Below are 144,179 nucleotides of genomic sequence, written 5' to 3'. Positions count from 1 at the left end.
AAAAACTCTGAAACCACACAAATGCCCAGGCCCTCACAGCTTTTCACAAGAAAAGGAGAGATGGTGCAAGGACCAACTAAGTAGAGTCTGCAATAAGTCCCAAAAGTAGGTTAATAACAATGGGCCAGATCCACGTAGCGTATCCTAGTAACGCTACGCCGCCGCAACTTTGAGAGGCAAATGCTGTATTCACAAAGCATGCAACCTGGCAGGCCGCAGGAAAAGGAGGATGAGAGAGCGACCCCCCCTCCTGAATCGTACCAGGCCACATGCCCTCAACATTGGGAGGATGCTTTGGGGGTCTGTGACCCCTCAAAGCACCATTTGCCCCATGTTGATGGGGACAAGGGCCTCATACCCACAACCCTTGCCCGGTGGTTGTGGGGGGTTTATCGGAATCTGGAAGACCAGATTCTGGAAGTCACAGACCCCCAAAGCATCCTCCCATGTTGAGGGCATGTGGTCTGGTATGGTTCAGGAGGGGGGGCTATCCCGCCCCCCCTCTTTTCCTGCAGCCTGCCAGGTTGCGTGCTCGGATGAAGGGTCTGGTATGAATATTTGGGGGGAACACCACGTCATTTTTTTTTGATTTGGGATGGAGTTCACCTTAATATCCATACCAGACCTGAAGGGCCTGGTAATTGAATTTGGGGGGACCCCCACGCATTTTTTTTCTCAATGACATTCAATGCCTTTTTTCTGTATTCTCCGATAATTCATTATAGCCGCGAGTGGTTTTAAATGACTTTTTTTCCTTCAGAAATGACAGTTTGTGCAGGGACAGTTCTAAGCACGGGAAACAAGTGCTGCTTTACAGGCATACTTTACGCACCCCCTAGGTACGAATTCTAAAGAAATATTTCACTTTTATTGTTTCACTTTAAGCATTATTAAAATCACTGCTCCCGGATTTTTTTGCATTGATACATGTCCCCTGGGGCAGGACCCATGTCCCTAAACACTTTTTAGGACAATAACTTGCATATAAGCCTTTAAAATTAGCACTTTAGATTTCTCCCATAGACTTTTACAGGGTGTTCCGCGGCTTTTCGAATTTGCCGCAAAGACACCCCAAATTGTTCGCTGTTCAGGGGAACGGGCGAACAGGCAATGTTCGAGTCGTACATGAGTTTGACTCTAACTCAAAGCTCATCCCTATTGGGCATATAGGAATTAAGGGTCCGGGGTCACTCTGCAGTCCACAATGTAAGTAGCTGAGACCAAAGATCACAGTAACCAGGCGCAGGAAGGTGGAACAGCGGTAGTACCTCTATGGGTATCCGGAAGGCTTGATGGGCTGCACGACGTGTAGTCTCTATGGTGTCCGGAAGCTGGAGACAGGAACCGGAAGTGCGTCTGATGGCTTTTCAGCTACCTACTACAAACGCTTTAAAACCTTATTATCGCCCCTTAGGGCTCTTTCACACGGAGCGGATCCGTATTGATCCGCTCCGTTAGCCCGTTTGGCTCATCGGGGATTCCTCCGTTAATCCCCGCTGAGCTGTCGGCGGACAGGGCGGTCCCCGCACACAGTGCAGAGACCGCCCTGTCTCTCCTCCACTCTCCCCTATGGGGAATCGGATGAATACGGACCGTGTATAAATAGGGTTTTCTTCCGTCCGCAAAAGCGGATCTTTGCGGACGCGGATGGTTGCGGACGTTAGCGGATGCATCATCCGCTAACGTCTGCGATCCCATAGGGATACATTACAAGTCCGTAAACGGACTTGTAATAAACGGACCGTTTGTACGTACGTGTGAAAGGGCCCTTATGGTTGAAGCCTTCAATTATATCCTCAAAGAACCTTTTGGTCTGAAATATTTAACATACTCTCTACCATGTTCGATTCCACTTTACTTCCTGATCCAACGGTAGCTCTTTTGAATAATAAACCACAAACTTTAACACACTTTCAATTCAAACTCCAATTATACTTAACCACTGCAGCAAAACAATCCATAGCTAAAGCCTGGAAATCATCCACACTATGCATAGTGTTGGTTAAACATAGAGTAACACAGGCAATGATTCATGCTAAAACTGAAGCGATCTTACTAGACAAACTTTCTAAATTCGAATCACTGTGGCTTCCATGGATAAACCACCATTTACCACCAGGCTTTGATTGCTCACTTCTATTACCCTGAGGACACCTACCATCCACTATCATACTTTTATTCCTAATCGATATATTGCTAGTTGAAACACTGATCCCCTCTGTAGACCCCTCCCCTTCTCCAACTCCCCTTCATACCTCGTTCCTCCCCTTCCACCTATTATACCTTTGTTCTTAATATTCATTCTACCTATGACCTATCAATCCTCTAATACATCAGAACCCAAGTCAATAGAGGTCACCCACTCATTCCTTTACAATAAACCCATAATGGGTACAATTGAGATAGTTGGGTCTATTACTTCTATCTCCAGGACATGCCAAGCCATATAGACAGATCTTGGCCGTGGTTGAATAGACCCCTCGCCCAACTATCCCATATATAACCTTTCTATGAACCAACAGGTTACATTGTTGTTATTAATCCTTTGTTTATGTTAAATTATAAATAGCTGTCCTCTTTTTTTTTTTAAATCCTAATTCAACTCTGTTGATTGTTTGTGTAAGCTATAGACTGCTAATATACATAGCTAATACCCGTTATAAAATAGCAAATAACACTTGTTCTTCCTTAATTGATTATTGAGAAGCCTTACTACCTATACCTGTATATATTATTTATTTTCAAAATCTGTACTAATAACATGTACTGTATAATTCTCAATAAAATATTTGAAAAGAGATTAATAGTTAACAATTTGCTTTACTGGGTTTAATTTGTAATCCTATATTTGCTGCACATTTTAACCCCAGACGGACTTACCCCCTAATGACCAGGCCATTTTTTGCGATACGGCACTGCATCGCCTTAACTGATAATTACGCGGTCATGCGACGCTGTACCCAAACACAATTGATGCCCTTTTTTCCCACAAATAGAGCTTTCTTTTGATGGTATTAAATCACCTCTACAGTTTTTTTACTTTTTGCTCTATAAACAAAAAAAGACTGACAATTTAGAAGAAAAAAAACACCTTTGTGCTATAATACATATCCAAAACATGTATTCCTTTAGGCCAATATGTATTCTGCTACATATTTTTGGTAGAAAATCCCAATAAGTGTATATTGATTGGTTTGAGCAAAAGTTACAGCGTCTTCAAAATAGGGAAAATATTTAGGGGCTTTTTATTTTTTTAATTGTTTTTACTAGTAATGGCAGCGATCAGCGATTTTTAGCGGGACATTGCGACATTGCGGTGGACAAATCTAACTCTAAGTGACACTTTTTTATTGACCAGTGACACCAATACAGTGAACAGTGCGATAAAAATGCACTGATCACTGTATAAATGACACTGGCAGGGAATGGGTTAACACTAGGGGGCCATCAAGTGTTCCCTAGGGAGGTGTTTCTAACTATCAGTGGGATATACTGACTGGAAGTAGAGAGAAATCGCTGTAGCTGATCACTGATTTCTTTCTCCTCCCCTGTCCGAACGGGATTTCGCCTTGTTTACATAGGCAGATCTCGGTTCTGCCTCTCCACTGCAATCGCGGGTGGCCAGTGGACATCGAGTCTGCCGGACTCGCAGGCGAGCTTCCCCAGCGCACGCCTGAAGTACCAGACTGACATACAGGTATGTTGGTTTGCAGTCGATCCACCTTGCCGCAGTATACTGTATATGCGGAAGGCGGTCGGCAAATGGTTTTAATCACTGGTCATTTTTATTTTTTCCCAGGCTGGCATATTATTGACTTCACACCAACTCCACATGCGTTAACACAATGGTGCAAGTGAGATGGTTTCTCATTGCAATCACAAAAATGGAAGAAGTCACAGCTTATACTACCAGAGGTCACACCAGGGCTTTTTTTCAGGGGGAACTTGGTGGAACTCAATTCCATCACCTCTGGCTCAGACCTTTTGGTGCTTGCTCACCACAATGACTTGTAAACACAGAAGTCTGGTTTCTGTGTTTACAAGTGACAGCTCTGCACTCTGTATGTAATGCAATCCTGGTACTTAATGACCCTTTAAGACCCTCCTATTGTTTTCCTGAAATTTGACGGCAGTATCCGAGAGCCGAGCGATTGATCGGCTGGTCAGGTAAGTGTCCATTTATTAAAAGTCAGAAGCTGCAGTATTTGTAGCTGCTGGTTTTTAATATATTTTTCTCTTTCGTTCATAGACGGACACAGCTTTCATTGACCTTAGGGTTATGCTTCTTCCTACCAGGAGATTTAGGCAGAATTCTACAGCACTTAAGGTGTTAAAAACTTTCCTTCATGCCGCTCCTCCCAGGGGGCGTGGCTCCCCCAGGCATAACCCACACCCTGCTCTAGCAGCTTCAGTTTGTTTCTGCCTAACCGTCAGGAGAGTCAGGCTCTCTCTCTCTGGAGTTTTTTCTTGCAAATTTTTTCTTGTGATTGTTTCTTGTGAGTTTTTTCTCGCTTTTTATTATTTTTGTTCCTGCTTTTTTTGAATCCTGCGATTCTTCTATCAACAGCCGACTGGGTGACAGGCTGGGTCCTCGACCCTTGTAGTCCCCCCAGGTTCGGCCTTCGAGCGTGTGCCGGCCCTCAGCTCCGCTTTGGGACATCCACGACAGGCCCCGTTGCTCCAGGGGCGGCCGGGGAACTTCGGTTCTAGGGCACACATATGACCGGTCTCTATGGCCTTGTCACAGTGTGTCTGGCCGACAGCCATGCCGTTCGTGGACGTTGGTTCTGTCTGGGATACCTCCAGCCGGGTAGTCGCAGGACAGGTTAATAGTGGCCCCTTACTCAGGTAAGTGGTCTGGCTGGAATGTTTCCCTTGGGAGGTCGACTGAGGGTTTTTCCCTGCTTTCCTCTCTCCCTTATTCCTCTCCCTCCTTCCCCCTTTGGGTGACGGCTGTGCAGGGTTTTTTTTTCTCTGGGGCTCATTTTCACTGGCCGTGGTATGGCTGGGGCTGTTCTGTGTCGCTGCAGGGGTCTGTGGTGGACATTCCGGGCATTTTGCTGTGTGCTGTTTTAGTGTACTGTCATTTTTGGGTACTCTGTCTTTTTAAAACTGCGCCACGGCGGCCATTTTGCCGGAGCCGCGCTTGTATTATTCGGCGGCCATTTTTCTTGTGGCCAGCGCTGTTTTCAGCTCTAGTTCGGCCTCTAGTGGCCGTTTCGGCGGGGAAAAAAGACTGCGAATCCTCTGAGGGGACAGACGCTGTGCTGCAGCTTCTCCTCAGCACACACTTGCCTTCACAGACCGCACTGTACCAGGGGGGTGGTGAGTCTCAGGGGGCCCCATACTGTGCTCTAGCGGCCGGGAGGTGACCTGTGGGGACTTTTTTCCTGCCCTTGGCAGTGGGGGATGAGACGGCAGCTGCAATATGGAGCCTGAATCAGGCCCCTCATTCCTTACAATGCCGGAATTAACCCTTAGCGCCCCTTCCCCTGCCACATCTGTTAAGGCGGTGTCGGCTGTCCTGGAGTCCTTTCTCACCAGGTTTGAAGCAGCCAGTGCTCGGTTGGGGGGTAAAAAGCGCCCCCCCCCCGGAGGCTGTTTCTGGGGAAATCTCTGACGCAGAATCTGACAACGCTATTGCTGCTTCTGGTTCTGTCATGTCAGAGGATGCGGGCTTAACCCACATGGACAGTGAGGATGACTCTGCTACGGAGTCGGCTGACAAGGAATTTGTTGGAGCTCTTATTACTGCGGTGCGTGAGACTCTTCACTTAGAGGAGGTGGCGGAGACACCAGCAGTGTCAGTCCCTTTTGGATTCCGCAAACCACCGTGTACCGCTAAAGTATTCCCCTGTGTTCCTTATTTGGACAATATGTTGTATAGGGAATGGAATACACCGCAAAATGTTTTTACGGTTCCTAAATGCTTTGCTACCTGTTACCCCCTGGAGGAGGAGTTTTTAAAAAAGTGGGTCACTCCTCCGTCAGTGGACCCTCCTGTGTCCAGACTGAGCAAGGCTACTACGTTGCCTGTGGAGGGGGCTCCTGCTTTCAAGGACCCCGCTGATAGGAGAGTGGAGGCCGTGGCCCGCTCCCTGTTCTCGGTAGTGGGTTCGGTGGTGAGGCCGGCTCTGGCCGGAGCCCTGGTGGCTCAGACGCTGACTGAAAGGGCGAAGCTCCTGCTGCAGGAGCTGGAGGTCCAGGGTGCTTCCGAGTCCTCTAGGGACCTGGCTGAACAGTTGGTTCAGGGTCAGAAGTTTCTCTGCGAGGCGGCTATGGATTTGATTCCTTTGCTTTCCAGGGCTTCCGTCTATGCAGTGGTCCTGCGCCGCCTTATATGGCTGAAGTGCTGGTCGGCTGACCAGTCTTCAAAAAAGGCCTTGGTGGATTTGCCCTTTAAGGGCGGGCAGCTTTTTGGGGCATCCCTGGATGACATCATTAAGGATGCCACGGGAGGTAAGAGCACGTTGCTCCCTCAGTCTGGGAAGGGTAAGGAACCTCGCCGCAAGCAAGGTCCTACTTTTACTACCCCTAAGCGTTTTTTTTGTGCGCCCAGCGCGGCTGGAAACGGTCCGCAAGGTGCAAAAGCCCCTGCTGCCGGGCGTAAGCGCCCCTGGTTCAACAAACCCAACAAGCCTGCGGACAAGCCTGCTTCCGCATGAAGGTCTGCCCCCGCCCGGGTCTCGGGTGGGGGGACGGCTTCACGAATATGCGGATCGGTGGAATTCTCTTCTATCCGACCGTTGGGTTTGCGAGGTGGTTGCCTCGGGGTACAAGATAGAGTTTATTTCTTGTCCCCCAAACAGATTTTTTCCCTCCAACCTCCAGCTTCCTCCGGATCGTCGGCTAGCCCTGTCCGGGGCTGTCCAGGATCTTCTGGACAGGGGGGTGGTTGTGATAGGATAATTCTTCCCCTGTGATCAGTCAAACTTCAAGTGTTCCAGAAGCAAGATAGCTTTATTTCAGTTACACCGGTATAACTGGATGGAGGTCTACATGCCAAGTGAAAAAGCAAAAGTCCCATACAGACACGAGGTGTATGACCTTCTTATATGGTCAACAGAAAGTGTACTATTGGCTTAAAGACCACCGGTGGCTCATGACGCAAACAGCTTTATTGCCAATCACAGTGTCTCTTTACAACGTTTGATTTAAGGAAGTAAAAAAACAATAGAACAAGAAGAGCTAAAGCAACGTGTCCTTAGAAGCCATTACAGAAACTGGACTCCATTTTACATTTTTATAAATAGTCACACAATGCACATAGAAAACTTTTCCAACAGGTTGTGCCGGTCCCCTCGCTGGAACGGTTTCGGGGGTTCTAAACCAGGTACTGAAGGACCGGGGCCTGTCGGGCCCAGTTATCTCTACCATGCTGCATGCACGGAAGTCCACTTCTCGAAAAATTTACCATTGTACATGGAAAGCATACATCTCTATGTGTGAGGAGATGAAGTGGCACCCCCGTACTTACGTGGTGTTCCGGATCCTGCTGTTCCTACAGCGGGGAGTGGACCAGGTTCTTGCCTTGAGCACGATCAAGAGCCAGATTTCTGCTCTGGCTGTTTATTTTCAGCGTCCCTTGGCAGAGCACTCTTTGGTTCGCACGTTTGTGCAGGGGGTCTGGCATGTGGCCCCCCCGATGCGCCCTCCGCTGCCTTCTTGGGACTTGAATTTGGTCCTCTCGGCGCTTCAGCGTGCCCCCTTTGAGGACATTCGGGAGATCCCTTTGCTGACTTTGTCGCAGAAGGTGGTCTTTCTGGTAGCTATTACCTCTATCAGACGAGTGTCTGAACTGGCGGCCTTGTCTTGCAAGGCCCCCTACTTGGTCATCCATCAGGATAAGGCGGTGCTGCGCCCGCGGCCTTCTTTTCTTCCGAAGGTCGTTTCGGCCTTTCACATTAACGAGGACATTGTTGTTCCATCATTATGTCCTCAGCCGAAGAACCCGAAGGAAGCCATTTTACATTCTCTGGATGTGGTTCGGGCCCTTCGAGTTTACTTGTCGGCGACAGCTCCGTTCCGGAAGTCGGACTCGCTGTTCGTGTCTGTGTCCGGTCCCAGTAAGGGCCTGGCAGTCTCGTCGGCCACCATTTCCAGGTGGATCCGACAGGTTGTCCTTCAGGCCTATGCCCTGAAGGGGCGGGCGCCTCCCTTTCGGGTCACGGCGCATTCGACCAGGGTGATCGGGGCCTCCTGGGCTTTCCGACATCAAGCCTCTGTGTTACAAGTGTGTAAGGCTGCGACCTGGTCGTCGGTCCACACTTTTTCAAAGTTTTATAAGGTGGATGTGAGTGCATCTTCTGATGCCTCCTTCGGCCGCAGGGTGTTACAGGCGGCAGTTTAAGGTTGGAGTTCCTCCGTTGAGTAACTCCGGTTTTGTTTTGGGTGTAACCTGTTGTTTGCTATGTTATTTTTCCCACCCCTCGAATTTTTTGACACTGCTTGGGGACGTCCCTAAGGTCAATGAAGGCTGTGTCCGTCTATGAACGAAAGAGAAAAAAGGATTTTTGTACTCACCTTAAAATCCATTTCTCTGAGTTCATAGACGGACACAGCACCCACCCCTCCTTGGTTTGTACTGCTTGTTACGAACTGAAGCTGCTAGAGCAGGGTGTGGGTTATGCCTGGGGGAGCCACGCCCCCTGGGAGGAGCGGCATGAAAGAAAGTTTTTAACACCTTAAGTGCTGTAGAATTCTGCCTAAATCTCCTGGTAGGAAGAAGCATAACCCTAAGGTCAATGAAGGCTGTGTCCGTCTATGAACTCAGAGAAATGAATTTTACGGTGAGTACAAAAATCCTTTTTTTTAGGTGGACTTTAAGTTCTAGCACCTATTTTTTGAGATGAAAAGCCCTGGATCAAACTATTATTAGAACATGGTGGAGTTGAATTCTGTTTACAGACTTAGACAAAATTAAACGAGGTCTATCAAATGGTTTAATATTCAATCCCATCTAATTACCCCACCATTATATATTTAGAGACTTTAGCAAATGAAACAGATAATAGGGAATGGTTGATCTTGCCTCTTTACCGTGTCGTCTCTATTCCTCTTTTTTCTCACCTTCTTTTATTTAAAGATGGACTCTTGGATAGGCAAATGTTGTCTAAATAGAAGAGGCACATACTATAAATTTTTACATGACTAGTGTAGTCCAGTTACCCCAACCTTACTACCTTTTACACTTAACACCTGCAAGGAAATAATATCTGTTTCCAGTCCCAACGGTCAGATAAGCCCCCTGCAGGAATGTAAGCTGGTACACCCGACTCCGAAATGTCTACGACAGTCTTTGATTAGCCCCTTGGCAGACAATAGAGAGGTGCGACCATCAACATAGGTGCAATGATGAAAGGATTAGCAATCTGTTGGAGATTATATGGACAATATCGCCCCCCAGAGGCTAAATATGGCACAACAATCACGAACAAGGATGTGAGTCATGGAAGTGCAACGATTGGTCGAACATCAGATGGGCGGGCAAATGGGAGGTAGTGTGACTGAGTAATGAGTGAGGTTTTGTAAAAAGGAGTTTGGAAGACAGAGCTCAGTCTATTCTCTTCGAGGCAAGCTTACCATGAGGTTGTGTCTACGTCATCCTGGGACTCTGCTTCTGACGGCCATATTGGGCCTAGCCATGTGGCCGAGGCCTTCTCGATTTAACCAGTGAGGGTCACAGATAGGAGTGTTAAGTATCTTTTATTATTATTATTGTTGATATAGATATAGACTGTATCTGATATCTGTTGTTAGAATGTGATATTCCTACTTTGAAGGAAATATATGTAACTGGTTTTATTCAAATGCGTCTGTCTTTATAACTAGCATTATAGCCTTAGCCTAATACAAACTCAGATTAGAGGATATTAGCAAACAAGGGACTCATGCCCATTAATACAGATGCAATAGTTATATATAATATAGGTTAAATAATATATACTTATTATTGCATGATTGATACTTCAACACCCCAACCACTTAAACCTACTCCTAACATTGAAGAGACACACAGAGTTTTTGGAGTATAAATGGCCACAACAGCCTATTTATTAATAAAATAATTGAATAATTTCAAATAACATTTTGTAACAAAACAACTTTTTAAACACCTGCCTGTTGCTCTTTGACGGCACCCCGAACTTCACATTTCCACCACCACACATTTTTACCATACCAGGCCTCCAGCCGTATAACCAGCTCGGAGACAACCCCTTCATCCCGCAGTGCCACCATAAGCATATTCCAGTAGACACTGTTCCACTGGAATAACCCCAGAGGGGCCCATACCACAGATACGCCCCCCACCACTTCCATCATCTCTGTTATCTGCCACCATCAAAGACCAAGGACACCGCCACAGCTCGCAAGGATAACACCTTACCCTTAAGGGCCCCTCCACACTCGCAGGGCCCGCTGAATCCTGTCCTGAAGACCCAACGCCCACAGATCTATACTGTGACAAAAAGTCAGGTAAATCTGGGGGTGTTGTCACAGACGGGAGATACATTTCTGCCTTGTTTAGAAAATTCACCAATTACTATCAGGTGTCGGCTGCAGAGGTAGCCAGAAAGGTTTAACCACTTACCCCCCGGACCATATTGCTGCCCAAAGACCAGAGACCTTTTTGCGATTCGGGACTGCGTCGCTTTAACAGACAATTGCGCGGTCGTGCGACGTGGCTCCCAAACAAAATTGGCGTCCTTTTTTTCCCACAAATAGAGCTTTCTTTTGGTGGTATTTGATCACCTCTGTGGTTTTTATTTTTTGCACTATAAACAAAAATATAGCGACAATTTTGAAAAAAATGAATATTTTTTACTTTTTGCCATAATAAATATCCCCCAAAAATATATAAAAAAACATTTTTTTTCCTCAGTTTAGGCCGATACGTATTCTTCTATATATTTTTCGTAAAAAAAAACGCAATAAGCGTTAATTGATTGGTTTGCGCAAAAGTTATAGCGTTTACAAAATAGGGGGTATTTTTATGCCATTTTTATTAATATTTTTTTTTACTAGTAATGGCGGCGATCAGCGATTTTTTTTCGGTACTGCGACATTATGGCGGACACTTCGGACACTTTTGACACATTTTTGGGACCACTGGCATTTTTATAGCGATCAGTGCTATAAAAATGCATTGGATTACTATAAAAATGCCACTGGCAGTGAAGGGGTTAACACTAGGGGGCGGGGAAGGGGTTAAGTATGCCTGGGTGTGTTCTTACTGTGGGGGGGGGGGTGTGGCCTCACTAGGGGAAACACTGATCCTCTGTTCATACATTGTATGAACAGAAGATCAGCATTTCCCCCGCTGACAGGACCGAGAGCTGTGTGTTTACACACACAGCTCCCGGTCCCCGCTCTGTACCGAGCGATCGCGTGTGCCCGGCGGCGATCGCGCCCGCCAGGCACACGCACGGGAGTCGGGGGCGAGCGGGGGGCGCGCGCGCGCCTCCGGCGGCGCGCACGCGCCCCTAGTGGCGGCTCAAGGAGCCGCCGTATAGCTACGGGCTCTCGCCCAGCAGAGCCGACCTGCCGCCGTAGAATGACGGCGGCTGGTCGGCAAGCAGTTAAGGACGTTGGATAGCTTCAGCTGTTCAGAATGGAAAAATTAAAGCCTCTATAAGTTGTCCAGAGGATTACTACTGAATGCTGCATCCTGAGGCTTGTTGAGTTAAGGAGAGCAGTGAGCCGAGGAAGACTTCTGAAGATGAAGTGGTTGTTGATATGTTTTGCTGTGTGATAAGAAAATCAAAAAGACTATTGTTTTCTGCTGGAAGACCAGCAGTGTCTGCCCAGCAGTAGGCTGTGCCAGACTCCATAGGTAGGTTCCTGTGTTGTGAAGGTAGACGGCCCAAGTGACCAGGATTTATTTTATGTTTTGTTTTGTTTATGCTGTTTGGATGCTTGCACTTGTTTCCAGCAATATGGAAGAATAAACCATAACCCTTGTTTTTTCAACTACCCACGGCTGCCTCTCTGTATATTTCAGTGTGTAGTGAACCCACTCAGGAGGTCACACACCCCCACTACCGAGCTAACCCCTTACACATGGTGGAGTGCCGCGGGCAGTTAAAGTAAACCCAAAATGGAGGAGATACTGAAGCAGCTGGCTATAGCAAATGCAAATCAACAGCAGACAAATGCAGGTTTGCAGCGAAGCCTTGCAGCACAACAACAAGCTCACCAAGAGAGCATTGCAGGCTTGGAACAGAGACACCAGCAGCAAATGGAGGCCATTGTGAAACAGCTTCAGAGACAGCAGGCCGAGGTTGGGAGTCAGGCCAGTAACATACCGACTTTTCGGGTAAGCCACTTATTGCAAAAGATGACTGCAGATGATGACCCTGAGATGTTTCTGACCACGTTTGAGAGAACAGCGGAAAAAGAGAGTTGGCCTAAAGAACAGTGGGCTGGACTAGTGTCCCCCCTATTATCTGGAGAAGCCCAAAAGGCATATTTTGATTTGGAGCTTGCAGATGCAAAAAACTATGATCGGTTAAAAGAGGAAATATTGGCACGTTTTGGTGTAACCCTGGCTGTCTGTGCAGACAAACTAGTAGACAAACTAGTAGACCTGGTCGAAAGGTACCTAACAACAGAAAATGTGTCATCTTTCCCCAGAGACGCACAGACTTTCCACCCCAAGACCAGACCCTCCCCACCTATAGGTAAGACTGCATCAAGGGATGGAGGTGGAGAGAGGGACCAAAGAAGAACTAGAGGTATTATCGGGACCACTGCTAGTGGTTGGCGAGAGCGGCCTGGAAGACCCATCCCACAAGAGAGGACCAAGAGGTTGATTTGTTACCGTTGCCGGGAAGAGGGACATGTAGCAGCGGTTTGCCCAGCGGTTGATGAACCCATGCAGTCTGACAGAGAGACGACAGTCCCTTTTTGCAACCACATGCACTGCAGTAAAGGGGAATGAGAAACCTTTTTTTTTTTTTTGTTTCCATATAAAGATTTTTATTGAAGCTTTCACAAGGTACAAAAGAAAATAAAACAATAAAGAAAGCTATGCCACAAAATTAAAGTAAAGTCACATTATATGACAGAAGAAGAAGCATTGACCAGAGCATATATGTATAGTATCCAGTTTAACCTATGGTCATTTACACATTGCCGTATTTATTTGTCCAGATTTCTCACATTTTGTCAAATGTGCTGCACTTGTGTGAATTGATTGCTAAGGCCCGGTACACACGAGCAAACATGTACGATGAAAGCGGTCCGTCGGACCGTTTTCACCGTACATGCCTGCCAGAGGGCTTCTGTACGATGGTTGTACTAACCATCGTACAGAAGTCCGCGCGTAAACACTACGCGGGGCGTGTCCACGTCGTCGCCGCGTGGGCGGGCCTGCCATTTAAAGGCTTCCACGCATGCGTCAAAGTCATTCGACGCATGCGAGGGACGGCGGGCGCTCGGACATGTACGGTAGGTCTGTACTGAGTCAGTAATATTAACTGTAGTGTCTTTTTTCCAGTTTTGCAGTACTAGGGATCTAGCTGCCAATAGAATGTAAGTTACCACTTGCCTCATATTGTGTGGACAGATTTCCATACCTATGTGTAGGATAGCTAGTGAAGGGTTAGGGGGAGTAAGTATTCCTGTAACAGATGAGATGAGCTTGAACGTTTGATTCCAGAAACTCGTTAAGCTAGGGCATTCTCAGAACATGTGGATAAGATGTCCTTTATGTCCACAGTTTCTCCAACATAGTGGCGAGGCGCTAGGAAACACACCAGAAGACCGCGCTCATGGTCATCTACAGTTCATAATAAACCAAACAATTTTGTTTGAGCTTCAAATAAAATGTTTTGGAAGAAAATCCATTTATTGAAGATGAACACCAGGTATATGATAAAAACGTCCATATAAAAATTGCAAAGTTGTATAAGCTGTATCAACAATTATGGACTCCACAGACAGCTACCATCAAGTGCACGGGGTTAAAACCTCACAGGTTAAAAGAACGTATCATCAGCTGGAAATGACAATAACAATGACAGTACCTTCAGGGCAGATGGTAAGGTGGCGGTGGTGAGGAGATGACCATACAAGCCTCAACAAGAGCCTGTCACCAGGCGGTCCGCGTACCTGCAGTGTCACCGTAGGGGAGAAACGACGGGATCATCCGACGAATCCACCGATCTGGGACACGGTACCGTGAGATCTGAGAGGACAGCCGCTCGTTCAGTCCGTTCGCGATGCCGTCACACGTCTGGGACGCCGCTCTTAGATCGAAGTGGTAAAGCAGAGATGTGGTTGCTGCCCTCTGGTGGAAGAACCGTAGATTACACGCTCATGTAATGTAGTGGAAGCTGCCAGCGGAAATTCAATATTAAAATGAAGTCAATCTTGAAAGATAGATAGATGGATTGGAATTCCATAAAATGGGGGAATGGGGTGATGTTCTTGACGACGCGTTTCGCGCTTCAAAGAGCTTTTTCAAAGTCAAGTGTGTAGGACTTATGCCAGGTATAAATAGTCCAAAAAGGGGGGAGTGATAATGGGAGGGAAAGGGGGCGGATAAAAAGTGGGCATGTTCAATGAAACCGAAAGTTTTAACCTCTTGCAGGCAGAGATTAAATTTATACCTACTGTGAGGGGTTAGCTCGGTAGCGGGGTGTGTGACCCCTTGGATGGGTTCACCACACACTGAATTTATACAGACTGGCAGTCGAAGACGGTTGAAAACAAGGTTTTTGGTTTATTTTCCATCTTGCTGGAAAACAATTGCAAGCATCCAAACAGCATAAACAAAATCAAATAAAAATAAATCCTAGCCACTCTGGGCGTCTACCTTCCACACAGTAACCTATCTAAGGAGTCTGGCTCAGCCTAGCGCTGGGCAGACAATGCTGGTCATACAGCACAAACAGTAGTCTTTTGACATTTATAACACAGGAAAAAGTCAATGGTCTCCTCACCTCATCAGGAGACTTTCTGGCACTGCTCTCCTACTCACACAGCATTAGGAGCGATGCAGCCAATTAGTGGTTATCCTCTGGGCTACTTTATAGAGGCCTTTAATTGCCTCACTCTGAACAGCTGGAGTCTTCCAACGACCCGTAGCCTTCCTGGCTATTTCTGGCAGCCGACGCCTAATAATGATTGGTGTATTGTCTAACAAGGCAGAAATGTATGTCCCGACTGTGACAACATCCACAGATTTACCTGACTTCCTGTCACATTACATAATCAAATAACACAGAAATAACATTAAATCCATGATGAAAAAATCAACTAAATAGAGAAAATACAATAAAATAAATTAATAAAAAATATATAAATAAATCATAATGAGCAAAAATGTATATCATAATGAGCAAAAAAGTAAAAAATACAAAAATGTATCGAGAAACATTATAATAAAATAATATATATATATATATATATATAGAGAAAAAAATGCCACCTAGTGGAGCATTAGGGTAATAATATAAAATACATGCAATCATAAATATGTTTCCGCACTAAAAACATGTACTCTTTTATATAAGTTTTCTCAGTTAAAAAACAGACTAAATAAGAGTGCTTGTCTCAATTTCTTCGTTTAGCCCTTTTGGGGCCAACGAATCGAACATGAATATCCAAAAGACTTCCCTTCTGCATAAAAGGGAAAATCTTTTGTTGGACGTTAGGGTGCCCTTGGGAATGTGTTCAATCACAAACACTTCCAAACACTTAAAGTCTTTATTGTGAGAGTGATTGAAATGTCGTGGCACACTATGTTCGGTGCACCCTTTTTTTATAAGACGGCGATGGTCACCGATTCTGGCACGCAGTGCTCTTATAGTGCAACCTACATAAAATAGCCCGCATGGACAGCGTAATACATATACAACAAACTCTGTTGAGCATGTGATAAATTGTTTAATGATATATTCTTTACCAGAATGCATAGTTATCTTGTTCGTGTCATGTGTTATAAACTGGCAGGTCAGGCAAGCTCCTTTTTTGCACTGGAATATACCCTTCCTATCATTTAAATAAGTTCTTATGTCCAGAGGGGAGCCAGAAGGCGTATTTTGTATTTTGCTGGGGGCCAAGATGTTTTTAATGGTTCTGGCCCTACGGAAAGTAACCCGTGGGACGGCTGGGAGTACAGGAGCCAGTCTCTGGTCGAGATGAAGAATCTTAAAATGTTTTTTGATAATATTTGTCACTGATTTGTGACTGTCATTAAAAGTGGATATGAACCTAATAGCATGGGCATTATCCTGCTGTTTCTTTGGTAATTTTTTATCAGAGGAAGGTTCTAAAAAAGAAGAAAATCACTTGCGGCTATAATGAATTGTCGGCTCCCGGCAATTCAGAGAAAAGTCAGGTCTGGTATGGATATTAAAGGGAACCCTGCGTCAAATAAAAAAAAAAAAAATGACGTGGCGTTCCACCCGAATATCCATTCCAGACCCTTCGCTTTAAAGTTTCAAGTTAACCAGCAGGTGATTGATTGCTAGGTGGTCCTAGCAACCAATCATTAGCATTGTTAATATGAAAAGTTAACTCCAGCAGTTCCGGTCCTCTGTTCTGTGCTGATTTGTCTCCCCCTCTGCATGCATGCCCCAGTAAAGGTAAAAAGGGGCAATGTTCAGGGGTCCAGAGCTGGGTGGGGGGGCAATGTGCAGGGGTCCAGAGCTGGGTGGGGGGAATGTGCAGGGGTCCAGAGCTGGATGAGGGGAATGTGCAGGGGTCCAGAGCTGGGTGGGGGGAATGTGCAGAGGTCCCAAGCTGGGGGGGGCAATGTGCAGGGGTCCAGAGTTGGGTGGTGGCAATGTGCAGGGGTCCAGAGCTGGGGCTGGGGGGCAATGTGCAGGGGTCCCCTGCTGGGGGGGCAATGTGCAGGGGTCCCGGGCGGGGGGAAATGTGCAGGGATGGGGGCAGTTTGTAATGTGCAGGGGTCCCGAGCTGGGGGGGCAATGTGTAATGTGCAGGGGTCCCAAACTAGGGGGGGGCAATGTGTAATGTGCAGGGTTCCAGACCAGTGGGGGTGCTGTGTAGTGTAAAAGGGTCCAGAGCTGCGAGCGACTTGGTAATATAAAGGGGTCCAGAGGTGCAGTTGTGGAGAGGGGGTGCACAGTAGTGACAAAGAGATATTGGGGGGGGGGGGTACAGAGATATGCAGGGAGCACAGTGGGGTGTTTTTACATTTTAAAGTGGGGGTGCCAGATATAGAATCCGCCCCGGGTGCCAAATGCTCTAGGCACGCCCATGTGCAGGCCCTTAAATTCTAGACAGGCATCTCCCCCCAGGCTCTGGGCCTCATTATCCCAGAAACCTGTTCTGTCATAATACAAGTCCTGCCTATATAAAAAGGTAAGTTTTGTCCTTTAACCTCACATTCTATGTATTTAATGCTTGCTAATGTATAGTATTCTTTTCATCAGTCCTTAATTACCATGATTGTAATATGCTGTGAATGTCCTCTTGCATGCTGTAAGCTTTTAATGCTCCTTTTTTGGCCTACATGCATATTTCCAACAACTAACCTCTCCAGCATACTCTCCTGGGCCCAAACACACCTAGCCTAGTCACTTCCCAATGTATTTTGTCTGCTCCATTGTAGTGCTTGACCCCCCCTAAAATGTGTGCATTTATTTTATCTTTCAAATTCAGACAAATTATTTCTTAGGTCCCCAACTCATCTCATTGTTTTTTTACTTAAAGTGGAGTTCCAACCATAAATATAACATTACATCAGTAGTTTTAAAAAAATGTCATTAGTCCTTTACGAAAATGTTTTTTTTTTTTTAGATGCCTTCAAAGTGTTGTTGCTAGGCAGAATAGTTAATCTTCCCACTTCCTGCACCTAGGTGCTTAATGCTTCCTAACCTACACCGCACAGACTCCTGGGAATGTAGTGGGTGTAACTTTCCAGGAGTCTGTGCACTCCCCAGTCTCAAAGAATCATGTGACTTGGACAGCACAGGTGCTGAAACCTGATCTGACACTGCTTGTGCAGCACTGAGCATGTGCGAGATCTGCAAGGCTGAAATCCAGGAAGTCATACAGTCTGGCTTCATGATGCCCACACTTAAGATGGCCCCAGTCAATTTCTATTTTATAAAGTGTCTAAATGCTGTAACAACCTAACAAAACGGACCTTAGTTTACAGACTAACTTTACTAGAATACATTAAGCTTGTGTATTACAGGGGTATTTATATTTAAAAAGTGAAATTGTGGCCGGAACTCCGCTTTAAAATACTCCTTCAAATTAATGTTATACTGATATTTTGGCAAGAATGTTTTGGGATAATCTGCTTGCAATGTTTATGTATCAAAGTATTAATTTTTCTTGTTTGACTCCACAGTTCCCTTCTACGCCACAGGAATGGCAGAATGTGGCATCGGAGTTTTCACAGCATTGGAACTTTCCCAACTGTGGAGGAGCTTTTGATGGCAAGCACGTCCGCATCGTGCCACCACCCCGTTCGGGATCCTATTATTTTAACTATAAAGGGTTCCACAGTATTGTGCTGATGGCGGTGGTGTCTGCCAATTACGAGTTTCATTTTGTGGACGTGGGGAAAAATGGGCGGATGTCTGACAGTGGAGTTTTTGCCCAGACGGAGTTCGCCTACTATCAGATGACCTGGCATGCCACCTGCAGCAGAGAATGAAGAGGGCCTTTGTTTTCATCGTGAATGAGGCGTTTGCGCTCGGGCCACATCTGATGAGGCCATTTCCTCAAAGGACCCTCACCCCTGAGAGGAAGGTGTTTCCAGGCTGGCCAGAGCCAGAAGGGTGGTAGAAAATGCCTTTGGCATCATGGCCAGCTGTCTCCGCCTCTTTATGACCTTAATTAATCTGGTGGAGTACAAGTGGAATCACATTGTAATGTGCTGTTGTGTCCTTCACAATTTTTTTTTTTAATTCACCGAATTATTTATCTTCTGTTGGGCCTGAGGCCACACTACATGCCGAAATTGCATTGCCGGCCCAGGAAGCTGGCCCTACAGGCTTGGCCCTCCAAAGCGGCCGTGATGTGCGGCAACAGTATTTGGATTTTTTTATGGGTAGGGGGGCCATTGCAATGCCTGATGACGTTTGAATGTTAGCTTTTAATAAAAATATTTTTTCTATGGAAAAAAACTTTTTTTTGGGGGTTTCTTTTATCTTTCTTCTAGGTTCTCCTAGTGCACTTGTAGTGCCATGTGTATTTTCCTTTAGTAAATACCCATCATTGTCAGTGTAAACACCAAAAAATAAATTTGGGGTTTTTAGGCAAAATTGATATAAGAAATTGATATAAGAAGCCACACTTTGTTGAGTATAAAAGCTTTTTAATTGTTGCACATTTTAAATGTGCTTTTATATATATATATATATATATATATATATATATATATATATGAAATGGTAGTTTTTTAGCCTTTGCTCCACCTGCTTGGTCTTTTGCCTGATCTGGAGCAAGTTTTCGTTGATTTGAACCAGGTCACGAGAGCAGACCATGATTTCTTGAATCACCATTTGGGCACTGTGACTGGTGAACCGTTCTTGCTCCACAGGCAGAAAAGCACCTAAAATTTTGAAACGCACCATATATTATAAATATGCAGGCCTACATCTATTACCTGAATCGGTTGTGTATGACACTGACCTGTTGTGGTGCCAGTTTCCACTTCCTCCACATCCCGCAGCTGTGGGTCTTGGGTTGGAGGTGTGGGGTTCCTAGGCTCCCATCTCGAAGCTCTTTGAAGCCCTATGAGAGTGAAACAAAAGGTATACTTGAGTAAAATTAGATTTGAGGCCTGAAAGAGCAATATGAATCATTCTTTGGAAGTGTGGTACAATTATCTATTTTGTCAATAGTTCTAAGCTGAACACATGATTGTATCCATTACCAAAGCTGGTACATTTATCTATTTTTGGTCAAGTTTCCCACATGGAAACACACCAAGTATCCACTGGATCACCTGTGTGTGACACCCTAAAAAGGTTGTTCTTGTGGCCCACACTTGTGCTACTGAGTCCAGATGTGTAACCAGCTGCTGATAACAACAAAAACCTGGGGAATGCCCAGGGAAAAACCAAGCCTACTTACCGACCAGCTTGCAGAAAACCAATTAACCTGTCTAAAGTATGCGTTAAAAACAGGGGTTCAGTCCGCACACATTTGCAAACGCATGCGTGAGCCACAGAGCCGCGCCAAGGCACCCTGTAATATCTGTGGTCCTAACACTAAACAATGAGCGTCCCCACAATGGAGGCACATGCATTTTAATGGATAGACAGGGGCAGGTGAACTGAAGGGAAGCCACCCCTCCTTTAAAGGTACAAGAGCACACCAAGCACCCAGCATATAGCACAATGGCTGCAAAGGTGTTGGTGCACTGATGGACCAATATAAACACCACAGGTGAAGCATAAACATGTCCACTGCCCCCGTCTATAGCTGGCCATAACAGTAAGTAGCATTGGAAGGCTAAAGCAGATAACAACAAAAACCTGGGGAATGCCCAGGGAAAAACCAAGCCTACTTACCGACCAGCTTGCAGAAAACCAATTAACCTGTCTAAAGTATGCGTTAAAAACAGGGGTTCAGTCCGCACACATTTGCAAACGCATGCGTGAGCCACAGAGCCGCGCCAAGGCACCCTGTAATATCTGTGGTCCTAACACTAAACAATGAGCGTCCCCACAATGGAGGCACATGCATTTTAATGGATAGACAGGGGCAGGTGAACTGAAGGGAAGCCACCCCTCCTTTAAAGGTACAAGAGCACACCAAGCACCCAGCATATAGCACAATGGCTGCAAAGGTGTTGGTGCACTGATGGACCAATATAAACACCACAGGTGAAGCATAAACATGTCCACTGCCCCTGTCTATAGCTGGCCATAACAGTAAGTAGCATTGGAAGGCTAAAGCAGATAACAACAAAAACCTGGGGAATGCCCAGGGAAAAACCAAGCCTACTTACCGACCAGCTTGCAGAAAACCAATTAACCTGTCTAAAGTATGCGTTAAAAACAGGGGTTCAGTCCGCACACATTTGCAAACGCATGCGTGAGCCACAGAGCCGCGCCAAGGCACCCTGTAATATCTGTGGTCCTAACACTAAACAATGAGCGTCCCCACAATGGAGGCACATGCATTTTAATGGATAGACAGGGGCAGGTGAACTGAAGGGAAGCCACCCCTCCTTTAAAGGTACAAGAGCACACCAAGCACCCAGCATATAGCACAATGGCTGCAAAGGTGTTGGTGCACTGATGGACCAATATAAACACCACAGGTGAAGCATAAACATGTCCACTGCCCCCGTCTATAGCTGGCCATAACAGTAAGTAGCATTGGAAGGCTAAAGCAGATAACAACAAAAACCTGGGGAATGCCCAGGGAAAAACCAAGCCTACTTACCGACCAGCTTGCAGAAAACCAATTAACCTGTCTAAAGTATGCGTTAAAAACAGGGGTTCAGTCCGCACACATTTGCAAACGCATGCGTGAGCCACAGAGCCGCGCCAAGGCACCCTGTAATATCTGTGGTCCTAACACTAAACAATGAGCGTCCCCACAATGGAGGCACATGCATTTTAATGGATAGACAGGGGCAGGTGAACTGAAGGGAAGCCACCCCTCCTTTAAAGGTACAAGAGCACACCAAGCACCCAGCATATAGCACAATGGCTGCTGAGCATCCTCTACTTACCGTATACTGAATCCAGTTAGATTAGTTAAATATAGGTACCAACACATCTACACAACCATATTCCAAAAATATTCTCACATAAATAGTTCAAGATGTTAAGTTTTATGTTTGCCGGCACAATTCGTAGGAATCATTGTTCATTCGCTCACCAATAATAATACAATGTTTTTGTCTGATACAGTGTTAACAAAATTTGACCATGCTTAAATAGGCATGGATGATTCCTATGACCGATTATTGTGCAAACGAACATGAAACTTGACATCTTGAACTGTACTACATTAAAGAAAAAGCACATGCAGCACCATGAGAGTACACAGGAAAATTACTTACTTTTTCTAATAGCTCTTTTAATTTGGTGGTATTGCTCCGGCTCCCTCAACTTGATGTCAGACCATCACGCTGAGCGGAGCTGTTCTTTCGATCTGCGCACCCCAAATTTTTTTTGCAGAGTTTTGACCACTTTGTCCAATATTTTGGCCTTGACCTGATTAGGCTTTTTTTATGGGCCCTGTTTTGCATCATAATCCTCCCTCCTCAATATTGCCACCATTTCAACCATCTCCTCGAACCAAATGTTTGTGGCCTTGTATCTCCGGGATCTGGCCTGTGGTTCCTCCTGAATTTCCTCCTTAGTTGAGGTTGCCACTTGCAGAGCGTCCGCCATGTTGTCTTGCACTACGACAAGCTAGAAGGGGCAGGGAAAGTACTATAACGAATGTCAGGGGCGGGGAAAGTGTGCGGAGCTGCATGCATGCGCAGTGTATATAATGGTAATCTGCATGGGTCAAAACGACTTTCAGTGTGTGGAAGAAGGCGGAAGCAACGAACATTTAGATCTAGTATACGTAACATTTTTTTGACTTGACCGATCAGTGGATGAGTTTGTGGCATATATATGGTGAGAAAGATTAGTAGTAGAGGCTTGACTAACATTAGTATTTTTGTCTGGTTTTTGACTTGCAGAAATCATGCATGTCTTCAAGGATCATGACTTTATGGCAGAGTTCCTGCAAAGGTGTAATACTAATAAAAATAAAGATGCCAGGAAGAAAGCACTAAAGAGCCTGCTTGAATTTGTGAAAACACAGATCCCCACAGCAACAATCAAGGATGGGAGAGGGTGGGAGGGTGAACTAGAATTACATCGGTTACACAGGTCAGTTAGGGGTCAGACATTAATGGAGAGTGGAATGGGGATAGCTGGGGGGAGGGTTATGGAAGGCGACAAGAAAGTTCCCATGTTGCAAACAGCCATTGGAAATTATAGTGCAATTTGCTCTTCTATAAGTTATATGAAAAACACCAGAGAAAAATGTAACAATACATTTAAGTGTTTGTTCACCAATGCCAGAAGTCTGCCAAGCAAAACAGGTGAGTTGGAAGCTCTGGTGCATGAGGAGAGCTATGATGTAATCGGTATTGCTGAAACTTGGCTTCAATCCTCACATGACTGGGCTATTAATATTCCGGGCTATGCTCTCTTTCGGAAAGACAGGGTAAAATGAAGGTGGCGGGGTCTGTCTCTATGTGAGAAGTGACCTCAAAGCAAGCGTGAATTAGAACCTGGTTGATGGAGAGTGTGATGAGGCTGAAGCATTATGGGTGGAACTGCATACAGATGTGCGTAGTTCAAAGTTAATCATTGGAGTTTGTTATAGACCACCCAATGTTAATGAGGAGGTGGAGACTCAGCTCCTTGCACAGATGGAAAGGGCTGCAAGGGCTGGGACTGTGATAATAATGGGGGATTTTAACTACCCAGAAATTGACTGGAATAATGGCATTGCTGGGACAATTAAAGGACAAAAATTTAAAAACCTATTGCAGGACAATTTTATGGTCCAGTTTATTGAGGCCCCAACTAGGAATGATGCTCTGTTGGACCTGGTAATCTCAAACCATGCAGAGCTTATTACTAATGTTCAGATAAAGGAACACCTGGGTAGTAGTGATCATAACATGATTTCATTTAATGTTAACTATAAGCAAGAAATACATACAGGAAAGATAAAAACACTCAATTTCAAGAGAGCAAATTTTCCAAGGATGAGGGCTGTTCTCCAGGACTTAGACTGGGAGGGAATATTGGTGCCGATGAACACAGAACAGAAATGGGAATTCTTCAATAAGACCGTTTATGAACTCACTACAAAGTATATTCCCATGGGCAATAAGTTTAAAAGGCTAAAGATAAAACCTATGTGGCTCACGGTCAAAGTTAAAAAAGCTATAAACAATAAGAAATTAGCTTTTAAAAAATATAAAAATGAAGGAACACTAGTGTTGTTTAAATGTTACAAAGAATATAACAGGATATGTAAAAAGGAAATCAAGGATGTAAAAATTCAAAACGAACGACAGATTGCAAAAGATAGTAGGACAAACCCCCAAAAATTCTTTAAATATATTAATAGTAAAAAGGTGAAGTCTGAGCATATAGGCCCCTTACAAAATAATCTAGAGTGGGTGACTGGGGACAAAGAGAAGGCAAATTTATTAAATGCTTTCTTCAGCTCTGTGTATACAAAGGAGCATGGGGGAGGGGCTCATGTCCAAAATGGGGGTGGAAGTGACACAGCCCCAAAGCCCCAAATCCACAATGGCTCAAAAGTGATATGGTCCAGAAATATTTAGACAGAATAAAGGTGGATAAAGCACCTGGACCAGATGGCATCCACTCACGAATCCTAAAAGAATTGAGCTCTGTAATTTCAAAGCCACTGTATCTAATATTTAGGGACTCGTTAATGACAGGAATAGTACCACTGGATTGGCGTAGAGCCAATGTGGTGCCCATATTTAAAAAGGGAACAAAGTCTTTGCCAAGTAACTATAGACCTGTTAGTTTAACTTCTATAGTTGGAAAGATACTGGAACGTTTAATAAAAGACCACATGGATGAGTTCTTGCTGGAAAAAAACTATTTAAGCAACAGACAGCATGGATTCATGAAAGACAGAAGTTGTCCTGATTTCCTTTTATGAAGAGGTAAGTAAAACCCTGGACAGAGGAATGGCTGTGGACGTGGTATACCTGGATTTGCAAAAGCGTTCGATACAGTTCCGCACACACGGCTCATGTGTAAGGTAAGGTCTACAGGCTTGGATATATCAGTTTGTAAATGGATAGAAAACTGTCTAAAAGACAGAATTCAGAGAGTCGTGGTTAATGATTCTTACTCTGAATGGTCCAAGGTTATCAGTGGTGTACCCCAAGGTTCAGTGCTGGGACCCTTACTTTTTAATATCTTTATAAATGATATTGGGTCTGAGATCAAAAGTAACATTTCTGTCTTTGCAGATGACACCAAGCTATGCAGTAGAATAACGTCCTTACAGGATGTCTCCAATTTACAAGCTGACCTCAATGCTCTGTCTGATTGGGCGACTATGTGGCAGATGAGGTTTAATGTTGATAAATGTAAAGTTATGCACTTGGGGGCTAAGAATATGCATGCATCGGGGGCGTGGCCAGCAGGGAATCTGTATGGAAGCTCACTGCTAGAGCTCCATGTTCTAATACCTTCCTGAAGCGGCTAGCAGCGACGAAAAGCGCGCCCGAGGACACAGTATCGATCCGGAGAGGACAGAGAACATCTCCAGCATTATGGAGAAACGTAATTCCCGCAAGAAACCCCGCAAATTGGGGTTGTTTATCAGTCCGGCTGAATCCCCTCAGAAAAAAGATGGCGCCTCCTCCCTCACACACACAGACCAGCTGCCAGGCAACTCTGTGAGGAGAAAGACACAGGCTCTGATGCTGCAGCAGCCTGAGAAGGAACAACAAAATGAAGCCTTTGAATCAGACTTCATCAGCCCTGTAAAACAAAGGAGAAAAGTGTCATCTGGAGATAAAGTAAGTGACATTGAAATAGACTGTGATTCTGATGCTGATATTAACCCCTATGAGGTAAAATTGGACTCCTTTCCCACCTCTGGCAAAGCAATGCTTGACACTGATATGAAGGAAATGCTAAAATCATTGCATGGAGCGATCCAACATGACATGAGAGGATTTAATGCAAAAATCTAAAGCGGAAATAGGAGATTTGGGTGAAAGAGTGGATTATATTGAAAACAAAATGACTGACTTCACTGACGCCCATAATGAATTAGTTGATGACCATTTTGCTCTTGAGGAAGAAGTCAGACAACTGAAGCTTAAAGTCTCAGACCTCGAAGATAGGTCTAGGCGAAACAATATTAAATTCCGCGGCATCCCTGAAAACGTAAAAAATAATGACCTAAGAATCTTTTTGCAAAAAATGTTCGTGGACCTTATCCCCTCATTGCAAAAACAAGATCTAGTGATCGACAGAGCTCACAGACTTCCTAAGCCCTCGCACATCGCAGCGAAACTTTCAAGAGATGTGATCGCCAAGATCCATTTTTTCCAGACAAAAGACATGCTAATGCATTTTGCAAGACACCATGCACCACTACCAGACCCCTACGCGGGAATTATCCTATACTCCGATCTTTCCCAAGCTACTATCTTGGCGCGGAAAAACCTGAATCCGATCACCAAAATACTTCGAAACCACAAATTAATTTATAGATGGGGTTTTCCAACCAAACTATCTGTGGAAAAAGATAACATGTCTCATACAATACACACACTGGAAGATGGCCTCAAGATTCTGAAAAAATGGAATCTACTCCCAAATGATGAAAGTACCCCGATCGATGGAACCACCAAAGAAAAACTGACCGCTCCTTGGAATGTCAGTCATGGATGACACAACCGCCGGTATAAAAATTCTTGTCTCTTTTCTCTCCAGTTTATCATGGCCTAAGTTCCTCAGGCACATGAATCCCAGGGAGCCCCTATCCTGAACCCCTGATCTATGATTAACAAAGCCCCCACAACGAGAGTGCACACATTTATGCACACAAGAGTTGCTCGACAACTCGCTTGTTTTTACATGTTATTTTTTGTTTTTGTCTCTGTTTTTGACCATGATCCTAATTTCCTTCCCTCCCCCCCTCACAAGCAATATCTTACAATCTTCTTTTTTCATGGTAGTTATGTAGTCGATGGACACGCTTTGCCTTTACTACATTCGATACATATACAATTCATCTATATGAAAATTATTCGCTATGCCTAATCTAAAACTACTCTCATTAAATGTGAAGGGCCTCAACAGCCCCTTCAAAAGAAAAGCCCTATGGAATGATGCCCTAAAATTCGGATGCGACATATTCTGCATTCAAGAATCGCATTTTGCAAGAGACAACCCTCCTCAATTTTCACACCCTAAATTCCCGCATATCTTCGCATCTCACAACAGTAAGAAAAAAAAAGGAGTCCTGACGATCATCAAGGATTCAATCTCCTTTCAACTTTTGGACTCAAAAATTGACCAACAAGGTCGGTATGTAATACTGGTTGCAAAGATTGAAAATACAATACTAACATTAGTCAATATCTACGCACCAAATAGGAACCCACAACAATTCCTTCAAAAAGTTATCACAATAACAAAGAAAATACAAAAAGGCAATATTATCTTATGTGGGGACTTTAATGCAACGATGGACCCTACTCTGGACACCACTAAAGGGATCCAATCCAAACGAAGAGGTTTGAAGAACATCTTCTCACAAGAAGACCTCCATGATCCTTGGAGGTGTCTCCACGCAACAGAAAAGGACTTTACGTTTTATTCAAATGTCCATAAATCCTATTCTAGGATCGACTTCTTCATCACTGACAGAGCTCTCCTCCAGAAAACCACAGATGCCCATATACATAACATAACATGGTCTGACCATGCTCCAATCTCTTTAATTATTGATCTAGCCCAACAAAATTCGAAGCATGTTCTTTGGAGGAACAATACATATATTTTGTCACATAGAGGAGCTCTGGCAGAGATGAAGGAAAGACTAGAAGAATATTTTAAATTTAATGACAACGACGAAGTCTCTATCTCTAGTATATGGTGTGCCCACAAAGCTTTCTCCAGAGGAATGCTGATACAATTGACGTCTAGGGAAAAAAAAAGGCGGTCACAGGAGGTAAATAATCTATTAGTGAAAATAGACAAATTAGAGAAGGAACACAAGCTAGCCCCCAAACACATCCTCCTCCTCCAACAACTTAATGAAGCCAGACACGAGCTTAGAGCGACTTTGATCTCTGATCATGAAAAATACCTCAAAAAACTAAAACTAAACCACTACTCCCAAGGAAATAAAGCGGGTAAGTTACTTGCCATGCAACTACGTATTAGACAGAACAAACAGAAAATCCATGAAATTGTTCACCACAAGTCAGGAAAAGTATTGTATTACCCACAGAGTATAGCTGATGCGTTTGCAGAATACTATGAGGGCCTATATAATCTAAAAAAAGATCATACTGTCACCCAACCAACCCTAAAAGATATAACCCAATTTCTTGATAAACTTAACATCCCTACAGTAGATTCCGCTACATTAGAAAAATTAAATGATCCTATAACAGTAAATGAAATCAAAAAAGTAATCTCAATGTTACCACTAAATAAAGCGCCCGGTGCAGATGGCCTATCTAGTGAATACTTTAAGGCATTTGCATTTCTCCATACTTGACCAGATTGTTTAATCAAGCTGTCAACACCCGCTCATTCCCTAAGGAAATGCTTGAAGCAATTGTCATCACAATACCAAAGCAAGGGAAAGACCCGACTTCTCCAACTAATTATAGACCTATCTCGCTACTTAATTCTGATTTAAATTTTTTTGCTAAGGTTCTAGCTAATCGACTATTAGAAATTACTCCTTATCTGATTGAACCAGATCAAGTTGGATTCGTGAAGGGACGTCAAGGCCCGGATAGCACCAGACGGATGATTAATCTACTTAGCCATGTAGAGCGCGGTCGGATGCCTTCTCTGCTTCTCGGACTGGATGCGGAGAAGGCATTCGACAGAGTGCACTGGGGATATGTAGCGGAAACCCTTAAGAAATTTGGTCTCACAGGATTTATTTTTGAAGCCATAATGTCTCTCTATACTACACCATCTGCTAGGGTATTTACATCGGGAAGTATATCTAAACAGTTTAGTCTCTCAAACGGTACTAGACAGGGATGCCCCTTATCACCCATTATATTCTCATTAGCAATTGAACCACTGGCGATATCTCTCAGATCTAACCCCAATATCGTAGGAATCAAGGTCGGTCAAACAGAACATAAATTGGGATTATTCGCGGACGACGTTCTTTTAACTTTATCTGCTACCGACACACTACTAGAAGAGGTAACCACTATCCTAGATAAATTTGGATCAGTCTCTTATTATAAGATTAATCATAGTAAATGTTTTGTACTACCTATGAACATCCCGCCAGACCTAGTTGTTAAACTAAAACAACAATCTAGCTACAATTGGGACAACCCCTCCATTACCTATCTTGGGATTCAACTTACTTACCCACCTAATAAACTGTATGAAGCAAATTATCCCTCCTTATTAACTCAAATCACTCAAGATACACAGTCTATTAAAAAGACACAACTATCTTGGATTGGAAGAATAGCAGCCTTTAAAATGAAGACGTTACCAAAAATTCTATATTACTTCCGCTCCCTCCCCATCCCATTACCGACTAAATTTTTCACACAAATTAACTCGAAATTGAGCAACTTGGTCTGGTTGGGAAAGAAACCTAGAATTGCTTTATCTACTATGTCATTGGTTAAAGCTAAAGGAGGCCTAAACCTCCCAGATTTACGCCTATATTACTTTGCCTCACTCCTTGATCAAATGAGATACTGGTTCAGATATTCAAATGATAAATTATGGTTGAACATTGAACGAGAAGTGTCTAAAGGGAAGGATCTATTTTCCCTTTCCATGGCCTGCTATGCTCTACCAAAAATTAATACACCCAACTTCCTAACAATTAGAGCTACTCTGGCAGCCTGGGAGTTTGCTCTAACAAAATTACAGCCGACATGTAACCCAGTCCTAATGCCAATACCACTAGGAGTAATCGATTACTGTAAAGTAAGAATTACTACCACACCCTGGTCCAAACAGGGAATCAATTTTTTTGATCAGCTATCACCCGATGACATACATAAAATAACGAATAAACTCATAGCCAAACCGTTCAATAAAAACTTTGACCCAAAGAAAAGTGTGGAACTCCCTAGGGCGCTGTGGGAATTCTTCACTTCCTATAAAATAAGTGGGAAGAGAGGCATATCCCATATATATAAACTACTTTCATCTTTTCCAATTCAAACCAAAACTTTAAATATGATTAAATGGGAGAAGGATCTATCACAAACTTTTACGTGGGAAGAATGGCAAAAAGCCATCCATATTAACAGTTCTTCTTCTGCATGTGTAGAACATTGGGAGAACGCCCAGAAAATACTAAACCGCTGGTATTTGACCCCTTACAGACTATCCCAAATATTCCCTAGCTCCTCCCCCATATGCTGGAGATGTGAATCCCACACTGGCAATTTGTTACATACCCTCTGGGATTGTAAAACCTTATCTAGCTTCTGGAATAATGTATCCTCCTTTATCGCATCCTTCACTGGTAATCTAAAAATACTCACACCTGAATTAGCCCTACTAGGTTTAAATCTAGATGTCTATCCTCCTCAATTTAGAACTATAGTTGCCAACTTCCTTACAGCAGCGAGACTCACCATAACAAAACTATGGAAATCTACCTTAGCACCTAACTTATCTGATGTTGTCCAGAGACTCAATACTCAGGCTCACTATGAGCTAATGTTAGCACATAGGAAAGGAACCATAAGTAAATTCATTAAAAATTGGAATGAATGGATTACTCATCCTAGGGCCTCAAATTTTCTGAAGAATTTTAATAATTATTAAGTGTGTTCCTGAATGACTACACTCCTAAACTAGACCGGATGTAAAAGATAACTTCCTACTCACCTTCCCCTCCCCTCCTTCCCTTGATACCCCTTTATGTTAATTTTGATTTTATTAAATAATATAAGATAATGAGCCATAATCCCTTGTTTACAGCATGATCCCGTTGGGGTAAACAGGGATTGCTAGTTACTTGTTTAAGCATCTGACCACTATCCAACTGGACTAAGGCCCTATATGGTTACTGTTTAGTAAAATGATAATTTGAAGCCTACCCAGGCACACTGTTGAACACATAGTATGACTAAGAAACTGTTGTATTGTTATGACTCTTATTTGTGCTTTATTGTGTATCTTTAAAAAATACAATAAAAAACATTTGAAAAGAATATGCATGCATCATACATACTAGGGGGAGTACAACTGGGGGGATCTGTAGTGGAGAAGGATCGTGGGGTTTTGGTAGATCATAAGCTCAATAATGGCATGCAATGCCAAGCTGCGGTTTCCAAAGCGAGCAAAGTCCTTTCTTGTCTTAAGAGAGGTATGGACTCCAGAGAGAGAGATATCATGCCCCTGTACAAATCATTAGTAAGACCTCATCTGGAATATGCAGTTCAGTTTTGGGCCCCAGTTCTCAAAAAGGATATTGGGGAACTGGAGAAAGTGCAGAGAAGGGCAACCAAACTGATAAGAGGCATGGAGGAGCTCAGCTATGAGGAAAGATTAGAGGAACTGAATTTATTCACTCTTGAGAAGAGGAGAATAAGGGGGGATATGATCACCATGTACAAATATATAAGGGGACGGGGATGAGGATGTGACGTGAGGGTGGGAGGCGCCGGACTGCTTCCTGGCTGTAAGCGGCGTATGCCGTACTGAGTCTCTCCGATGCAGCCATCAGCGGACCGGTGGACGGCAGCGTGAGAGGCTGGACGTTCCGAGGTCTGTACGGGAGACTCACTCCCCCAGCCCCGCTCCAGACCTGACGCATCTTTCCTGGAAGAGACTTCAGCGCCCCACGATCTCCAAGCAAGCACCCTGCACTGCTGCAGACAGCCAAGCGGAGCACAGCTGACTGTGCGGCTAACTCACAAGTGTCAGAGTCAGCGGGGGTCCCTTCCAGGAACTTCCTTCAGAGCGGCACAGATCAGCGGTGGACGGAGAGAGGATCAAAGGGATTGGTGAGGCGCTCGAATGAGCTGAGTCGGGTCGGGTCTCTAGCCCCCCCCCCCCGCTCCCATCTCTCCCCTGTGAATGGAATTGATATTTTCTGTTGTGCCAAACCTGTGTCAAACCTGAGACGATATCATGGTGGGACGAATGGAGAAATCAGTGAAATAATGGGGGTTTGAGTCATAATAACCCAGTAAAGTGGTCTATTGGTTTTTGCTCTTTTGTCTGTCATTGAATGCCTATCTGGGGAGTTCGGATCTCAGTATGTCTGGAATAGAACTATCCTGAACTGATCAGGTTTCCTCAGCCGTATGCCCCACATTCACTTCTCTCACATGAAAGGCATTCTACTACTTAATGATACTTTAGTTTCAAGTTGAATCCTGGGGTAATATATTACACGGACCAGCGGTAATTTTTATATCTGCATGACAAACTGAGGAACGGGAAAGCGTTCCTTCCTTTTTTTTGCCTGGATGAGTCTTCATGGATCTATGCCTGGTGACGTATGAAAGAAAAAAAAAGAAAAATATATAAAAAATCTGTGAAATAATCGGGGCTCGTGATACAGGGACTAGTAAAGTGGACCATACAATCTCACTCTCTTACTATGTCACTGAATGGTGGTCGGGGGAATCAGGCCCGTGTCCCGCATGGAGTTGAACAGGTGTAAAGTGTGCAGGATTACCCAGGTCTGACTTGAGGAGTTAACAGTATAGGAAGTGCCGAGGTAATCCAGCGGATATAAACATCCTACACAGTTGACTGACTTATCTACAATAGGCCCTAACAGTCAAGGGGTATAGGTGTATCCCTTTATCTTCTGTTTTTATTCTTCCCCTGCTGTGGGTCTGGCATACTCTGTATGCCTGGCCCCCTCTCTGCATCGAGTCAAGGGCAGCTCCACGGCCCGATTTCCAGCGAGAAAAAACACACATAAGAAACGGGCCAAGAGATGTCATAGTCCGGCTTAGGAACTATGAGGATAAAGCGGACATTTGGGGAAAGTTAAGGGGGAAATCCCCTCTGAGATATAGAGAGACTGAGTTACAAATATTCTCCGACCTATCAAAAGAAACGCTAGCAAGGAGAAGACATTTAAATCCTCTATTAGAGCTGATGCGCTCGCAAAATATAAAATATCAATGGGGCTTCCCCGCTTGCCTTATCGGCCTAAAGGGGGGGGGGGAACCGCGCGATTAAGACATCCAGAAGAACTGACGGGCTTTTGACACAAAATGGACTTAATAATACCGGATCTGCCGGACTGGGTGGAATAATCTAAATTAACTGGTTTGGCGGGGGGAGGGGCGGGGGGAAGGGGGGCAGCTGAGGAGTAGTCTGGGTATCACCACCAGAGAGGAGCCGATGGTGAAGGAGTGGAGGCAACCAATAGCGGCTCCTAGGCCAAGAATGGGCCAGGGGGAGGGAGGGGCGAGGGGTTGGGAGGGGGGGTTTTTGTAGGGAGGGCATTTGGGGGGACCATCTCGGAGACTCCACAAGATAGCTATAACTACACTCAAATTACCTATAGATGACAGAAATTAGTTTTCTCTCATATAATGTGAGAGGTTTGAACTCCCATGTTAAGAGACTCAAAGTCCTCAGTAAACTGAAGCATTATAAGGCAGAGGTTGTCTTCTTACAAGAGACCCACTTAACATCAGAGTCCAACATTAAGATGTATTCCCCGAATTAACCTACATGGTTCTATGGAGACACAATATCTAAGAGGTCCCGCGGGGTTGCTATAGGATTTGCTAGAGGTGTCCGGTTTACATTGGGGGATAGACTGACTGACCCCGAAGGTAGATTCTTATTTCTGAAAGGAAAATTAGGAGGGGTGGATTACACCTTGGCAAACGTTTATGCCCCCAATGTGAACCCGGTCAAATATGTAAGCAAAATTCTAAGAAAATTAAAAGATTTTGAGGTAGGACATGTGGTGTTAATGGGGGATTTTAATTTCTGTATGAATCCCGTTCTTGATAGTTCGTCCCGGGCACAGGGGACTAGTAGTGAGCAGTTAAAAGAATTGAAACAACAAATGTTACATAATCAAATGGTAGATGTATGGCGAACCCTCCATCCCAAAACCTGCGATTACACTTTCTACTCCCCTGTGCACGGGACGTACTCAAGGATAGATTATATCCTCATAGACCATAGATTACTAGAGAGGGTAATGGATACGGGAATTGAGATTACGACAATCTCAGACCATGCCCCTATAACTATGAAAATTAGTACATCACTACAGAAAACAAATCCACCGGTGTGGAGACTGGACGAAAGTTTACTCGAGGACAAAGAGGTGGTAGGGAGAGTCCAAAAGGAACTGGAATTCTATTTCCGGGAGAACGACAAGGAGGGGATCTCGGGGGCAACCCTATGGGATGCTCACAAAGCATATATAAGAGGGATCTTTATTGCTGAGGGTGCAAGGAAAAAGAAAGAAAGCACCAGGAAACTTAAAACTTTAATAGGAGAAATGTATAAGTTGGAACAAGACCATAACTGGGGGAACAAATCTAGTAAGAACTTAGCTAGAATGGTACAAAAAAGAAAATTAGAAACTTCATTGAAAAGATCAAAAAAAAGAATGGGGAACTAGCCAATTCAACTAGGGATATAGCTGAAGTCTTTAGAAACTATTATGAAGGCCTATACGCCGTACAACAAAAGAATTGGAACCCCGGTGAGAAAGAGGCCAAAATAAGGGCAGTGTTACAGAAAGCAAACTTGCCTAAGGTAGATGACCAAGTAACCGTAAAAATGGAGGAGCCTATAATGGAGGAGGAAATAGGCTACGCCCTAAAAAACTCAGCTAAGGGGAAAAGCCCAGGGCCGGATGGCTTCACGACCTTATATTTGCAAAAGTTTAGTCTCACTCTGATACCTAGACTCTGCCGCTATTTCAACGGGCTGGGGACCGATTATGAGATAAGTCGTGAGGCACTGGAAGCAACAATTACCGTAATAAAAAAAGAGGGAACAGATAACACACTTTGCTCAGGCTTTCGGCCCATCTCAGACCATGCCCCTATAACTATGAAAATTAGTACATCACTACAGAAAACAAATCCACCGGTGTGGAGACTGGACGAAAGTTTACTCGAGGACAAAGAGGTGGTAGGGAGAGTCCAAAAGGAACTGGAATTCTATTTCCGGGAGAACGACACGGAGGGGATCTCGGGGGCAACCCTATGGGATGCTCACAAAGCATATATAAGAGGGATCTTTATTGCTGAGGGTGCAAGGAAAAAGAAAGAAAGCACCAGGAAACTTAAAACTTTAATAGGAGAAATGTATAAGTTGGAACAAGACCATAACTGGGGGAACAAATCTAGTAAGAACTTAGCTAGAATGGTACAAAAAAGAAAATTAGAAACTTCATTGAAAAGATCAAAAAAAAGAATGGGGAACTAGCCAATTCAACTAGGGATATAGCTGAAGTCTTTAGAAACTATTATGAAGGCCTATACGCCGTACAACAAAAGAATTGGAACCCCGGTGAGAAAGAGGCCAAAATAAGGGCAGTGTTACAGAAAGCAAACTTGCCCAAGGTAGATGACCAAGTAACCGTAAAAATGGAGGAGCCTATAATGGAGGAGGAAATAGGCTACGCCCTAAAAAACTCAGCTAAGGGGAAAAGCCCAGGGCCGGATGGCTTCACGACCTTATATTTGCAAAAGTTTAGTCTCACTCTGATACCTAGACTCTGCCGCTATTTCAACGGGCTGGGGATCGATTATGAGATAAGTCGTGAGGCACTGGAAGCAACAATTACCGTAATAAAAAAAGAGGGAACAGATAACACACTTTGCTCAGGCTTTCGGCCCATCTCAGACCATGCCCCTATAACTATGAAAATTAGTACATCACTACAGAAAACAAATCCACCGGTGTGGAGACTGGACGAAAGTTTACTCGAGGACAAAGAGGTGGTAGGGAGAGTCCAAAAGGAACTGGAATTCTATTTCCGGGAGAACGACACGGAGGGGATCTCGGGGGCAACCCTATGGGATGCTCACAAAGCATATATAAGAGGGATCTTTATTGCTGAGGGTGCAAGGAAAAAGAAAGAAAGCACCAGGAAACTTAAAACTTTAATAGGAGAAATGTATAAGTTGGAACAAGACCATAACTGGGGGAACAAATCTAGTAAGAACTTAGCTAGAATGTACAAAAAAGAAAATTAGAAACTTCATTGAAAAGATCAAAAAAAAGAATGGGGAACTAGCCAATTCAACTAGGGATATAGCTGAAGTCTTTAGAAACTATTATGAAGGCCTATACGCCGTACAACAAAAGAATTGGAACCCCGGTGAGAAAGAGGCCAAAATAAGGGCAGTGTTACAGAAAGCAAACTTGCCTAAGGTAGATGACCAAGTAACCGTAAAAATGGAGGAGCCTATAATGGAGGAGGAAATAGGCTACGCCCTAAAAAACTCAGCTAAGGGGAAAAGCCCAGGGCCGGATGGCTTCACGACCTTATATTTGCAAAAGTTTAGTCTCACTCTGATACCTAGACTCTGCCGCTATTTCAACGGGCTGGGGACCGATTATGAGATAAGTCGTGAGGCACTGGAAGCAACAATTACCGTAATAAAAAAAGAGGGAACAGATAACACACTTTGCTCAGGCTTTCGGCCCATTTCATTATTAAATGCAGATACAAAACTGTATGCCAAGATTCTGGCCGAACGCATGAAGGGGATAATGACAACCATGGTACATCCGGACCAGGTGGGCTTTATACCAGGCAGGCAGGGTAAGGACAATGGGGTCAGGGCTCTCCTTCTCCTTCGGCAAATTAAAGAAAGTGGGTTCCTCGGTCTACTCCTGTCAGTGGACGCCGAAAAAGCGTTTGACAGGGTAGACTGGGGGCTCATGATCCAAATGCTAGAAAACATAGGAATTGGCCCGAGGATGATGGGGAGGATCAAAACTCTGTACTATCACCCTTGCGCCAGGATTAAAATCAATGGGACCCTATCTGCACCTCTGGAGATGAGGAATGGGACCAGGCAGGGGTGCCCCCTGTCCCCTCTCCTTTTTGCTCTCTCGCTGGAGCCTCTCCTGGCAATGGTACGGAACAACCCCGATATTACAGGATTCAAAGTCGGAGAAGAGGAGCACAAAATAGCTGCTTTCGCGGACGATATTCTATTCTTCATAAATAGCCCCAGAACTACACTTCCCAATCTAATGGCAAACCTAAAACAGAATGGCGAGGTCTCAAATTTTAAAATGAATATTTCTAAGACGGAGATTTTAAACGTCAATATTTCTAAGGAGGAAAAACGATACCTTCAAACGGCGTTCAATTTCTCATGGCAAAAAGAGAGAAATTACCTGGGCATAAAACTAGCACACTCCCTAAAGAAAATGTATAGAATCAACTACATCCCCCTGTTAAATGAAATTAAACGAGAAATTAAAACGATCTACAACCGACCAATTTCATGGTTCGGAAGGGTAAACGTTGTAAAAATGGTCTTAGTCCCAAAAATATTATAAAAATTTCAAATGGTCCCAGTAGCATTGCCACAGACGTACATTAACCACTTCAATACAGGGCTTTTATACACACCTCATTACCGGGCCTATTCTGGCACTTCTCTCCTACATGTAAAAATCATCATTCTTTTGCTAGAAAATTACGCAGAACCCCCAAATATTATATATGTTTTTTTAGCAGACACTCTAGGGAATAAAAGGACGGTCATTGCAACGTTGTATCTTGCACGGTATTCGCGCAATCATTTTTCAAACGCCCTTTGTTTGGAAAAACATTGTTTCATGAATTAAAAAAATAACAAAAGAGTAAAGTTAGCCCAATTTTTTGTATAATGTGAAAGATTATGTTACACCGAGTAAATAGATACCTAGAATGTCACGCTTTAAAATTGCGCATACTCATGGAATGGCGCCAAACTTCGGTACTTTTTTTTTTTTAAGTGTATTTTGTGCGTGTACTCGAGAGAGGAGCCGGACTGCAGGAGTTGGGAGTAGGCAGGCCTCCCCCAGAGGCAATCTGCCACCTTTCTCCATGCCCCGGGTGGCAATGGCAGGTGTGTGAGGGGGTCCTCCCACACAGCCCGCCCTACCTGCTCCGCTTTGAAGCCCAACGGGGCAGAGGGACTCCCTATAAGGGAGTGAGAGGATTAGCCCGCTCAACCAGCCCCGTTAGTCCTTCGCCTCTCTTTTTAGAGACCGCGTGGTCAAAGTGCGTGATGTTAACCCAATTTCGAGTGCGTGTAAGTGTGGTGGTTTTTGTGGGCGTACTAAGCGCAGGCTTACCTCGCATAGCACACCCACCGGGAGCCGGGCTGAGACCACCAAACTCAATTCACATGTAGCCGAGACCGGGATCCGAACCCCTAGCTGCAGAGGTGAATGGCTTGTCAGCGCAGTGCCAATCGCGTTGAGCCACCGCAGCTCCACAAACTTCGGTACTTAAAAATCTCTTTTACAGGTTACCAGTTTAGATTTACAGAGGAGATCTAGTTCTAGATTTGTTGCTGGCACTCTAACGCACGCGGCAATACCTCACATATGTGGTTTAAACGGCGTTCACATATGTCGGCGGGACTTACGTGTGCGTTTGCTACTGCGCACAAGCTACCGGGAACAGGGGCGTTTTAATTTTATTTTTTATTCTTTTATTTATTTTTTACTTTTTTAACACTTCTTTTCTAATTTTTTTTTAAAAGCCGCTCGGTTGTTATGCCGGAGGAGCGGGAGGGGACATCCCCCCCCTCCCGCAGCCTTTCGCCGCTCTGACCGTGCCTCCTGTCCCACCGGGAGACCCGATCCTCCATCCGGCGCCTTCTGTGTTCAGGCGGAGACTGACACTAAGCCGTAAACGGCTTTGATTCAGTCTCCGCATTGAAACCACGGAAGCGGCGTCATGACGTCACTTCCGGGTTTCTCGGCTGCCAATGGCGCCGGATTTAAAAAAGTACACAGTATTCAGAATCGCCGTTTTCGGCGATCTGAATACTTTGAAGTGCAAAGGAGGGCTCGGAGGTCTTTTAGACCCCCGATCCCTCCATAAAGAGTACCTGTCACCACCTATTGCTGTCACTAGGGATGTTTACATTCCTTGTGACAGCAATAAAAGTGATTAAAATGTAAAAAAATAAAAAAACACAATTTAATATTATAAAAAAAAATAAAAAAAATAAGAAAACAAAAAAAAAAAATGTTTTAAAGGGTGAACCTCCTTAATCGCGCGATTAATCGTGAGTTAACTATGACATTAATGCGATTAATCGCGATTAGAAATTTTAATCGCTTGACAGCACTAATATATATATATAAGAGGTCCATATAGTGAACTTGGTGTTGAGTTATTCACTTTACGGTCAACACTGAGGACAAGGGGGCACTCTTTATGTCTAGAGGAAAAGAGATTTCATCTCCAAATATGGAAAGGTTTCTTCACAGTAAGAGCTGTGAAAATGTGGAACAGACTCCCTCCAGAGGTGGTTCTGGCCAGCTCAGTAGATTGCTTTAGGAAAGGCCTGGATTCTTTCCTAAATGTACAGAATATAACTGAGTACTAACATTTATAGGTAAAGTTGATCCAGGGTAAATCTGATTGCCTCTCGGGGGATCAGGAAGGAAATTTTTTCCCCTGCTGTAGCAAATTGGATCATGCTCTGCTGGGGTTTTTTGCCTTCCTCTGGATCAACTGTGGGTATGGAGTTGGGTGTACGGGATTGTATTGTGTTTTTTATTTTGTTTGTTTATTTTTTTTTTGAACTGGATGGACTTGTGTCTTTTTTCAACCTGACTAACTATGTAACTCAGGGGTTGACAAATTTGCTTGGAATCTAGGAGCCAGCTAAAAAAGTTAGGAGCCAGAAAACGCGCCCCGTCCAGACGAGCTTGCGCACAGAAGCGAACACATACGTGAGCAGCGACCGCATATGTAAACGGTGTTCAAACCACACGTGAGGTATCGCCGCGATTGGTAGAGCGAGAGCAATAATTCTAGCCCTAGACCTCCTCTGTAACTCAAAACATGCAACCTGTAGTTTTTCAAACGTCGCCTATGGAAATTTTAAAGGGTAAAAGTTTGTCGCCATTCCACAAGCGGACGTAATTTTGAAGCGTGACATGTTGGGTATCAATTTACTCGGCGTAACATTATCTTTCATAATATTAAAAAAAATGGGGATAACTTTACTGTTGTCTTATTTTTTAATTAAAAAAAGTGTAATTTTTTCCCCAAAAAAAGTGCGCTTGTAAGACCGCTGCGCAAATACGGCGTGACAGAAAGTATTGCAACGATCGCCATTTTATTTTCTAGGGTGTTAGGATAAAAAATATATATAATGTTTGGGGGTTCTAATTAGAGGGAAGAAGATGGCAGTGAAAATAGTGAAAAATGACATTAGAATTGCTGTTTAACTTGTAATGCTTAACTTGTAATACCAACAGCCACCAGATGGCACCAGCTTACACATCTGGTGGTAATAACTTGTAATACCAACGGCTCACCACCAGATGGCGCCAGCTCACAAAAAAAAAAAAATCTGTGTCTGCACGTCGCCAGGACCCTATTTCTAGTCGCCATGGCGACCTGGATTTGTCGAGCCCTGATGTAACTATGTCAATACCAAAATTGGGACCATTAGGGGCCAATTTCGTACTGAACAAAATAAAGTATTGAAATGAATGAGGCCAGGAGCAGCTGCAAATCAGATTTATAAGCCTAATCTGTGGTACTTCAGTCAGTTAAACTTCCTTGACGACCATCTGGAAGCAAGGGAATCCCTTTCAACCCTTCCCCCTAGAAGTAGCTCCAGCCTTCTCTGCAGTCAAGATCAGCCTTCTTCGGAGGCCTGATTTTCCCACATGTAGCCCGGTATAGTATTTTGCTAAAGATTTCTTGTACTAAAAGTATAATGATGTAAAATAGATGTTACTAGTGTTAAAAATGTATTGATTGAACAAAAAGTTTTTGACATATCAATAGACAGTAGTAGCCAAAAATTATGGGGACAAGAATGAAAAATGCAGGGGTCAGAATGATTGTCTTTAATATTTATTAGCATTCAATTTGCAACTGACATGAGGTGAAAAATGTGTGTGATAGATCAAGACCATTCATACCTTTTTTATTCAAAGTCAGGATGAGGGGGGAGAAAATGTAAACCAGGAGGAGGCAGGTCCCAGTGGAACCCAGGAGGAGGCAGGTCCCAGTGGGACACAGGAGGAGGCAGGCCCCAGTGGGACACAGGAGGAGGCAGGCCCCAGTGGGACACAGGAGGAGGCAGGCCCCAGTGGGACACAGGAGGAGGCAGGCCAAAGTGGGACACAGGAGGAGGCAGGCCAAAGTGGGACACAGGAGGAGGCAGGCCCCAGTGGGACACAGGAGGAGGCAGGCCAAAGTGGGACACAGGAGGAGGCAGGCCAAAGTGGGACACAGGAGGAGGCAGGCCAAAGTGGGACACAGGATGAGGCAGGCCCCAGTGGGACACAGGAGGAGGCATGCCCCAGTGGGACACAGGAGGAGGCAGGCCCCAGTGGGACACAGGAGGAGGCAGGCCCCAGTGGGACACAAGAGGTGGCATGGCGTAACACCAGGTCCCAGATACCTCCTCTCCGCATTCCACCAAGAAAGGCCAGGAGGCTTCAACAGATGGAGGAGGAAACACAGGCCCTTATTAGGGAGGCTACTGCATCCCTCAGGGAGCCCCCCACCGTTGCAGAGGGATATGCTGCCCTTATTGGTGACAAACTTCACACAATGGATATGGGCCAGCGTCTCAGATGTGAAACCATCATTTTGAAGGCAGTCAACATGGGCATGATGGGGAAGCTCACGGATTACACAGACCTTGTGGAGGTCGCTCCTCCTGTTCCTGCTCCTGCCACAAGCTCTCCTCCAGGGGCACAGCCTCCGAAGACGCGGTTATCAAAGGCTGCAGGGAAGGCTACAAAGATGACAAGAAAATAATACTATGATATGTGCTTCTCATGGTCCCAATTGTGTTATTCACATCCTTGGTTGTTTGCTGTGGGATCTGTCTACACAAATTCAAGCAGGGTCTCCAGTGCTGCCTTCCTGGCTTCTTTTTTTTTTATTACCTGAGTTTTTGGTTTGCCTTCACCTTTCATTTTTTTTGAGCCAGAATAAATGGATTTTTGGTTTACAGTCAAAAATTTACCATGTGTTTTTATTCAAAATAGAGAGTTCGCTAGTGAGTAGGCAGGGACATTTAAAAAAAAAAAAAAACATTTTCAAATTAACAAGGGACACTAACCTCCTTGAGGGTAAATAATACTAAATAATAATGTTGTTGTGGTAACTTGACACACTCCAAATAAATAAAATGGAAATCAGTCTAATATATTATCCAAATAATAACCAAAAAGATCTTCATTAAAAGATTGTAAAAATTAATAAAAAAAATTATAGGGAGATCTGGCTTACAAAAAAATAAATATTATTCATGAGATCACGAGAAATAATAAAGAAACAAGTTTGTCATAACTCTGTGAGAATATCAGCAGCAAAAGAATTTGATTAGTGTAGCATTATAAAGAAGAAAAGAATGCGCTGCATTAACCACTTCCCGACGGCCGTACGACTATATACGGCCGCAGGGTGGTTCTACTTCTCTGGGGCGCCGTCATTTGACGTCCGCCCCTTTCCGCAGTCCCCGCGCGCGCTCCCGAGCGCGCAGCGGGGAACTGCTGTGCTGGCCGTGTCCCTTGGACACAGCCAATCACAGATCGCCGTGAACGGCCAATCGGAGTGGCCGTTTGCTAGGCGATCTGTGCGGCCAATGAGAGATGATCTCATATGTTTACATATGAGATCATTTCTCATTGCCGGCTCTCACAGACAGCGGTGCTGTCAGGGGAGAGAGGAGACGGATCTGTGTCTCTTGTACATAGAGACACAGATCGGTCACCCCCCCCCAGTCACCCCCCTTCCCCCACAGTTAGAACACTATATAGGGAACACACATTTAACCCCTTCCTCACCCCCTAGTGTTAACCCCTTCCCTGCCAGTCACATTTATACAGTAATTAGTGCATTTTTATAGCACTGATTGCAGTATAAATGTGAATGGTGCCAAAAATGTGTCAAAAGTGTCCGATGTGTCCGCCATAATGTCGCAGTCGCAATAAAAATCGCAGATCGCCGCCATTACTAGTAAAAAAAAAAAAAAATAATTCTGTCCCTTATTTTGTAGGCGCTATAACTCTTGCGCAAACCAGTCGCTTATTGCGATTTTTTTTTTTACTAAAAATATGTAGAATACGAATTGGCCTAGACTGAGGATAAAAAAAAAATAAAAAAATTGAGCTATTTATTATAGCAACAAGTAAAAAATATTTTTTTTTTCAAAATTGTCGCTCTATTTTTGTTTATAGCGCAAAAAATAAAAACCGCAGAGGTGATCAAATACCACCAAAAGAAAGCTCTATTTGTGGGAAAAAAAGGACGTCAATTTTGTTTGGGAGCCACGTCGCACGACCGCGCAATTGTCAGTTAAAGCGACGCAGTGCCGAATCGCAAAAAGTCCTCTGGGCAGGAAGGGGGTTTAAGTGCCCAGTAAGGAAGTGGTTAAACTATGCAATAATTTACAGCGTGACGAATGTGCTATCTCCATTACAAACGCTAGTTTTACCAGAACGAGCGCTCCCGTCTCATAACTTACTTCTGAGCATGCACGTTTTTTCCCTGTTGTTAAAGCCTACACACGATCATTTTTCATGATGAGAATAGAGCAGGTTCTAAATTTTTAATGCCCACTTTTCTTGTCGAGTTCCACCCAAAAGTGGAACATCCACTCATCTTATTTCTCCCATGGTGGCACCTTTTATGGGGGAGGGGGGTACCTGTTTTTATTACAGGTACTCTGTTCCCACTTCCGGGAGACTGGGCCACTGCGAAGTACGTCAGTAGCTCGCCACCCCCCCTCCTCCTCCCTACACTGACGGGTTCCCTTACTAGCAATGGCGGCAGTGGCACCCGACCATCTGATGTAAACATCAGCTGCGGTACCGACATCACTGGACTCCAGGACAGGTAAGTGTCCTAATGTTAAAAAGTCAGCAGCTACAAAATGTTTTGGTGGGGGGAACTCCTCTTCAACACACCAAGCAAACACTCATTTGGCAAAACGCGTGACAAATTAGTTGAAACGCGTAGTTAAAAATGTGCCCAGCTCTACAAAAAAAGATGCAGGAGCTTCTTTGGTGTTTTTGTCAATAAATGGACTGTCCTATGCATTTTGCATGAAAACGTACAAATAAAGCCTGAAAAAACGCGATGCGGTGTGTGAATGGGGCTTTACACCATACATAACACTCTAAGGAAATGAGACAACTCCCTACTACACATTCCAATAACACTGACAACTCTTGCAGTCCTAGGGAACTCGGTTCTTGTTCAGGTATTGGCACACACACAAACACAAGCCGGAGGGAGGGCCCACCATTTCTCCGCCGTGTCTTTGGTGAGCGCCTTAAGAAGCCATTGGCCCTTTTAAGAGCGGCTGCTGGAGTCCAGTACGAGGCTGTGACGTCAATGGTGGAAGTGATCCGGCGCTGGAACATTTTGTAGTCCTCGCCGTTCTACTGTGGAAGGTCGGCCTGGACCCGAGCGGGGAACCGGCGGCTCGTCAATCCATTTCCACGACTTTGGCTGAGTCTCCCCGAAGCCGCGACCTTGTTGTTCGGAGTGATCGATTACTTTCGTCTTCCGCAACCAAGCCGAAGGTTCAGGGGCCCCTCCCCCCCCACTTCCCTATAGGATCCCAGGATATCCGTGAGCTCAGGGGCCCTTCGAGCTGTGGCCCCCCTGTTTATTCTAGATTGGTCTGGTAGAGTCTGAGGACCCTGAGCGGAGCACATAGTACGGAGTGATCCCCCCCTCCACCACTTGTGGTCACCATGATGAACCCGGGGCTGCCTTTCCTGAACCCTCCGACACTAAGCCAGCCCCCCGGACAACAACAGCCCTCCCCACAGCAGGTCCAGTTCAAATCTATAGTGCCCGTCAAGAAGAACGCCATCACCGATGACTACAAAGTGACCAACCAGGTCCTGGGGCTGGGCATCAATGGCAAGGTGCTGGAAATCTTCAGCAAGAAGACTGGGGACAAGTTTGCCTTGAAGGTAAGAGGGAAGTGGGGGGAGGGGACTGGACAGAAGTCATGGGATCGCCCTCTACATACATGGAGTCCCTCTTATAAACTCATTTCTTAGGTTTGGGGCCCCAGTCTGTTTTATATTAGGGATTGTGTCATAACCTATTGGTGCGCTATCCCTTTAACTACCTCAATACCTGGCACTTACACCACCTTCCTGCCCAGGACAATTTTCAGCGCTGTTGCACTTTGAATGACAATTGCGTGGTCCTGCTACACTGTAACCATGTGATTATTTTTTTTTTATATATAATTTCTTCACACAAATAGCTTTTCTTTTGGTGTGGAATTGTTTTGTTTTTTTGGGAAAAAATACAGAAAATTTAAGAAAAAATTGTTTTTCTTAGTTTCTGTCAGTAAATTTTGTAAAAAAAAGTAAGTTTTCTTCTTCACTGATGAGGATGCACTAATATGCCGTACTGATGGGCAGCAGTGATGGGCGTTGGACAGCACGGACTGGCATCACTAATGGCCACTGATTGCAGGCAGTGGTGGGCACACATTGCTGGCGCTGGTGGGCACTTAAAGCGGAGGTGCACCCGAATTATTATTATTTTTTTTTTAAAAAGCCAACAGCTACTAATAGTGCAGCTGCTGACTTTTAAAAAAAGGACACTTACCTGTCCGTTACATGTCGGCAGCCGAGCATTCACTCGTCCCTGGGCTGCTGCCGCCGCGCCATTCATGGTGAGGGAATCAGGAAGTGAAGCATTGTGGCTTCACTGCCCAGTTCCCTACTGCGCATGCGCGCGGCACATTGTAACTGGTCCCGCTCTCTCCTGGGAACAGTCTTTCCCAGAAGACGGGGGGCGGGAAGTAGCATGACTTTCACAGGAGTCTATGCCCGGAAGTGGGTGCAAATACCTGTCTTAGACGGGTATCTGCACCCCCCTCCCCCTAAAAGGTGCCAAATGTGACAGGGGGTGGAGTGTTCCGAAAAGCGGAAGTTCCATTTTTGGGTGGAACTCCGCTTTTAAGTGTAATCAGTGCCCTGATTACATCCCTAGATGTCCCCTTGTCAGAAGGTGCTGCGGATCGGCTCTCCTCTCACTCTCTGTGTGAGGCGAGTAGCATTGCTTACTGGCATATCCATGTTGACATGTGACTGGCTGTGATTGGACACAGCCGATCACATGGTTAAAGAGCCGCGGCTGTGCCGTGTCCGCGTGCGAGAGAGAGCGCGGTCGTTCTGTGAGGCCGTCCACCTAGAATGAGAGCTGCACCACCAAGCTGTCATTTGACGGTGGGCAGGTGGCAAGTGGTTAATCACCACTGTGTGTGTTCGTTTTATTTTTTTTCGAAACAAACATTTCAATTTTGAAAAAAAAAAACATTTTTGTTAGTTTATTTATTTTTTATCTTCAATGATAATCCAGCTACTGATGATAATTTTGCTTTATCTGTGTAAATCTGTACTGCACTGTGTAATTGCAGATTTCAACGACTTGGCTGTTTTCACAGAACACCAGTGTTCTATCAGAAAATGCAACGGAAGTGACGTTGCAAACAGAAATGCTTATATTGCACATTTTGCTATGCGTTCCAATAGGTTTCCTAATCTGGCAGAACGCGAAGGCGGCAGTGGACATCTTGTTACACCCAGGCAAGTCTTAAATTTGATACTTATTTTAGCAGTAAACATGCCTTGTATAATAAAATTGACACCCTCACTTGGTCGCTGTGAAATAGTCTAACAATGTGCCTTATGACTATCAGTTTGGCGCTGAGCAGTACGGGGTGTAGCAAAATGGCCGTCGCCACCTTCTCACTGCAGGCTTGTTGGTACTTTTCAAAGTCCACATCAAAACAGTATAGCACATTTAAAAAATCCTCTCTCTGTATATAAGGTGAGTTTTACTGCTAAAATAAGTGTGAAATTCAAGACTTGGCTGGGTCTAACAAGATTTCCGCTGCTGCCTTCGTGTTCTCTCAAATTAGAAAACCTGTTGGAATGCGTAGCGGCCATGTTGTAACGCATGGGCTGTAAGCATCTTTTGTTTGCAGCGTCACTTCCATTGCATTTTCTGATGGGTATCGATATTCTGATCGAACACCAGTAGCGTATACATTACAGTACACAATATAATGAATAGACCTTGTTAGTCTGGTCGATACTAACCAACAACATGGCCGCCTCCAAGGTGGTGGCAACTTTTTTTACTCCTTAGTCAGAGTTCTGTCAAAACAACCAAGTAGTTGTCTACTGCAGTGTACAGTATACGCTGCCGGTGTTCCATCAGATTAGGCGACCTGTCAGAATTGTTAAGGGAAATTGCGTGCCGCCGCTGCCTTCTTGCTACACTCCTCCACACTAATGATACATGGAGAAATGGGCATCTTGTTACACCCACCCGGAGTTTTGCATCTTGCATTATTTTTAACAGGAAACAGAGCTTATATGGTGAAATACAGGCTTTGGAAATCCTTTGGATTGTTTAGATGTTGAATTCTAAAATCAGCGGTGTTCTGTCACATTAGCAAACCTGTGAGATCAACAGGTTTGCCTCTGCTTTTAAAATTCAACATCTAAATAGTCCGTCCGGATTTCTAAATCCTGTATTTAACCTTATAAGCTCCATTTACTGTTAAAAATAACTGAAATGCAAAACTCCAGTGGGTGTAACAAGATGTCCGCTTGTCCCCTTCTCAGTGTATCCTTACTGTGGAGGAGTTCAGGGTGTAGCAAGATGGTCGCAATGAAACGTCACTTCCGTTACCAATTCTGACGGGTCACCTAATCTGACAAAACACTGGTGTTCTCTCAAAAGCTTCAATTACTGCTGCTGGCGAGTCACCGGAGGTGACGTAATTGGAGATTTTGACGAGTTGGCTCTTTTGACAGAACACTGTCTCTTCTCTTCTCCTCTCACGCTGTTATAGAGCGCGAGGAAAGGAATGACGATAACCGGCAAGTCTGTTTTACATGTGATCTGCTGTGATTGGACACAGCTAATCGCATGGTAAAGGGCTGCTGTGATTGGCCCTTTTTAACCTGATCTGTGATCAGCTGTGTCTGGACACAGCGATCAGACGGCACTGTATGCGTGACCCAGTTGGCGCTGTTCTGGAAGGACGACCTCCCAGAATGAGAGAGCTGCACTGTAGCCATCTTTCGGCTATAGCGCAGGCATGAAGTATGCTATATGTACCTAATATAAGTGCATGCTAAATGGTACAGTACTAATGTAAAGCGGTTCTTCAGTCCCTGGGGGGGGGGGGGCGGGGGAATTATCTTAACGTTGGCAGCTTCAAATCCTGTAGCTTCTGACTTTTAATTAAAGGGCACTTACCTGTCCAGGGATCCAGCTCTGTCTTCACCCAGGCTGGTTCTTTGCCAGTTTTTGGGTCTCCAGTGCAGGTATGCCAATGATGGGAAGCCGACTTGCAGCTTCACAGCTGGCTTCCTGCTGTGCATACCCAGGCCATGTTGTTTGAATGCTCCTGGGACATGTGACGTGTCCCAAGAGGCCATGGAAAGAGATGGGGGTCAAACTTCTGCTTGGATCGCCTAAGTGTTCGGGGCAGAAGTGGGAGTGAGTACCTGTCAAAACCAGAGACAACACTCATGTCATACTGTATGTGCCTACAAATACTGCAAGAAAGTCCACTTGAATATCAGACGTTATTAGCTAAAATCCTGTGATAGGTGAACTAGAGATATCGGCAATCCTTGTAGTGAATCCCGTTCTCCTTCACTGAACATAGAGGTCTCTTTTCTTACCAGAAATTTTGGCCCCAAACTTAGAGGTCAGCAGCATTTAAAGGCTTCTACTTCTATGCACAAAGGTAAAAACTTTCTGTGTGCTGCTCCCCCCCCCCCCCCCTTATTAGGCAGTCGGCGACTTGGGACTGCAAAGTCACATGACAAGTTGTACCCCAATGATTTCCAATGTACCGGTTATATCTGGGCCCGCTTTCAGGTTTTTAGTGGAGGCTCAAGAGGAGTCTGCAAACCCCCAGCGGGGCTGTGTGGTGGGTGACGTCACTGCCAGCGCATGTGTGCACTTCTCTTTGATTCGCAGCTTCTGGATACTGAATGCAGGCCGGGCTTTGGCTGGTGGGGAGCCAAACAGTTTGCACAGACAGCCGGAGGCTCCAGAGTCAGGGCCATGCTTTTTGCGGAAGGAGTGTGTCAGGCAAGGGCCGTCCTGGCAGCTTCTGGCATCAGCCATCTTAAGGGAAGAGGGACCTGGCTCCACAGGTGCTGTTCCCTCTTGCTGGTCGGAGTGGGAGAAGGCAGCAGTTAACCCTGGTATCTTGAATTGACGGGTTGGGTTTTTCTTTTTTTCCTTTCCTAGAGGGCCTGTGGTGGCTCATAATTGTAGGAAAACCCAGCTTGGTCTGCTTCCTGTGTTACAGATGTTTTTTTTCTTGCTCAAGACAAAATCCAAAAGCTAGATAAGGCTGCTGCGTAGCATCCATCCGGTGCCGGTAAGTCAGGCCAGATTGGCATAGGGCTTGTCGAACTCTGCCATCCCAGCGGCACAGTGGACATGTCTACTCTTCCACCCTGAGCAGATTTTCATCTGAGGAGTGGGGGACCACAGTCAAAGTTCTGGAAATAACTTGGCACTGGCTCGAAAGGCCATGGTTCTTGGTCCTGACAGTTGCCCCAGGGGAAGAGGCGGCACTAAGGTGGAGTCGCTAAAGACTAAGGGATTCTCAGTCCGGGTAATATCCATGCTGCGGTAATGGGCAGTACAGTGGCTTAGTAATTGGCTCACCAGCCTAGCAGCGCTGGGGTCATGGATTCAGATTCCAATTTTGGCATCGGTCCTACAGGTTTGCTTTGCAGCGGCTGGGCCAGTTCTAGGTCTGCGGTTTCCCAAATGGGACCTAATTTTACTTTTTGCAGGTCCTTGGGGGACCTCCCTTTTAAACGTTTAGTTTGTGGGTCGAAAAGATGATTCCTTCCTTGTTCTTTACAGGAGCTAAAGTAAGTGATACAATCTCTAGCAGTAGCTGGGTGAGATGGCATAAGCTAATCATCGGTCAAGCCTATATATTAGGGAGTTCTCAGAGAGACTGTTGCTACTCCAGGGCAGGTCTGTGCAGCAGCAACGTGGTTCAGCTCTCCCACCTTTTGCCTGATATTACAGGTTGAACTTGTCGGCAAAGGGATCAGGCTCATTGGATACAGGGTCCTGCAAGCCATAGTCCCAATCTAAGGTTTAGGCTCCATTCACACCTATGCAGACAAATTCGCTGCGTTTTGTCGCCGCAAATCGCGGTACAAATAGCGGCTTTTTGTACCGCGATTTGCGGCGACAAAACGCCGGTATTGTCCGCCTAGATGTGCCCCAGATTGACCCCCCTCTATGGAGATGCTTCCCATCTCCTAGCCGAAAGCCGCCTGAAAAAAAGGTCTGGGACCTTTTTTCAGGCGACAGGCGTCCGGCGTGGACATGTGAACCATCTCCATAGAGGGACATGTGTTTTCATCCCTCTGGCGGCAGCGGCGTAGCACTACAGGCGTTAAAACGCCTAGATGTGAATGGGGGCTAAGTGCTCGCTTATCCTCTCATAGGTGGCTGTCCTGAAAGACGCTATGGGAAAACTAGAGTTACTTACTGGTAACATCTTTTCCAGGAGTCTTTCAGGACAGCACTGTGTACCCATCCTGGTTTGCTTTACTTTTGACTTCCTGATTCAGGAACCATCAAAAGTAATTTATGGTGTATGACAGGGCTCGACAAAATCCGGGCGCCCAGTCGCAATTGCGACAAGAATTTTTTTAGCTGGCTCCTAGATTCCAAGCAAATTTGTCAAACCCTGGTGTATGATGTGTTCTTATATCTCCCCAGCTGGTCGGAGTTGCTCTTGAAGAACTGAGGAGCCAGTGGGGAAGCGTGCTTTTAATTCTGGGCTGGGGTGTGTGTCCTTTTAGAAGGGGGGAGCTGAGCTCTCTCATAGGTGGCTGTCCTGGAAAAGATGTTGCCAGTAGATAACCCTAGTGGTTTTATTTTTATCTTTATTGTAATGATGGGGTTAAAAAAACTAAAATTAGCCCTTTTGTAGTATAAATACTTTTTTTGCATGGATTTCATTTTCAATATAATGAACAATATTGGTAAATGTTGACTTTAAATTTGATTGCAATACCTTTTTTTATATTACCGCTAGTCTATCAGCCTCCAGCCAGATGCTAATCTTCCCAGCGCAGAGCCCTTAAAGGGGAGTTCCAGTCATTTTTAATGTTTATTAAAAGTTAGCAGCTACCAAAAGTGTAGCTGCTGGCTTTTAATAAACATACACTCACCTGCTCCACGTTCCAGCGACGCGCCGGGGCTCCGCTCCTCTCCCTCCCTCTCCGGCCGGCGTCTTCATTCTAAGTGTGGGCACCTGGCCGTGACGGCTTTCGGCTTCACGGCCGGGCACCCACTGCGCATGCACGAGCGGCTGTCCCAGGCGATCGCCTTCAGGGAGGGGCTGAAGTCCCCACTCCACCCCCCCCCCCCCAAAAAAAATGACATGCGAAATGTGGCATGTAAGGGGGCGAGGAGTGGATTAAGCGGAAGTTCCACTTTTGGGTGGAACTCTGCTTTAACTGCTTCCGGACCAGCAGCCGCAGTTATACTGCAGCAGGCTGGCCCCCCCGCACGAGCCGTAGTAGCTGTACGTCGGCTTTTTAAGGCGTCTCCGGACATTTTAGCCCTCAGTCGCGCATTGAATGCAGCTTTGAAATCGTGCATCTATATCTAAAATGGCACGATTTCAAAGCTGTCAGTGTGACTTTGAAGACATCTGTACGGCTTTATGCACAGATGTCTATTCAAGTTGCTCCAGAAATCGCCAAAAGAAGTGCATGTACTACTTTTTCAAATTGATGCATCACTGCAAAGTTGGCTTTGCACCAATTTGAACAGCAATAGAATGCAACCTGTCATGTGATTTCACCTGTCAAGTCGCTCAAATGTGAACAAGGGCTTAAAACTCTCCCCAACAATGGGTGGTCCCATACAGTGGTCATCAACCTTGTCCTGCAGGGCCCACTAACAGGCCAGGTTTGCAAGATAACTGAAATACATCACAGCTGATATCATTTGCTCCTCAGTGATTGCAGTATTCTAGACTGCATCTCCCCAAGGTAATACATAAAACCTGGCCTGTTAGTGGGCCCTGCAGGACAGGGTTGATGACCACTGGCCCATATATAAAGCCTTACACCTGTCAAACACATTTTATTAAACAAAGTGATGTTCAGCCCAGGTTCACACTGGGTACGATTTGAGATGCGATTTCACATGTCAAAGAGCATCTCAAATCGGCGGCAATTGTTGGCAATGGCACTGTCCTAATCGTATTTAAAAAAAAAAGTAGTTCCTGTACTACTTTTTGCGATTTCGGGCCGCGATTTGCATTGACGTGTGCAGAAACCTGCACAGATGTCTCTTAAATCGCGGCCATAATCGGGACTGCCAGCGGGAGTGAAATCTTGCAAGTTTAGCTGAACTCGCACGGCTTCATCCCTGCAGCCCAGTGTGAACCTGGGCTTAAATACAGATTTGCAATGTGTTTAGCACTTTTACTTTCTTTTGGTTTTGAAGCTATATTCAAATGAATAAAATAACCAACCTCTCCTCCAATCACAGAGCACTCTCTGCAGTGTTAGGCAGGCCATAGATACGGGTTGCCGAAAATAAATTTTGCACGATTCCCCTATCAACTGAGACAGTGCTGATTGCAAGGGCAATCGTCCTCGCCGGGAGAAGACAGTGATTATTGCTATCTATAATCGCAAGTGAATCCGGCAGGCTGGTTATACCCAAGTTGATCGATCAATTTGATACATTCAGCCTGCCCACACACAGTTCAAATCTCAGCAGGAACCACTTTGGGTAGTGTTTGCCTGAGTTTTATGAATGGCTTATAAAGGCAGGCATGGTGTGAAGTAAACATGGCATTGTCCAGGGAAGAACAGATAGTGATATCAGTTTCTGCTATAAATAGGTCCTTTAGTGTTTGTCACGTCTGTATCAGGCATTATAAGTGCAGTGCTGCACCAAGGCTAATCAACTGCATAGACTTCGACCGGCTGGTCATATTCCTGAGCTACAAGTGACCTTCTAAAAATGTAAGGTATGCTTTACTGGAGAGGCCCCCCCCCAATACAAATTGCTTTACGTTGGTGACCGATTCATTCTCCAGCTTGCCGATCGCACAAGCGAGACCGGAGAAGCATCGGGGGGGGGGGGGGGACGGGAACGACAACACGTCCCCTCCCGCCGCCTATAAGGATGATCAAGCGGCATAACTGTCACTATGATTGTTCTTATGGTGCACAGAATTGCCAGCAGAAAAAAAATATCTGGATAATGCCTGTAGCTGCAGGCATCATTCAGATATTGCCACTGAAAGTTAGTCCATGGCATCATATAACGTACTGCCGGCGCAAAGTGGTTAAAGAATGGTCGTTGGATGCCCCCGTCAGGATTCTGAAGATTTGTTTTTATTTCTGTGAAGTTATGCAGCATTTTAATTTTATTTTTTATTCATTATTTTCTTGTGCATTACCCCTGAGTAGGGGTCTTCAAACAATGGCCCTCCAGTTGCTCAGGCACTACAATTCCCGTCATGTCTGTGAATGACAGAGTTTTACAATGCCTCCTGGGATGTGTAGTTCCACAACAGCTGGAGAGCCGTAGTTTGAAGCTCCCTGCCTTAGAGTATTTCACTTCATATCCTTACTTGGCAAAGGCCACAAGTATGCTTGATTGTCAGCTGTGTGAGCAAATCATTGCTGTGTATACATGGAAGCACTGCAATGGACACCTGTCACAAATCTCAGAGCGGATGAAGTCTACAGCAGCTGGTTATTGACTTCCTTTTATAGATTGTAAAAGGAAATGATCTTTAAATATTCCACTGAGGACATTATATAAAGCCCTATTATCTTTATTTTTTAAACTTCTGTGACAGCTTGATTTATATACTGCCTGTCTAATATGAGACTTGTGAGATCACCTTTATGATGACTTGTATTGATGACTTTAGTTTTAAGGGTTTAAGGGTAACACAGAGTTCAGCTGAAAAAAGAAATAATTAAAAGGTGTAGCTGCTGACTTTTAATAATCACACTCGCCGGGCACACACTGTGCATGCACGAGCCGCACTGTGAATGGCCAGGCAATCTTCTGTGACATGTCTCAGAAGATTGCAGGGAGGGAGAGGTGAACTTCCTTCCGGGGCTGCGGAGCCCCTGGAGGAAGTAGGAGCTGGATGCCTCTAAAAAGAGGGTATCCACTCCCCACCCCTAAAAAAAAAAAAAAAAAAAAAAAAATATAATAATAATTACACGCCAAATGTGACACGTCAGGGGGTCACCATCGCTAAGCAGAAGTTCCTTTTTTTGGGGGGGGGGGGGTGGAACTCCACTTTAATGCTGTTGTGTTTTTTTATTTTTTTTTACCTGAGACCGATCATTTCAGCGATGGGGACGAGCGCAGCAGGAACCATTGACTCCGGCTGCTGTCAAATCCAGTGGCGCGGGGGGGGCAAGTCTTGCTGTCTGTGTCAATGGTCACAGCAGTAGGACTCGGGAGCATGCCCGCATGGAAAGCGACTTTCCGTGGGGGCACTCGAGGAGGCAGGAACCCAAGGTCGGCGTGATCAAGTGCTTTCTATATTTTATTTATTTATCTTTATTTTATTAAATGGTGCTGGGAAAACCAGACGTGACGTATGCTTAGCCTTAACTTCTTGTTTCCTATATCAGAGGTGGACAAAGTGGTTCCAGTTTTTGTCTTCCTCTATGTTCAGCCGCCGGAAGCGCTGGCTGGTCGTTGGGGGTCTATCGGTGAGATGGGACAGCCTATGGAAGGCAGGAGCTAGTCGGTTGCTCAGATTGCTTTTACAAGAGAGCCGGAACGGCATTTCCTGGGCATTGGGTGATAGGAATTGAACTAGGGATGCACCGAAACTTTGGCAGCCAAAAAAATAAAATAAAACTGCAGAAAAAAAATAGTTTTTGGCACATTACCGAAAGTAAAATATTGCCTATAATGGAACCAAAAATAAGGCGAGGCAGCGCCCCTGGTATTGCCCATTGCATGGTGTCCTTCTGGCTCGCTCCAGTCCTCCCTCCCTCCTATTTTTTTTCCCTCCCACGGAGCTGTGATCTCCGTGTGTCATGGAGCTGAATTGCACAGGCGGCAGTAACCATGTCCCGCCTCCTGTGACAGACAGCACACTGATCCAATGGTAGGATATTGAATCAGCGTGACGTGATCACAGGAGGTGGAACATTGTTACTGCGGCCCGGGCAATTCAAATCTGATCCGGGTACTGGTGATGCTGCATCGAACTCCTGTCTTATGTCTGCAGTCTCTGACCATCTCCTGTATCAGATGGTTAGAGACCACAGACTGCATTTTTCTTGTTTTCTTGCACTAAAGGTGCGAATAATGGGCAACAATAAATTCATATTAATTTAAATTGATATTAAAAAGTTGCCTAATACAATTTCTTATATAAATATTTTTTTTAAAACTGTATCGATTTTTCGGCCTAGTTCATCTTTCATTTGGTGCACCCCTAAATTGAACATACCTGGGGAGTCCCAGAAAACAAATGACACAGTGGGTAGGATTGCGGGGCACCGATCACTTGTGCGAATAAACTGTTCTGTTTTTGTCCATGGACGAACACAGCTTCATTAAATCTTGACTTGTGGGTTATGTTCCGTCTATTAGGAGAGGACTAGGCAGACATGTTAGATATTTAAATACATGTAACTTTAACAGAGTTGAACAGCCCCACCCAGGGGGCGGTCCCTCCGGTCATAACCCCTCACCCTGTAGCCAGCAGCTCAGTGTTTTTTTTTTTTTTGTTTTTTTTTTATGCCTAGTAGAAGAGAAGGACCTGGCTCCCTTTTTTTGGGCCCATTTTGAGTCCTGAAGAATTTTTTTTTAACTTTTTTTTTTATTTTTTAAACTTGAGATCTACTATCAACTGCCAACTGGGTGGCAGGCTGGATAATATAGATCCTTGTAGTCTCCCCAGTCCGGCCATCGAGCGTGAGCAGACCTCGGCTACGCGCTGGGTCGGCCACGACATGCCTTGTTTGCTCCAGGGGTGGCTGGTGAGCTCTGTGCTCCGGGGTTCCCATATGACTGGGCTGCTGTTGTCTCAGTCACAGTGGACCATGGCCGACAGCCACTCCGAACTGTTCGGCTGTGGGTCTGTCAGGAACACACCAGCAAGTCCGCGCATGGACTGGTAAGGAAAGTTCCTCCTGTTTCGACAGGTTGGAACAGCTGGGCATTCCTGGGGGGTCACTTATCAACGCAGTCACCCTTAAGCTGGAGGATACAGTTGGGACATCCACTGTGGGGTCGGTCCTTTTTGGGTCTCACAAAACCGACCTGCGCTATTGAGGTTTTTCCTTATGAAACTTTTTTGACAAGTTCATAGATTGGGAATGGCCGCAGAGGTCCTTTGTGGTCCCTCAGTGCATAGTGGCCTATTACCCATTCAAAGATAGCCTTTTGAAATTATGCCCCCCCCCCCCCTTGTACAAGGTAACCACTATTCTGGTAGAGGGGACCTCTGCCTTTAAGGACCCTGCTGATAGGAGGTCCGAAGCGGTGAGTCATTCCATGTTCACCATGCTGGGGTCAGCATTGCGGCCAATAATGCTTGCGACTTTTGTCTCAGACACTCACTGAATGGGCTAAAATGTTGCACCAGGCAGTGGAGGAGCATCAGCTCCCCCCAGAATGTGTGACACTGGCTGATAAGCTGTGCAGGGCCTTGTGTACATCTGTGATGCAACCCTGGATGCGGCCCCTTCAATCTCCAGGGCCTCTGTATCTGCGGTGGTTTTGCGCCACCTGATATGGCTAGAATGCTGGTCCGCGAACCGAGCTTCCAGGAAGGCTCTGATGGATTTACCTTTCAATGGTGGGACTCTCTTTGGTGCCTCGCTGGAGGACATTTTAAGGTTGTCACTGGAGGTAAAAGCACACTTCTCCCTCAGCCCACTAAAAGTAGGGAGCCGCACCGTAACCCGGGGCCCTTTTTTTCCCGCACAAAAGCGGTGTTTTCGTCAGTCAGGGCCCTCTGGCAGACCCTCCCAAGCCGACAGGGGTCCAGCTGGGGGACGGAAGCATCCCGGGGTGCGCAAGCAATCCAAGCCCGCAGACAAGTCTGCTACTGCATTAAGTTTTGCCACCACTCGATTCTTGGGTGGGGGCGGGACGTCCTCGCGAGTTTGCAGCTCGGTGGACCTCCCTGCCTTCCGACCAGTGAGTTTGCAAAGTGGTCACCCCAGATGGAGTTTCTTTCTTGTCCACCAAACAGATTCTTTCCCTCCAAATCTTCCTCTCCTTCCGGCTCGTCGGAATGCCCTATCGGGGGCAGTACAGGACTTACTGAGGTGCGGGGTAATCATACCTGTACCGATGCTGGAAAGGTTTCAGGGATTCCACTCGATTCTGTTCATGGTCCCAAAGGAGGATGGAGTTTGTCCAATCCTAGACCTTAAGGCCCTCAATGCCTTGTGAGGGTTAGAAAATTCAGGATGGAATGGGCTCGCTCGGTGGTCGCTGCGCTCCATCCAGGGGACTTTCTGGCATCCTTGGACATCAAGGACGCATACTTGCATGTCCCCATCTGCGTCGGACATCAGAGGTTCCTGCGTTTTGTGGTCGGGGTATACCACTATCAATTTGTGGCTCTTTCCTTTTGGTCTAGCGCCGGCACCAAGAGTTTTCACCAAGGTGCTTTCCCCGATTCTGGCTTTGCTGAGACTCCGAGGCATTTCTATAGTGGGCTACTTAGACGATCTTCTGAGAGCTGTTTCAAGCTCAGAATTAGAGGACGTGTCTATAACCAGTCAGTCTTTTTTCGAGAATTTGGTTGGGTGCTGAACCTCCAGAAGTCGGTGTTTTTCTTCCTCTGGAGAAGTTGCAGACGCTCCAGACCACGACGAGGTTGTCAACATCCTGCAAATGGTCGTGTCTCTGTTTCTGCATGCAAGTCCTGGGCCTCATGGTAGCCTCCTTCGAGGCAGTACCGTATGCCCAATTCCTCACTCGAGTCTTGCAGAAGGAGATTCTGTCCAAGGGAACAAATCTCCATTGTCTCTGGATCATCAGATTTGGGTGAGTCGCCTAGTCAGGGCCTCTCTGAGTTGGTGGCTGAGATCCCCGGCCCTTCAGTCCGGGAAGTCGTTTCCTTCCTTTCCACTGGGCTGTGATTACGGCAGACGCCAGCCTGACCGGTTGATGGGGAGTCTGGGGGGGGGTTCAGTCAACCCAGGGTCGCTGGACTCCGGAAGAATCCCTTCTACCGATCAACGTCCTCGAACTTTGGGCGATCAGGCTACGAGGGCGTCCAGTCAGGACACAGTTGGACAACGCCACGGTGATGGCATATGTCGAACATCAAGGAGGAACAAAAGGCTTTGCTGCAGCGTCGGGTCACTCCCATCCTAAGATGGGCCGAAAAGAGCGTGCTGGCTCTAACGGCTGTTTACATTCCAGGCGTAGAAGACTGCCAGGAGGACTATCTAAGTCGCCAGATGCTGGACCGAGGGGAAATGGTTTCAACTCCTTGCCGGAGATGGGGCACGCCAGATGTAGATCTCCTGGCTTTGTGACTTAATCGTAAGGTGTCGTGGTTTGTGGCCAGGTCCAGAGATCCCTCGGCAGACGCATCAGATGTGTTGGTGGATCCTTGGGGTCAGTAGCGGCTAATTTTATGCCTTTCCCCCACTGAAGTTACTTCCTCGTCTGCTCCACAGAGTGGAGGCTGAGGGGATTCCGGTGATCCTAATCGCCCCAGACTGACCCCAGCGTCCCTGGTACGCCGACCTTGTGCACCTGGTGGCTGACACTCTTTGGCGTCCAATGCGGGAGGACTTTCTGTCGCAAGGTCCCATACTTCATCCTGCTTTACAGTCGCTGGCTTTAACGGCATTGCTCTTGAAAGCCAGGTACTAAGGGACCGTGGTCTGTCAAATTCAGTAACCATGCTAAGGGCCAGGAAGTCATCTTCACGGAAGATCTACCATCGCACTTGTAAGGCCTACATCTATATGCGTGATGATTGGAGGGCTTGACACACTCCAGCATCCGACCACTGGATATACGAGTTCGCCACTCGTCGGATTGATGCAGCAATTTCGATTTTAAATGTGAGTTTTTAAGTGCTTTTAAAATAAACTTTTCACGTCTGACTGGGCTACGCTGTGGTTGTTTATTCCACTTCCCCCCATGTATGACTGCCACATCTGAGTGTCCGGACCGAGCCACAGATAGAGGGGAAGTGTTGGAGGCACAGATTTATTGCGAGTCCGCACTCGTGGAGGAAGGTCTTTTATGTTATATTGTTCATGTGAGTGCATTACTACCTGGGCATTCCTGGGGGGTTTTTTGTTTATTGTTGATGATATCACACGATCAGGCTTGTCCTTCTCTCTTACCCCACATACACCACCGAGATCCTCATACATAACAAGAGCCGACTCGTGAACCATTGGGGACACGGGACTCCTAACCCTGGAGAATCAGTAAGGGAGAGGAAGGAGGGACTGACGAGCTCGGCGTTCGTGGATAAGAGCCCCAGTTTTTTCACCCGCATGTGAGTGCATCTCCACTGGTTTAAATCAGAAGACATTGCTATCCCTCTCTGTGACGTTATCACACCATTTGGTTTCTACTCCTTTTACTTTTTCATGTAATACACTTTATGGAGACCCGTATGTGATATTCAACAACGGACCACACCCATCAGGATCAGGCCGATTTAATCCAGCTTGCCAGATTAGAGGTGAGCTGCTGGGATCACTAGAGGTGCATATATGAGATCTTGGTTACGGCTCACTCTCTATCTTTCACCCTTTTTGGATACAAGGCCTCCTTCTTCTGAAATACTTTGACCCTTATTCCTATTTTTTTATTTTTATTTTTATTTTTATTTCTATTTTTATATTTTATTTTTATTGTTGTGTTTTTCAACATTTTTCACTTCACAACGTTATTGATTGGATAAAGTATTGATGAACTGCACCCCTACATGGTTGGATTTTGTTGTACCTGGACCTCTTCAGCACTGTGCCCTCGATTAATGACTATTCAACAATATTGTTTACTGGTATATTAGTGTCACTCCCCCTTTTTTGGACTTTCCCCACCCATTTTTTGTACTTGTACTTGTATATGTATGTGGTTATATGCACACACACATTAATTTGTATAACACTTTACAGCGCAAATATTTCACTTGTTACAATTATATGCGTGAAGAGATGGATTGGCGCCCGAGGGCGTATTCGGTTTCTTGGATCCTGCTGTTTTTTCAGCGTAGAGTGGATCAGAAACTTGCCTTAAGCTCTATTAAGGGGAAGATTTCAGCCTTGGCTGTTTTCTTCCAACGACCCCTGGCGGCTCATTCACTGGTAAGTACGTTTGTGCAGGGGGTCCGACATGCGGTCCCCCCAATTAGACCACCTCTTCCTCCGTGGGATTTGAATCTGGTGCTCTCGGTACTTCAGGAAACCTCCCTTTGAGAACATCAGGGAAATTCCTCTCTTGATGCTCTCTTAGAAAATGGCCTTTCTAGTTGCCATTAAATCGGTCAGAAGGGTTTCTGAATTGGCGGCCTTGTCTTGCAAGTCTCCATACTTGGTCCTCCATAAGGATAAAGCGGTACTACGCCCACAGCCTTTCCTTCCTTCCGAAGGTAGTTTCGGCTTTTCACTTAAATGAGGACATTGTACTTCCATCCTTGTGTCCTCGGCTATCGCATCCCAGAGAGGCTGCGCTACATACTTTAGACGTGGTAGGTGCTCTCCGGAGGTCAGACTCACTGTTTGTGTCGCTGACTGGTCCACAGAAGGGCCTGGCGGTCCTGTCGGCCACCGTTTCTTGGTGGATCGGGCAGACCGTCATCCAGGCCTATTCCCTTAGGGGAGAGCGCTTCTTTCCTGTTACAGCGCTTTCGACCAGGGCAATTGGTGCCTCCTGGGCTTCCAACATCATGCGTCTGTCTCACAGGTGTGTTTAGCGGCGACCTGGTCGTCCTTTCACACTTTCTCCAAATTTTACAAGGTTGACGTGAGTGCATCTTTGGATGCTTGCCTTGGCCGCATGGTTTTGCAGGCAGCTGTTTGAGGTTGCAACTCCTCAGTTGAGGAGCTCTGTTTGTTTGGGGTGAAGTTAGTTTTTGATTGCTGTTCCCACCCCTCGTTATTTTGACACTGCTTGGGGACGCCCCATGTCTGCCTAGTTCTCTCCTAATAGACGGAACATAACCCACAAGTTAAGATTTAAGGAAGCTGTGTCCGTCCATGGACGACAGAAAAGGATTTTACGGCGAGTACAAAAAATCTTATGATTCTTTTTTCGATCAGCAAAAAAAAATATGTGGCCAACTTGGTGTCCATCGCAGCACTGATTTATTCATATTCTTATGGTGGGGTTAATTTTCTAAGGTAGAGCATGTTCATGCAGTGCAAATTCACTTTGTAATGTGAGCATGTTCTACTCTTTAAATCAGCCAAAGTTTGTCTGTTGAATGCACCTTGACTGACGCAAGCAACGATGTACATATTAACCACTTCAATACCAGCCACTTGCACTACCTTCCTGTCCAAGCCAATTATCAACTTTCAGTGCTGTCGCAATTTGAATGACAATTGCACGGTCGTGCTATGCTGTGGGTATGGAGTTGGGTGTATAGGATTGTACTGTGTTTTTTATTTTGTTTTTTTTATTTTTTGTGGTTGAACTGGATGGACTTGTGTCTTTTTTCAACCTGACTAACTATGTAACTATGTATGCTGTACCCAAACAATTTTTTTTTTTTATCATTTTGTTCCCACAAATATAGCTTTCTTTTGGTGGTATTTGGTCACCTCTGCGTATGTATGTATGTATGTATGTATGTATGTATGTATGTTTTTTTCTTTGTTTTCTGTGTTTTTTTTTTTTGTAAATAAATACGTTTTCTTCAATGATGGGTACTTATGAGTGTCACTGATAGGTGACACTGGGTGGCATTGCTGGGCATCACTGATCTGATCCATAATGGTGCCAGTCAGTGCCCATTTGTGGGCATTGGCATATGTGGATGGCCATGGGGGATGTACCTGGCCATCCACGTGTTGGGGGGGGCTTCCCTGGTGGTCCTGGCGGCTCCGTGAGGAAAAGCTGATCAATGGCTGTTCCTGTTTACATTGTGATCAGCCGTGATTGGACACGGCTGACTCCGTCAGAGGCTCTTTACCGAGATCGGTGTAGCGGCACCACACACTGATCGCCGCAATGGACGTCATATTGTGTATCCAGCTTAAGTATAACTGCTATTTTCTGTCCTGTCCTGTCAACCCCCCCAATTTTAAGGGATAAAACGCTTCCTCTGGGTGAGGCAGGTTAATGACATAATGATTTGTTCAGAAAAAACAAAGCTTCCTGTGAATGGCTAATCAGTGCTCAGCCTGACTTGATGTTCTTCCTATCCCACTGCGGGAACACAGTGCTATTTTTATTGTGTGTGTGTGTGTGTGTGTGTGTGTGTGTGTGTGTGTGTGTATGTGTGTGTGTGTAGCTGAGGCTAGAGACAGTTTATACAACGCTGACAGCTGCTGCATGTGTTGGTGAACACTAAAACATGGCTTTAGTCTTTAATATTTTACTTCTAGGATACTTTGTGGGAAACTTCTCTAAAAGTACATCCTCTTCCATTGTGCAAAATGCGTTTGTTTAGAATATGTGAAACCTGCTCTTCTTAGCTTTCAGCTTTGCTCATCTCTTGGCAAACCCCACTCATATTTATACTCTTGCTTGTTGTATCCACATCTTTACCACTTCCATGATGTGGAATGGAGAGCAGCTCACTGAGCTACATGTGAAATTTGTACTATGTTGTTGCCCCCCCCCTAATGTCAACAGGTGCCGAGATCCATAAAGGCAAGACACCATTGCTGACATCACTTTCTAAGAATACTAGATGCCTGGTTTTCATGTTGATCTATTGGCTGCATTGTTGCCTAACTACAGAACACTTCCCCCTCTCCTTCTCTTCATATTATGTGTTCTTGCAGTCCTTAACCTCTTCCATACCGGGCAGTTATACACCCATCCATACCAGGCCTATTCTGGCACTTCTCTCCTACATGTACAAATCATAATTTTTTTGCTAGAAAATTACGCAGAACCCCCAAACATTATATATGTTTTTTTAGCAGACACCCTAGGGAATAAAACGACGGTCATTGAAACCTTTTATCTTGCACGGTATTTGCGCAATAATTTTTCAAACGCCTTTTTTTTGAAAAAAAATTGTTTCATGAATTAAAAAAATTAAAAAACAGTAAAGTTAGCCCAATTTTTTTGTAAAATAGGAAAGATGATGTTACACCGAGTAAATAGATACCTAACATGTCACGCTTTAAAATTGCGCACACTCATGGAATGGCGCCAAACTTCGGTACTTAAAAATCTCCATAGGCAACGATTTGAAAATTTTTACAGGTTACCAGTTTAGATTTACAGAGGAGATCTAGTGCTAGAATTGTTGCTGGCACTCTAACGCACGCGGCGATACCTCACATGTGTGGTTTAAACGGCGTTTACATATGTCGGCGGGACTTGTGTGTGCGTTCGCTTCTGCGCGCAAGCTACCGGGGACAGGGGCGTTAAAAAAATAAATTTTATTTCTTTTCTTTTTTTTTATATATTTATTTCTTTTTTTACACTTTTTTTTTAATTTTTTTTTTTTTTTTTGATCACTTTTATTCCTATTACAAGGAATGTAAACATCCCTTGTAATAGGAATGTGTGTGACAGGTACTCTTTATGGAGAGATGCGGGGTCAATAAGACCCCACATCTCTCCTCCAGGCTGGAAAGCATGAAATCGGTGAAAAAAATTCACCGATCTCATGCTTGTGGTTGCTTAGCAGCCGCAATCGCGGCTTTGTTTACTTACGGGGACCCGGGCGTGACGTCATCACATCGCGCCCGGGTCCTCCGACGGTCATAGAGATGACTGGTGACCATCTGGTCACCAGTCATCTCTATGCTTCCTGCGCGCGCCGGACGATTCGTTCTCCGGGCCCCCGATGGCACGGGAGAGCCCGGAGAAGCACCGGATGGCGGCGGGAGGGGGGGGATGTCCCCTCCCGCCGCCTGTAAGAACGATCTAGCGGCGGAACCGCCGCTATGATCGTTCTTACGTTGTGCAGAATCGCCGGCAGTTTAGAAGGATATCTGACTGATGCCTCTAGCTGCAGGCATCATTCAGATATCCCCCCACAAAGCCCAGGACGTCATATGACGTCCACTTAGAACGGCAGAGGTTCTTTGTGGACGTCATTTTACTATGGGCCGGTAGGGAAGTGGTTAAAGAAGATGTAAAGGAAACATATTTTTTTTTGCTGAAATTACTGTTTACAGGTTATAGAGACATAATAGTTAACTGATTCCTTTTAAAAATGATTAAAAATCTGTCATATAATGTACCTGCAGTTTCTAGTTTCGTTTTTGCATGTTGTTTCCTGCTTCTGTGATGTACAGAGCCACAGAGCCAATACAGGGCAGTGATGGTTTGGAAAACGAAACTGATTGGTGCTGTGGGGTTTTAGACACACAGTAATCACACCTCCTTGATTAGTGACCACAGAGAGAAAGCTCCCAGCACTGTGGTTATCAGGAAACAGACAACCAGGAAGTGTGGAGATCGGAGAAGAGTTACAGCAACTTGAGAGCAAAAACGAACAATGAGGACATGAAAACAGCACTGCATTAGGGTAAAGGAAGCTATTAAGATAGAAAAAAAATGTTTTCTTTACAAACCCTTTAATACACTTCCTGATAATGGTACATAAAATAACACTGGACAGCACTGGCTTTCAAGCAGAATCAACTGGTATAGCTTTTTTTTTTTTTTTCTTCCCTTTTTTGTTCTGCAAAAAACCCAAAAGTGTAAATGTTATACTTTAAAGTATACCTAAAGGCAAAACCTTTTTTTCTTAGTTTTAGAGTACAGAGGGATTAGCACGCATGACAGTTTTTTTTTTTTTTTTTTTTTTATTGCGGTCTGTGCCCGTTCAGGAGATTCACCCTCTCCTTGTCCAGCTTACAATTATTGAAAGTAAAACAAAGATCCCACATTTTGGGTCGTCCGCAAAAATGTAATACAGGGGATTTTTTCCAATGGGGACACTAGTTCTCATGAATTGTCCCCAAGGAATTCACTTAAAGTGGAGGTTCCACCTGAAAAAAAAATTCCACCAAAAATCAAAAAAGAAAAAAAAAATGGGGAAAAAAAAAATGTTTTACTCACCCTAAATAGCTGTTGCTATGCGGAAGTCCCGAATCTGCCTCTTCATCCTCCGCGGTGGATTCTCTTCCTCCTCCTACACTGGGCGTCTTCTTGTGAATGGGGCGCGCTGCATTCTGGGAACTGTGTGTGTCCCAGAAAGCAGCCGGCCCATTCACAAAGCGCCGCGCTGCTCACGCATGCGCAGTAGGAAACGGGCAGTGAAGCCGTACCGCTTCACTGCCTGTTTCCCTTACTGTGGATGGCGGCGCTTGGAGCTGCTAGGATCGAGGATCGGCCTCGGCGGGGGCAGACATCGCTGGCGGCTAGGACAGGTAAGTGTCCTTATTAAAAGTCAGCAGCTACAGTGTTAGTAGCTGCTGACTTTTAATTTTTTATATATTTTTTTTTGTAATGGAACATCCGTATTAATTTGCAGGGATTTCCTCTCGCTCCCGGTTTGGTTATGGGACAGGAACTGTAGTGAAATCTCTGCAATGGGACACAGATGGCAAAAAAAAAAATTCTCACTGGGGCGGTGGGGGTGTTGGCGGTAAAGCGCCGTCATTTTTAGCAGCGCTATTAGGCTGCTAGCGGGGCGCTTTAACCCCCGCTGGCAGCCGAGAAGGGGTTAAAACTGACTGCAGAGCGCCGCTGCATCGGCGATTCGGCATCGCTGCCCATTGATTTCAATGGGCAGGGGCACTTTAGGAGCGGTGTATTCACCACTCCTACAGAGCCTCAAAGATGCGGCTAGAAGGACTTTTTATTTTTTATTAAGACCCCTTTCTCACTTGGCAGTTTTTCTGACGCTTTTGGGCTAAAAATCGCACCTGTAAAGCCCCTGAAAAACGCCTCCCCTGCAGTCTGTGTGAAAGCCCGAGGGCTTTTTCACTGAGGCAATGCGCTGACAGAACGGTAAAAAAGCTCCTGCAAGCAGCATCTTTGGAGTGATGTGTACACCGCTCCTCCACCGCCCCTGCCCATTGAAATCAAGGGGCAGAGCTGCCGAACCGCCGGCAAAGGGCCGCTTTGTGGGCGTTTTTTTAAACCCTTTTTTGGCCGCTAGTGGCGGTTAAGTGTTCTGCTTAACAGAGCAGTGGAGAAGTAAATGTGTATTTCTGCAGTGAGTTTATTAATGGCACTGCAGAAATTAGCGGAATAACTCTGTACCTTGATTGATTTGATGATGCCCAATCACAGTGATCACAAAGGTAACACTAAAACGTATATCTGGGATCTTCTTCCCTTTCTTTTGCTCACTTCCCCGCCTTTCTTTGTTGGATTTATCAATTTAATTTTTTTTTAATGAGATAATTGGAAACGGATGATTCATGAAGGGTGTAAATGATTGTGGAATCCTCCCTGTACACCTCATCTCAATACTCTGTGTGACCTGTGTATTAAAGTGATCCTAAGGTCTTTGTTATTTTTAACAGGGGGAAAAAAAATATGTTATACTTATTTTCTCTGTGCAGTTGGTTTTGCACAGAAGCCCAGATCCTTCCCTTTGCTGGCTTCTCCCTCCTGTTGAGTGCCCCCACAGCAAGCAGCTTGCTATGGGGGCACCTGAGCTACAGCTCCGTGTGTCCATTCCCTCCTCATGGCTGGCTGACTTTGACAGCCGTGGGAGCCAATGGCGCTATGCTGCTGTCTCGGCCAACAAGGAGGGGAGTCCCGGACAGCGGAGTCTCTTATGCAACATCGCTGGAACTAGATGGACCTCGGGTAAGTATTGGGGGGATCCAGTGCCATCTATTAGTGCCCATCAGTACCACCTATCGGTGCCCATAAGTGCAGCACATTAGTGCCTCCTCTTAAGTGCCGCCTCATCAGTGAAGGAGAAAAAATTACTTCGTTTCTGTCAGTAAATTTTGTAACTAAGTAAAATACATATATTTTATTTTTTTCAATAAAACAAAAAAAAGAAACGCAGTGATTAAATACCACCAAAAGAAAGCTCCATTTGTGTGAAGAAAACAAAAAATTATTTGTTTGGGTAGTGTTACATGACTGCGCAATTCTCATTCAAAGTGTGACGGAGCTGAAAAATGGCTTGGGCAGGAAGGGGGTGCAAGTGCCCAGTAGGCAAGTGGTTAAGTTGGCCATTGATGGTGCAACCATGTTTGTGTTGATGGGATTCCTTCCCAATGAGACATTGTTCTGCAGGTGGGGGGAGCTGTCCTGGTTGGGAGAGCCCATGGTGCCACTAGCAATAATCATATTAAAAATCAAACATACTTGTTGCCTGCCCATAGATTTGAATCTGATTCCTACTAAACTGGCAGAGATTCAAACCATCTATGGCCGGCTTTAGATAATTTCTCAAAGTTGGGCTATTTATACTAACACTATCATTATCCTCCCTGGTTTAACGGATTGGGGCAGGGTATGTCCCCATCATCGTTAAATATATATGGGGGCGAGCCACCATACTTTTATTTTGAATCTGCCCGACCCCACAACTTGGGAAATTTTATCAAGGGGTCATAGCACTAGAAGGTTGAGAACCACTGATCTAAACCCTCCAGTACTTGGTACCCTGCATATGTGCTTTAACCACACAGTTCCTAGTTAATGGCTTTTGTGTTTTTAGTCCATTAGCACCCAGATCCCAGCACATATTTTAATTCCTTAGCAACCAGTCTCCAGGGTATATGTGCTAACCACCCAGCAACCAGTTCTGAATTTGTAGAATAACCATTCAGGGCTATGCATGTGCATTATTGCCTCAGTACACAGTCACCAGCAATCCCTTTTCCAAAGCTCTGCCCTAACTGTCCCTTGTGCCACCCCAACTGTTCTTGTACACAATGACAAAGTTTCTGCAAATTATTTCAGTTTTTTGGTGTCCCCTTTCAACCTCCAATGTCTAAACCCAATGACATGCTCCTCCTGTTTTTAGTGTCCTCCGCATCACCTTCATAGGCCCCTGTACTGCCGATATGCTCACAGCCACCTTCACTAAACCAAGAATAACTTGCTTTAATTTCAGCATGCCTGTTTGACTTGACACTGCTTTTGAACTCTATTCTTTCTCTGTAAAACACTTTGCATGGCTTTTATTCTGCAGCTTTGCAAGTAGTCAGATATGTGAATGGGTGCCACATGCATTATGTGGCTCAGTTCCCTGCCCCTCTCATTCTCCTGTATGGCTATGGTCATATTTGTTCTTACTGATTTTTATATATTTTTTTCTTTAATACTTTTGGATCAGTAACCACCATTTGTGAATCAGAGTTGCCTTTTTACTGTCCATTTTCATACCTTCCACACTCTTTTCCTGCACATATTGCTCCGCCTCATGCCCTCTGCACTTCCCTCCTGAACATACTGCCGGCTGTTCTATCCTCTGCACCCCTCTACTGCACATGAAAAAATGAAAGCTGGTTTCACATGGGAGTTCTCTGTAGTCCACGTCCGGCTGCTCAGCAGGGGATCTCGCCACTGAGCAGGCAGTTGACAGGTTTGTGTCCGCTCCGCTATGCACAGTGGACACAGACACCAGCCGTTGTTCTTATGGGCAGTCGGATGGAAATGGACCTCCTGAAGTAGTGTACTGTATTTCTGTATATAAACGCACTTTACTATTAAACATAAGTGTAAAATGCAAAACTCCAGTGGGTGTAGCACGATGTCCGCTTTCCCCATTCTCCATGTATCCTTACTATGAAGGAGTGTAGGATATAGCAAGATGGCGGTGACGAAACATCATTTCCGTTGCACATTCTGACGGGTCACCTAATCTGTCAAAACACCGGCAGCACTGATCATTGTATTCTGACGGCGGGAAGTCTCCCTGCTGGCGGAATACAATAGCTCAGTAGGGAGGATTTCCCCATCCACATTGAAGTATGTAGTCTTAACTCTGAAAAGACGTTTCTATTGGTGTGATCCAACTTCCAGTTAGACTGTTCCTATGTTTGTTCTTCATGTAGGAGCATAGCCAGCCTCCCTTGCTCGTTTCTGAAGTGGACTATGGGATTTGTAGTGTGCATAGAGCAGTACACATGACTGCAACCAACATGTGCTACTCATAAGAGGCAAAAGGATAGGTTTGGGAGCTCACAGAGGATGTTGCAAGAGGCCAAAAATGGCAAACAATTAAATGACGAACAGAATACAAGGCCATTCATTTGTTTTAATGTATGGATTATTTTTGGGGAATAAAGGATATTGTTTAGTGTGACTTTTAGCCAATGTAAATGGTCTCTTATAATACATGTTATATCATTTCATGCTCATGTTTGGTTCCCTGTGTTTATTTACACCTGCTTAGTGCCCATGGGGTCAATTCTTTCTGATTCTGCTGGTTCAACAGCGAGGTGCTAAATTCTTTCCACATCAAGTCATAGACAGCGCAAACATCTCTGCTGTGGGATTTCTCAGTAAGGAGACTCCTGGTATAATTGTTACTCAACTTTCGAGTATTGATTAACCATTCTCTTTGGTAGGTTCTCAGAAAATGGCAAGAAATCCGACAGTTTTAGAACAGTGTTTTAAAATAATGTTATACGTAATATAATTGTAAGTAATGTATAAACGCAGAAAAACGAAACGCTTGTATTTTAGAAGAAAATAAATAAATATTAAAACCTAGTTTCTTGAAATATTACAATTTTTACCTCCTATTTTTATGGCTGAATATGGCTCTTCCAGAAAACTCTTAATTTCAGGTGGCACAACCTTCAACCCTTTCCTTCCTCTAAGGATCAAAGCAATTATCCTCCTACAAAAGAAAGTGAATATTTAAGTGCGAAGAAGAAAACGGGAAAAAATGTGACAGCTTAAATTTTTTTACGCCCATTTTAATTGGCCCATAATGCTGTCCCATTGTCCTGTTGCATTGTATACACTTCCTTTTGAATTGTTTAGGAGCATTGAATCTGTTATTGTGTGCAAATACTAATGTATTACACTGTCGATAAGGAAATTGTGCAATATACACAGGTATGCACAGGAATTGATGGGTCATATACAACGCAAAGATGGTGTCTCTAACCTAGAAGATACTTAAAGCGGGCCATCAGTGAAATGGGATCTCTGAATGGAGGAGAGGTGGATGATTGATAACTCCGCCCCCTCCATTCATAGAAGCTGTAGTATGGCTGCTATGATCAGCACAGCTAGGCAGAAGGGTTATTTTAGTTTAAAACAATAAATTAATTTTGGATTATTTTATTTTTTCATTTGGTCTGGCATTCTTTCTATTGGTGCATTTTTTTTTTTTTTTTTTTTTTTTTTTTTTTTTTTTAAATTGTAATAACCCAACTGCACCAGAAGTTTACAGTGACAGGAAGGAATGAAGGAGGGTTTTAAACGAAAAGAGTTATGTCTCTTATGCACATTTTTTCATTTTTGGCTACTCTTATGATCCGTACACATGATCCGAATATTGTTTGAAAAATGTCGTCCGAGGAAGAATCGTGCGATAATCGGATTGTTGGTACAGAGCTTTCGAGAGCCGATCATGACAGTTCATCCGATTTTATTGTTTTATCGGACATGCACAAAACTTTTCCTCGTATGATACCAGATCGTACGATTTTCGTTTATTCAGTACAGTTGTCCAAAAATACAATACAAATGCATTACAACACATGACATCACTTCCAATTTTTTTATTTTCTTTTTTCCCCTGTCGTACGAGAATTTTCGTGAATTTCATAACCTATTTAATTTCTACTTGCGACTATTAAGCGAAAAAAGTCGTACAATCTGTCGTACGATATTTGGATCGTGTGTGCATTAAGCTTAAGTTATGTAATGCAAATTTTCTTGGAAATTTGAGAGCTTGAGGTGATACTGAGGCAATGGTGAAGATGCTTTTTACATACCTTTTTACAAAACAAAATAATGTGTAAAGAGTTATGGGGCCATCAAGTGTGGAGTGTTACACTTTATTTTATTTACACAATACAAGACACAACCTTGATATCCCTAGACCCCGAGTTATAGGTTGGTACCTTCAGGTACTTGGACACTGGCAAAGCTATCTTTTCTAGAGCCCAAAGAAGTGATCGGCAGCTGTAAAGTCCCCTGCCCATTTCTCCATTGAAATGAATTGCTGACTGATGCATTCTTTTAAAACAAGCTCACAGCTGGTATTGCGTTTTATTCTAGAAAGTCTATTTACTTGGCTATCTCTTGCCTCACTTTTTTTTCAATAACACTCCCAGAGAAAGCATGAATGAAGTCAGAGGGAATGCAGAACTCCTGATCTGAATACGTGTTCAATTTAGTGACTAAACGTATTGCATCAACATAACAGGCAACTGACATCTTCAAAAGGCAGCCTACTCAACTTCCCTTACAGATGAAATGTTTGAACCCAGGTATTCCATTTCACTTTAACACAAGCAACACCCTTAAAGTGTATTTCCACTTTTGCAGTTAAATTTGAATAGACCCAATTAGGTTTGTTCCCATTCACACACCATGGGAGGAAAAATCTTCCCCTTTTAAATGTTTCTTGGAAGAAGGTTTTGGTAACTGTAAACATTTCTGAGCAAGATCAGGGTAAGTCTGCCCCAATAAAGTCTTCAGATAGATTCGGCTTTCTCTCATTAACATGAAAATAGGGAGCTTGGCTTCTAAAGCCCCGTACACAAGGGCCGAATGCCGGGTGACATCACCCGGGTGAATAAAAGTATTTGGCCAGCTTCTGTTGGAAGAGCATGTTGGAACACCAGCCAATGTTTGAGAAAGCTGATCGGAAACTTCTGGTGGGCGGGTGTCAGAACACAACAGTTTAGCGGGGGGAGATCGTTGTACTAATGTCTGATCGGCAGTTTTGTTTTTCGTTTAACCTGCTGGTTGGCATTGGCACTTCCATGATTTGGGGGGGGGGGGGGGGGAACACGAAACAGTAAAGTTGGCACAGTATTTTTTTTTGGTATGATGTGAAAGATGTTGCACCGAGTAAATGGATACCTAACATGTCCCGCTTTATAATTGCGCACGCTTGTGGAAAGGCGACAAACTACGGTACTTAAAAATCTCCATAGGCGATCGGCATCGAAAGTGATTGTGGTACTGTTTGTGTCCCAGTCATTGAAACGGCAGGAATAGTAGCATGTGAAAGCATTTTCTGTGTTTTGGGTTTATTTGTAGCTTTCAAACACTGAGGCTTTCACACCCTGATAAGCGCATTGTGCAGTATGTATCATCAGTTCAGTAAAACTGCACCCTTGGTGTTGTGATCATGGAAAGTAAAAGTATTAAAATAGGGATGTGTCAGGACCAGTGGCGGCCCGTCCATAGGGACGCCCGGGCTCCGCCTCAACCCCCCCCCCCCTCCTGTAGTCAAAAAAAAAAACGGGCCCTTTTAAGAACTTTTATTTGGCTAAAATTTCATTTTTACATTTTAACTGCAGTGATGGCGGCCGTCTATAGAGGGCGCTGCAGCGCCACCCCCTCTCGCAAATAACATACATTTATGCATCGTATTGCACGAATGTATGTTATTGTTGGTTGCCAGCTGCCTGGTCTATTCAGATAACTGGACATAGGGCGCCGGTTATCTGAATAACGGCAGCTGGTTGGCTGAGCGGAAGTGCCTATCAGAGCCAGCGCCTCTGATAGGCTTTCCGAGTACAGCCCTAGTCTCCCGGAAGGTCTATCCTCGGAACGTAAGAGGGCTGCGTTCCTTGGATAAGACTGACGTCCGTTTCAGCCAATCAGGTTCCCGGATTCTGGTTATCAGGAACCTGGCTGAAGTGTCACCAAGGCAGAAGACATCTAGGGAGGACATGGAAGCAGAAAGGTAAGTGCATTTTACAGGGAACAGCGGCAACAATGGGCACAGAGGCGACAAAGGGCACAGTGGCATCAATTAAAGGGGACAGCACAGTGACAACAATGGGCACAGTGGCAACAATTAAAGGGGACAGCAGCGACAAAGGGCCGAGTGGCAACAATTAAAGCGCACAGCACAGTGACAACGGGCACAGCGGCAACAATTAAAGGGCACAGTGACATGCACAGTGGCAACAATGGACACAGTGGTGACAATTGGCACAGTGGCTGCGTTTGGCATAGCACAGTGGTGACAATTGATGGCACAGCGGCTGCGTTTCATTACATGGCACAGTGGCTGCATTTGATAGGCACAGTGAGGCTGCAATTTTTTTATTTTTTTTCGTTTGTGCTCCCCCAAAAAAATTTGAGCACCAGCCGCCACTGGTCAGGACTAGAACTGTGAAGAAGGCTGCTTGGGTCATCATTGAAAATACTACAGCCGGCTGGGCAATGTCTTCCACACCAACAAGCGTGTGTGCAAATAGATTGAAATCCTCCCCAGCAAAAAGCTGCACAACAAGATCGCTGGGTATATCTCATGAAGTGCACCCAAAGAGGCCCTGTCGGAGGCATCTCCATCCAACAGCAGAAGGAGAGGAGGGATAACCCTGGATCAAGACATCATTAAGACTGAGCCTGACATCAAGGAAATGCTGGACTTTGGCGGCCTGTCCAACCTGGAGGTGACCCAGCCCACTGTGGGGATGAACTTCAAAATGCCAAGGGGGGGTGTTTGTATAATTTCCAATAAACTTGGGGGGGGGGGGGGGAATCTCCATAGGCGACGCTTTTAAATTTTTTTTATCGGTTACCTGTTTAGAGTTAGTTAAATTTATTGCTCTCTAACGATCGTGGCCATACCTCACGTGTGATTGGAACACTGTGTACATTTGCAGGTGCGGGATGGGGCGCATTATTATTATTATTATTATTATTATTATTATGTAGTAGTAGGTCACTTCCGAGTTTTTACATCGGATACCCGATCAAACTGAATCCGGCTTTGTTCGAAACCCCGGCCAGCTGGTGGCTCATGTCTCCCAGTGGGAAGGGAGACCTGTGCGGACATCTCCTCCCACTCCCTGTTATAACAGCCAAGCTTGGCTGCATCGGTGGTTGTTGCTGGAAAGCCGACCATCAGCTCTTAAAAACAGTACCAGGGTGATGGCTGCAGGCCTCACTCTGGTAAAACCACGTCGGCAAAATGATGCACAGGTACGTGATTTTGCGGAAGTGGTTAAGTATAGTTGGGATTTGACTGGAATGATACTGTAACCACCTTCCGCCCAGCCTATTGTCAATTGACGGCTTGGTGGGACCTTTGTCGTTCCCGAATGTACGTCATGTGACCTTGTGATCACATGACAAATGTAAAAGGGTAATTTGGTGGATATTTGTACTGTCCTGGCATTTTTTGGGCCTCAAATGTGATGTGCCTTCAGTGCATCGGGATTGATCAATTTTCATATACACTCACTGGCCACTTTATTCGGTACGCTTTGCTAGTACTGGGTTGGACCCACTTTTTTGCTTTCAGATCTGCCTTAAAGTGGTTCTAAAGGTGGGTGGCTTTTCATCTGAATGCATTCAGATAAACTTCTGTGTGAATCAGCCCCTTCAAAGTGATAGTAAAGTCTTGTGGTGGTATGTTTGATTTAAAAAACAGAAAAATAATATTTTATTTTTTATTTTTTTTATCTTGCATTAAGATAAAAAAAATAAAGCCTTCTGCTCCTTTAAAGTTGCAGCAACTTCAAATTAGTTCATGCACTAATTTAGTCTGATTTTCAGGCCCCTTTCACACTTGTGTGACTTGGGACGGCAAAGTCACATGACAAGTTGTATCCCATAATTTCCAATGTGTACTGTTCATATCTGTGCGACTTCAAAGTAGTCCCTGCAGTACTTTTGGTCCAACTTTGATGCAACTTCAAAAATTACACCAGCATTAATTGAGGTCACAGCAAAATTGCGCGTGAAAGGGGCCATATATTTGAGGGCCTTAGACTTCAATGTTAACCCTCAGAAGTTGCATGGAAGTCGTACCTGATTGTTATACAATGGAACAGTTGTCCATTATCACTGGTCAAAGTTGCACTCCAAGGTTGGCACTACTTTGGAGTTGTACAAGTGTGAATGGAGCCTAAATGATATACTCAGGTTATTTTTACCAAAGAAGCATAGCAGAATACAGTTTGGGCCTAAAATCTATGCATAAAGATTATTATTTGCAAAATGTATGTGTGTGTGTGTGTGTGTGTGTATATGTATGTATGTATATATAATATATATATATATATATATATATATATATATATATATATATATATATATATATATATATATAAATAATTATCCAGCCAAATGAGGATGGAGAAAAGTGGATTCAGTAAAGGTGGATGAAGAATCTTCCCCGCCCCAGCTTGAGTTGCCGGTCTTGTCACTTCTCCTCCTCATCCCCCCCCCCCCCACTCTCCTGTCTGTATATTCCTTGTATAGCACAAAATAGGCGAAGAACAAATTGTTTTAGCTATATTAAAATGTATTTGCTACTATTCCAAGAGAATTGTCATCTTTTATTGTAGTTCTGCAAATCAGGCCTCATGTACACTGCTGCTGGTAAACGGACGTTTAGGAGCAGTTGGCAGTTTTTTTTAACTGCCCCTGAACTCTCCTCTGTTATCTTATCTGTCCATGTCCACTGGGTCGTTTTATAGTAGTTTCTAGGCAGTTGAAATTTGAGTTAGTTTGGGAGAGGTTGTAAAAACGTCCCGTGTACATGAAGCCCAATGGTGTGTTGTGTTGTGTTGTGTGTATGTTGTGTGTGTTTTTTTTTTTTTTTTTTGTGCTTGATAAAATAGAACCTAGTGTATTTCACTAAGGGCCCTTTCACACGGAGCGGATCAGTAATGATCCACTCCGTGTGTCCTTACAGCTCAGTGGGGATCCTCCGTAAAATCCCTGCTGGGGGGATCGGATGAACACAGACCATATGTCTGTGTTCATCCGATCCGGCAGACGGAAGAAAACTAGGATTTCTTCCGTCCGCAAATGCGGTTCTTTGCGGAGGCGGACAAATTACGGGTGTCAGTGGATGTTCACCCGCTGACACCCGTAATCACATAGGGACCCATGTATGTCCCGTTGTCATCTGCAAACGGACGGATGAAAATGTGGACATACGGTTCGTACGTGTGAAAGGACCCTAAGGGTTTGTGTGGAGATGGAATTTTTTTGCACTTGATTTACTCAGATGAGGGGCACTGGAAACACTTGAAGGGTAGCTGGTCTTTTCCAACTCTGATTCTGTCACCATAGAAAACTGAGAGTAAACCTTTTTGCTCACAGGCATATTTGAAAATGCAATAAAATTCTTTGTCTGGCAAACTAATATATATATTTTTTCTAGATGCTGCAGGACTGTGCAAAAGCGCGTAGAGAGGTCGAGTTGCATTGGAGAGCATCGCAGTGCTCACACATTGTAAAGATAATTGATGTCTATGAAAATCTTTACCAGTCTCGAAAGTGCCTTCTTATTATTATGGAGTGGTGAGTCTGCTTTTATCAAAGTACTAATATTGCTAACATATTTAGAAACCCTATGACCTTAGTAAAAATTAAAGCTTAAAAGGTGCTACCTGCATATAAAAGCAATATTACTTGTCCTATTGCATTTGCTGCCAATCTTAACGTACCTGAATAGTTGAGCTTGAAGAATTTTTGGCATCTGACACACTGGGTGTGTCTTATGATTGGTTCAGTGCTGCATGCTGTGGTTCCCATCGCCAGCTTCTATTTCACTACTTTATCCAGTAGTAATGTTGGGCCCAGCAGAAGTGTCAAATGTTGTGTTACGTGGTTCTACTTTGTCATGTTGCCTATGGTGAGTGGAATGAGCTCCTGAGTTGGACTGCTAGCCTATTTGAGTGTAGAGACAATTCGCAGGATTGGTGCATCCTCATTCTTTGTTTTGGCAAGTGTCTTTCGGTGCTACATGAAGACATTAAAGAATGTAGCCCCAACATTTCATATTCCTGACATGTGCCTGTACTTAACCACTTCTTTACCCAGCCATAGTCATATGACGTCCACAGATGGGATCTCCCATCCTGGGTGGGCATCATATGACGTCCTTGACTTTGAGGGGGGGGGATATCTGAATGATGCCTGCAGCTAGAGGAGAAAGAATCGTCTGGCGCCGAGATTTCCAGTGACCAGATGGTCACCAGTCATCTCTGACTGTCAGAGGCCATATGACGTCACGCCCGGGTTCCCGGAAGTAAACAAAGCCGCGATTGCGGCCTATAAACATCAGTGATTTTTTTTTTCCCGATCTCATGCTTTCCAGCCTGGAGGAGAGATGTGAAGTTTTATTGACCCCGCATCTCTCCATAAAGAGGACCTGTCGCACACCATTCCTATTGCAGGGGATGTTTACATTCCTTGTAATAGGAAAAAAAGTGATAAAAAAAATAAATAAATTTAAGAAGCGAATGCACACGCAAGTCCCGCCCACATATGTAAACGCTGTTCAAACCACATATGTGTGGTATCGCCACGTGCGTTAGATCGTGTGCAACAATTCTAGCACTAGACCTCCTGTAACTCTAAACATTTCAAAGTGTCGCCTATGAAGATTTTTAAGTACTGAAGTTTGACGCCATTCCATGAGTGTGTGCAATGGTATCTATTTACTCGGCGTAACATCTTTCATAATTTACAAAATAATTGGGAAGTGTAGTGTACAGAGGTTTTTCTTTCCCCAGCTTTTCAAGCACCTTATGCATAACAGAGGTTATGTGATCACTTAGAAAAATATTTGTGTGTGTGTGTATATATACTGCCCAAAAAAATTAAAGGAACACTTTGAAAACATATCAGATCTCAACGGGCAAAAATCTCATGCTGGATATCTATACTGATATGGACTGGGTAATGGGTTAGGAATGAAAGTATGGCACATCATTTGATGGAAATTAAAATTATCCACCTACAGAGGGCTGAATTCAAAGACACCCCGAAAATCAAAGTGAAAAAATGATGCAGCAAGCTAGTCCATTTTGCTGAAATTTCATTGCAACAACTCAAAATGGTCCTCGGTAGTTTGTATGCCCCCCAAGTGCTTGTATGCATGTCTGACAACATCAGGGCATGCTCCTAATGAGACGACGGATGGTGTCCTGGGGTATTTCCTCCCAGATCTGGACCAGAGCATCACTGAGCTCCTGAACAGACTGAGGTGCAACCTGGTGGCACCGGATGGACTGAAACATAATGTCCCAGAGGTGTTTTTTTGGATTTAGGTCAGGTGAGCGTGGAGGCCATTCAATGGTATCAATTTCTTCATCCTCCAGGAACTGGCTGCACCACATGAGGCCAGGCATTGTCGTGCACCAGGAGGAACCCAGGACCCACTGCACCAGTGTAGGGTCTGATAATGGGTCCAAGGATTTCATCCCGATCCCTAATGGCAGTCAGGGTGCCATTGTGTAGCCTGTAGAGGTCTGTGCGTCCCTCCATGCATACGCCTCCCCAGATCATCACTAACCCACCACCAAACCGGTCATGCTGAACGATGTTACAGGCAGTATAATGTTCTCCGCGGCTTTTCCAGACCCTTTCACGTCTGTCACATATGCTCAGGGTGAACCTGCTCTCGTCTGTAAAAATATGGGGCACCAGTGGCAGACCTGCCGATTCTGGTGTTTAATGGAAAATGCCAATCGAGCTCCACAGTGTCCGGCAGTGAGCACACGAGAGGACGTCAGGCCCTCAGGCCACCCCCATGAAGTTTGTTTCTGATTGTTTGGTCAGAGACATTTACACCAGTGGCCTGCTGGAGGTAATTTTGTAGGGCTCTGGCAGTGCTCATCATGTTCCTCCTGACACGTATTGATGTGACATCCTGGAGGAGTTGGACTGCCTGTGCAACCTTTATAGGGTCCAAGTATCGCCTTGTTCTACCAGTAGTGACACTGACCCTAGCCAAATGCAAAACTAGTGAAAAACGATCAGAAAAGATGAGTAGGAAAAAAAAATGTCCGACACCTCCACCTGAAAAAACATTCCTGTTTTGGAGGTCGTCTCATTGTTGCCCATCTAGTGCACCTGTTGTTTCAATTAACAGCAAAGCAGCTGAAACGGATTAACAAACCCCTCTGTATACACCCCTCCCCCTCTGCTACTTAACTGACCAGATCAATATCCCAGGTGTTCGGATTCAAAAGTGTCCTTTAATTTTGTGTGTGTGTGTGTGTGTGTGTATGTATAATTAATAAATATATATATATATATATATATATATATATATATATATATATATATATATATATATATATATATATATATATATATATATATATATATATATATATATATATATATATATATATATATATATATATATATATATATATATATATATAGCTAGCTCAAAATTTCAAGTCCTGAGCTACTAGCCAGGCCTCAAGAGTTACTCGCCACCAGTTGCCCCACCTAATTCATACACTGCCCTGCGCCTAATTGCACCCGTAAACACGCCCTTGTTGATTATCTCATGCAATGACAATGTTTTATGCAGAATCAAGTTACAAAATTAAATATTACCAACAACAACTTTAACAAAATGGGACAGGGCACTGGGGGCAGACCAGAGGGGCATGGCACTAGAACTGGGTCTCTTCCCCATTTTCTTGCTGTCTCCTCTGCAATATATATCCTCTATATATATATATATATATATATATATATATATAATATATATATATATATATATATATATATATATATATTAGGGCTGTGCGTTAAACGCGATATTAACGGCGTTAACGCAAACCCATGTTAACGCCGTCAATATTTTTGTCGCGCGATTAACGCGGGGGGGCTCGGGGTGGACGTGCAGCGGCGCGGCTTACCTTCTCGCTGGATTCACAGGCAAGTTACTCACCTTGTCCCTGGATCCAGCGATGCCACCCCGCTGTGTGATCGAGCGGGTCCTCCTTGCTTGGCGGGTCCTCCTCGCTTGGCGGGTCCTCCTCGCTCGATTCACAGTGTCTGTGTGCCGCCGATCTCCGTTCCCTGCGACGTTACGACGCACGGGGACGGGAGAACGGCGCCAAATTCAAAAAAGTAAACAAACACAATACACACAGTGTACTGTAATCTTATAGATTACAGTACTGTATGTAAAAAATACACACCCCCCTTGTCCCTAGTGGTCTGCCCAGTGTCCTACATGTACTTTTATAAAATAAAAACTATTTTTTCTGCCTGAAAACTGTAGATTGTCCAAAAGTGTCCCTTTATGTCAAAAATGGTTTTAGATCAGCTAGAAAACAGCGATCATAAATTATAATCACTTGCAGAATTGTGCGATATTTGTGGGGAAATTCGTCATAAATTAGATAGATTAATCGTGAGTTAACTATGACATTAATGCGATTAATCGCGATTAAAAATTTTAATCGTTTGACAGCACTAATGTATGTATGTATATATATATATATATATATATATATATATATATATATATATATATATAATCTCTATCCTGTGGTTGTTATATGTGAACCCTTACCTTGTAAAACAACCCATACGGTTTACAATAGAAATGAAAGGCAAAAACCACACACACACACACACCCCAACTATAATTTTATATATAGGTGAGTAGGATCCTGATATAGATTAGTGATGGTACCTGTGGTTTGAGACTTGCACATAATGGTGTGTTAGGTTGATTTTAAATGATGTAGTAATAACTGGAAAGATGAGGGACAGCCAAACCTCCCTGTCACTCTGTTCTGTGACATTTCTCATTCAGATTGATCTAAAATAAACTGGTATTCCCTTTCACGGAATGCAAATTATCGTTACTCGGATCTGTACCATTTAACCATCACTTTAAATCCTGTTCATTCTGAGCAGTGCTTTGCTGTTGACAACTTCCCAAACAATTTTTAGCTATATGTGCAGCTTGTGATTATCTCTATGGTTATAGTTAGTCATTTAGCTTGTCATCGTTTCCTTTCCAGTGTAAAATGACATCCAGTCAACCCTTTAGCTTGTGTCCTGTGCTGTATGGGTTGGGGGGAAACAATCTATCTACACTATAATGCCTGCCTTTACACACACATGATCGTTAATGGTACCCCAGTCTTGGTCTGTAGTGTTCAATATTGAGTATGCCCACTCTTTGCAGCTATAACAGCTTTAACTCTTCTGGGAAGGCTGTCCACAAGGTTCAGGAGTGTGTCTATGGGAAAGTTTGCCCATTCTTCCTGTTTGACTATTTGTGAGGTCAGGCAGTGATGTGGACAGGAAGTCCTGGCTGGCAGTCTCCACTCTAATTCCTTCCAAAGGTGTTCTATTGGGTTTAGGTCAGGATTCAGTGCAGGTCAGTCAGGTTCCTCCACCCCAAACTTGCTCATCCATGTCTATGGACCTTGCTTTGTGCACTGGTCCAAATCATTTGGTGGAGGGGGGGATTATGACGTGGAGTTTTTGTTTTGTTTTTTGGGGGGGGGGGGGGGGGGTTGGGACTGGTCAGTGAAGGGTATTCTTGAAGCGGAGGTCCGGCGTGTAAAAAAAACAAAACATTAAATCGGCAGCTACAAACACGATAGCTGACGACTTTTAATAAGGACATTTGCCTGTCCTGGTTGCCTGCGATGTCGGCCGCCCGACGCCGATCTGTCCCTTGGAATGGGTCCTGGCGCCGCCATCCTCACTAGGGGAAACGGGCAGTTCCCCTTGCGGCTTCACTGCACGTTTCCTACTGCGCATTCGCGACTCGCTCTGTGAATGGGCGGCTGATTTCTGGGAGACACATGGTTCCCAGAAGTCAGCGCGCCCCATTCCCCAAAGGAGGACGAGACCAAGGAGCACCGTGGACAAGGAAGGGGCAGATTAGGAAGATCTCCCTAGTAACAGCCATTTCTGGCAAGTATAAAAACATATATATTTTATTTTTTGTAGGGTGGACCTCCACTTTAAGGCATCGGCATACCAAGACATTTTGGACAATTGCATGCTCCCAACTTTGTGGAAACACTTTGGGCACGTTCCTGTTTTTGAGATGACCATGCACCAGTGCACAAACAAGGTCCATAAAGACATGGATGAGTGAGTTTGGGGTGGAGAAACTTGACTAGCTTGCAAAGAGTCCTGACCTCAACCCAATAGATCACCTTTGGGATGAATTGGAGTGCAGACTGCGAGCCAGGCCTCCTCCTCCACATCAGTGCCTGACCTTACGAATGCACTTCTGGAAGATCGATCAAACATTCCCATAGACATACTCCTAAACCTTGTGGACAACCTTCCCAAAAGAGTTGAAGCTGTTATAGCTGCAAAGGCTGGACCAACTCAATATTGAACCCTACAGACTAAGACTGGGATGCCATTAAAGTTCATGTGCGTATAAAGGCAGGTGTCCCAATGCTTTTGGTAATATTGGTCTTTTGGTCTGTCTGTCTTCAACTCTTCTAACACCCCTTTTGGAAAACCAATATGATTTCACTATGGCTTCTTTCACACTACTGTGACTTCAAAGCCTCACGATTTTGCCACGATTTCAGGGAATGCGTAACTCATGGGGTACGACTTGTCATGCGACTGCGTCGCACAAGTGTGAAAGGGGCCTTAAGCTTCACATTTAAAACATATTAAATTACCTATTCAGAGCAGTTCTTATGTTTATGCATTTGTTGTGCATTTTGTTGACCCTTTTAGATACTCTTGAAAAAATCTCCTACGATTATAGTAACTTTTTTTTTTTTTTTTTTTTTTTTTTACATTTATTTATTACTGACAATCTGTATGTTGCTAATTCTTTTTGTTCAGTCTTGATGGTGGAGAGCTTTTCAGTCGTATTCAAGACAGAGGAGACCAGGCATTTACAGAACGTGGTATGTATAGTTTTTGATAGTGGTTTGTTTTTGTTGTGTTTGTTTTTTGGCAGCAGTTAGTGAATATTTGTTACACTTTACAAATTAAACTGTAGTATATTTCTGGTGTGTAGATAAAACTCTTTTTTTTGTTTTTGTTTCGCTTCTGGATAGAGTGGGGAAGCATTGGGAACCTTGTTGGGATTTTACTGCTCTCTGGATTTCCCTTCAATTACTGTCACAGTGACAGCAGTTTCAACATACAGTAAGGGTCCTCTCACACGAGCGGACCGTTCGTCCGTTCATTACAAGTCCGTTAACGGACTTGTAATGAATCCCTATGGGAAAGCGTCCGTTAGCGGATGGAGCATCCGCGTCAGTCGGGATCCGCTTTTCCGAACGGAAGGAACCCTATTTTTCTTCCATTCGGCGGAACGAACCGGATACAGACGGTCCGTCTGCATCTGGTCCCCCATAGGGGACAGCGGAGCAGAGACAGGGCGATCCCTGCACTGTGTGCTGGGGGCCGCCCTATCCGCCAACAGCTCAGCGGGGATCCCCGCTGAACTTTGGCAGGCACACGGAGCGGACCCAGAAACGGTCCGCTCCATGTGAAAGAGCCCTAAGTAAAAGGGAAATATAAAACTCCCCTATGCAGACTAGGGGAAGCTGTGAACCTGTCTGGTTATTGCTGCTGTGTCCTGGTTTCAAATTTTCCTCTGATAAAACGGCTATCTCTAATGGAGCCTCAGAAGTAAAAACCCAACACAGGTTCTAATCCTTCACCATTCTATGCAATACTTAGTTTATTTCATTAATGGCAAATTCTAGATATTAACCGGGGGTATGGGAATTTAAAAAACTATTTGTGCAAGGGAACTAAATCAGAATCCAAAACTACTTGTCCTGGTAAAAAAAAAATAAAAAAAATATATATATATATTGGTGTTTTTACTAGGCAAAGGTGTTTTTAGGAATGTCTGGGGCTTTTAAAAATGAAGGGGCTTTATGGTGACTTAAACTCTTAATGTTTTTACATTGTGCTGTTTATATCATAACTATCCTCTCTGCCTATCTCCAACACCGCACCCAGGGACTAGCAGATATATATTTTTTAAATAACAAACATGTTATACTTGCCTCCACTGTGCAACTCATTTTGCATAGAGTGGCCCTGAAACTAGTCTTCTGGGGTCCCTCGGCGGCTGTCTCGGCTCCTCCCCGCAAGAACTAACCCCCTTCATGGGAGCTCTCTCCCATGAGGGTTTGTTCTTGCGGACCCGCTCCCGTGATACAGCCGGTGGCTATTGGCGCTCACTGTATCACTCTGCCCCGCCCCCTGGCGCGCCGCGTCATTGGATGTGATTGACAGCAGCGCGAGCCATTGGCTGCGCTGTTATCAATCCATTCACTCAATAGCCAGACTGAGTGGAGAAGAGGACGTCGGGGGCGAGCGCAGCAGGTGAACAGGCTCAGGTAAGTAAAACGGGGGGGGCACAACTGTCAGATGTTTTTTCACCTTAATGCATAGGATGCATTAAGGTGAAAAAACACGAACCTTTACAACCCCTTTAACTCTGAGTGAGTAAGGCACAGGCCACAATGAGAAGGGGGGGGCGTTATTACTGCAGGTTACTGTCGCACACAGAAGCACTTGGGTGCTCAGTACAAGTGCATGCTAAGCAATCAAATGAAGCTTCGGGTCTGCTCTGAATGCAGTATCTAGGTATGGCTGCAATGTAGAAAGAAATTTTTGGACAGCCGCACTCTGGAAAAACGTTCTTGGTTGCCTTTTATTGGTAAAAGTATTCAAACACCACACATCACAGCAAAGACCGGGGCATACAGCTGATGTTTCGCACTACAATCAGTGCTTACTCATAGCTCATAGCTGAGAGAAGGGGGGGGGGGCAGGGAGAAGAAGAGGGCACACTGATGAAGGAATCCAGTATAGACGCTTTGACCAGTACTTGAATTGGCAACGAGCAACATCAATTTTAGTGTGGAGGCCCAATGAATTCTATAAGTTTTCTACAATACAATTTTTATATTCAAACTTATTTTCATTGGATTATATGCATTTTTTTTATTTTTATTTTTTTTAATTGCAAATTTTTTTCACCTTCATGCATTGCTTGCATTAAGATAAAACATTTTTTTGGACATCAGCATCCCCCCCCCCCCCCTTTTTTTTTTTTTTTTTTTTTTTTTTTAACCTGAGCCTTTATTTTGATCCAGCACTGTGCTTGTCTGCAGCTCTTTTTGCCTTACTTCCTGGCCTCACTGAGCCATCATTGGCTTTTGTGTCTGTCAATCAAAAGCAGTGACGAGGGGGCAGGTCCAGGTCCCACTACTGTGTGTTTTAATGGACTTTGCAACAGGGCTCAGGAGTGAGCACGTGCCTCCATGGAGAGTGGGGACACTGGACATAGTGGAGGAGGAGCCAGGTGTGCCGGCGGGGGACCCGACACAAAAGTTCGGAGTGGCTCTGTGCATCTGCATTGCACAGAGCAGATAAAGTATATAGATGTTTATTTTAAAAAAAAAATTGCAACCGTTTTCAGTTGGTAAAATGAAAGATCCACAGAATTTAACTGGTGCCATGTTCTATCAGCCCCGTAAGACACATATCAGAGGGTGACAACCTAGATATACAGAAGTGTCATGTGCCATTGGCCCCCTTCCCCAGGCACATGTCTCAGAGGAGGACACTCACCCAGGAGTCTCTCGCCTTCTGCCTGCTTTGGCTCTGAGTTTGGTCTCAGATCGGTCCACTTCCTAAACCACGTCTTGCGTTTTTCTTTCCCCTCCCTGTCATACAGGATTTGCAAAGGGAAATGCATGCTGAGAACTAAATTGGAAACGCACAAGAAGTCACATGGGTGTGTGTGGACTCTTGCGTTCCTAGCTTCCGGGTTGCCGGAGGTTCACCCAGTCAGGAGGGTGTGGTTAGGTCTTGCTGATCAGTGGTGACTTTTGCAATCTTTGATGTGGAAAAAGAAGTAGCCCACAAGTTCTACTTGTCTGTTTGTATGGCCAAAACCCACTCCCAGAAAAGAAAAGGTAAACCCTGCTGCTTGTCCACAGCAGGACTAAATGTAAAAAAATCTCCCCAACCCCTGGAACTGCATGTCCCAGGTGTCAGGCTTTTTGCATTCCTGTTATTGGTATTTTATTATCTATTTCAGAGGCTTCCGACATCATGAAAAGCATTGGAGAGGCCATACAATATTTACATGCAATCAATATTGCCCACAGAGATGTGAAGGTATGTGTATCTTACTAAAAATATGTGATATTTTGAAATTTGTCTTGTAATCTTGATGTGTTTTTAGAATTGACTTTGTTCTAAATTTTAACTTTTTTAGATAGAATCGCATTTGTTAGTGAACTGTACTTGGGTAAAAATTATTTTGCTTTTATTACCTTCTAGCCCAGCGTGGCAAATTCAGTAAGAGTGCAAAAATGTGGATATTTTCCTCCTCACTCCAGGTCAATGCAAACATGCTCTGGGTGACTTTTTACCTTACTACATGATCATTTTCCTGTGCAGTTCTATACTGCGTTCTTCCAATTACAAACAATGAATCGGTTGAATCTCTGTACTTCACCGCTCTAGTCATTTTCTTTTGTTGCAATGTATTGATGTGTTTTGAATGCATTCATCTTTTGGAGTATGCACTTGCTTGAGGCCCCACCAAAAATTCCACAAAGGGGGGTTCCCCCCCCCCCCCCCCCTTTCTTCTAACATTTTAAGGGAACCTGTGCTTGCCTATGAAGCACAAAGCAAATGGCATCACATTGATGCCCCTGTTTTCCACATGCATTTTCCTAAATTTCCTTCACACCCTTGCTGCTCCGTTCCGCAGAGTGGAGTGTATGCCTGAGCATTGTCACATGACCAGGAGAGATCATTGGAAAGGTGGCTATGAGTGGGTGGGGTAGTTTGGGGACTTTTACAGGGACACTGTCACTTATCCCTGAATGGTCAAGATAAGTCTTTTTTTAAAGTGGTGCTAAAGGCCTTTTGTTTGTTTTTACCTACGGGTAAGCCTTACCTGTAGGTAATGTAAATATCTCCTAAACATTCACCGTTTTGGAGATATTTACTTGTGAAGCTGCTGGTGCATGTGGTCTGGAGGAGTGGCATACAGATGCCATTCCTTCAGAGTCCTGTGCCTTAGATGGCAGGAGTGACTCTATTTGTGGCTTGGCTATTCACAGAACCGGAGTCGGCAATCCCAGGTGAAAAACCAGGTAAAGATTGAAGCCCTGTCAGCTGTGACGGCTCGCCTCTGAATGTGCTAGTATGCGATCCATACTAGCACATTATAACATTGCCTTGCAGTTTACTACCGCTTTTAAAGGGAAATTAAACTTTTTTTTATTTTTTTATTATTTAATTTTTTTTTACCTCCTGTTCTCTCATTTGTTATCGCTTATGTGATATCCTTGCATGGCTGTGTCAATTTATGACTCAGGGTAAATTAAAGCGGAGTTCCACCCATTTAAAGGTCAGCAGCTACAAAAAGTGTAGCTGCTGACTTTTAATAATCAGACACTCACCTGTCCCACTGTCCAGCAATGCGGGCAAAACAAAGCCCCGCTCCTATCTGCGGCGCTGGCATTGTAACTGTGGGCACCCGACTGTGGCTTCACAGCCGAGCACGCACTGTGAATGGCTGGCCAATCTTCTAGGACCTGCGACGTGTCCCAGAAGATTGCAAGTAATGAAAGAGGAGAGGTGATCTTCCTTCCAGCGCTACGGACCCCTGGGAGGAAATGGGAGCTGGATGCCCCGAAAAAGAGGGTATTCGCTCCCCCCCCCCCCAAAAAAATGACACGCCAAATGTGGCACGTCAGGGGGTCGCCATCACTTAAAGTGGAAGTTCCATTTTTGGGTGGAACTCCGCTTTAAGTACGGGATCAGCTGATCTGGCTAGACAATCATTACTCCATCCTCCGCAGATGATACTCTGCAGTACTTCTCCTAGCTCATCTGCCTATGCAGTCATTGCCTCATGCGAAGCAGATTCGACAGCACTCCTACCAGAGTACATCCATATCGCATACAATTCCAAATAGCCAGCACTCCACCCACATCAAAGATTTTTATTAATATGTATCAAGTTAAAATGGCAACTCCCAATCGATAATGAAGTCCCTTATGCTTCCTCATTTTTAAGCTTAAAAATCCAGAATGAATCTCAATGAAGCAAAAGGCTGCATAGATCTCCACCTCATCATGAACCAGCCATTTTCTCGGTTCCATGAAAAGACCGGTCACCTCCGTGGACATCTAAGGTTTCCGTGCACTTCTGAGATTTCCTTAGAAACCTAACCCTGAACTTGCTTTTGACAGACCACACAATAATTACATTTATTAACCCCACATTTAAAAAATAATTTAGGATATGCCAGGAGAAGGCCTTGCTTATGTTGCTGTGAAAGAGGCTAGGAGGAGGCAAACGCCTCTGAGTGGAAATAAGCTGAAGGCGAGTGTCCTGGGGAGGGACACTGCTCCCCTCGTGTTGGGGCAGGTTGGCTTGGGAAGGGGCAGATTCGCTCTCTATAGACTGGGATGCGGGGTGGGTCTGCTAGGCTTGGGGGGGAGGCAGGCCGGCTCAGCTGGGTTGGGGAATGCGGTCAGGGCAGTTTATCCAGCCTGTAATTTGGTTCATTCATCTGTCGGCCCTCTCATGACGCAATTAACTATTTTGGCCACAGAAATGCAGCCAAGTGGATGTCAGTTGGGTGATGGAACATTCCAGTAAGTATGCTAAGTTTTTGTGCGATGAAAAATTGGTCATCACTTACTTTTTATTGATGTTTTTTGGTCAAGTGACACACTGGGTCTGACATCAATGTCACATTCTGCATCAATATTCTGTGAGTGCAGGGTACAGTGTGCCATGCACATGGGAGGGGAGAATTGCAGCCTTTATCCAGTTGCCTGTGTTGTATGTTTATTCAACCCATAAGACTGTGGACATATGGTGGCTCACTGCAGTTAACAGCTCTAGATTCGGCCCTGATTTACACCGATGCAATGTGGGAATGCAGCGAATCTTGTGCGTGCGATTTGCTGTAGGTGCCAATATTAAATTGACACCCCAACACAGCTTGTAAACAGTGTGAATGCCTGTATCGAATCGCATTTGTGTTGACACCTATGCAATGCGCTTTCAGGTGGGGGGGAAGTTCCTGCACCATTTTGGTTATGGCTCAAATCACACCACACAGACATTGCATGTGATGTGCATAAGAATACGATGCAAATCACATGCAGTGCCCTGCAACACACAAGTGTCAACTCTGTGTAATTGATACAGCCAAAGCTGCTTAACCCCTTGGCGTCAGCCGCACGCAAAAATCTAGCCCCTTGGCACCTGGTCCGTGGCGCTGGAGGGGGGGGGGGGGGGGGCGCGCATATTTGCATGAATTGCTTTACATACAGCTGTGCCAAGAGTGCACGCTCGCGACGGTTACCGGCGCCTAACGGAAAGCTTCCAATCGCTGCTTGTAATTGGGGGGAGGGGGGTTAGATCATGTGACAGCCAACCGTGGGTCACATGCTCTTAAGCTCTGCCCCCTGGCGTCGTCAACCTCCTTAAAGGGCCAGGAGGCACCCAAGTGAAGCGGTTGATAAAAAAAAAAAGCCTGCCAAGCAAGTTAAAGTGTAAGTAAACCCATCTATCATTTTCAGCCAAGGAAGCTGCCATCTTGGCCTATGTTTAATCTTCAACTGCCATGGTGTTGCACATGTGACCAGTTATGACACCAGCCATTGGATGGTTTGACCGTTTGGTTGAGAGCACAACCAATGGGACAGTTAGCAATGCCGGAAATGTAACTGCTTTTTGAAACTGTTATGTCGATGGGTTTACTTCCGCTTTAAGTAATTTAAAGTTAAAGACTGGCATTCTACTTAAAGTGGTTGTAAACACACAAAAAAGAAGAAAAACCCCTGCAAGACACAGGCATAATGAGCTAGTATGCATAGCATACTAGCTCATTCTGAAATGACTGATGTCACCACAGGTCCTTCAGCCCATTGTTGGCACTTAGCGTGCAGTTCCCAGCTTCTGTGGTTGGTGTGTAAGGTCCCGGTAGTGGCCGGTATTTGTATACAAGCAGGAGATGAGCGGAAGAGTATATGGTGGAAGTCATGCTATTTTGAACATTTGAGGATTTGCTCTGACAGACTGCTTCTGTGATGTCTCCTGACCAATTGGACCATCTTCCATCCTGATCTGGAGCCCAGATGTGGCGGTCCCATACATTGGTGTTTACACCACATACCTTGTTGACTCATTGAGCATATGCCCATTTGAGTCTTCTTACTCCGGTAAGCCTCCGGAGGCTATAAATAAATTTAAAATTATAGATGGCTGCTATTTGATATACGTTTGCACGTCAGCGTGGTATGCACCCTTTTTTAATTTTATATTTAATTATGAAATACTCGCCTTAGATCGAAGCCCCTGTAGCGGTCCCCGTACACCGCTCCGGCCGACATCACTCATGGAGTTACTTCCGGGTATCGCGGGCTTCGGCGGCGTGAGGGCCGGAGCCGCGATAACGGTGGAAATCTCCTAAACCATGCAGGTTTAGGAGATATCCGGAGTAGCTACAGGTAAGCCCTATTATAGGCTTACATGTAATAAAAGGTGATCTGTAAGGATTTACAACCCCTTTAATTCTACGTCTTTTCTTTTATCTAAATCTTTTACAGGATGTTTTCTAATGGATGTTTTCTTTGTAACCGTTTGTTTTTCACTGCAGCCAGAAAATCTTTTATACACATCCAAAAGGCCAAATACTGTGTTAAAACTCACAGATTTCGGCTTTGCTAAAGAAACAACATCGCATAACTCTTTGGCAACACCATGTTACACACCGTATTATGTGGGTAAGTATTTTCAGTTAAATCATTAAAACCTGTTACCGTCTTTTTTTTTTTTTTTTTTTTCATATCACTTCTTATTGCTGAGGTAGTCAGACTGTTAAAATTCAATTTTTTTTGCTTGAACATATCTTCGTTATTTACTGTTGGTAGTAGTAGAAGTATTAGTATTAGCTGGTAGTACTAGTAGAGGAATACATACATTATAAGCAGTGCTATTTTTAATAATCACAGGAAGAATATATAACGGCAAAATTTAAGCACATTTCTCCTGTGGGACCCAAAAGTCTAGATTTATTATTGGTTAAAGATCGATTTTCTTTTATCTATGGGCCCAAAGGTGATGTGGGCTAGTAGGCTAGTTGTAACAGGCAGGGTGCTGAAATTGGAAGGACACCAGGCTAATATGAAGGTACAGATTTCTGTAGTTTGAAGAGAGCAGTACAGATCATTGAAAGGAGTTTATTGTAGACTAAAGGGAAAGTGATTTAGAGGAAAAGCTTGTCAGTGTGGCAAGTATAGTAGAGGCTTAGAAGAGGGCTAGTCCTGGCACAGTGAGCCTCCTTTAGTAAACATTTCAATTGTTCTTTAAGTCATCATACGTTGTATTTTTCCATGTCTGATTTATGGTGTTAAAAGACAGAATAAAATGCATTTTTAGTTTTTATGCTGTGGTATGCAAATATAATGTGTGGCGTTGGTTAGAATTTATCTTCGGCTCAGGTTTGCTTATTTGGGTATAAAAGAAACATAATTTTATAGCTGCTTTTTGAAGTTGAAATACTTGTCTGAGGGCTTTACAGTATCTCATGGTTGGCTGGCTAACTGGTGGTGTGAAATCCATTTCTTGCCACTTTTGTCAAATGGAAGCATGGATGTTACATAGGCAAGCTCTCCTGTACTTTTTAGTACATGGCCAATTTTGCTAGGTGCTTTCTAACCCGAACTATGAGGTCTGACTTGCACTGCTTCCTTTTTGTTCTATGCCATGACAGATCTGACCAGAGCTAAAAAAAAGTTTTCTTCATAATGGCAGCTTGTCTCGGCTCAGAGCAGTTTCCTAGGACAAGTAGTGGCAAGATGAATGCAGAGGGACAATAGCTAAATGGCTCTAATGTGGGGAAATAACTTAAGATGGTGGTCTGTCATCTTTTAGTCAAGAAAATTCAGGACCATTTATCTATCTGTTCCTGGTGTTATAGACCACTCTATCCATTGCTGCACAAAGATTTAGGCCCCTTTCACACAGACGGATAGAATGGTGCTTTCAGCTGCGGATTTTGATTGTCGGGGTCTGCGGGCTGGGAGCTGATCGGAATCCGGGAGCCCCCTTTAATAAGGGGGTCCCCAGACCCCGACCCCCCCCCACTCTAGGTGAATGAGTATGGGGTACCCCTACCCATTCACCTGGAGGAAAAAAAAGTTATTAGTCGGCTCCGGGGGTGATCTTCCGACTCCTCTGCTATTTCGGGGGGTGGGGGGGCATTCTGCCGGGCCCCAGACTTCTTCGCCGTCTTCTCTGTTCTCTTCTGCCGGTCTTCTGTCTTCTTCTCCCCTCTTCTCCTTTTTCCCTCTGCCGGGCTTCTCCGCTGTCTTCTTGCAGCTCTTTTACCAGCGGCGGTCCGGTCTTCTGCGTCGCCGCCTTCCCTCTTATCTTCGATGTTGACATGTCGCTTCCTCCCGCTGTAATGCCGGGTGCGTGGCTCGCACCGATTTTTATATAGGCCTCTTATGACGTCACAGACCCATCATGCTCCGGGTGGTGATGACATAAGAGGTCACTGGTCTGGTATTGATTTTGGGGGGGACCCCCACGCTTTTTTCGGTGTACAGGGGTTGCCCTTAAAATCCATAGCAGACTAGAGCTGCACGATTAATTGCGGAGAGAATCGCGATTTCGAATCTCCCCGCCTGCGATCTCCCCGCGGGATGACCGGCGATTGTTCTGTTTTCACCGCTGGTTCCGCGTAACCAGTGTGGAACGCAAAAGCCGCCGATATCAAAACCGACGTCAGCAGCCTGCAGTAGTTTGTATCCATGCGCCACCCAGTGGTTGCCGGCGGTACGCTTTGTGATGTATTCATCCTTCTCACAGTTCTGTACAACTGTGTGTATCCATGCGCCACCCAATGGTTGCTGACAGTACGGCTTCTGATCTATAAAAAAAGAGACCAGTGTTATGTCTATAATGTTAAAGACCATATAACTCCTATGAAAAAAGCAGAATCAAAGTTTGATTCTGCTTTTTTCATAGGAGTTATATGATCTTTAACATTATAGACATATCACTGGTCTCTTTTTTTTTTTTTTTTTTTTTTTTTTTTTATATATTCATATTTTTCAGATAAATCACAGGTTTATTTTATTTTATTTTTTTGAGAATCGTGATCTTTAGTCTAAGCAAAAGAATTGTGATTCTCATTTTGACCAGAATTGTGCAGCCCTATAGCAGACCCAAGGGACTTTGTGGCTGCTTTTAAAAAGAAAACTACCCTTTCGTCCAATTCACCTGAAATATATCTATATATCTTTTCTTTTTGATTAATGGCTCTTGCCTACCAAGCTTGTAATTTTGTTTTTTGTCTTTTGAGATGAGGGGAAAAATGGTCTGGTCACTCAAAAAGCACCTCCATCCCAATGTATACAACAAAACGCAAAAAGTCACCCTGGGACTTTGAGGGGATTGTGATTTAGCCAGTCACATGACACAAGTAAATACAGTATCAAAGTTTATTTGTCATATATGCATAAACAAAAATTTGCCAAGTCAGTCAGCTGATACATACATACATACATACATACATACATACATACATACATACTATAAGAAAATGTTTCCTATAATGAGACTTTGTAGGGCAAAGGCTCCCCAAAAATAAGCAGTAATTTATAAAAAATCTATTTTATTAGGAAGGTTGAAAACTTTCCTTCTAGCTTGTTTGATACAGGTATGCGGGCATTATACCCCATCCTAGAACACAGCATATTTTTGAATTGACTGATACATGTAGTGTAAAACGGTATCATTACACGTATAGCAATACTCGCTTCATCAGGGGTAGATGCGTGTGTATTACATCTGTAAAAAAGTATGAAAAACCAAATGGGTATCTGCAAAATTATGGTATTGTGACAAATGGTCAGTCAGGGGGGTCCGAGACACAAGTTTCCATACTTGCCAACAGCTAGGTCAGACCACCAGATGCTGAATACCCAGAGGCGGCAGCAATAAGCATCCAGCTCGGGAACTGAAGAGGCTTTTAAACAGGTGTTTGGTGTTCTAGCGCTCTTCCAAATTGTGAGGACAGTGGATATCTGCCCTCTCTTTTTCTTAGAGATCCAGCACTGGGGTTCTGTAAAAGTCATCCTGTGCAATGAAAGCAAGCTGCAATTAAAAATAAATATATAGCTGTAATTACATTTTGTGTGTGCTAGCATCACATGCTTTGACATCGTGTTTTTTGCAATTTTCCATTTTACAGCACCTGAAGTTTTAGGTCCTGAAAAATATGACAAGTCATGCGATATGTGGTCTCTTGGTGTCATCATGTATATTTTGTAAGTATTACTAGTGTTGTTACTTCTACGTGTTTACTATGTTATTTATTTGTGATTTTGTAAGACAGTCGTATAAAACTACCAAGGCTGGTTACAATATATATGCATACATGCATACATACTGCATAGCTACAAACAAGGGGCATGTTCTTTTTAATGCACTCAGCAATCCGAAGTTTCGTGCGTTTTTGTGATCTGATAGTGCCACTATTGATTTCAAAATTTTGACCAACAGAGCTTTCAATTTCACCTCCTGTTACTACAGAAAATAATTTTCCTAGCTGGGAATCTTCTCTTCTTTCCGGGAATTTTTCTCTTTCTGCATATGCAAATTTTTATTTTATTCAGATTTTTACATTTGTCACACGATTATCCCATCACTGATTTATATAAAATCTTTCATTTTTTCAAAAAATTTCCAACATGCCCGATAACTTAAATTTAATTGTTGCACGAAAATCGTCTGTTGCTACAGTCCACTAATATGTGCGATTTTCGAATGAAAATTCGACCCATGTATGGCCTGCCTAAGACCTGAGCACCCTTGAACATTATAAAAATGCCAGTAGAGGTGGGTGTGTTTTGCTAAAAAAAAAAAAAAAAAAACTCTTCTCCCCCAAAAAAGCTCATTGCTCAAAATCGCTGCTAAATGCTGAATAGTCAGCTTTTTTTCAGCATTTTTAAGCTTTTATCAGAGTTGGAGCGTTTGTTTTTTTTTTTTTTTTTTTTTTACAGCTGAAAAACTCCTCTTGAAACCCACTAGTTCTGGAGGTTTTTTCCAGACAGAAAATGCCCCTGCCAAAAAATCTCTTAACAGCCTGTGTGTGCATGGACACATAGGATAACATGCTGGGGAGTAAAATGTCTGAAGCCAAAAACGGCAGCTGTAAAAACATCAAGTGTATATGAGGCTTAAAGCTCACGAACACTGTTTGTTTGTTTTTTGTTTTGTCAATCGGCATCTGTAGCCGCTGATCAAGAAAAATTTGACAGCATTGAGGTTTGCGACACACAGATCAAAACTTTGGCTGGTCGCTGCTAAACTGATCAAATTTTGATCAGTGTTTGGCCAGCTTTAAAAAAAAAAGAGGGTCCTCAATTTAATACTGGCAGTTAACTAATTATGCTGGCTGCAACCACTCAACTCTAGCTTTGCTAGCGGTTAACCAACACTGTGACAGTTTCCAGACCTTTTTGTTGTGGCAATGGAGAATGTGTTTGGGTTTCAGCAGCTACTCTTTTTATGTTGCAGGCTTTCTGACTAATTTGTGTGTAGCAATACCCCTGAAGGGGCTGCTGGTTTGAATTTGGGCCTGCCATTGCCTCACCACGTTCGTCTTAGGGGTCCTCCTTGAAGAGTTATTCACAATGGCTGCACCAACACTTAGTCTCTTTTTCTTCCAAGGTTTTATTAAACAAACTCGGACAGAGGGATGGAGGGTTAGGGGAGATTCAGGTACCTTGCTTTGCGGATCACAGGTACGTTCTTGGATCCAGAGGACAAACCGTTTCCACACTGGATTCAGCAATCACCGGATAGGCCTCTCTCACTGACCATAGCAGCTGGTGCGAAGCTCGTTCAAAAGTCTCTGCCACAGACTTGATGAGTTGTTGCAGTCCCCTGCCACAGGACCGTGTAACCACACACACACACACACTTTGCAAAGTTTCAAAGACACAGCTACACAGTACCAGGATCTTTCAGCCAGCCTGCACTGTGAGGTAGATTGGCCAGGATGCTTCCTCCCATTGAATCCCCAATTGTTCGGCTTCTCCCCGCAGCCAAGACGGCACAGGACCACCCCTGGACCAGTAGGCCCCAGAAACTCCTGGGCCTACTCTCGGTAGCGGAACCTTGGGCCAGCAGGCCCCGAGGCTGAGGAACTGCTAACACATCCCTGAGGCCAGGAGGGTCATCAGGTCAGAATTGGAAGACCCTGCCAGAAAACTGTCTGTCTCAAGTACCCTCTCCCAGAATGCACAGTGGCAGGGACCACGCCCACTGGGCTGCTTCTGGGCAAAGAATACTCCATACACCCAGCTCACTGCATTTCCAACCTCGACCCGTGGTGACAGCGACACCCACAGTCAAGTGGAAAATGTGCAACACAGCTGAACTGGAACAGAAACCAATAATTTGACATGATCTGTCTGAGCTAAACTACAGCTCAGATTCCCTGTGACTCTTAATGTGAGCTTGCAATATTAAACTCTCAGTGCCAATCCTTGTGTACTATGAAAACTAGTTACAGCCTGATTAAAACAGTAATTGACACTTCCGGCTTAGAGACGTCAGTAACTACTTATAATAACATATCTAACCTGATCAATTTTAGGAAACAAGCTCAAAGCTAAGATGATTCTGTATAGCAATTTGAAGATTAATTTAAGGCGTTGAAACATTTTAGACAAGGTCTTTTCTGCTCCAAGTTCCATTTGATTGTTCCTTCCCTTCCTGGGCATCCAGGTAAATTAGTGGCCTTAATCACCTGTAGTAGACCCATTGGAGTACTAGTTTCCCCCCACCATACAAGGAAGCCATAACTCCATTCTGAGAAAGCGTCTTCCTCCCATTAGTTGTTGTTGTGGGTTTTATAACTCCGGAGTTAGGCCAAAAGCGGCCAGAGTTTAATGGGCAGTTTTCAAGCGCCTCCGTGTGAAAGCAGCGTTTCCCCGCAGGGATGTAGTCCCAAGGGAGGGGGTGAGCACGCTGACTAACCCCCAGCCAGAATGGCTTGGATGAAGGGGGCAATCTTACCGAGGAGGAACAGGAAGTGAGAAATTCAGACAAAGGGAAAAAAAACATTTAGAAGGAAAAGGTAGTGAAGAAACAATGCACTAGTTTAAAGGAATCTATTTGGAAAATAAAAAACAAACCTTTACAACCCCTTTAAAAGCCTCAATTTCTGTTCACAAGGTTATTAAATCTCACAGTACAAGAAGCATAAAGATAAATTCCAGGTATGGCAATTTGTACATGGTTAAGCTTGGATGTATGGTGCCATACCTGTGATATCGCTGTGGAAGCTGGAAACTATGGTGATAAACATGCTACTACAGTGACCTCCACTAGCTTCAGTGTCCCATGCCGAGTGGCTACACTGCTGCATTGTGAGCACAAAGGTTGCTTGCTCAGCACAGGCTCCATTCAGGGAACATTTTTCTTTCTCTCAATTAATGATCTTCATCTTGTTCAATCAAAGTACATTTTGCATTCGTTGTTAATATGCAAAGTGTTCTCTGAATGGTGTCAGGCCAAGTGAGTGACCTACTGTGTGTCTTTTTTTTGTTTGGTCAGTGATACTTTATCCAGCGGTCATGTTTGATGTGATCATATTGCCAGACGTAGCTCAAAGCTACATAACCAACAAGTACCATGGCAATCCCTCCAATGCCCCCTATTTTCACATTGTTGTATTTGTTATAATATCGATCATAACCCCTTCTCATAGTGAAATTACAAGTGGCAAGCCAGTTGGGCAGCTGACTTACCTTAACATCCAGCAGTCACTTCTCAGCTAAAGGTGCCAGCTTGTCTGCCATTTTGATGTCTGGAATGACACTGAGGAGGATCGGGCAATGCCAAGTACTGTATCACCTCCTCTAACGGGAAGGAAGCACCTACTGTGTGTCTTTAGTAAGCAGAAGTGCAGGATCAGATCGCTACCAATCAATAACTATCTAAAAAAAGAAAAAAAAATACCAAACCTGGAATTCGGCTTTAACTGTTACCACATGTTAAAATACTCTGTGCTATTATTATTATCCTTTGTGATGTGATCTTTCATTAAAACTTTTGGAAGAAAATTGTCGATCCATGGTGTGCTGGTGAGTATGTACGCTTGTTATCTCTTACCAGACTTCCAACACCTGAACAGCAGCATACATTAAATAGTTAAGGCAATCAAAGGCAAGACACTGGCAAAACGGCGAAGCGCAAAGCATGTGAGCGTGAACTTTGCAGTGTACAAATATAGATTATTTGTCGCAGTAAGTGGGCTTAGCACTATATGACCATATAGTGTGACCAAACCCCCGTATTTTTGACTATGTTCAGGTGTTTTTAACTAGCCTTGCAGCATAAATGTCATTTTTGCATGTGTGCGCTATAATCTGTTTTGTACAAATAGATCATGCCATGTGCAACTTGGATAGGCACCATACAAAATACTCCACAGGCAGATAAAAATGTTATATGGAGGTTGAGCATAAAAAAAAAATGGCAAATGCACTGTATTTGTATTTCACAAATGGTGTAAAAAGTAGTAAATGGCAACTGAAGATGAACTGGTGCAGCTATGGATTACAATGGTATAAGCACTATAATAATCTCCAGACTTTGATCTGTGAATTGTACAAATGGTTCATGTCTGCATACAACATGGATAAGCATGACACCATGTGAAATACTCCACAGGCAGATGAAAGTCAATTCTATGGAGATTGAGCATGAGACGGGGCACAGATGCACTGTTTTTGAATTTCACATGCATAGTTTTGAAATGGCAGCCAAAGATTAGCTGTTGGCTAATTAGAACTCCCTGCTCAATGACTGAACCATAAAAGTAGAAGCAGCCATGGACTACAATGGTATCTGTTCCAGGCTATGGGAATGCAAATGTCCGTTCCATGTAAATAATCGCTCCATAGAATATACAAATCCAGAGGAGAATTTTTTTTTTTAGACATGGAAATCAAGCAGCAACACTGCCAGAAGCATGCATGCAGGTATTCACTATAGATGAGAACATGGCATATGGGAACAGACTGATATAATAAAGCACTATTTTCAGCTGCCATAGTAAATCCACTGCTTCAAATGCTCTGCTGAAAAAGGAGGAACGTTCAGGTGAACTTCCCAGGTGAAAGTCTCGGGTACACAGGGATAACAAATCTCCAGGTGCATGGCTGTCCAGAGCATCATACCCCCACTTCAGCAGCTTCTTCAGCCATAGAGGAATAAAGAATTAACAAAAATATACACACAATTCAGGTGGAGGGGGAAATACTCCTCGCTGCGCTGTTGTATTCTGACAGTAGGGACTTCTCCTCTGTTGGAATATAATATACTAATCAGCACTGCAGCCGATTGGCTGCAGTACTGATTGAGCAAGAATTTTCCAACATTCCTGTTTAACAGAAGTTGATCATTGGATTGACTTCTATCTAGTGGGGATGGATTAAATTGCAGCTTGTCCATGCTGAACTGGCTGAATTTTGATCCTTCTGTGGTTAGCCGAAGTAATTTTATTTTTGTATGACAGTTTAGTTGTAAACTTTTTAAAGTTTATGTCCTTCCTTCCTTTTATCACAGACTCTGTGGATATCCACCATTTTATTCCAACCATGGACTAGCTATATCTCCAGGAATGAAGAAGAGAATCCGCATGGGACAGTATGAGTTTCCTAACCCAGAGTGGTCTGAAGTGTCTGATGAAGGTGAGGTTTTAACCATTTTTTTATTTTTTTTGGTGGTGTGTTTGGTTTGAGCATATTTAGCACCTTCTATGGTTTGGTCGTTTTGATGGGTTGTCTTCCAACTGATTCCTGTTTTTTCAATAAAAAATACAATCTCGCAGTCGGCAGACTCTCTTGCAGAGCTACACTTATCACTTTAATCTTTTTAGAGTCTGGTATTTTATGTGTGTCAGGTGCTTGCATTCTGTACTGCATGTTAAGTTTTCATCCACTGGCTGCTACATGATGTAAGCTAGTGGTTCATGAAACTTAATGCTGTCTCAATAAAGCGGAACTAAAGTTCTGCTGTAACTCACTTCAAGCAGGCAGGCTTTTTATTGCAGAAGAGACCTGCAATGTCCTGTATGCCTTGATGATTCACACACATCCCACCCCGGGCGATAAAGGGACCTGAAAACCCGGCACACAGAATTTGCCGGCACCGGCGGGACCATTGGAAAGGTGAGTGTTTCTGCCTCTAGTTCCGCTTTAAGTTTTCATAAAACAGCCACCACTCCTGATACTCATATGTTCTACCAGAATGTCCAAATCTTCTGTCTTGAACAGTTTTCTGCTTCAGTCGCTAGCTTTATTTGCTCTGTTTTAAAACGGAAAATAGGGAAAACTTTATTTTTGATTTTAGTCCCTTTCCTTTTTTTTTTTTATACAGCAATTTTTTTTTTTTTTAATTTGGAGTGGTTTAATAAATCCAAAAGAAAGCTCTATCTTTTCTCAAAAAATATAATTTTTGGTATAGTGTTGCATGAGTCCTTTTTCAAAGTAAATTGCAGCTCTAGGAATGAGACCATAACCTCCACCATTCACACACAAGAAGAATGTTGTGACCAGGCTCCCACGATCGGTTGTAAAACACACCAGATAGTTGGACCTCACAACATGAAACAGGTCAGTATGTATCTGTACAGTTGACATGGCTGAAACACAGGCGTGTTGGATCTCCAGTCTTCCTCCTCTGAGTTGTACGATACCCCCAGTCACAGCCAACGACCCCTAGTACACAGCACAATGCCCCAGTCCAAGCCCACAGAACAGATTGCCTGCAACTGAACAGCTCTTGCATCAAAAGGTCCCCCAACAAGGCCCTCTTTCTGTCCGTGCACATCCTGGCTTCCTTCATTCTTACAAGTTGTAACGGAATGATCTGTGACAAACAGACTTTTGCAGGATGAGGGGTACTCATGTGCCAGCATCACTAATAACTCTTGGGTCTAAGGTCACCCTATGTCCCTTTTGGGCATAGGGTGACTGAGAAATATTAATTAGAAATTACATGAGCTGGGACATAACTGATAATTCATATTGCAGGATATCTTGAGATATTCAAGTGATTTCATGCTGACCCACAACCGGTCAATAGTGACTCATTCCTCTGTTTAACCTAGGCTGTTGATATGCTAAGTCTGCTACTGTAGTAATGAAAGCTGTGATTGCATTCCATTGTCCATTGTGAGATGCTAATGCCACTGTTTTGTGTGAAGATGCTATTGAGGATATATATGTGTTGTGAGTTAGCAGTCTAAAGGTCAGACGTCTGACTTAAGAAATGTGTATTATGCAGGTGAGGGGAACTTGTCGGAGACGTAACGTCTGGGGGATAATTAACTCCTCAGAATGTCCTTATGTAAAATAATGTGATTGAAGTGCCATGTGGGTGGCATTGATTCATTGTTCACTTGGGTTCTAAAACTGTATATAAGAAAGCTAAGTTACCATTAAAAGTGTTCATACATTTTGACTCGGAGAACGGAGCTTGTCGTTATTTCTGGGGAAATGGGATGTCTGATGTCTGCTAGATTGTGGAGTGTCCGATAAACGGTCGTGACCGATGGAAGGGAAATCGTAAACAGTGGTGACCGTTACACAGGTGAACTGTACTCCAGTGGGTGGCTAGAGACCACCATCTGTATGGCTCACCCATAGGAAGAAGCTCTGTGGAAGGGAAATGAGCATCATACCAGATAGGATTTTCTAGAGGTGTTAGGGGACTAAAAGCACCACTGCACCAAAGGTAGCCTTGTTCTTTAGATATCCTGTCGGCCACAACAATAAATAAGTTCCCTGTCTGTATACATGGCGATATTCTCTTCATCCCATGTATAGAAACAGGACTAGTGTCAGAATTGTGGTTATTAAGTGCTTTGCCAGAGCTCTCTTCTTCACAGTAGCACATTCTCTGAAAAGTGATCCACAGTGAATAACTTTTCAGAGTGTGGCTAAGCAGACAATTTTCGGTGTTCAGGAGGCAATCATGCTGCCTCTCAAATACCTGTGGGGGTGTGTGTCCCCCCCCCCCTCCCCCTTTCGTCAAGACAATTTTAATAAAACAAATGCGTCACAACTGTGAGCCAAGCACTTGGCTCACGATTGCGACACAGCCCTATTGACTTGTGTGGCTGGGTTTGACAAGAGGTGCCATCTGTCAACTCGACATGCTGTTTAATTTTGCCAAAAAGCAAATCATTGTGGCTTTGGCATGTGAACAGACCCCCTCCAGCTGTATTCTGGTGGGGTTTCAGGGGACAGCTCAACCACCTGTTTTTTGGTGCTGTAATCTGACATTGTTAGACAGTGGCTACATATATTCTCCATGGTCCCACCTCACTTGCTTACTTAGACTATGGCATAGAGCAGTGCTCATGTCTGCAACTAATGTGCACTGCTTGTTCCAAGCTATGAGGAGAAAAAGAGGCTCAGGAGCTTACGGGGTGTGCTGAAAACAGATCAAGAAATATTATCATGTCAAATGGATTACAGGGCTATTAAGTAGTGGATGTTTATTCTAAAAAAAAAAATTAAAAGTAATTTTCTCTCCTGCTGGTTGAACAAAAGAAAATGATTTGCTTACCATAGCCACACACTCGAGGTATTGTATTTTTGCAGTGGGGATATTTCCCCGCTGTCAGAATACACTCAAGCTCTTGTACCAAATTGTGTTGTAACTGTCGGCCTTCATTTTCTAAAGCGCTGCTCAAACTGTTGGCGCTATATAAATCCTGTATAATAATATAATAAAAATCTGATTGAAAGAAATTGACTTGTGTATTAGCAGCCTGTCTATTCATTGATCGAAATTCACCTGGTTCAGCTGAATTTCAATCCATGTATGGCCAGTTTAAGTGTATATATAGCTGGATTCAGGTAGGGCGGCTCACTTTTGAGGCGGCGTAGCGTATCGCATATATGCTACGCCGCTGTAAGTCAGAGAGGCAAGTGCTGTATTCACAAAGCACTTGCCTCATAAGTTACGGCGGCGTAGCGTAAATGGTCCGGCGTAAGCGCGCCTAATTCAAATGAGGATGAGGGGGGGCGTGTTTTATGTAAATTACTCGTGACCCGACGTGATTGACGTTTTTTACGAACGGCGCATGCGCCGTCCTTGGACATATCCCAGTGTGCATTGCTCCAAAGTACGCCGTTCCGATTCGCGTACGACTTACGCAAACAACGTAAAAAGATAGGCCTGTTCCGACGTCCATACCTTGCATGGGCTGCGCCACCTAGGGACCAGCTTTACGTTTACGACGGCGTATCTCTAACGTAATCGGCGTAACTAATTGCGATGGGCGCACGTACGTTTCTGAATCAGCGTATCTAGGCATTTGCATATTCTACGCCGAACTCAACGTAAGCGCCACCTAGCGGCCAGCGTAAATATGCACCCTAAGATACGACGGCGTAGGAGACTTACGCCGCTCGTATCTTAGCCTAATTTAAGTGGATCTGGTTTCCAGAATACGCTTAAATTTGCGACGGCGTAGATTCAGAGTTACGACGGCGTATCTACTGATACGCCGGCCTAACTCTGTGAATCTAGCTAATAGTTTAGTGTCACTTTAAAGTGGAAGTAAACCCTCCTATCGTTTTCTGCCAAGAAAGCTGCCATCCTGGCCTCTGTTTAATCTTCTTTTATTTGATTTTAAAGCATACAGATAATGGACACAAGAGAAATCCACATTTGATTTAACACAGGCAATTAACACAGGAAACGTAAGGGAAGGAAGAGATACTTTCCAGATATGTACCATCGTCAACTTAAAAATTCAGTTTATGTATTTCTCCCAACCTGCAGCCTCTCCTTCCCTCTATAGACTCATAACTCTCCATATTATTAACCATCAATAGTCATTAATATAGTCAACCCTAGTCATAATACTCCTCCTCTTTAGTCTTTTAAATTCCACTACTACCCATGATTGGGGATATAAGACCCCCTTACCTCAAGGTAAACTCCTGTCCTCAAGGCAGTGGGGAAGCTTTCTATCTCTCTCTTTCCGTCTCCTCTGCTTTTTAACCCCCCCATCCCACCCCACCCCCAAAGGGAAACCCCCCCCCCCCCAACAACGCTCCTCCGCACCCCCCAGCACCATCTCCACCTGCCTCCGTCAGCTTGCGTCAATAAAGGTTTTACCCTCCTCTGAGTATTTAAAACCATTCCATTCCGCCCATGTCTCCAAGTAAACCCCCCGCTTCTGCCGCGAAGTCCACACTAAATCCTCCATTCTGTTCAACTCTTCCACGCGTTTGAGCCACAGCCCCACCGACGGGGGCTGGGTCTGCTTCCACATCACAGGAATACAGGCCCTTGCTGCATTCAAAAAATTACAAACCACTGACTTCCTATACTGTCTGACTGGTATATCCGAGTCCTGTAACAAATAAAAAGTCCACTCCCCCGGTAGCTCCTCCTCACTGAACCTTTGCACTATTTCCCGTACCTTTTCCCAGAAACTCTGTATTTTAGGACAAGCCCAAAAGATGTGTATTAACGTTCCTCCTTTTCTCCCACACCTCCAACATCTATCTGGCATCTCTGGGTAACACCTATTTAAGATGGCCGGGGGTACGATACCACTGTGATAGAATCTTAAAATTCATCTCCTAAACCTTTACACATGCTGAGGATTTAAATACCTTTTGTAGTATCTTATTCTTTTGCTCCTCTTTAAAGGCCCTACCCAACTCCGCCTCCCATTTGTTATAGAAAGGTTAAAGAAAGCTTGGGAATTGCAATAGGGAGTGTCTAAAAGAGGTACAGAAATTTTGGTAAAATATTCATTTTAAGAATGTTGCACCTCCCAAACCACGAATGATACCCCTTCTGCCAACCATCCAGGAGGATCCGCACTTTAGCTAATAATGGTACAAAATTAAGCTTATAGACTTGTGTAAGATCCGCCGGGATGAAGGTCCCCAAATATGTCAGAGCTGTGTCTGACCATTTTAAGTTTGTAATTGACTTTCAGACTTTTCAAATCTTTCTCTGGAATCGCCCCCCTCCCCCCAGACTTTAGATAATTGATCTTAAAATTTGATAGTTCTCCATATATGAAGCAAATTGGGGAGGGATACCATCGGGTTGGTTAAGTTATACATCATATCATCCGCGTATGCTGAGATCTTATATTCTGTACCTCCCAGAGACACCCCCTTAATGTCTGGATTCAATCGAATCCTGCTCAGTAAGGGCTCCACAGATGGGGCAAATAAAAGTGGGGATAACGGACACCCCTGTCTTGTCCCATTCGCTAACTTAAAAGATGGGGACAACACTCCGTTCACCCTAACCTGAGCCGTCGGCTGGGTATAATTACTTGAGATCCACTGTATCATCCTATTACCGAACCCCATGTGTCTCAACACCACAAACATAAACTGCCAGTTTATCCGGTCGAAAGCCTTCTCCGCATCCGTCCCCAAAAAGACACCCGGGGTTCGGGACTGGGTGACACAGTGGACCAGTTCAAAGTCTTAATTGTATTGTCCCTTGCTTCACGCGACTGCACAAACCCAACCTTGTCTTTATGGACGAGGCCAGGCATGTGTTGTAAACGCATTGCCAAAATCTTGCCGAAGAGCTTCAGATCCGTGTTAAGTAATGATTTTGGTCTGTAGCTCCCACATTGAGAGGGATATTTCCCTTCCTTGGGTATGACCGGAATCGTAGCTTTCAACGATTTAATATGAAAGGAACTTGTATCTCCTAAACCATTGAACATTTTTACCATAAATGGTCCCAAAATCGGGAGAAGAAGTCCTATAATATTTAAATGGTAACCCCATCTGGTCCGGGAGATGTTTAATCTTCAACTGCCATGATGCTGCACATGTGATCTTAACTTGGGTGACCTATATCTACTTAAAGCATTTTAACTGTAACCTCGTGCCCTTCCCAGTATTTAACATATTCTGGCAATCACAATAACATGTTTGAATGGTCCAGAAGGATTTTCTTCTTGCTAAATTTTAAACTATAGGTTGTGGCAGATATTTACTGCTTATGTTTTTGTATATCCCTTCTTTTTTACACTTTCTCCTAAATGGTAGGGACTGCAATTTTAAAATTCACCACTAGATGTCTTGAGTTTTCTACATCTTTTCAATATACAAAAATTAGGTTTTTATTTTATTTTTTGTTACAGCAATGCCACAAGTACAGATATATTGGATACATTTTTCTTTCCAGTCGATTTTTTTTATTGAATGTTTATCGGAAGTATAAACCTAAATAAAGGCATTTGAGTTATTCAAATTCCATTATACAAAAACATTTTCCATTATTTTACATTGGCTTAAACCACACAGTGCATATTTGCTGTAGTCATTTAACACAACAGAGAAATGAATCCTAAAAAAATATCCATACTAGTTTGTCATAATATTGTAGATTGTGCTAAAGGGGCTGTGATGAGGCTGTGCAGTCATGTGACACAAAAACAAAAGATAAAAAAAGAGGAAAACAAATTTTTTATTTTTTGGGGGGGGGGGGCAAAATGTGTTTTGCCCAATGTATTTATTTCTATTGTATTACACTGGGGTTTTAATAAATAAAAAAAGCAGTGCAGTGCTAAAGCAAACACATGAATAAGTCCAAGGGTGTAGAATGTTGAGGCCAGAAGATGACAATATAGAGCAATCGGAGAAAGGTAGGAAGACTCCTTAAAGCGGGGGTTCACCCTAAAAACAATTTTCTAACATTACATTGAGCTGACTCTCGACATTGACAGTATGCCGATTTTTTTTTTTTTGCTGTACATACCTCTTATAGCTATTTTCTTACCCGGCTTCCGGGTAGTGCCTCCCGCGGGAGTGGGCGTTCCTATGCAGCAGTTGGTGATTGACTTGATGACAAAAACGATATACCTATATATATACCCCCCCTCCCCCTCCCCCTATGCAGCAGTTGGTGATTGACTTGATGACAAAAACTATATACCCCCTCTCCAGACCTCCCCCCCCCCCCCCCCGGTCGCATATGGAGCGGCACGAGTTGCCAAAAGAAGCCAAGCGTCGATACGGCGCCTGCGCACCGACGTTCGGCTTCTTTCGGCAACTCGTGACGCTCCTTATGCGACAGGGGTGGTAGTTTTTGTCATCACGTCAATCACTAACAGCGGGGGAGGCACTACCCGGAAGCCGGGTAAGAAAATAGCTATACGAGGTATGTGCAGCAAAAAAAAAATCGGCATACTGTCAATGTCGAGAGTGAGCTTAATGTAATGTTAGAAAATTTGTTTTTAGGGTGAACCCCCGCTTTAAAGTGGTTGTTTTAAAGCACCCTGTCCACCACTTAAAGCGGGGGTTCACCCTAAAAACAATTTTCTAACATTACATTAAGCTCACTCTCGACATTGACAGTATGCCGATTTTTATTTTATTTTTTGCTGTACATACCTCCTATAGCTATTTTCTTACCCGGCTTCCGGGTAGTGCCTCCCGCGGGAGTGGGCGTTTCTATGCAGCTGTTGGTGATTGACGTGATGACAAAAACTACCACCCCTGTCGCATAAGGAGCGTCACGAGTTGCCGAAAGAAGCCGAACGTCGGTGCGCAGGTGCCGTATGGCGTCTCAACGTTTGGCTTCTTTCAGCAACTCGTGCCGCTCCATATGCGACGGGGGGGGGGGGGGGGGGTAGTTTTTTTGTCATCAAGTCAATCACTAACCGCTGCATAGGAACGCCCACTCCCGCGGGAGGCACTACCCGAAAATAGCTATAGGAGGTATGTGCAGCAAAAAAAAATAAAAAATCGGCATACTGTCAATGTCGCGAGTGAGCTCAATGTAATGTTAGAACATTTTTTTTTAGGGTGAACCCCCGCTTTAAGTGGTGGACAGGGTGCTTGAAAACAATCAATGTGCGTCAGTTTCTGTGTCTCCTCCACCAGAGATGCAAGCCTCTCATCTTAGCAAATGGACCTCTGAACAAACAGCAGGTCGATCGTCTCAGTCTGTTAATGGCCTCCAAATTCGCCTATAGACATTCATGTAAAGATGTAAAAAACATACATGGTGCTCTCCATATGTCTATGAGCGAATTTGGAGGCCATTAACAGACTGAGACAATTGAGTGAAGGCTTATGTATGAAGACAGCTTCCCTCTCATCTTCACATTTACCCTGGTTAAGGGAGTGTTTGCGTGACCTGCGGTTTGTTCAGAGGTCCATTTGCTAAGATGAGAGGCTTGCATCTCTGGTGGAGGAGACACAGAAACGGACGCACATTGATTGTTTTCAAGCACCCTGTCCACCACTTAAGGAGTCTTCCTACCTTTCTCTGAGTGCTCTATATTGTCATCTTCTGGCTTCAGCATTCTACACCCTTGGACTTATTCATGTGTTTGCTTTAGTTTTAGTTTCTTAGCACTGCACTGCTTTTTTATTTATTCTGTACTCGGGGACTTTTTATATTGACCTTCAGTGTTCAGCTGCTGTTGGTAGGATTGTCTTTGCGCTGTCTGATTTTCTTTATTAATGGGGTTTTAATGCATTAAATTTACAAATACTTTAGGTTTTACCAGGTGGATGTTCAGTCCTCCTCTGATGCCTGAACAGGTGGGCGGTACCGCTAAATGATCCATCTGTGGTCAGCTTTAATCCGATCACTAAGGTTTTATTTACCTTTTTGACATAAGGAGGTTAGGTGGTTCAGATACAGAATAAGCATTCTACCAATCCTCAGATGTGTCTGAAAGCAGACGACATTTCTTATCTGATCTTTTCTCCAGCTGTAGTGTCCTGTGAGGCAAGCCTGCATGCCTTGTACATGATCATGACCATAGAAAACGATGACCATATGGTCCTTACCTTGCTCCTTTGCTCAGGATGACTTTGATTCGCTGGCAGGGGTCTCCAAACTACAGCCTAGGGGGCCAAATGCGGCCTTCTGCAAGATTTCATTGAGCCTGCAGCTGATGTACACTGTTTCTGCTCTGAATGGGACTCTAATGGAGACCCTGATGTAAGACGTTACTCTTGTGTTGACTGTAATGTAACAGTTGCGGGCTGTGATGTAAAGGGTGACTCTGAAAGGGACCCTGATTTAAAGGGGACTCTAAAAAAAAAAAAAAAAAAAAACGTTCATGCTGCACCTTTCTCCTAAATCTTTATTGATGACTCCACTTTTCTTGAAATTTCCCTGCTGTTCTGAATCATAGCGTATATGCTTATAAAAGACCTCCAAATAAAACATTTTAAATGGTATCCATTTATGAAATGGAGATCTCTCGCCCTCGAGATCTCCATCTCGCAATTCGCATTTGTTTTTTCGGGATTGCGGGGGACAGATCGGACACTTTTGACACAGGAACAGATGATCTTGCTGTACTCTGTCAGAATGGGGATATGCTTTGTTTACATTGACATCTCCTCACTCTGCCTCTCTGAGGAGTGAACCCAGGTGGCTGATGGACAACGTAGCCTTCGGATCCGCATTGGTTTCCACCCTCTGTGCAGCGGTGCGTGCGCCCACCGCAATTCGTGCACCGGTACATTGTTTTGCGCTCTGCCACAGTATGTATGCGGTGGGTGGTCCTTAAACGGTTATTATGATTTTTATGTGTACTGGTCCCCCCCCCCCATGTCAATTCAGATGAACAAATGCAAAAATGTTTATAGTCCAGCCTGGGGTGGCAACCATGGCCCCCTCCATAGAGGCTGAAAAAAATGCAGACACCTTGTCTAGGATTGGTAAGCTGAAATATAATGCATTTCTAATTTGGGGTTGATACACATTTTGCTTTTTTTCACAGCGATCCGTCGGTGGGAATTTGTCATAATTTTTTCTCTTTCTTTTAGTGAAACAGCTGATTAGAAACCTTTTAAAGACTGATCCAACGCAAAGAATGACTATCACAGAATTCATGAACCACCCATGGATAATGGTATGTAGGCACAATATATAGCTACTGAGCAGGAATTGGCAGTAAATAGTTTAAGGAAAATTCCAATAAACTTGAAGGTTACAAAACCGAAATAAAGGGGCACAAAGGCCTAGTGCATTGCCTAAAATATAATGTATCGAATACAAGAAAGTTGCCTGGTCAGAATCCAGGCTTAGGTTGCCACTGTCTACAGCACCTTGGGATGATATGGATGTGCGGTCACATGGACCCTTCCTTCATACTGCATTATCTTGGGAGCCAGGATGGGCTTTCTCCCGACTAGTACTCCCACCGGTTGATGTGCCTGAGCGGCATGCGATACAGGTCTCTTGGGTCACACTCGCAAAGTGCCATGCTCAAAAAGCAATGTAATCGGAGTGGTCAGGATTTAGATATGTATCACCAAGACCCAGGCATCACTTTTTTGACACATTTCGAGAAATGTACTTTCTTCCTCAGAACATAGCTTGTCTGTATGTGGCATTACCTTTTTATATAATAACTCTACAACCAATGCCAAACAAACCCATCTCCTTAACCACTTAAGTGCCCAGCCGTGGATCGCGGGCGCGCGCCCGTGACCCAGTCCGAAGCTCTGTTCCCCCGCGGACCCGATCGCCGCTGGAGTCCCGCGATCGGTCCCCCGGAGCTGAAGAACGGGGAGAGCTGTGTGTAAACACAGCTTCCCCGTTCTTCACTGTGGCACTGTCATTGATCGTGTGTTCCCTGTTATAGGGAAACGCGATCAATGACATCACACGTCCAGCCCCCCTACAGTTAGAAACACAGATGAGGTCACACTTAACCCCTTCAGTGCCCCCTAGTGGTTAACTCCCAAACTGCAATTGTCATTTTCACAGTAAACAATGCATTTTTAATGCATTTTTTGCTGTGAAAATTACAATGGTCCCTAAAATTTGTCAAAATTGTCCGATGTGTCCGCCATAATGTCGCAGTCATGGAAAAAATCGCTGATTGCCGCCATTAGTAGTAAAAAAAAAAAAATACAAAATAGGGGATAGTTTTATTGCATTTTTATTAATTAAATGCTATACATTTTTGCTATACATTTTGCGCAAACCAATCGATAAACGCTTATTGCGTTTTTTTTTTTTACCAAAAATAGGTAGAAGAATACGTATCGGCCTAAACTGAGGAAAAAAATTATAATTTTATATATTTTTGGGGGATATTTATTATAGCAAAAAGTTAAAAATATAGATTTTTTTTTTTCTAAATTGTTGCTCTACTTTTGTTTATAGTGCAAAAAATAAAAACCGCAGAGGTGATTAAATACCACCAAAAGAAAGCTCTATTTGTGGGGAAAAAAGGATGCCAATTTTGTTTGGGAACCACTTCGCACGACCGCGCAATTGTCAGTTAAAGCGACGCAGTGCCGAATCGCAAAAACTGGCCGGGTCCTTTACCTGCCTAAAGGTCCGGTTCTTAAGTGGTTAATGGAGGCACCATTGCACAACAGAAGCTGTCACCCAGAGCCAAATAAACAAACACAATTGTGCCAGCAAAAGGGGTTAAATGTATGCTGGCTTTGTATTTTTTTTTCATCAGCTTTTAAAGCTCTAACAAACTTTTTGCAAATCATATGACCAAAAAAATTAAAATGGATTAAGTCAAATTAAAAACGATTTTTTTTTTGTAGGATAGGTTAAGGAAAGATTTAATGTCTGTCCCCATTAGGTTGATTCATTCCCCCCAAAGTGTCCTTTTTGGCACAGACAGATTCACAGGATTTTTAACATAAAGTATATTGCTGTATGACCCGTTGACAGACACAGGAATTGTAGAATTTCTTTAAAGTTGGGTGAGTGCAGTTTACACCCTGTGGGTTCCCGCATCGCACCCGACTTGCACAGCAGTTCACACTGCCATTTGTGATCTGCTGGGGAGTGTAATACAATGTTAACGACGCCCCCAGTTCAGTTTGCATATCGCACTGCAAACTGACCTGAATCAGATCGCATAGGTATGAACACCCATGCAATCCGATTCTGGTCCGAACAAAAAAGGGTCCTGTGCATGTTTGGACCAAATGCGGTGCAATATCAGCTATACTATCTGTATCGGTGAAATCACATCGCACAGACATCGCATGTGTTTGGACATTGGCAAAGGCTTTGCTGGAGATGCCCCCAGTGTACCTTGTATAACTCCACCCACTCTGTTGGATTTTAAGATTTTTTTTGCTAGTGTTCTTAGGCAATGGATATCTTCTCCATGGAGAAGTTTTCTAGCCATTCTTTTTTACTTTACTTTTTACTTTACTTTACTTTTTTACTTTGAGCGAAATTTGGTGCAACATGTAGTTAACTGCAGGGTGCTATACAGGTCCAGGTATGTAGTCCCAGACCCTGAAAGCTCCTTGGTGGTTATGTTCACCATGAGGAGTTAAGCTTGGTCTCCTTTGGGAACCTGCAACATGAATAAGGGAAGACTGAGTTCTCTTTTACATATGGAGTGTTAGTCACCTTGTGTGTTTTATGCCTCTGTAAATGTCTTTACTACTTTGGCAGTAGGTAACATTAATAAACTATATTTGTCATATTTCCCCCCGGAAATGCATTGTTGCATGGGTGGTGGCGTTCTTGCGCTATGCTTTCCGGCTGATGCACTTCCTCCTGCCATTTCTGTTGAAATGCAAGAAGCACATTTGCTGGTCTCCCAGCTGCCTACTGTTTCAGAGGCAAAGTCACGGGATGTCAGTCAGCACCTAGGTTATTGAAGCTCCTTTCCTGGACGCGTCAATACCCCCTTTTTTTTTCTGCATCCATTTCTTGACTACCCCACAGGGGATCTCCTCTCTTGGCAATGGCAGAAACCAGGCAAAGAAGCTTGGAAAAAAAGATTTAATGGCACCACACTGCAAAAACCCTCAGGGTGGTAGCTGTTCCACTGCACCAAAGCAAGGTCCTATATTGACACCACTCCCTGACTAAGGTATAGCTCACTTGCAACTGCCCCAAAGCACTGTTCTGCCTCTCCACCACTTGAATATATTCAAGAATATGATCCTGAACCTCTTTTGAGGAAGAATTGAAATAAGATCGAAGTGGACCCTATTCAGGGATATTCAACGTCTGCATTTTTTTTTTTGAAGAACAAGTTAAGGCTTCACGTCATAAGTTTTTGCTACGAACTCGCTTATTGTTGTGCATACTAGCCTTTGTTTAGCAGCACCAGAATCTCCTCTGTGCCAACAAGCACCTATGGGCACAAAACTGATGTCGAGGTCTAAAAAATACTTTTCCTTTTACACACCCAAATTTTCGGTGCTTTGCATGAGGATTGACCAAATTCTAAACCTAGTGGGGAAACAGACATCAGATGCTTCCCAATGCTATCCCAGCGTTGTGTTCCATAGTAAAAGGAATTTATGAAAAAGAATGCTCTGTCCCAGTACTGGATTCTGTTCTCAAGCATCACACCGTTATGTTGAAGGTTTTTCCTCCTTAAATTCTGTTGATGCTTTGAAACCCCATTGAAGGCAACCTTTGCTCTGGCCATTGCTGCGATGTCCATTTGTCAGACTTGCTAATTGGTCTCTGCAAATGAATAGGCAACATTCTCCTGTGTTTGAGGACTGTGTAATGCTGGAACAATTGAAACTTATGCCTTCTAGAGAATGTACTTCACCAAATCTCAAGGATGACACTGCTCTCTGTGCATATGTGTAGAATTTTGTGGTTTAAGGCTTGGTCTGCTGAACCTGCTTGCAAAAGATATCTTTGACGCATGCATTTCAATGGCAAACCCCTACCCTTGATACATTTTTCAAGGAAGTTACTGGGGAAATGTTCTTTTACCCCCAAACACAACAGCCTAAACCAACTACTGCCATGGCTACTACCTCTCCATTAACAACATCTAGGGGTCCTTTTCTAAGTCAAAGACAGGTCTTTTTGTCGCAAGCCTTGGACCCTAAAACCTCCTAACCTACTCAAAAGCCCTCACAATGAAGGGGGAAACCTCACTGTCTGAAGTGGTGGGGGGGGGGGGGCGTCGTCATCCGTCGGCTTCTGCGCCAGTCTGAATCAGAGAAGTCCTATAACTGGTATTGTTCAAAAATGTTGTTCATACTGTAAATGTTCCAATACAGGGAGAATGAATATAGGCTCATGAAAAATAACCAACATAGGTAAAGAGGTCATACATATCATGATATATGGCTAATATACATGATAGTATGTGACGCCCATTCAGACACTTCCCCTTTTAAATTAATAGTCAGATAATATGGCTGTGTTCCAATCCTATGTTTGCAACATTGGGAGGCCGTGTTCCAACACAATGGGAAGGGGATACATTACCTTCTGTTCCTTTCAATTTTACATCCCCATTCCACTGCTCATTCTGAAGTTTTGGAAGAGGACTATGTGGAAGTCCTCTGCCCACAGATATCCACAGCCATCGGTCCAGAATTGTGAGGCAGGCACTTGTCCTCATCAACGTGTGTACAATGTAAACACCCCCCCCTCCCCCCACCATTGTGTTAAGGGGATGTGGCCTGATGTGATTCAGCTCATTATCTGAATATTAATTTAAAAGGGGAAGTGTCTGAATGGATGTCACATACTATCATGTATAATAGCCATATATCATATGTATGAACTCTCTACCTATGTTGGTTATTTTTCATGAGCCTGTATTCATTCTCCCTGTTTTGGATCATTTATGAACAACATTTTTGAACAATACCAGTTATAGGACTTCTCTGATTCAGACTGGCGCAGAAGCCAACGGATGACGCCGCCCCCCCCACCCCCCACCACTTCAGAGAGTGAGGTTTCCCCCTTCATTGTGAGGGCTTTTGAGTCGGTTAGGAGGTTTTAGGGTCCAAGGCTTGCGACAAAAAGACCTGTCTTTGACTTAGAAAAGGACCCCTAGATGGTGTTAATGGAGAGGTAGTAGCCATGGTAGTAGTTGGTTTAGGCTGTTTTGTTCGGGGGTAAAAGAACCTTCCCCCAGTAACTTCCTTGAAAAATGTATCAAGGGTAGGGGTTTGCCATTGAAATGCATGCGTCAAAGATATCTTTTGCAAGCAGGTTCAGCAGACCAAGCCTTAAACCACAAAATTCTACACATATGCACAGAGAGCAGTGTCATCCTTGAGATTTGGTGACTGATGGGGATTTTTGTGAGTGACTTTTTTTTTTTTTTTCTCCCTTTCTCCTTTCACAATACCTTGCCTATTGGACTATAAAATGTCCTGTTTTTAGCATACATTTGTCACCTCAACCTTAGTCCTGTTCTGCCTCAAATGATACCCAGGTATGTAGTTGGAGAAAAAGCTTGCTCCTGTGATAGTGAATGGAGTAGATCCCAAGAAACCCAAACAGAACCATTTGTCTTTCATTTTTCATCATTTTTAATTATGCTTTTAAATGTTTAACTTTTTAATGTTGTTAGGGTTGTCCCGATACCACTTTTTTAGGACTGAGTACAAGTACCGATACCTTTTTTTCAAGTACTCGCCAATACCGATACTTTTTTTTAAAATGTGTCCCCCCCACAGATGCAGCCATGTCCCCCTACAGATGCAGCCATGTCCCCCCACAGATGCAGCCATGTCCCCCCACAGATGCAGCCATGTCCCCCCACAGATGCAGCCATGTCCCCCCACAGATGCAGCCATGTCCCCCCACAGATGCAGCCATGTCCCCCCACAGATGCAGCCATGTCCCCCCACAGATGCAGCCATGTCCCCCCACAGATGCAGCCATGTCCCCCCACAGATGCAGCCATGTCCCCCCACAGATGCAGCCATGTCCTCCCCCCCCCATCCAGCCATGTCCTCCCCCCCCCATCCAGCCATGTCCTCCCCCCCCCATCCAGCCATGTCCTCCCCCCCCCATCCAGCCATGTCCTCCCCCCCCCCCCATCCAGCCATGTCCTTCCCCCCCCCCATCCAGCCATGTCCTTCCCCCCCCCCCCATCCAGCCATGTCCTTCCCCCCCCCCCATCCAGCCATGTCCTCCCCCCCCCCCCCATCCAGCCATGTCCTTCCCCCCCCCCCATCCAGCCATGTCCTTCCCCCCCCCCCCCCATCCAGCCATGTCTCCCCCCCCCCATCCAGCCATGTCTCCCCCCCCCCATCCAGCCATGTCCTCCCCCCCCCCCCATCCAGCCATGTCCTCCCCCCCCCCATCCAGCCATGTCCTTCCCCCCCCCCCATCCAGCCATGTCGCCCCCCCCCCATCCAGCCATGTCTCCCCCCCCCCATCCAGCCATGTCTCCCCCCCCCCCCATCCAGCCATGTCTCCCCCCCCCCCCCCCATCCAGCCATGTCTCCCCCCCCCCCCATCCAGCCATGTCTCCCCCCCCCCCCATCCAGCCATGTCTCCTCCCCCCCCCCATCCAGCCATGTCTCCCCCCCCCCCCATCCAGCCATGTCTCCCCCCCCCCCATCCAGCCATGTCTCCCCCCCCCCCATCCAGCCATGTCTCCCCCCCCCCCCATCCAGCCAGTCTCCCCCCCCCCCCATCCAGCCATGTCTCCCCCCCCCCATCCAGCCATGTCTCCCCCCCCCCCCCATCCAGCCATGTCTCCCCCCCCATCCAGCCATGTCTCCCCCCCCCCATCCAGCCATGTCCTCCCCCCCCCCCCCATCCAGCCATGTCCTCCCCCCCCCCCCCATCCAGCCATGTCCTTCCCCCCCCCCCCCCATCCAGCCATGTCTCCCCCCCCCCATCCAGCCATGTCTCCCCCCCCCCATCCAGCCATGTCTCCCCCCCCCCATCCAGCCATGTCTCCCCCCCCCCCTCCAGCCATGTCTCCCCCCCCCCCCATCCAGCCATGTCTCCCCCCCCCATCCAGCCATGTCTCCCCCCCCCCCCATCCAGCCATGTCTCCCCCCCCCCATCCAGCCATGTCTCCCCCCCCCCCATCCAGCCATGTCTCCCCCCCCCCCATCCAGCCATGTCTCTCCCCCCCCCCATCCAGCCATGTCTCCCCCCCCCCATCCAGCCATGTCTCCCCCCCCCCCATCCAGCCATGTCTCCCCCCCCCCCATCCAGCCATGTCTCCCCCCCCCCATCCAGCCATGTCTCCCCCCCCCCCCATCCAGCCATGTCTCCCCCCCCCCCATCCAGCCATGTCTCCCCCCCCCCATCCAGCCATGTCTCCCCCCCCCCATCCAGCCATGTCTCCCCCCCCCCATCCAGCCATGTCTCCCCCCCCCCCATCCAGCCATGTCTCCCCCCCCCATCCAGCCATGTCTCCCCCCCCATCCAGCCATGTCTCCCCCCCCATCCAGCCATGTCTCCCCCCCCATCCAGCCATGTCTCCCCCCCCATCCAGCCATGTCTCCCCCCCCATCCAGCCATGTCTCCCCCCCCATCCAGCCATGTCTCCCCCCCCATCCAGCCATGTCTCCCCCCCCATCCAGCCATGTCTCCCCCCCATCCAGCCATGTCTTCCCCCCCCCATCCAGCCATGTCTCCCCCCCCCCCCCATCCAGCCATGTCTTCCCCCCCCCCCCCCATCCAGCCATGTCTCCCCCCCCCCCCCATCCAGCCATGTCTCCCCCCCCCATCCAGCCATGTCCCCCCCCCCCATCCAGCCATGTATCCCCCCATCCAGCCATGTATCCCCCCATCCAGCCATGTCTCCCCCCCCCCCATCCAGCCATGTCTCCCCCCCCCCCCCCCATCCAGCCATGTCTCCCCCCCCCCCATCCAGCCATGTCTCCCCCCCCCCCATCCAGCCATGTCTCCCCCCCCCCATCCAGCCATGTCTCCCCCCCCCCCATCCAGCCATGTCTCCCCCCCCCCATCCAGCCATGTCTCCCCCCCCCCCATCCAGCCATGTCTCCCCCCCCCCCATCCAGCCATGTCCCCCCCATCCAGCCATGTCTCCCCCCATGCAGCCATGTCTCCCCCCCCCCCATCCAGCCATGTCTCCCCCCCCCCCCCCACCCAGCCATGTCTCCCCCCCCCCCCCCCATCCAGCCATGTCTCCCCCCCCCCCCCCCATCCAGCCATGTCTCTCCTCCCCCCCCCCCCCCATCCAGCCATGTCTCCCCCCCCCCCCCATCCAGCCATGTCTCCCCCCCCCCCCCCCATCCAGCCATGTCTCCCCCCCCCCCCCCATCCAGCATGTCTCCCCCCCCCCCCCATCCAGCCATGTCCCCCCCCCCCCCCCATCCAGCCATGTCCCCCCCCCCCCCCATCCAGCCATGTCCCCCCCCCCCCCCATCCCCATCCAGCATGTCTTCCCCCCCCCCCCCCATCCAGCCATGTCTCCCCCCCCCCCCCCATCCAGCCATGTCTCCCCCCCCCCCCCCCCCCCATATCCAGCCATGTCTCCCCCCCCATATCCAGCCATATCCCCCTTACCTGCATCCCTGCTGCCGCCGACTGGTTAATACGCCCGGGGAACATTACAGCTTTGAATAGCTGTAATGATTGGCGCCGCGCTGTGTATAGACACTCCCACTCGCTCGGGATTGGACAGTTCACCCGAGCAAGGGGGAGTGTCTATACGCGGCGCGAATCATTACAGCTATTCAAAGCTGTAATGTTCCCCGCCCGTATTACCCAGTCGGCGGTAGCGGGGATGCGGCGGGATGCGACGGCGGGGGGAGTATTCTATTTCGGTATCGGGGGTATTTGCGGGAGTACAAGTACTCCCGCAAATACTCTGAATCGGTCCCGATACTGATACTAGTATCGGTATCGGGACAACCCTAAATGTTGTGATGTTGGGAGTATAGATCATAGTCCTATCGTATCCTTTTATTATAAAACACAAACTGATATGCATTTTTTTTCCTTTTTGTCTTTATTTTTATTGTAAATGCAACAGCAGTCAATGCAAGTGCCACCAACTCCACTACACACCAGCCGGGTTTTAAAAGAAGAGAAGGATTTGTGGGAAGATGTTAAGGTAAGAATTTTATTGAACAATTCTGTCTGTTTCCCTGTCAAGATAATTATTTTCAAGAAAAAAATGCTTATTTAAAGGAAAGGGTTAAAAAACCTCAATCAATAATCACTCTGGAATCCCACATTTCCACCTTTTACATTATACTCTGGTACTGCTGCCATAACCCCGGTATTCAAAGTGATTGTAAAGGCAGGTGTGGGTTTTTTTTTTTTTTTTTTAATCTTGATGCATTAAGATAAAAAAAAACTTCTGTGTGCATCAGCCCCCCCCAAATACTTGCCTAAACCCAGTCTCTAACCAGTGATGTCCACAAGACTGCTGTCCAAGACGCTGCTACTGCTGCTGTCAATAAAACTCAAGTTGGCCAATCAGGAGGAAGAGAGGGGTTAGGGCCACACCACTGCTCCATGTCTGAATGGATACACGGAGCTGCAGCTCGCCTTGGGTGCCCACATAGCAAACTGCTTGCTGTGGGGGTACTCAACAGGGGATGGGGCCAGGAGCTCCAGCCAGGGACCCGAGAAGAGGAGGATCTGGGCTGGTAAGTATAACATATTTGTTATTTTATTGAAAAAAAAACACGTAACTTTACAATCACTAACGTCAAACAAATGACATATTTTTACTATAGGCCGGTCGGCAAGTGGTGTGTGTGTGTGTGTGTGTGTGTGTGTATGTGTATAATATATATATATATATAATATAAATTTTACAGTGCCTTGCAAAAGTATTCGGCCCCCTTGAACTTTGCGACCTTTTGCCACATTTCAGGCTTCAAACATAAAGATATATAACTGTAATTTTTTTTGAAGAATCAACAAGTGGGACACAATCATGAAGTGGAACGAAATTTATTGGATATTTCAAACTTTTTTAACAAATACAAAACTGAAAAATTGGGTGTGCAAAATTATTCAGCCCCTTTACTTTCAGTGCAGCAAACTCTCTCCAGAAGTTCAGTGAGGATCTCTGAATGATCCAATGTTGACCTAAATGACTATTAATGATAAATAGAATCCACCTGTGTGTAATCAAGTCTTCGTATAAATGCACCTGCACTGTGATAGTCTCAGAGGTCTGTTTAAAGCGCAGAGAGCATCATGAAGAACAAGGAACACACCAGGCAGGTCTGAGATACTGTTGTGGAGAAGTTTAAAGCCGGATTTGGATACAAAAAGATTTCCCAAGCTTTAAACATCCCAAGGAGCACTGTGCAAGCGGTGATATTGAAATGGAAGGAGTATCAGACCACTGCAAATCTACGAAGACCTGGCCATCCCTCTAAACTTTCAGCTCATACAAGGAGAAGACTGATCAGAGATGCAGCCAAGAGGCCCATGATCACTGGATGAACTGCAGAGATCTATAGCTGTGGTGGGAGACTCTGTCCATAGGACAACAATCAGTCGTATACTGCACAAATCTGGCCTTTATGGAAGAGTGGCAAGAAGAAAGCCATTTCTTAAAGATATCCATAAAAAGTGTTGTTTAAAGTTTGCCACAAGCCACCTGGGAGACACACCAAACATGTGGAAGACGGTGCTCTGGTCAGATGAAACCAAAATCAAACTTTTTGTCAACAATGCAAAACGTTATGTTTGGCGTAAAAGCAACACAGCTCATCACCCTGAACACACCATCCCCACTGTCAAACATGGTGGTGGCAGCATCATGGTTTGGGCCTGCTTTTTTTCAGCAGGGACAGGGAAGATGGTTAAAATTGATGGGAAGATGGATGGAGCCAAATACAGGACCATTCTGGAAGAAAACCTGATGGAGTCTGCAAAAGACCTGAGACTGGGACGGAAATTTGTCTTCCAATAAGACAATGATCCAAAACATAAAGCAAAATCTACAATGGAATGGTTCACAAATAAACATATCCAGGTGTTAGAATGGCCAAGTCAAAGTCCAGACATGAATTCAATCGAGAATCTGTGGAAAGAACTGAAAACTGCTGTTCACAAACGCTCTCCATCCAACCTCACTGAGCTCGAGCGGTTTTGCAAAGAGGAATGGGCAAAAATTTCAGTCTCTCGATGTGCAAAACTGATAGAGACATACCCCCCAAGCGACTTACAGCTGTAATCGCAGCAAAAGGTGGCGCTACAAAGTATTAACTTAAGGGGGCTGAATAATTTTGCACGCCCAATTTTTCATTTTTTTTTATTTGTTAAAAAAAGTTTGAAATATCCAATAAATTTCGTTCCACTTCATGATTGTGTCCCACTTGTTGATTCTTCAAAAAAAAATAGTTTTATATCTTTATGTTTGAAGCCTGAACTGTGGCAAAAGGTCGCAAAGTTCAAGGGGGCAGAATACTTTCGCAAGGCGAGTATGTATATGTATATATGTATATGTATATGTATGTATGTATATATATATATATATATATATATATATATATATATATATATATATATATATATATATATATATATATATATATATATATATATATAATCGTTTATTATTCCCTTTGCTAGGGAATAATAGGGTCTAGGGTCTTTGCTAATAAAAAAAATATGCTGTATGTTTGCGGGTTAGAAGTAATTTTTGATAAAAAAAAGATACTGATTTAAACTTGAAAACAAAAAGTACCAGAAAAGGCTTGGCCACTCTTCAAGTGGTCAAAGATATCACCATCTGCAGTACATAATATCATCCAAATTTCTGTGCGCAAGGGGTAAGGCTCGAAATGCAATATAAGATTCTTGTGATATTCAGGTCCTCACATGGCACTGCATTAAAAACCGGCATGATTCTGTGATTCGCATCATTGCATGGGTTCAGGAATACTTCCAAAAACCATGGTCTGTGAACACTGTTTGATATGCCATCCAAAAATGCAAGAAAACTGTTTTGCACCACGTCCTCCACACTAAAGAGGAGAGGAAACTTCCAGACTGTTATCATCACTCGGTTCAAAGCCAGCATCTCTGATGGGGGGTGCATTACGGAATAGGCAGCTTGCACATCTGGAAAGATACTATTGTAAAAAAGTATGGGTTTATGAGATTTGCAAATCATCGCATTCTCTTTTTTTTTTTTTTTTTTTTTTTTTTATGTCGATTTTACACAATGTCCCAACTTATTTGGAATTGGGGTTGTATGAAAATGACAAGCTGTATATCGCTCCCTCATCATAATAATAATAATAATAAAAAAAACGCATGGAAGCAGTGGACACATCCGATCAAATTACTGACTTTTTCAAAGGCAGAGCTGTATCTACACCATACTTGTATTTATTTGCTCCTGTTGTTCAAACTCCAAGTATGTTGTGTCTTCAAATTTAGATTCCAGAGTGTCAAAGGCCAATAATTGCACTTCATACATAACCTATCATCCTCCCAGTGGCATCACTAGGGTTGGTGTCACCTGGTGCGGTAAAATATGGTGTCACCCCCCCCCCCCCCCCCAATTACTTTTTTTAAAATATTTTTGACCCTACCGTTTGCTCTCTGTTCTCCTTTCTTCCCATTTTCTCTCTCTCTCTCTATCTATCTTTCTTGTTCTTTCTATCCCCTTCTTCTTTCTCTCCCCTTTTTCTTTGTCCCCCCCCCCCGCCTCTCTTTCTCCAGGGCCAGAATTCACATCTCATGAGCCATCCCCCTACAACTTTTTTATACCCTGAAAAAACATGGAAAATCTACTAACAGAATGCATTTCTGAAATGACAGCCTGCTGTTCGACATTTTGGAGAATAAAATTTACATTATACACACTTCAAACTTTTGTACAAAAAAAAAGGAGGGGGGAGTATGATGCACCAAACTGTTAATCATACTTGGAAAAAACAAGATGCGCTATATAAAAAGAAACAAACTTTTTCTAAATAATCATGACATAGATCAATGTCCATATATGATCTAAAAACAAAAAGAAAGTCCAGATCCCCAGTGAAGTGAAGGAAACAGAAAAATTAGTCCATAAGTGCTTGATCTAAAACTGTAGTGACGATCCAATGAATAGCAAAACCTCCACCATGAATCAAGATGTCTGCTTACCAGATGACCAGCGGTCTCTTAATTAAAAGAAGACCAGAGAAGGCGTGTAGATAAACACTATGGCAGTTGGATTGTAGAAAAGCTGTATAGCAAGTACACCTCCGTCTCAAGCCAATCGATGGAAAATTGGGGTCCCGATAATCATGGAAGACACATAAGGGCCACAATAGTGTAGTAACGTAGGTAACATTTATTAAAAAGAAGAAAAAAACGCACTTACATATAAACAGTAAAATTTAGGCATGTCAAAATTTGGAGCTCCGGCCGGAAGCCAACCAAAAAAGACCCGTCCAGGTAGGTAGGGAAAGGTGAAGTCAACGGGGGGTGATCCGGTACAACACTCGTTCCGCCCGACCGGTTTCGCGAAAACTCGCTTCCTCATAGGGCACGGGTAACATACCAGATCACCCCCCTTAAATAACACAAGAAATTAGAATGGCCACTGGGCGTCATCGTACTCACGTGAACGCGCATGCGCGCGCACCGGAAACAATCCAGGTCAGACCAAGTCTGACTCTAGTGTCCTCAGCGCCAGTGCGCATGCGCCCACGCCCAGCGGAGCCCAGGGTAGCAAAAATACGGGAAAATACCCGATCCGGATAAGCAGGCATCAGATCCAGAGGTCTGAAGCCGGATACCACGAAAACGGGACCCGTGACAGGAGTATGCCCGACCCCAAGACCGCACCGTGACGATCAGGGTGACCGGAACGTCGACGTCACACGTCGGCGTGCAGCCGTAGTGACCCCGAGCCACCAGGAAGCACGGCACGGACCAGAAACTACAGGGCCAGGCCTCGTTATGAATTACAGGCTCCGCCTCCCTGACGCACTGATTGGTCAGAGAAGCCAAGCCTCGTTCTGGGTGTGATGAAAATGCCGTACAGTCACAATAGCATCCCCAGGAAACAAATAGGGAGAATAAATGCATGGATCCGCAGAGCACATTAATACTCTAGCGGACCAAAATTATAGCTATATAACTGACACAGCTGTACATCACAAGACCCAAACTGATAAAAAATGTAACAAAATTAATAAAAGCATTAATAATGTTTAAAAAGTGCTGTCATATTTCAAACATATATTAACCCTCACTGGCATGACCAGCATGCATACAGCGAAAGTTCAACACTATTACCTAGCCCATATAGTAGAAATATATATATATAAAATATCCTTCTTATAATATTATAAGCACAAAAATATAAAATTACATCAAACTGTGACTAAAAAGATAAATACAATCTACTACATTCACTGAATTAATCAAAACAGCTGGGCACTGCAGATGGAACTGAAGGACCCACTAAACACAATATCTCTAAATCGCATATTCCCAAAAAATCTCTCCAGATTAGGCACATATGGATATGATAGAGAAAAAAAAAAAAAAAAAACATTTTTAAAAATTTCCTTAAAAAACCCTTCAAAAAAAATTTTCAAAAAATTTTTTTCAAAAAAATTCTTTTTCCCTTTATGAATTATTAATGAAAGCATTAATATCCGTATCAATATTAAGCCCAAACGGCGTATAGGTTTTGACCCGGTGAATCCAGGCCATTTCCTGTCTCGAAATCTCACGGACTAGGTTACTGCCTCTCCAGTGCGGACGATATTTATCGATTCCGATGAACAAAATATTGGATGGATCTCTATTGTGCTTTAAGTCAAAATGTCTAGAGACAGAATGTTTGTCAAAACCACTTCTGATTTTGGCAATATGCTCATTGAGCCTAACTGACAGGGCCCTCTTAGTGCGGCCGATGTACTGAAGGCCACAAGGGCACTGGATAAGGTATATCACACCTTTCGTCGAACAGGTTATGAAAGGTTCAACATCAAATGTTTGTTGAGTGGCTGTGGACTGGAAGGAACAAATTTTCCTCTCCCTGCACCTATTCAGGGTACAGACCTGACAACGTTTACATCTGTAATATCCTGTAAGATTCTCAAGGAAAGTCCTTGATGCCTTCGGAGGGTCATGTACACTGGGAGCAATACGACTCCCAATTGTAGATGCACCCCTGAACACCACACTAGGCCTCGCTGGGAGAATTGGAGCCAACACCTGGTCAGTAGTGAGAATATGCCAGTGTTTCTGGATTAATTTCTTAACATTAAAGTGCTGTGCAGAAAATGTTGTAATAAAAGGTAGAGAGAATCTATCACCTTGATCTCCCTTGATTTTGTCTACAAGGAGTGATGCTCTGTCAATGCTCCTAACCTTCTCCATTGATTGGAGTAGACTGTTACCATCATATCCCTTCTCCTCGAATCTTTTGGAAAGAATCGAGGCCTGTCTCTCGAATGTCAGGGGATTGGTGCAGTTTCGTTTAATGCGCATAAACTGTCCCAAAGGAACAGATTTTAACCAAGTTGGTAAATGGCAACTGTCTAGGGGTATATAGGCGTTGCGATCAGTTGGTTTGAAAAAAGTAGACGTAACAAATCTGCCATCCTCAATAGTAATCTGGAGGTCCAAAAAGTGAATGGAGTGTTGACTAGTCTCAAAATTAAATTTAATTCCCCTAGTGTTCTGATTCAACTCAGCCATAAAGCCGAGGAGATCTGCCTCACTACCATCCCAGAGGAGGAGGACATCGTCGATATACCTCGACCAGAGTAGAATCTCGGGTCTGCGGTGATCATCAACGACGTCCTCCTCCCACTTGGCCATGAAGAGGTTGGCCAGGCTGGGGGCATATTTAGCCCCCATGGCCACACCCCTATCCTGGCGGTAAAACATGTTATCAAACATGAAATAATTATGGGAGGCCGCGTAAGTTAACAAGACCATAATAAAACCTATTTGAGCTTGTGCAAGGTCAGACTGTCTAGCTAAGAACATCTGCACCGCCTCAAACCCCAAATGATGGGGAATAATAGTGTACAAGGAGGTCACATCTGCTGTGACCATCCATATACCGGTCTTGGGGAAAATATTAGCGAGTGTATTAATAACCTGCTTCGTGTCCTTGATATACGAAGGAATCTTTTGTACGAGTGGCTGTAGAAAAGAGTCTATATACTTGCCCACCCGGGACGTGATAGAATCAATACCACTGACGATAGGTCGTCCCGGGGGGCAAGTCAAGCTCTTATGGATCTTAGGTAGGTAATAGATCACAGGTGTCCGTGGGGCGCTGGGCACCAAATAAAGGGCCTCCTTGTTGGTCAAGATGCCACTTTGGAGCCCCTGTTTGACCAAAACCTCTAGTTCCTTTTTGTATCCACTTATTGGATCCCTAGCAAGAGGGGTATAAGTGTCAACATCATCAACGAGCCTATGCAATTCTTTAAAGTAGTCACACTGGTCTAGAACAACTATACCGCCCCCCTTATCCGCGGGTCGGATGACCAAGGCCTTATTCTGACATAGTGATTCCAAACCCATTGTAAGGTCTCTACTCATTCTGGATTTGCTCACTTTAAGTTTATCCAGGTCACTGAGCACCACGTCCCTGAAGACTTTGATGCTTGGAGCTAGTGATCCTGGTGGATTAAAGAGCGAAGCATTAGACAAGGACGAATGTTTATATTCGGTAGTTGCCTGTTGTGCAGAGATGGGGTTAGAAAGAAAATGGCGTTTAATACTGAGACGTCTAGTAAATTTATGCACATCCATATACGTTTGGAATTTACTTAGATTTCTAGGGGGGGCATATTTCAGTCCCTTGTCTAGAAGTTTTTTTTCCTGGTCAGTCAGGAAATCATACTGCCCCCTAGCAGCCTGCAATGCAGAGTGGCTGGAGTGCCAAATTGCTCCGGCTGCTCTTTGATTTCATGCTGATTTAGTGGGAATTTGCCCTAAAAGGGAAAGAGGGGGTGGAAGGTTAGAGACAGAAGGGGGGGAGAGAGAGAGGAGGGTGGGGGTGATAGAGAGGGGGATGAGAGGGAGAAAGGGGGTGGGGGTGAGAGAGAGGTAGATGGGATGGGACAGAGATGGTGGGGTAAGACAGAGAGGGAGGGGGTGTGGGTGAGACAGAGCTGGAGGGGATGGGGGTAAGACAGAGGTGGGTGGGGGTGTGACAGATGGAGGGGGTGTGACAGAGAGGGAGGGGGTAGGGTTGAGACAGATGGAGGGGGTGGGGTGTGACAGAGAGGGAGGGGGTGGGGGGTGAGACAGAAGGGGGGGTGACAGAGGGAGGAGGGGTGACAGAGAGGGAGTGGGTGGGGGTGAGACAGAAGGAGGGGTGACAGAGGGAGGGGGTGGGGATGAGGGAGGAGGGGTGACAGACAGAAGGGGGGGTGACAGGGAGGGAGCGGTGGGGGTGAGACAGAATGTGGGGTGACAGAGAGGGAGGGGGAGGGGGGGTGGGGGTGAGACAGAAGGGGGGTGACAGAGGAAGGGGGTGAGACAGAATGGGGGTGACGGAGAGGAAGGGGGTGAGACAGAAAGGGGGTTAGACAGAAGGGGGGTGACAGAGAGGGAGGGGGTGAGACAGAAGGGGGTGACAGAGAGGGAGGGGGGTGACAGAGAGGGAGGGGGGTGACAGAGAGGGAGGGGGGTGACAGAGAGGGAGGGGGTGACAGAGGAAGGGGGTGGGGGTGAGACAGAATGGGGGTGACAGAGTGGGAGGGGGTGACAGAGAGGAAGGGGGTGAGGCAGAAGGGGGGGTGACAGAGAGGGAGGGGGTGACAGAGAGGAAGGGGGTGGGGGGGGGTGACATAGATGGGTGAGACCCCCCCCCCCCCTCCTCACCTTTCCTGGCTCTTTACCCCTTAGCTGTTTCGGTGTTACCTGCAATACATGCACAGTGCCGCGGCCGGCGGTGGACTCTGTGGACACAAACCCCCCCCCCCTTCCTATTATCCCTGCCACGGCCGGCGGTGGATTCTGTGGAAGCCCCCCACCCGGGCCCCCCCGCACCTGTTCCTAGCCGCGTCTGGAGACCGAGGACTGGTGTGGGCACTGGCAGCAATCTGAATCATCACAGCAGGTGCCAGGGCAGCCGGGCAGGTCACACGTGCAGCCGCCGCGCCGCTCGGGTGGAGAAACTGGAAGTACTGTGTGTGACGTGACTAACACCCTCACACAGTGCAGTGCGACAGGCAGCAGTCAGGCACAGGCTAAGCTCTGCTGAGGCTCGCCTTGCCTCGCCGCTCGCTGGTCTGGCTGGCTCAGGAGGAGAGGGGAGGAAAAAGTACAAAGTCCAGTCGGAGGGACACAGACGCCACGGCGCTGCAGCGCTGGGCATGTCATAAAAAAAAAGATTTTTTTTTTTTTTTTTTTAAATCCTCAATGTCAGGATGGTGTCACCCGGTGCGGACCGCACCCCCCTAGCAACGCCTCTGCATCCTCCAAAGCAAGTTTTAGAATATTAAACCTCCTTATAGGACATTTCTCATGTTTAACTGATCATATGATATTCTATGATCGGCCTAAACCTGGAAGTAGCTTATTGCTAGCCTCCCCACACTCGCGATGTGTCCAATTTAAATCATTCACCAAAAACCGGAAATATTGAGCAGTGGGGAAGGGTGTGGACAATGTTCTTGGGTTTCTAAACGCAGCCTAGAGGCAAGTAACGGGAAGTGTCCATTTCCTAAATGATCTGGGATGTTGATCACAATTTAACAATTATTTTTTTCTCATAATATATTTTTTTCCAATTGCAGGAAGAAATGACCAGTGCTCTGGCTACAATGAGGGTTGACTATGAACAAATTAAAATAAAGAAAATAGAAGATGCCTCCAATCCTTTGCTCCAGAAGAGGCGGAAGAAGATCACACCTCATGTTGCCACCCACTGAGCTTATGCCTGTTCTCACTTTGCCCTAGAACTGTTAAAATCTCACCAGCCGCTGTTAGCTGTAACTGTGGTATCTAAGTGCCACTGTATTATTTAGGGGGAATGGCTGTGCATCTTGGGACTCTCATTATGTACACCACAGTCTGGAAGTTTTTTTAAATTTTTAGTTTTTGTTTTCTGTTTTTAGAGACTATCCACGGTGTGTGTGTCTGTATTTGTGTGTAAATGATTTACTTTTTTAGGCAAAATGTTAATCATCAATTCCACCCAATACAGATATTTCAATTGCATGGTTGATGGCTAACAGAATTACACAGTGGCTGTCTGTTTCCCAAGGACTCCAGTACAAACCTGGCACCAGACAATGACTAGAGGGACTGCTAAGAACTGTAACTTTAATGGGTAGGCACCCTTACTGTGGAAGAAATGGGAAATACTAAAAGGATATGTGTGGGAGGGACATTATCGATTTCTGGAAAGCGTTACCACCCCATCGCTTTGGCTCTACACCAGTGGCTAAATATCTCCATCAAAATTCCCAGTTCCACAGCCAGCCTGTGATTCAGTCCTTTGGTGCTAACCTCCTAATGTTTGTCAAAAGTGTATCGAATGGCCGTTGTACTATGATTGTAGCTCTGCAGAGGATTACACCCAGATTTGTGTCCTGTTTCAAAAGTTTAGTACTCTTGCAAACCCCCTATTGCGAGATTGGTTTGAATCGGGATTCGGCAGTTGCTCTGTGGATTCATGTTTTGGTTGTGAACTCCTTTCACAAATAGGCCTGCAGGATGCAATTTCTACTAAGGCTTGCTTAACGTGTTTGCCCAGGATTAGAACCCCTGTACAATTTTTACTGCTATCAAGGTCTACATTAGAGAAATTTGCCCTTCCTGTTTTGCTGATATTTTACCATACAGGAACGGAGAGGAACTCTCCAACAGCAACAAACACCGTAATAAATTATTTACTTTAGTAAAGTAGGGAAGGCTAAGAACCGCTGCCCATGTCCCTGTTGCATACTTTCTTTCACTTCCTGTCTGGTAAAATGTTTTTCAGCAGGACAGTCTATACAGAACCAGAAAAAAACTGCGGGACATACACTTTACCTGTTTAAAATAGAATTCCAGCCCAACTAGTGTTTTTATTTTTTAAATATAATTTTTTTTTTTTTATTATTGCTATCTGACCCGTTTGGGGAGATTCTTTCATACTGTTCCAGCGACTACACAGGAAGTGAGAGCAGGAAAAACATACCAGAAACCCAATTGCTTTGTCAGTATTCTGTTTGCTTCCTGTCCTAGTGACCCACCTTGAAGTCAGCCAAAGTTTTCCCAGCAGGGACACAGCAATAAAACCCCAAAAATGTTTTTGAAATTCTTTTCTCACTTTCCTACTCGACTATACGGTTTCTGGAAGTTCTCTTTTAAAATGTATTCGCTGCTACTGTTAATAGTGAGCTATGCTATCTGCTGTGAATGCACATAAAGCAGGAAACCCCTGCCTTTTGCATTGATACCAGTTCTCACTTTTAACATTTTGCATGTGTTCGTTCAACTATTTGTTACATGACACAAAAAGTGCCATTTGTGCCTTGCTCTCTTTCCTTCTTTTTGCAGGACTGTTCTTTTGCATATCATATGGGTTCAAATAGCTGTCTTATTTTTCATTATTATAGCTTGTATTAATATATCTGACAGTTTGCTATGTTTTGTTAAAATGGCATTATATTGTCTCTCTGTAGTCCCTTTTTTTTTTTTTTTTTTTTTTTATGTTGTGTGTTTTTTTCCCATTTTGTTTGTCAACTACATTTAAAGTATAATTCAAGCTAAACTTTTATTTTTTTTAATTCATTTTTGATTAGGTTGGCGTGGTTTAGAACCTCTGTCAACTTTTTATAGTACAATCCCCAACCCACATTTTATTTATTTTGGATATGATGAGGAAGATTAGAACTGTTGAGTTTTTGTTTTGTTTGCTGTCTTTGCCCATATTGGGGAGGATTTCTCTCCATTACCATCTGTGATGGTGGTCACCAAAACACAAAGTGAGGGGAAAATGTAAAAACCTCTGTGAGGGTTAGACAGTAATAATGGATCCAGACAAAAAAAAAAATCCAGTTCTAATCCACCCCCTTTTTTGGCTTATGTTACATTTTTATATAACCTTTTAAATGTAACCAGATATTTAGACAAAAAATGGTGATTGTGTTTTGCACACACATTTACGGTGTTATGACTGTCAAAAAGGTACAGCATTGTTGCTTATCTAGCACATAAATCACAGGAGTTTATAAATATCAGCAAAAATGCTTCCCAGTTGTCATGCCGATCTTCTGGCTTCAATAATTGGACCCAGAACAATTGTAGATGAGGAATTTTGATTTTATGGGCAGACTGTGTACTTGTTTCTGTGATAAGTAACTTGGAAAATATTGAAGCCAGAGACGGCCAAGAGACATTCGTGGTAGCCTCCACATTTCCCTTATTATGGGTTCCTATTGGGGAAAAAAAATATTCTAGCTGCAAACATCAAAGTTGTCATGAAACAGGCACATGTTTCACAGCAACTTGAAGGGTATCTCCTCTTATTGTATTGTGACTGGCTATTTCAAAGGGGACATTTTTCAACAGCTGTATTTAATAGTGAACTACAAATTCTTAAAGGAAGCCTGGAGAGTAATTAAGAGCCATTTTAGAACTCTTTGAAAATACTAGCTCCCTGGCTTTTATGCCAATGCTAACTTTCTTGATTTGCACGCTTATTCAGGGTCAAAGTATTGAAGCCAGAAACAGTCAGGCAGCAAATATTTTTGAGCATGAAGTCAACAATGGCAACTTCCTGATCTATCTCATAGCACGTTTCTTTTAAGTTTCGCAGGATAGAAAAAGACAATATATTTACCGCCGTATTGTTTGCTAGTATGCCAATGTTCTACAAACTTTCAAGAAAAAGGTGGAAGGATAATGAACTGTTTCTGGCCTTTTTGCTTGCTTGAGCCTTAAACCTATCAGCCTTATTTTTACCTTGCCAAGTTTTGACGGTTATTGAAGTAAAAGAGAGCCTGCAAGAATAGTAAGTAGTGTGGGTAACTGCCAATGCTGCTCTTTTTTTTTTTGCTTGCATTTAGGGTCGTGCCTTCAATACATTTTTAATATAAAATTTTCCCAGCACACTTTCCAGTTTGCACAAAAAAGCATACTGCAACTTTTTAATATTTTGATTAAAAGCACTTCTGTTTGTTAGTGTGGTCCCTACTTCTAAGCTATATGAGCGCCTAACCTAAGATAATTTTTATAACGCACCAGAAGCCCAGATTCAGTTAGGGCACCTAAAGACCTCCAAGGTATTTCTTCACCAAATCCAGGAAAACAAAAAATGGTAGCCACTTAAAGTGGATGTAAACCCGAATAAATTTCTTTTTTTGCTGTCACAATGTAGAGTATAAGATTTTCTATCATCTGTGCCCAGGGTCTTGCCACAAAGTTAATCCAGCTCTGAGCAATCCTCTTTTTTTCAGTGAGATAAACAGGCAAACGGGAGAACTTTTGTCCGTTCTTCCCCCTTGCTGTGAATGACATGCACTAGCCTGAGACGGGCATTATTTTTTAATTCCCACTCCCAATCCTTTTCTGAAGTCATGTGGTTACTTTTCTGGATTTTGACTGGATGTTGTTTAAGGGGATTGTAGAGGTGGGCTGGGAGTCTACTGACATCACAACTCCACCCACAGAGCTCCAGACAACAGACCCACCCACAGAATCTGCAGTTTTTCGGCTCTCATAACAGACATGGGAGACATTTGACAGGTAAGGATACATGCAGGAGGCATGTATCTCCTTATATATCGGCACTATGGCAGTAGTTTAGAAAGGTTGAGAGTGGGTTTACATCCACTTTAAGTACATTTTTAGAATTGGCAAAAAAAGAAGCCTCCTGAGACACATCTGAACTTTCTTCATTGCACTATAATTGTACGAAGTTGAGTGTTTAGAGAGTCGTCAGCCATACTTTGCAGAAGTGCCTTGACTCGGCAGTGTGCTTTTATTTTTTTTTTATTTTTAATATGTCTTTGCAGATGTATGCAAGAAAAACATCTGTTGGGTAAACTAAAATTTTGAAATGGTTTAAATTAGTTGTTTGTGCTAACTGGAGAATACGCTTTAATTGTATCCTGTGTATTTCTGAGCCCATGTGCACATTTCTGTTTGCTAGTTAAAGATTGATCTGGGTGGTTGACATTTTTGCTTTGAAGGATGAGAATGACAACCCTGAATCAATTTACCTTTAAAAAAAAAATCAGCAGGTGTAGTTCCCATACTGATCTTCTGCCAAGTTTAATCATGTTTAAAATGTTTATACTCTATCATGCACTGATCCATTACCATAATTAAAGTGGATGTAAACCTGATATCTGCAGTATTTTGTTATCTCTCTTCAATGAGCTTTGTCCCTTGGCTGTCTCCTGAACAGTTTCTCTGTTATCAGCTTGATAACTCCTGACAAATACTCTTGACACTTTAGACAAAAGCAGCCTGCATCTTCTGTCGGGGGAGGTTGCTAAAATAGATTAGCAGGGATCTGACCCTATTACAAAACACCTCAGAGTCTCTGCCTATTATGAGAGGGGGTGTGTGCCTTTCCTCCAAGCAGCAATTTTAGCTATCTTGGCTGTGTGCTCAGACATCGCACTCTGTGTTAAACAGGAAGAGAACATCTCCTAACACAATTTGAACTTTCTAAACGGTGTATAAACGTGAAGACAGCAGATATACATGTACAACCAATGTAGGGAGATTTGGTTCATCCATGTGTATCATCTGAGGCTGTTCACTTCACTGGGTGTATGGAGGGTTTACATCCACTTTAAGGTAATTGGAAGGTTATGAAAAAGTGGAGATTTTTTTCTGGGCAGTTATACAGAGCAGTGTTTAAGTAATAGATCTGTTTAGACAATTGTTTAATTGTATTTGTTCTGGAAATATATCTTGGTGGAAAAGGAGGAATATGGTCAGGCTTTGTTATATTATTTTTATAATTTCATCTGCGTTCTATAGTTTTCTGCAAAGCACATTTTCATTCTCTGCTCCTGTGTGAGCTCAACAAATTCCAAATTCTGTTTTAAAAGCAATATTTTTTTCTTCTTTGGAATTCTTGTAAAAATATAATTTTGTATGATCAAATTGTTCTACTAAACGGTTTTAGTATTTGGAAAAACTGGACTTTGCATGTCTTTGTGTTTCTATGGTCAAAATTTCAAATCGTATATTAATTTCTGCTTTTGGATTTCAATTATTTCTAGCCTGCTCCTAATGATATGAGAAAGGTTCAGCCAAGGAGAGAAGTTCCAGGAGGCACAGTTGGTACAGGAAACCTATCACATCAGTGATAGCTGGCAGCATGGTAGCATAGGATATGTAGTCCTTGGAAATTGAAAGTAAACCAAAGGAATAAGCCGCAATGCATGCAGTCATTTTCCAGAAATTTGTTGAAAGAAATGATTAGCAGTTCGGTAGCACTGTTGAGTAGCTTAAGTGTATATGTAAATATATTTTTATTTTACTATGAGTATTTACATACACAAACTTGGATCAGAGGATTTTTAAACCTAAGTAGTCCAGTCAGCAATATTGCATTTATTGGCAGGGTTACACGACTATGCATGTATGTACAAGTATGGTATGATATTTGCCTATAAACCCAAAAGATTACAAATCCATTACAAGTAACACACTATTTACAAGGCCATGTTCAGTACAACAATAGCAGTGATGGTGAACCTCGACACCCCAGGTGTGTTGGAACTACATTTCCCATGATGCTCATACACTCTGCAGTGTAGCTGAGCATCATGGGAAATGTAGTTCCAAAACATCTGGGGTGCCAAGGTTCACCATCACTGAACTATAATAATGTTTATATTAAAGCTATGCTTCTGGCGTAGTCTTATTGCTTGCTTAATGGGGGGGGGGGGGGGCATAATATATCATGTATATCCCTCTGTTTCTGTACAGTAGCTGATATAAGATACAACAATTGGATGCTATACCTATCAAGTTGGGCGGAACCTGCATTTTAAATAGGGTTGCTGTTTCCAACCCACATGAGATGTGATAAGCAGACAAAACAAAGGCCATGCCCTTTTGAAGTAGAAAAATTTACAGAACACATTTGTTGGTTTAAATATATTCCTGTACATCAGAATACCTAATGAAGATAGTACACAAGCAGCACTCGCAACACAAAATTAGATTTTTCTAGTAAGCATATACTGAATTGGCAAAAATTACTACTGTCTGTATTGATATTCCAATGCTGATGTTATAAAATGAAAGTGTGTGTTTGTAACTATAGAGCCCCTTGAATGTAAACACACTAATTTCTAACTTAACTACATAGTGTATATTATAACCGTTTCCCGACCGGCTCACGCAGATATACTGCGAGAGAATGGCTCTCCTGGGTGAAATATCATACATATACAACTTTGCTTATCTCCACGTCTCAATTTTTCAGGGTCATCAGAGGTTCCTCAGGTTTGCGATCGCCTCCGCCCAGGAAGTGCAACGTTGGCAATTTTCTGCCCTCCCTTTTGGACTGGCCTCCAGTCCAAGGGTCTTTACAAAGGTCCTGGCGGAGGGAATCGCTTTCCTACACTTGCAAGGGATAGCACTAGTTCCTTATCTCGACGATCTGTTACTGTACAAACCAGAGTCGAGATCTCCTTCTTGCGGACCTGACCACTGTCATGACTACCTTGGAATCCCTGGGTTGGATTATCAACAAGGAAAAATCCTTGCTCCTTCTGGAGCAGAGGAAGCCTTTGTCTAGGGTTTCTGATAGACTCCCTGGAGAGGAAGCTCATTTTGCCCGAGGACAAGATCCAGGGTCTCCTAGCAACGGTCAGGTCAGCAGTGGGGAAAGCGGAGTCCTCTTTCAGGGACATCATGAGGCTGCTGGGCTTAATGACCTCTTGTATCCCAGCAGTCCCATGGGCTCAGCTCCACTCCAGACCCCTGTAATTCTTCCTCCTGGGACGGAAAAAGAGAATCACTAGATGTCAGGTTCAGCGTCCCAGATACAGTGAAGCACACACTAAGGTGGTGGCTTCTTCCGCAGAACCTGCAGATAGGTCTCGTGGAGTCAGACTGACCCCGTCAGGATTACCACAGATGCCAGTGCCTGGGGGTGAGGGGCTCACTTAGACGGGCTCCGTGCCCAGGGTTCCTGGAACCAACGTCAGAGGGGGGCCTCTTCAAACTACCGCAAGCTATTAGCGGTCGGAGAAGCTCTAAGGGCATTCAAGGGAAGAATTCGGGGCCGGGAGGTCCAGATTCTTTCCGACAATGCGACCGCGGTTGCCTTCCTCAACCATCAGGGAGGCACCAGATCCCGCACCCTTCTTGAGTTGTCTCTAGAGATCCTGGGCTGGGCAGAACGGAGGATTTCCTCTTTCGGCAGTCCACATAAAAGGAGCCCTCAATTTGGAGGCAGACTACTTGAGTCGCCAACCCATTCTCCAGGGGGAATGGGAACTGAATCCAGAGGTCTTCAACCTGATCTGTCAGCACTTTGGCAGGCTAGAGGTGGATCTCTTCGCCCGCAGGGCGAACAGGAAGGTGAAGAGATTCTTCTCCCTCTCCCGGGAGCACGGGTCAGAGGGGGTAGACGCATTGGCCCAGGTATGGAATTTTCACCTGGCCTATGCCTTTCCTCCTCTGAACCTAATTCCGAGAGTCCTGCAGAGGTTAAATCTAGCAGTAGGCAAACTAATTCTGGTCGCACCCTGGTGGCCCAAGAGGTTATATATATATATATATATATATATATATATATATATATATATATATATATAACTAACACACACACACATTTTTTTTTTTTTGGAGCGAGTGTTGGGGAGGTGTTCGCGCGGGATCACGATAGATATGGGTGATAAGGGTAATGTAAGGGAAGGATGGAAGGAAGAGGTCACATGTATAGCCCTAAGGGTTGGCCTAGATAGGCAAGGGGGGAGGGGTGGGCAAAATTATATCAAAGCACAAGTATCACTTATTAAGCACAAGAGAAGGAAATGTACTTGAATGTACATTTAAATGCTTTTTTTCCCTAGGTATATTCAAGAATTGTATACAAATTTTCTTTTTTCTTTCTTCCTTTTTTTTTCTTATATATGATGTTAAGGGTTTTTTTCTGTTTGATATGTCTGGATGGGTATGAGACCTAAAATGATAAATATAGGCTCCTGGAATGTGCGGGGGATGGGAGACCCAGTGAAAAAAGCCGCAATTTTCACTACTCTGGAGGGGTATGGGGTGGAAGTAATATGTATTCAAGAGACCCATTTGACTAAAGAAACAAAGTTAAAATTGGTCAATAAAAAAAAATATCAAAGCCAGTACCATTCTGTCCACTCTTCTTACTCTAGAGGAGTGAGCATAATGGTAAAAACAGTCTAAAATAGATGAACTGGGTCGCTATATTTTTTTGCACTGTTTGATAGAAAAGGTACCATATGTATTGGCTAATATTTATATACCTCCTCCCTTTAAGATGGAGGTTTTGTATAAATTAACATTATTTGTGGTAAACAAGGTAAATATTCCGGTATTAGTGGTTGGAGATTTAAATAACGTGTTAAATAGAACAATGGATAGATTTCCACCGGGGACACGGAGCCCAGGGGAAGGAGAAGGGCATCTAAGTCAATTTTTGAAAGAGGTTGGGTGGTGGGACATTTGGAGGCTGAAATATCCAGATGTGCGGCAGTACTCCTGCTTTTCAAGTACATATTCTACATTATCAAGAATAGACATGGCCCCGGGAAACTGTGCAAGTCTACAGGCAGTTAGTAAGATATCCTACTACCCAAGAGGGGTTTCTGATCACTCTCCTCTGGTGCTATCACTGAGTACAGGGAAAAAATGTTCTCCAAGTAATTGGAAAATAAGTCCCTTCTGGCTAGAAGTGATAGGGAAGCCAGAAGAAATTAGTATCAAATTAAGGGAATTCCTGGATTTCAACACAGGGACGGCACCAGAGGGAGTGGTGTGGGATGCCCTAAAGGCGTTCCTTAGGGGTATATTGATCCAGCAGGTAGCTAAGATCAAGAGGAACTCTAGGGAATGGGAGGAGAAAATCAGGGGAGAGGTTCTAGAGGCAGAAAAGCAATATGTGGAAAATCCAACACCGACTAAACAACGGCTATGGTTGGAGAAGCAACAGGAATATAAGTTGGTGATTAACAAGAAAGTTGAAAATAAGCGCCTATTTCAGGAGCAGAGCGCTTTTTCTGAAGGGTAAAGTGTGGGCCATACTCTGGCCCTTCTAGCGAAAACTAATACGGTGCCCTCTAATGTTCCCGCAGTTAGGACGGTAGGAGGTGGGATATCATCTGAAACATCGGTAATAGTGGACACGTTTGCAGTATATTATAAAGATCTATATAGATCAAAAAAGGGGGAAGCTAAAGTGCAAATGGAAGAATTCTTTAGAGAAATAGGAACCCCAGTTCTATCAGGAGGATAGAAATGATATGGAATCCCCAATCACATTATTGGAATTACAACAGGCAGTTAAAGGACTTTCCAATCAAAAGTCCCCAGGGCCAGATGGCCTACCAGCAGAGATTTATAAGCAATACAGTGAGGTGCTGCTCCCGGAATTGCTAAAAACGCTGAACTGGGCGATAGAAGGAGGAAGGCTACCCCCCTCAATGTTAGAAGCAATTATTATAGTGCTCCAGAAGGAAGGAAAGGATCAACTAGATACATCATCTTATAGACCGATTATCTTTGCTTTGCTCAGATGTAAAAATCTTGGCTAAGGTACTGGCAACGAGAATAAACAAATTCATTCAGAAATTAATACATCCAGACCAGTCTGGATTTATTCCAAATCGGTCCACAAGTATAAACATAAGAAGGCTGTACTTAAACTTACAGACCCCGACGGAGAATGCGGGAGATAGATCTATCCTATCATTAGATGCCACTAAGGCCTTTGATAGTCTGGAGTGGGACTATCTCTGGTACGCTCTGGAGAAGTTTGGGTTTGGTCCATCCTTTATTAAATGGATAAAGCTACTGTATAATTCCCCCAAGGGCTAAAATAAAAATAAATAATGAAGTTTCACAGTCGTTTGAATTGGAGAGGGGAACGAGACAGGGGTGTCCATTGTCCCCTCTCCTTTTCGCCTTGGCAATTGAGCCCTTGGCGACTGCTATTAGAGCTAGACAGGGGTTCCAGAGAGGAGCAGAGGAGGAAAAAGTCGCGCTGTATGCGGACGATATCCTCCTTTTCTTGGGCAACTCTGAACTGCAGTTTTAAAGGGAAGTTGTAAACAGTAGAAGCGTTTGGACGATTCTCGGGCCTAGTGATAAACTGGGAAAAATCAACACTCTTACCAGTGGATCCGGTAAGCAATATGGATGGGATAGGAATCCCTCAATTAAAAATTGGGGAGAAGATGGAGTATTTGGGCATCGTGGTAACACGTAACCCAGAACAATTTATAAATAATAATTTAGTGCCACTTTTGGGCAAACTTAAACGCAAAGCGGATGTATGGGGACATTTGCCACTGTCGGTGGCCGGACGCAGCAATCTTATTAAAATGATCTGGATGCCACAATTGCTGTATATACTTCACAACTCCCCAGTGTGGATTGATAACCGATGGTTTAAAAAGATAGAGACCCTCTTTAGGACCCTAATCTGGAAAAAGGGAAAGGCAAGGATCAGTCTCCGAACGCTGCAACTGCCAACAGATAGAGGAGGGCTATCGGTCCCGCACCCGTATAGCTATTTTTTGGCAGCACAGTTGCAGCATTTGGGGGGGTGTAGCATAGAGGGGGGAGGAAATGCAAGTGGGAAAATTATATTAAGAGGGTCTCCTCATAGATCGCTAATAGAGACCTTAGAGGCCAACTCTTTCTCGGTAAAAAGTCCAACAGTAAAGATGATGGTAAGAATATGGCAAGCGGGAAAACTAGCCTTGGGCTATAAAGGATTAACAGAATACTCCCCACTATGGGAAAATAATAACTTAAAAGAAATTTTGGCCATGGGAAAATTAAAAGAATGGGATAAACGTGGGATAACCAGAGTGGCACAACTCTATACAGACTGCACATTAAAACCCTTCTCAGAGCTAAGTCGGGAATATGGCATCCCAAATTCTATGTTTTTTACCTATTTGCAGGTTAGACACGCACTACAAGCCCAATTTAAATTACAGCCGGTAAGATGGCAAAAGCTCACGCATCTCCAAAGACTAATGAAGACGGGGGTCTTATCTCAGAATTGTATGAACGAATCGGCGATCAGTTAATGGGAAAAGAGAAGCTGAGCAAGAATAAACAGAGGTGGGAGGAGGATATTGGGCTCATAACAAATGACCAATGGGACAGGATACTGGAACTAGGGACAGTGGTTTCATTAGCCCCCTCACAACGGGTTTCTCATTTGTTTCTCCTCCACAGGGTCTACTATACCCCCAAGAAATTATATGGATTTGGATGGAAGTCGGATGACAAATGTCCCAGATGTCAAAATACAGGGGACCTCATCCACATGATGTGGAAATGCCCAAAATTGCATAGATATTGGGCTAAGATTCTGGACATTATAAATGCAACCTTTGGAACCACTCTGGAACTTGAAGCCAGGGTTTGTCTATTAGGATGCATTGAGGAGAGAATGGGGCAGATGGATATATTAGTAGCAGCTATAAGATGCCTGTTTCAGGCGAGGAAATTGATCGCACTAAAATGGCAAGCACAAAATCCACCCACAGTAGAGGAATGGTTTAACGTAATGAACAGCACAATTGGGAAGGAAAGGGGAACATGGATTAGACGTGGTAACATCAAAAAATGTAATGCAATATGGGAGCACTGGTTATGTAAAATAGGCTGCTCACTTTAATTAGGGAAAGATAGGTAAAGAATAATTTAAGGAAAAGAACAGAACCAAAAAACGTGTATGCACTTTAAAAGTAAGATAGGAGGGAGGGTTGGGAATGGGATTGAAGGAAATTTTTAACCTATGCAATTAATTTTTTGTATGCACATATAATGCACTGAGTATAAAATATGGATTTGTATTTTTTTTCTGCTATATAAGTATGGAAACAAAAAAAAGTATTGAATTTAAATATATATATATATATATATATATACAATTTTTTTTTTTTTTTTATAAAAAAATTACAAAAAAGGGGGGTTGCATTCAAAGCTTCCTCTGATTGTCTGAAGCAGAGAAGCTGGAAGATAATGTCACAATTCCCAACGTAGGCATGCGGGACCTCCTGGGCCCTTTAATAATAATAATAATAATAATAAAAAGAAACCTCTGGGCCCTTTAATAAAAACTAAAAAAAAAATATTTATAAAAAAAAAAAGGGGGGTTTGCCATCCAGGGCCCTGGCGACCTCTGGGCCCTTAAATAAATAAATAAAACATAAACATTTATAAAAAAAAAGGGGGGTTTGCCACATGGGGCCCTGGGGACCTCTGAGTCCTTTAATAAAATATATATATAAAAAGAAATAAAATAATATAAAAAAAATGTTTTTTATAAAAAAGGGGGGTTGCCACCTGGGGACCTCTGGGCCCTTTAATAAAACTATATATATATATATATATATATATATATATATATATATATATATATATATATATATATATATATAATAATATAAAAAATATTTTTTTTTTTTTTATAAAAAAGGGGGGGTTGTCACCCGTGGCCCTGGGGATCTCCGGGCCCCCCGTACCCCTAAAAAAAAAATTGCCCCTTTTAATAAAAAATTAAATAAAAATATATTAAAAAAAGGTGAGTTACCATCTGGGGCCCTGTGGGCCTCCGGACCCCTAAGAATTTTTTTTTTTTTTTTTTTTTAAGGGGGTTGCCATCCGGGCCCCTTACAGGTGTACTGCCTGTACCCCCCTGATGGCGGCCCTGCTTCCTTGTCACAGGTTCCGGCAAGATGGCGGCTCGGCAAGCGTGGATAAAGAGCACCGGGGGTCCATGGTCCTGTTCCCCCTCCCGATTCTTTCCATAACGATTCCTCTCTAAGGGTCGTTCTATCCGGAAGCGATGGAAAAGGAGGATGGACCGAATCTGACAACGCCTGAGGAGACCACAAGGGGTGAGGTTAGGGGTGGTCCTATTTCCTCTCCCCTGCAGGATATCTGAAGGTGGCAATAGGCTAACGGGAATGCATTTTTTGTTTTTTGCAGAGACTGAATGCCCTGCCAGGGGACGACCAGTAGGTGTAAGCTCAAAGCCACCTCTAAGTCAAGGTGTTGTGGGTACTGCCATGTCAAACTCCTGCAGGACCACACCAAGCCTTTCTGCTTTAAGTGCATCTACAAGCTAGCAGGCAAAGAGACCGCACAGGCTATGAAGGAGTGCCGGGCATTACAAACAGATGCTAGCAACCCTCCAGTCCTTCAGGACTACGGTTGAGAAGAGACAGGTAGAGCTCCCTTCTGGTAGAGAAAGCTTACCTTCCCAGGAAACCTTGGCGAGTATTACAGGGGGGTCCCAGGGACCAACTCACGGTGACTCGGATGAGGAGGCAGAGGCCTCAGGGCAGAGTTCTCTAGAGGACAGAAGACTCTGACCAGGATAGTCAGATTGAGACTAGACCTGGAGGCCATCTCTTCTCAGCGGAAGATATGGAGGGTCTCCTCAAGGCAATCTACGCGTCTGAGGATATCAAGACGCCGCCCACTCGGATCTCTGCTCAGGATAGAGTATATAGGGGACTAGGCAAACCTCAAGCTAAGTCCTTTCCTGTACACCAGTCTCTCAAGGACATTTTCCTGAGAGAATGGAAAGAGTCTGAACTTAGGGTGTTAAAACTATAAAGACCTGGAAGCGTAGATGCCCTTTTAAAAATGAGGAGGAAGAAAAGTTCTTTAAAGTACCGCATTTGGATGCCCCTTTAGCTCAAGTATCCAAACGTTCGGACCTCTCCTTTGAGGGTTCCGGTAACATACGGGATCAGATGGATAGGAGATCTGAAACTCTGCTACGCAGGGCCTGGGAAGCCAATGCTGCAGCTATGGGGCCAGCATTGGCCTCTGCCTGCATGGCCCGGAACGCAGATGCATGGGTCAGCAGGTTGATGGACCATGTCTCGCGTGGAACCAAATCCAAAGAGGTCTTGGATTCTCTGGACGTAATTGGTAAGGCGGTAGCCTATCTGGCAGACGCTCCGGTGGAAACCGTTAGAACAACTGAGTCGGCGGCTCTTCTAATGTCCGCTAGGAGGGCCATATGGGTAAAGACGTGGGATGGGGATTTTACCTCTAAATCACGTCTTTGTGGCATACCTTCTGAGGGCTCGCTGCTCTTTGGGTCGGGCCTGAATCAGGTCCTATCCCGATCGACAGAAAAGGGCAAAAAAATCCCAACTAAACTCAAGAGGGATAAAGGGAAGAAATTTTTTTGAGGCCCCCCTCAAAAGACCACTTTAACAACTTAAGACCCGGACCTTTAGGCAGCTAAAGGACCCGGCCAGGTTTTGCGATTCGGCATTGCGCCGCTTTAACAGACAATTGCGCGGTCGTGCGATGTGGCTCCCAAACAAAATTGGCATCCTTTTTTTTTTCCCACAAATGGAGCTTTCTTTTGGTGGTATTTGATCACCTCTGCGGTTTTTATTTTTTGCGCAATAAACAAAAATAGAGCGACAATTTTGAAAAAAATTCAATATTTTTTACTTATTTTACTATATTAAATTTCCCCCCAAAATATATAAAAAACACTTTTTTTCCCCTCAGTTTAGGCCGATAAGCATTTTACCTATTTTTGGTAAAAAATCACAATAAGCGTTTATGGGTTGGTTTGCGCAAAATGTATAGCATTTACAAAATAGGGGATAGTTTTATTGCATGTTTATTAATTTTCTTTTTTTTTTTTTTTTTTTTACTACTAACGGCGGCGATCAGCAATTTTTTTTTTTTTTCCGTGACTGCGTCATTATGGCGGACAATTTTGACACATTTTTGGGACCATTGTCATTTTCCCAGCAAAAAATGCATTGTTTACTGGGAAAATGACAATTGCAGTTTGGGAGTTAACCACAAGGGGGCGCGAAAGGGGTTATGTATGACCTAATATGTGTTTCTAACTGTAGGGGGTGTGGCTGTAGGTGTGACGTCATCGATTGTGTATCCCTATAAAAGGGATCACACGATCGATGACACCGCCACAGTGAAGAACGGGGAAACTGTGTTTATACACAGCTCTCCTCGTTCTTCAGCTCTGAGGACCGATTGCGGGACTCCAGCTGTGATCGGGTACGCGGGTCCTGGAGCTTCGCAGTGCATCGCGGGCGCGCGACACATGGCTGGGCACTAGCACAGGACGTACCTGTACGTGCCCAGCCATGCCATTCTGCCGACGTAAATGTGCAGGAGGCGGTCCTTAAGTGGTTAAGTAATTCACCAACGTAAGCTTTTAAAATTCATCTAGGGTTCTTTTCAACCCTGGATCAATAAGCCTGCATGCTCGAAGGATCAATGGGGGCTTCTCGGTCCCCAATCTTCAGGCATACTATAC

At 44.4% G+C, this 144,179-nt stretch overlaps 1 protein-coding gene, 1 non-coding gene and 2 pseudogenes across 2 annotated transcripts; 3 read left to right on the top strand and 1 right to left on the bottom strand.

The window, feature by feature from the left end:
• The first annotated feature begins 44,243 nt into the window (after positions 1-44,243).
• On the top strand, positions 44,244-130,730 carry MAPKAPK2 (MAPK activated protein kinase 2). The gene is made up of 10 exons (XM_040337533.1): positions 44,244-44,858; positions 76,364-76,503; positions 82,798-82,862; positions 86,030-86,109; positions 90,627-90,753; positions 94,230-94,305; positions 99,620-99,744; positions 109,855-109,940; positions 118,761-118,841; positions 128,473-130,730. The coding sequence occupies exons 1-10, from the start codon at positions 44,634-44,636 to the stop codon at positions 128,605-128,607; spliced, it is 1,140 nt and encodes a 379-aa protein (XP_040193467.1). The 5' UTR covers positions 44,244-44,633; the 3' UTR covers positions 128,608-130,730.
• LOC120928739 lies at positions 66,799-74,605 on the top strand (annotated as a pseudogene).
• Positions 72,165-72,293, top strand: LOC120929742. Its single transcript, XR_005747446.1, has one exon. It is a non-coding gene; the product is annotated as a small nucleolar RNA SNORA71 (small nucleolar RNA).
• On the bottom strand, positions 97,595-97,848 carry LOC120927098 (annotated as a pseudogene).
• Positions 130,731-144,179: the final 13,449 nt, after the last annotated feature.

The sequence above is a fragment of the Rana temporaria genome, chromosome 2 (genome assembly GCF_905171775.1).
Source record: "Rana temporaria chromosome 2, aRanTem1.1, whole genome shotgun sequence".
In the NCBI taxonomy this organism is placed as follows: domain Eukaryota; kingdom Metazoa; phylum Chordata; class Amphibia; order Anura; family Ranidae; genus Rana; species Rana temporaria.
Note: the sequence above shows the minus strand (reverse complement) of the source record. Positions and strands in the feature narration are given on the sequence as shown.

What these genes read in the sequence shown, in the direction of transcription:
- MAPKAPK2 (XM_040337533.1), top strand. Translation starts at nt 44,634, where the DNA reads ATGATGAACCCGGGGCTGCCTTTCCTGAACCCTCCGACACTAAGCCAG. An exon ending in TTACACACCGTATTATGTGG is followed by an intron (nt 90,754 to 94,229) that starts GTAAGTATTTTC and finishes TCCATTTTACAG; the next exon opens with CACCTGAAGTTTTAGGTCCT. An exon ending in TGAACCACCCATGGATAATG is followed by an intron (nt 109,941 to 118,760) that starts GTATGTAGGCAC and finishes TAAATGCAACAG; the next exon opens with CAGTCAATGCAAGTGCCACC.